The sequence below is a fragment of the Acipenser ruthenus genome, chromosome 1 (assembly GCF_902713425.1).
Source record: "Acipenser ruthenus chromosome 1, fAciRut3.2 maternal haplotype, whole genome shotgun sequence".
Lineage (NCBI taxonomy): Eukaryota > Metazoa > Chordata > Actinopteri > Acipenseriformes > Acipenseridae > Acipenser > Acipenser ruthenus.
In genome coordinates, this window is record NC_081189.1 from 56,131,198 (window position 1) to 56,275,376 (window position 144,179).

Genomic DNA, 144,179 nt, shown 5'->3' on the forward strand with positions numbered 1-144,179 from the left:
TAAGAAAAGAAAATGGGTTTTAAAACCCCTGTTAGTACTTTAATCTTACCTTAAATGTGGTGGTTTCCAATATTCTATCAAATTATTGGTTATGAAAGCACCACACCCAACAGGAAAAGGTGTTTTCCAGGCCTTTGGATTCCTCTGATTTTTTAGACTGCAGCAATATATACTGAGCATTAAAAGAAACTTATCACTTATATTTGAGCATCAAAATAAACTTATCACTTATCTTTTGGATAAAATTCACTAGATGTGATGTGAATGCAGAAGCAGCTATCTTGTTTGTTTATGTCCATGTTATCTCTGTGGTGCCGGGGTCTCTAGTCGTTTTTTCTCTCCGGAAAAAGCCGAGAAAACCATTCAATAGCTGAGTGAGACCGATAGAAGCCGAGAGAAGCCAAAAAAAAAAAGGGGCGGATCTGAGCAATACACATAGCCCCGGCACCACAGAGATAACACGGACATAAACAAACAAGATAGCTGCTTCCGCATCCAGCGCTCAAAGAATATCACAGACATTTGCAGAGCTTTTTTAAGATGTTATAGTAATAAAATAATGACTTGGATCGCATTATTGAGGAGTTTGGTGATAAAACGAGTGATCAGGAGATGAATTATCGGTATGCACGACTATAAAGAGGTATGTAAAAAATACAGTGAACAAGGGGTGGGGCGGGGCTGGAGATGCAGTACTGAGTATCCTGTTGATATGCAGTGCCTTTTAAACATGTTTTACTGTGAAAAAATACTTTTAAACAGCACGTCTAAAATAAACTGTGCACAATATGGCTGGACCCCATCGCAGCTCAGACCTTCTGGGATAACGCCCTGGAAAATTTCTTTGAGGCTGTGGGGGACCCAGGAGGGTGCTTTTCCTGCAGGGAGTACGGGCACTGCAGCACGCGATGCCCCCACGAGGAAGAGGAAGAATCTGAGGGGGAGGAGTGGTGTCGTGTGGCAGGTGAGCTGGGGTCTTGGTGGCCCTTCATTTTCCTATGCTGGGAGGAGGTAGTGGCTGCCCAGGCATGTCAGAGCAAAGCACCCCACAAGCGAGACAGGAGCTACCGCCGTTCAGTTCGAGAGCCAGAGGAGGTGGAACAGAAACAGAAATGGTGGTGCCTAGATTGTGGGGAGGGTGACCACCCAACGCCCCGCTGCCCGTTTCGAGAGTCAGAGGGGGTGGTGCTGTTGCCTGCACATGAGCCAGGAGAGGCGGAACCATTGCCAGCATGTAAGCCAGAAGAGGCTGAGCCATTGCCAGAACGTAAGCCAGAAGAGGTGGAGCCATTGCCAGCACGCAAGCCAGAGGGGGCGGAGCCGTTGCCATCCCAAGAGATAGAGGGGGTGGAAGCGTTGCCAGCCCAAGAGCCAGAGGGGGTGGAGTTGTTGCAAGCCCAGGGACCGTTGCTGGAAGAGAAGGTATGGAAGGAGCTGAAGCCACACCCTCCAGAAATTTTTTTGGGGGAGCAGGGGTGTGATGTTGGGACTCCCCAGCAACCATTGCTGAGGGGGGGGCACGGCAGAGAGAGAAAGTGCTGTCCCAGGAGAAATGGCCAACATCACCAGTGCCGCTGGCTGTGCTCCTTTCTGCTGCTCCACCTGAGGTTGCTGTCCTGTCTGCTGCTCCACCTGAGGTTCCTGTGCTCCTATCTGCTGCTCCATCTGAGGTTCCTGTGCTCCTGTCTGCTGCTCCACCTGAGGTTGCTGTCCTGTCTGCTGCTCCAACTGAGGTTCATGTGCTCCTGTCTGCTGCTCCACCTGAGGTTGCTGTCCTGTCTGCTGCTCCAGCTGAAGTTCCTGTGCTCCTGTCTGCTACTCCACCTGAGGTTGCTGTCCTGTCTGCTGCTCCAACTGAGGTTCCTGTGCTCCTGTCTGCTGCTCCACCTGAGCTTCCTGTGCTCCTGTCTGCTGCTCCACCTGAGGTCCCTGTGCTCCTGTCTGCCGCACCGGAGGGTCCCGTGCCATTGCCTGCTGCGCCGGAGACTCCAGCACCAGTGGTTCCGGAGGCTCCAGCGCCAGAGCCAGTGGTTCCTGTGGCTCCAGCGCCAGAGCCAGTGGTTCTGGAGGGTCCAGCGCCAGAGCCAGTGGTTCCGGAGGGTCCAGCGTCAGTGCCAGTGGTTCCGAAGGCTGCGGAATTGTAAGTGACTGCAGCTGATGCATAGTTCACACACCCTAGTCTCTGTAAGTCGCCTTGGATAAAGGCGTCTGCTAAATAAACAAATAAATAATAATTAAATTCTCTAAACAAATAAATAATAATTAAATTCTCATATCATACATCATCTCATGCATTACTCTTTATGTATTAACTACATGAACAAAAATATACATCCTAATTAATCTTAAGAATCTCAGCAAATAAAGCATATTATTTAATAGATCAGTATGCAGAGTTATATGTAAAAACAAGTTTACCATATCAGGGAAGACATATGGACGTTGACATATGGCTTAGGATAAGGTTTGTTTCCTTGTGGAGTATGAATGATAGGCATGTGACCAAATCCAGTGGGCTTATTGGATAAACAATTGTTTTTATACATGACAAAATGCAATAATGGGTTAAAATATAGCTTTATCATTTCTGCATGACATAATACAATAGAGGGTTAACCTGCTTACACCACCTATTAGTCCAGTTACTTGACACACCTGCATAATGTGATATAAAATTATTTTTATTTTTGTAACCTAGAACTAGTGTGTTTTTTTCAATTGAACCCAGGCACGTGTTGATATTGAGAGAGCAAAAGGTTGTCTTGGGCCTCCACTTTCATTTCTGAGGGTTTGGATTAAACCATATCTTCCAGCATTTAATATTCACAACATTTGAATGAACTGGATGTTTTAAGTCTAGTATTTTACATTTTACAGATAACATTGCTACACATCCTTGCATGTCATCTCCTTGTTATCAGTCCAAAGCATGAAAGAATGCTGGGTTTTGCAACATTTGCTGATATGAAGTTCATTGTTTCATTTAAAACATCCATAAATAACAGCAACAAATAGAAAGGAATGCTAGCTCCAGCTGCTGTGCTTTCACCACTTGGCTCTTTCAGCAGAGCTAGACTGTGGGCCGATTGTCCTAATGAATTGCATTCGATGTATGTTTCACATACCAAGCCTAATGCTGTCACTTCCAAGATACTGAACACATTTCCATATGGCATTCAGGGCAAGCAGGAAATGTAGAGCAGGTTGTCATCACAAGGCTTCACTGGGCTCTACTGTTAACCTTCTTTGAAATGTTGGGTTAATAAACAGGTTATAAGTGGTGTGACACATCCCTTTCCTTCAGCAGCTAGTAGGTTTCTGGATCGAGGTCTTTCCTTTGCATTTAGGCTGTTTTGTCCCTTAGTCCCTTTTCTGCCATATGACAGGAAATGAGTGAGAAACCCATTCCTGCGTCGCTAGTAAAATTGTTTTGCAGGAACAGCTAGTATTTTATTCGAATCTATTATTAACAATGTATAAATATTATTAATACTAATATGCATATAGCCTTTAAGCTGAATATTCCTTAATGGTTGGAAAGTGCAGTTGAATGTGACATTTTAAAGCATTTTTCACATTAAAAAAAACATGTTGCTTGAACTTAATGTTGCTTCCACACAAGGGGAAATGGCTAGAAAATGCCCACTCTACAAATTGAACTTTCAAATTCAAAAGACAGAAGAAGAGGTTCAATTATTTAGAACCTTGGATGGTAGAATAGGTTACATCTGGCTAACTTGTGAGGAATTTTCTGTATTATTATTATTATTATTATTATTTATTTCTTAGCAGACGCCCTTATCCAGGGCGACTTACAATCGTAAGCAAATACATTTCAAGTGTTACAATACAAGTAATACAATAAGAGCAAGAAATACAATAACTTTTGTTCAAGCAAAGTACAAGTGTGACAAACCACAATTCAATAATACAGCAGATAATAGTGATAGTTACATCAGGATATGATTAAATAGTGATAGTTACATCAGGATGTGATTAAATACAAAGTACTACAGGTTAAACACTTGGCAGATTACAGTATTCTGAAGTACAGGATTAAATGCAGTAAAATAGGGGGCAGATAAGAGCAAAATAAAGCACATTTAAATGAAGGGTGATCGTGTCCCAGGATACAAACAGAGGAGTTCTACAGGTGCTGTTTGAAGAGGTGAGTCTTAAGGAGGCGCCGGAATGTGGTCAGGGACTGGGCAGTCCTGACATCTGTAGGAAGGTCATTCCACCACTGCGGAGCAAGGGTGGAGAAGGAGCGGGCTCTGGAGGCAGGGGAGCGTAGCGGAGGTAGAGCTAGTCTTCTAGTGCAGGCGGAGCGGAGAGGTCGAGTGGGGGTGTAGGGAGAGATGAGGGTCTGGAGGTAGCTGGGTGCAGACTGGTCAAGGCATCTGTAGGCTAGTACAAGAGTCTTGAACTGGATGCGAGCGGTGATCGGGAGCCAGTGGAGCAAGCGGAGTAGTGGAGTAGCGTGGGCGAAGCGAGGCAGAGAGAACACCAGGCGGGCAGCAGAGTTCTGGGTGAGCTGGAGCGGACGGGTGGCGGATGCAGGGAGGCCAGCCAGGAGGGAGTTGCAGTAGTCTAGGCGGGAGAGTACCAGGGCCTGGACCAGGAGCTGGGTAGCATAGTTGGTGAGGAAGGGTCGGATTCTTCGGATGCTGCATCTATCTAATATACTTTTCACACCAAAAGATGGATTGTTTGATGCCTAGTACAGGCCTGCCTCTGTTGTGAATGAACCATACTGAAGCTTTATAATTATCAAACAATACAGTGAATACCACATTTTAATGTATTCCAAAATACATATAGGGCCTCATTTACAAAGGGCACTAATTTGAAGATAGCGCGCATGTAAAGTAGTGAGCATAATGTGCGCGATAAATCTAAATTTACTGCCCCATTTACTAACAGAGAACGTATTCATTTATGTGCACAGTATTTAGCTAATTTGCATACCATACCGTGCACACTGCATGTATTGTGAACGTTAATTTAATGTGCACCTAAATTCAGAGAATTACCCGTGACCACCGTGATATCAAAAGCCCCAGGAGTCCTGGCGTAACAGACAGAGGCAATGTAAAGTGAAACTACATTGCTTACCTTTTACTTTTACCATGTATTCCTTGTTTGATGTAAAAAATGCCTTTTTCCTTTCTCTTTTAATGCATATGTTTGTCTTCACATGTGCGGTCCTTGCGGGGAGCCGGTGGTCCATCCTTTTGGGGGGATAGTGAGTCTCACTTCCCCAGCCTTGAGTCAGCCGCAGCTACTCATGCCTTTGTTAAAAAGGGGGGTCCTCGCCACAGCGAGTCAGAGGGGACCACCGGCCACACTGTTCTTTCAAAGCCCATGCGCTATTTCTTGTCTCACCCAGGGACTCTATTGTTTCTCTCTCACTGTACCAGTAGCAGTGGTGGTCTTCTACAATTCTTAAATACTAAAACCAAATATTAACAAAACTCTATCTTTAAGATACCCCTGCGGGCGCACTCCAGTGCCTAGCTTTGGAGGACTTTTAAGGGGGTCCCGGGGGCCCATAGGGCCGACCTCCGCAGTAAGAGGTTCTTGCGGTATAAAGTCTGGGCCCCATCCTTTGCCCTGGCCCGCAGGCCAGTAACAGTTCAAAACAAGCACTCCTGGCCCACAGGCCATCATCACTCCCTCAAGGCTAAGCCTCTAAATACTAACCCACATTCTTCATGCAGCCCTAGTTACCGCCCATGAAATGGGTTTATATTGCCTACATAACAAAGCGCAACCAAAGCTATGCGTTCAGTCAAATGTGTGCATATATTACACTATGTAACACAATTTTTGTTCCTGGGTAGTAAGTGTTATTTCCTAATTGCTTATGCCTCAAAAGTATAGAAAATGGCTATTATTCCCCACAAACTTTGCTTTTGTGACCAGGACAGTGATATTTTGAAATGTACCTATTTCCAATGAGAAAACGGGCAAATTTGTGTCTTTTCGTTCACATAAAGTCAGAAAAAAACAACATATGAATCCAAATAAACATGTATTTATACTAAAGTAATACAAAAATGACTACAAAAGATTTAGAAGTGAGTAGTCTTTTTGGTTGGGGTAGTATGGGTTTCTCTCCTCAGCTCCACCTCTGAAATTGTCATCTGGATCTACAACGTCTTCCTCACTCTCTGACTTGCTGCTCTCTTCTAAAGACGGCTGCTCTCTCTCCGGAGGAGTGGGTACGGGGAGCTCATGGCAGTGTGGCACCGGGGCGAAGGATGAAGGAAGGTCCGGATACGTGATAGCAGGTGCATTCTTGCCAGTCCGACGTTTGGAAGGGTCCACCATGCAGAAGTAGCAGTTGCTTGAGTGGTCAGTGGGTTCCCGCCAAATTCTTGGGATAGCGAACTTCATGGCTCCCTTTTCCCCTCTGTACCATCCTACAAAAATACATTTATTTCACCCATGACTAATGTGTAAGAGATTCTCGTATATGATATATTTTTTCAATAACATTGAAAATTGTAAAACATTTTAAAATTAAAAACTTTTACAATTTTAAAAATTAACAAATTTTATAACATAAAATTCCGAGCAACAATTGTCCATCTTACCTTCCAGAGTTTTGTGCAGTGCTCGCAGGTGAAATGAGGTGCCCAGGGTTTGTCTTGATCCCCGACAGGCATGCCGAAATATGCCTTGTAGGCCTCACACATCTTAGCAGATGCTTCCACGGAGTACTTTTTCGCTCTTGTCTTGATAAATTGGCCGCAGACATAGCAAAATGTGTCTGCCGGATGCTTGCAGCCTCTTGATGCCATCTCAGAAAAATGCAGATATGTATCCACTTAGGCAGCTGGAACTAAACTGAACTGGTGGGCTTAAGGCCCCTGTATTTATACTACTATTTATATTACTAGAAAGTTCTAGAAAGTTCTAGAAGTTACTCCAAGTTTACTCAGCACTGAATCTAACTGGAATGTTCTGGAAAATAGGTAAATTTCAAAATATCACTGTCCTGGTCACAAAAGCAAAGTTTGTGGGGAATAATAGCCATTTTCTATACTTTTGAGGCATAAGCAATTAGGAAATAACACTTACTACCCAGGAACAAAAAAAAAAAAAAATAATTTGTTACACGGTGTTATTATTATTATTTGTTTATTTAGCAGACACCTTTATCCAAGGCTACTTACAGAGACTAGGGTGTGTGAACTATGCATCAGCTCATGAGTCATTTATAAATAAGTCTCACCCGAAAGACGGAGCACAAGGAGGTTAAGTGACTTGCTCAGGGTCACACAATGAGTCAGTGCCTAAGGTGGGATTCGAACTGGGGACCTCTTGGTTATAAGCCCTTTTCTTTAACCACTGGACCACACAGCCTCATACAGTTATATAATGTACATACAAAACTGTACAACTGAAACGATGTAAGTTTATCACATTTACATAAATGGGTTTATATTGCCTACATAACAAAGCGCAACCGAAGCAATGCGTTTATATACAGACATACTATAATCAAAATGACATGAATAAATAAAGATTTGAACAGAATGGGCTTCATTTATAATTGTTTACAAAGTTGCAACAAATCACACAGATACTACACTTTTGAAAATATGTAGTGCACTTACCGCATTGTGTGTCTTTTCTGTCATGCTTCTTAGGCGATCTTTTATCTGTAAGTTAAACTGAACAAATCAAACAAATCGAGTCAGTAATAAAAAGAATCAAACTGCAAATCACTAGTTTTCAGGCCAGAAAAATAGGTTTAAATAGCACGGCTATCAGTGGTTAGAACCTGGTGTCCAAACAAACTAATTATCTCTCACTTTAATGTGCACAATACAATTATCACCCTTTAGTAAATATGGTGTGAATGAAGCTCCTCTCATTATTCAGAGCGGGGTGCCTCATTTAAATACATTATCATGCATTACCATACACATCACATATTCATTCTGATTGCCATAGCATGGCACAATATTTCACGCAATAATGAATACAATTGCAATAGTAAATGTGGAAATCATTAACGTGCACAGTAATTGCAATTATCGTGCATCATAAAGTTTAGCACCATTTCATAAATGAGGGCCATAATGTTCTGAATTGTGCAATTACACAATCACTGCTTTTGCAAGTCTTTCAGTGTTGCAATCAAGTCACAAAAATTGGGACTCGAGTTGAGTCTTTGACATGCCAAGCTCGAGTTGAGTCGAGTCACCTATCTGGCTCAAGTCAATTCGAGTCATAAGAACATAAGAAAGTTTACAAACGAGAGGAGGCCATTCAGCCCATCTTGCTCGTTTGGTTGTTAGTAGCTTATTGATCCCAGAATCTCATCAAGCAGCTTCTTGAATTATCCCAGGGTGTCAGCTTCAACAACATTACTGGGAGTTGGTTCCAGACCCTCACAATTCTCTGTGTAAAAAAGTGCCTACTATTTTCTGTTCCGAATGCCCCTTTATCTAATCTCCATTTGTGACCCCTGGTCCTTGTTTCTTTTTTCAGGTCAAAGAAGTCCCCTGGTTCAACATTGTCTATACCTTTTAGGATTTTGAATGCTTGAATCAGATCACCGCGTAGTCTTCTTTGTTCAAGACTGAATAGATTCAATTATTTTAGCCTGTCTGGGATAATTCTGGTTGCTCTTCTTTGCACTCTTTCTAGAGCAGCAATATCCTTTTTGTAACGAGGTGACCAGAACTGAACATAATATTCTAGGTGAGGTCTTACTAATGCATTGTAAAGTTTTAACATTACTTCCCTTGATTTAAATTCAACACTTCTCACAATATATCCAAGCATCTTGTTGGCCTTTTTTATAGCTTCCCCAGTTTGTCTAGATGAAGACATTTCTGAGTCAACTCCTAGGTCTTTTTTATAGATTCCTTATTCAATTTCAGTATCTCCCATATGATATTTATAATGCACATTTTTATTGCCCGCATGCAATACTTTACACTTTTCTCTATTAAATGTAATTTGCCATGTGTCTGCCCAGTTCTGAATGCTGTCTAGATCAATTTGAATGACCTTTGCTGCTGCAACACTGTTTGCCATTCCTCCTATTTTTGTGTTGTCTGCAAATTTAACACGTTTGCTTACTATACCAGAATCTAAATCATTAATGTAGATTAGGAATAGCAGAGGACCTAATACTGATCCCTGTGGTACACCACTGGTTACCTCACTTCATTTTGAGGTTTCTCCTCTAATCATTACTTTCTGTTTTCTACATGTTAACCACTCCCTAATTCATGTGCATGCATTTCATTGAATCCCTACTGCTTCAGTTTGAAAATTAATCTTTTATGCGGGACCTTGTCAAAAGCTTTCTGGAAATCTAAATAAACCATGTTATATGCTTTGCAATTATCCATTGTCGATGTTGCATTATGAGTCATTAGTTCTGACAGTTTGATTTAATCAGATTAATTGTACAGGAGATTAGAAATCTACAAGTAAAAAGAAAAGAACATTTCAATTAAAAATACAAAATTGAGATGCACAATAATGTGGTCATACTTGCCCCACTGATGTTCAGCATTAAAGGGCCACGGTTTCTGCCTTGTGTTTTGTCTCTCCAATTCAGTGAATTCACGATTCCTTGGCCTATTTATAAGCAGGTTTTGTTATTGACCATACAGAGGCCCTTTTACCTATGCTCAATTGGGCTGGATGTACAGTAATGGATACCACAAAACAAAATAATGCATTTAACCATTTATTTACAATTTTTACTGATGGCAGCCTGAGTGTTTTTCACCTTTTCTCAACAGTGAAACTCCCTGATAGTTTTTTTTTCAGATACCTTATCCATATGAAAGGAAATGTGTGGCATTTAATTTGATATTTGATATAGAGATCTTTCTTCTAAGCTTAAAACATAGTAGCTACAAAGGAAAACAGCCCAAGTAATGCAACTGAAATCAGAGCACATATATGCTACAGTTCAAAATCAATAAACTAAACCTAATTTGCTTAATATTACAGAAAGAAATGTAACTTGAAAGGCTAAGAGTTTAGCATAATAATGCGTGGTATAAAATAACATAATATAAAATATATATAATATATACAATAATAAAATTACCAGTAAGTAATTTTTGTTATTTACATATAAAAAAGGGTTGTTCACTTATGCACTTAAAAAAATTGTGAAAATATTTCACAAAGACCACATTGCACAATAAAATCCCAGTTGTTTGTCAAAATACAATTATCAATGTAGTTAAAATGTGCAAACGTACAGTAATACTAAGCGGTCAATTGTATTTTGAATAACCTAATGTAAAAGACGGGTAGCTGCTGTTTCATAAACACATGCAAAATACCCCAGCAGTGCAAACAAACACTTTTTTTTGCTGGTGTATTAATTGATGTGTTCATCCACTATGACAAAATCCACAGACCACTTCTTAAAAAGTAATTGAAAACAATACAGTTCTGCCCTCAACCTCCTTTCGTCTGGAAATATTGAGTGTGCCCATTCCCAAAATCATGCTGCTGTGGTCTGGTCTGCCCATTTTTAACCAAACTAACTCTAAAATATCTACCCAGGATGCAAATTAATTTAATCAAACACATCTAGAGCTGATTAACTCAATTCGGGAATTATGGAAAACAAAGATAGATGACCGTGTAACAGCTTCATTAATCATCGGTACCGTGTGCTACAGTGCCAGTGGCTGTAGGCTACATGAATGTAAACCAAAAATACAATTATTAAAGCTCCAGAGGGTTGTTTGTGTGTTCATTTCTTGTACAGTGCATTAATATGTAAAATTTCTTGTACAAAACTTTTTTTTCTTTCTTTAAATTTATAAGCTTGTACATGAGATTGTATTTTAAAAACAACTTACAATTTTAGCAAAATATGGCTTTGACAGTTCTTTTTTATTTTCTAAAACAATTTTTTTTTAAACATAGTATAACGTTAGATTAATATACATTAAATCAGACAACAAACACTTTTCTACCGCATATAAGTTTTAAGCTTACGTAAATAAAAACCTATTGACTGACCCACCAAATAAGTAATTTCTTAGTGATACTTGGTGAGAAATAATAAAAAGACCAACAACGATTTCAGTTATTTTAGTTTATTTTCACTTCTGGCAGGATGCAGGCTGCTTATTTCTCTCCCTGTCTACTCCATAGTTCGTATGAACTCAACGAGCGCAGGTACTCCTGATTTACCTTCCATGCTGCTGACGCTCTTCTCTGTCTTTATGTTGTCATGTTCCTGTCACTCATAAAGAGGCAGGGCTTGTACGCATCAGAAGAAGGGCTGATGTTATTGAAAAATTGTGTAATTTATTTTATCATAAAGACTATGACTCGAGTCAAGTGGAGACTTTTGGGCCGGGACTCGAGTCTTTTCTTGTCACCTAAAATTGCGACTCGAGTCATTACAGCTCTGAAGTCTTTCTATTTGTAAGCCATATGCTTATGATTTAACCTTTTGTAACCTATGAAAAACCTGTTGGTTTGAGTAAGGAAAATGTGCTTTTTACAGATGAGCAAAGTTGTTAACACTATGGTGGTACCCGCTTGTGCACTTTTAAAACTAGATAGAAATATGACACAAGGTGAATTGTGGAATCACACATTATTAAAAATCATTAACAATTTAAAACATTGGTCAGTCATCCATTGTGTTTCACAGAATGCATGAACTCCCTTGATTCACCTTAAACGAGAAGCTATAACAGATGTTCTGTCTATATGGCTCTTACTCTTGGCCTGGCGCATGCTACTACCTGAAAGGACTGGAAATGCCCAATTTAAGAAAAATAAACACAACAGAAGTGAACTGACAATCCAGATTAATACATTGAAAAGTAATTTTCTGACAGGACATCTTTTGCTATCTAGATAGTACCTATACATTGGCTTCAGAGTAATTGTTTCCTCAATCTGGGCTCAGTTGACATGAAAAGCAAGAAAATAACAGTAAGACGTACAATTCTAAACTCCACAATTTGAATCTGAGTAAAACGTTATTTAAAACTGTGAACCTGCAACCATCTGTATTTCAGTGGAGTGTGGTAGCCGCAAGGCCACAAAGGCAATATTCCTTATACACATCCTCCATAACTGGCTCCTGATCAGCCCTCAGGGGAGCAATCAACCTATGAGAGTGGACACTGATGGGACCCAAGAGGCAGCAAGACCCCCCACCCCCTCCCTCCCTCCCTCCCTCCCTCCCTCCTCCTCAGTTGAGGAGAACATGTGGGTAGTGGAGGATGTTCATGTTTGATTGGTATTAGCTTGTGAGCTAATACATTTTTCATCTTAGTGAATTAAAGCTTGTGGAGAAAGAGAATGTTTATTTGTGTGTGTGAAAAATGTACCCTTGATTTCATTCATTTTATTTTAATATTGCTCAGCGTTTTATGTGTTGCATTTTTATTTCAGTAGCCACTTGCGTGTTTTCATTAATGATGGTTTGTAACTGATTGCTAATCATTACTGAAATTTACTAAAATGAGTCTGAAATATAATCCCCATTTGTGTCCCCCGACTGTGCGTAAAATTGGAGTTTGGCACCAGTGACATATAAAAATTGTCACTGAGAATTATGAATATTAATAGTCATTTTATGTCTCAATTATTTAAATTGCTAAATAAGTCAAACATGCTTGTGTGACAGAAAGACAATGATTCTTGGTGGTAAATCTCCCTCTTGACCTGTGAGGGTGCCAAGTAATGGGAACAGAGTACCCTGGACTACTTGGCCTGACACTTCGTTCCGATGGTTAAAAGGAAGTCGGTCATTTAGAAAAGGAGCGGAGCTTCAGCACACTAACTCATTGACACGGAAGGGAAATGATGTGGCAGCCGCGGATTGGAGGAGCGGCTGCAGTCATTTACCAAGTGATGGTACAAGTAGGGATCGAAGCAACGTAATTGTTCCTTCGTTTTGGTTAATGGTAGAAGAACCTAGAAGGACCTGTATTGTGACTATACGTATTGTGAGTGTTTGTTTGTTTTTGTCTAATTGTTGGTTGTTGTTATTAAGACAGCTAACACGTTTCGGAGCTGTCGCCAGAGGCCAGCACAAACCTGGAACAGCACTGCACATGTATCACCATAAACTGTATTTGTACCACAATCACTAATTCACGCACTAAACGGACTTGTGTATGTGTTTTGTGTTTAATGTGGGGGTACAATAATGGGACTATTATTTCGGGACCAACCCGGGGATTATAAAGTAATTATAAAATGGGTATTTTAAAAACTCTATCCTGATTGGTCAAAACAGTTCACATGGGGGTGCTGATATTACAGCATATCACCATGGGTCGGCAGTTTTTTTAAAAAACGGGCAAATCACTGGCAGATATCCATATGCCACTAGAATTTAAAAACAAAAACGGCAGACATATTGGAATTTATCACAATAAACATGACCGACGAGATTGTTGTAAATGTTGAAACCGTGTACATGAGATATTGAATGAATCTGAATCGGACACCAATGATTAGTGAAAAACAGCAAAAGTATTCATATAAATTCAAAAATTGCCATTCTGATCGCTCTGTTCCTTCTCCCTGAACTACGGCGTTTCCCTATCCCATTTTGAAAATAAATAGTTTAAAAAATATCTCTTAAACTTTCAGCTTTTCACAAAAGACGTGGGTCCCTCTTAAAAGAGACTTTGGGGTTAAAAGATGTTTTGTTGCCGTTGCTCCTGCTGTCTGTTCTTCAGTCTGCCTGCCTGCTGCCACTGGACCCACCCCCTGCGCAGCTGTGTGATCTGATGCTGAACATTTATAAATTCATCTCGACAATTCCTGCCATACCTTTTAAATGTGTCCAGGTACGATGGTATCATGTCTTCTGCTGTGCCCTGCATTGTTTTAAATTGTTTCTTAACACTGGCCCAGTAGTTTCCACGTTGCCAAGCTGTAAATTGCAAAGTCAGTTTGATAAGTAACCAGGTATTCCATGCAAATAACGTCTTTCTCACCACTGTGAAGCTGTAGCACAAATCTGGTATGGATGCCTCCTCTTACTACTCCAGTTAACAAAGGATGATTAAAAAAAAACAGGTCTTGTGAGGGTCTGTGTGATTTAAAGGCAGACTCATTTGTGCTGTCATAATGAAAATGGACAGTAATATTTTACTTTAAAATGTAATGAATAAACCAAGTATAACGAATCAAAACTCCACTTTCAATGTTAAATTCAACATCTGAAATTATTTTTTAATTAAATGCATTTTTGGTTTTATTTTTTTATGTTTTAAGAGAATATTTTTTCTAAGGTCAGGCAGAGGTGGAAGGATATTTAATAATTATTAGTTTATTTAGCAGATGCCTTTATCCAAGGCGACTTACAAAGACTAGGGTGTGTGAACTATGCATCAGCTGCAGAGTCATTTACAACTACGTCTCACCCGAAAGACGGAGCACAAGGAGGTTAAGTGACTTTGCTCAGGGTCACACAATGAGTCAGTGGCTGAGGTGGGATTTGAACTGGGGTCCTCCTGGTTACAAGCCCTTTTCTTTAACCACTGGACCACACAGCCTCCTTGAAAAAAAAAATGTAAAAACATGTTTTAATTAACAAAAAACTCAATAAAATGACTTTTTTGTTAAAACATGTTTTTACATTTTTTTTTGTAATGTTGGTTGATCCATTTTATAAGCGCAATAAGGCACTTCAGGGTGTGGGATATACTCTAATATATATATCCCACACCCTGTCATGCCTTATTGCTTACGTAAAACACGCCATTGTATTACTTACCAGATTTATTATTTACTGTTTGTACGCTTCGGTGCTCGACGCTTCGGTGCTCGACGCTTCGGTGCTCGACGCTTCGGTGCTCGACGCTCGGTGCTCGACGCACTTTCGGCATTCGTTGAGCCACGCTTGACGGAGATGTCGGGCTTTCATCGCTGCGTGACCTGTCAGGCAAAGCTGCCTGCCAGCGATCCGCACGATGATTGTGTGACGTGTCTGGGGCCAGAGCACGCCGCATCCACGTTGGCGGATAGGGCTTTTTGTCATCTCTGTGCTGGCTTCCAGGCACGCACTCTCCGCCAAAGGGCGAAGAAAGCAGTGGGTGGGCACTCTCCTTCCTCTGGATCGTCCCACACCATTTCTGCCCAGCCGTCGTCTACGGCGACGCCGCCAGGGCGGCTACAGCTCTCCAGGAGCCCGTCCTCCCAGCTAACAGCTGGTCAGAGGTCCCCCACCACACACGCTCGGGAACGCAGCCCCTCCCCTCGTAGGGTACACCCCCGTCGGGAGTCTAGGTCGCACTCCAGATCGCCTCGACAGAGAGGACGCTCTCGCTCCCCTAGCCGGGACAGGCGATACAGAGACAGGTCGGGGGTGGCGAAGCTAACCTCCAAAATGTCTCAGTTTATGGAGGTTATGATGGGGCAGCAGTCCATCCTCATGTCCCTAGCCAATGTGGTGCCCCCAGTCCCAGAACAACCGACTGGGCCCATTGCTAGCCAGCCAGTGGCCCCTCCACAGCCTGCACCGGTCGTCGCCCTTCCAGTGCAACCTCAAAGGGAGTGGGATATCGATGCAGTTTCCAGAGACGCATCTGACATCCTAGAAGGGGAGAGTATAGAGGCTGAGGTAGCCTCCCAGCACTCTGAGCAGGACATCGAGCTCCAGGTGCTGGATACCGATGACCCGACGTGGTCTGTGGCGGAGAGAGCAACCCGCCACTTGGGCATCGAGTGGCCTATGGCGGAACTACCACGGCGATACCAAGCGGCACTCATTAGGGACCTACCCGAGTGCCCTTCTGCGGCCCTCAGAATCGAGTTGGGGACGGTCAGTCAGCTGCTGGTGAAGCTGGCCCAGCTCAACGCGCGGGCTCAGGGCAGGAGCATCGCGTCTCTGGTGGTGGCCAGAAGGCAGCTCTGGCTATCGCAAGCGAGAGTGCAAGAACCTGACAAGGCCCCGTTGCTGGATGCCCCAATTACACCGGGACACACATTTGGTCCGGCGGTGGAGGAGATGCTGCAACGCTCCATCAAGGTGCGGGAGGCGTCGCAGCAAATGGCGAAAATGTGGCTAAATAAGCCGTTCCAGCCGAAACGGCCTCAGGAACATCAATGGCGCAGGACACCGCCATAGCAGCAGGCGCAACCACGGGGTAGTAAAACCTCCCCTTCAGGTCCATCAGCGCGCGGCCAACCCGCGTTTATAAGACCGCAGTGCGGAGGGTGGTGCCCTAGAGGAGGTGGCAGGCCACGCCCTCGTGGTTCTGGCCAGGCCCCTCGCGAACGAGCGCAGCCAAAACAGCCCTGAAAACTTCAGGCAGCTGTTAACCCACCCCTACACTGTCCCACAGCTCCAGTTCTGGCAACAATGCACCAAAGACATCTGGTGCAAAACTATACTCACCGGGTACACCCTTCAGTTCCGGTTAAACCCCCCCCCCCTTCAGGGGAGTGGTGGTAACTGCAGTGAAGGACTCGGTTCAGTCCTCAGCTCTAAATGTGGAAATACAGGCATTGCTCAGGAAGCGTGCCATTCAACTAGTAGACCCTGCTCTGACCGGCCAGGGGTTCTACTCCAAGTACTTCCTAGTGCTAAAAAAGGGCGGCGGGCTCCGCCCTATTTTAGATCTGCGAGTACTGAACAAATACCTACGGGTGTTGTCGTTCAAGATGCTTAAGCACAGGCACATTGTCCAGTCTGTCCGGCAGGGCGACTGGTTTACCACCGTAGACCTCACAGATGCGTACTTTCATGTTCCCATCTGTCCGGGTCACAGGAAGTACCTACGATTCGCATTTCAGAGCAGGGTCTACGAGTTTTGTGTCCTGCCATTCGGCCTGTCTCTAGCTCCTCAAACCTTTTCGAAGTGTATGGATGCCATTTTAGCTCCCTTGCGGGCTCAAGGCGTCCGACTGCTGAACTATCTGGACGACTGGCTCGTCTGCGCGCAGTCAAAGGAGCAGTTGGCACAGCACAGTGATGGTTACAGACCATCTTCAGCGGCTAGGTCTGAAGGTCAATTCAGAAAAGAGCCGCCTCGTGCCGAGTCAACAGACCGAATTCTTGGGTCTGCATCTGGACTCAGTGTCCATGGAAGCGACCCTGTCGACACAAAGAGTTGCCTCGATGGAGCGGTGTCTCTCCCTATTCAGGTTGAGAGAAACAGTCAGCATGGAGCTGTGTCAGCGCATGCTGGGGTTGATGGCTGCCGCCTCGCAAGCCCTTCCCTTGGGCTTATTACACCTCTGCAGGCCTGGTTCAATGCCTTCGCGTTGCATCCGCGGAGAGACAAACACCGCAGGTTGAGGGTATCCCAAACCTGCTGGGAAGTGCTGCGCTGGTGGAAAGTTCCGTCGAACATCCGCCAGGGCGTACGCTTGGGTCCCATCTTCCGAAGGGAGGTTATCACGACCGACGCTTCCAACCAAGGTTGGGGAGCAGTCTGGAACGGCTCAGGGACCCGCGGAGTGTGGTCAGGACCCTGGAGGTCAGCCCACATCAATGCTCTGGAATTCAGGGCGGTGGACCTCGCCCTTCTGCACTTCTTGCCAGTGCTTCTAGGCAAGCACGTGTTAGTGCGGTCAGACAACATCACGGTTGTGGCGTATATCAACCGCCATGGCGGCCTACGGTCCCCTCGCCTTCACCGGATGGTAACACGGATGTTGCACAACCGCGTTTGACCTCTCTGCGTGCGGTTCACCTACCGGGCAGAGTCAATTATGCAGCAGATCTCCTATCCAGAGGAGGTCCTCTTGCGGGAGAATGGCGTCTCCACCCTCAGGTGGTAGAGCGCATTTGGGAATGGTTCGGCATAGTGCAAGTAGATCTCTTCGCTTCGCGAGAGACCACGCACTGCCCCCTATGGTTCTCGGTGAGGAACCTCGACAGCCCCCTAGGAGTCGATGCACTGGCTCACGAATGGCCGCCAGGGCTCCTGTATGCGTTTCCGCAGATTCCGATGCTCCCCTCCTTCTTAGAGAAGGTCAGGGTAGAGCAAGCGACAGTGATCCTGATTGCTCCTCGGTGGCCTCGGAGGATATGGTTCCCGAGCCTGGTGCAGTTGCTGCACGGTCACCCGAGGGAGCTTCCCCTGTGAGCGGACCTATTGTCCCAGGCCCAAGGAGGGCTTTGGCACCTGAACCCCAAGCTCATGCAGCTATGGGCTTAGCCCCTGAACGGGAACGCCTGTCAGCCTTAGGGCTCTCGACGGCGGTGATTTCGACCATTCAGAGTGCTAGAGCGCCCTCTACTAGGTCGCAGTACACGTACAAGTGCCAGTTGTTTCAAGATTGGTGTCTGGCGGAGGGCCATGACCCAATATCCTGCCCTATGGCAGTGATATTACAGTTTATACATAAACTGTTAGATGAAGGGAAATCTCCCTCTACACTTAAAGTGTATTTAGCCGCCATATCGGCTTGCCATGTACGCATTGACGGTTTATCACCAGGTTGCCATTTTCTGGCATCGCAGTTCCTGAAAGGCACAAGACGTTTGCGGCCTCCAAGGAAGACCAATTTACCATCATGGAGCCTTGATGTGGTGTTAGAAGCCCTTACCAAGGCACCGTTCGAGCCTCTCCACAGCGTGGATATGAAGCTTGTGTCTATAAAAACTGCGTTTTTGCTGTCAGTGGTATCAGCCAAACGCGTGAGCGAGTTACATGCACTGTCAGTGCATTCATCATGTACTCGTTTCGCAGGAGACGGTTCTAAGGTCTCCATGCGCCCAAATTCAGCCTTTTTTACCCAAGGTCATATCCCCGTTTCATATGAACCAACCAGTCGAGTTGATGGCGTTCCATCCTCCACCTTTTTCTTCCCCAGAGGAAGAACGGTTACACATGCTCTGCCCCGTGCGGGCATTGAGGTGTTATACTGACCGTACAACGACTGTGAGGCAAACAGAACAATTGTTCATATGCCATGGTTCTAGGACTTTGGGTCAGCCGTTGTCTAAACAACGCCTTTCCCATTGGATAGTGGATGCTATTAAATTATCTTATGAATCTGCAGGCCTTCCGCCACCAGGGCAGTTGAAGGCGCATTCCACTAGGGGTATGGTGATATCCTGGGCCCTCTTTAGAGGGGTGCCGGTGTCTGATATTTGCGCGGCAGCCAGTTGGGCTACACCGCATACTTTCATGAGGTTTTACCGGTTGAACATACTGGATTCCTCTGCTCCACTATTTGGAGCATCTGTGCTACACTCTATGACGCCTCAGGATGCGGGCATATAGAGTGGTTGACAATATGGTGTTCACTATTCCACCTTAGGACAGGTGTCATTGGGAGCACAGACGCTGAGGCGCAGCTCCGCATATGCGTAGATGTATTGCCTACGCAGTTGTGTTATGACGTAAGTCTGTCCTACTGCCGAGAATCCTCCCTCGCAATGGCTTGGGTACACTGTTCCCATACCTTGATGGTTATTTTCGACTTGAAAGGGAACGATAGGTTGCGGATGCAACCCCGGTTCCCTGAAAGAGAAAATAACCATCAAGCCGCGAGGTCGCTCTGGAAGCCTTCACAGCCTGAAGAGCAAAAGAGGAAGAGAGTCTCTGTGCGCTGCGTGTAGTAAGCTCCCAGGGGGGTGGGCTTACGTGGCAGCTCGCGCAGAGGCCTATCGGCAGCTTTGCTATAAAGCTCAGCCAATCGCTACTGCCTGACGGCAATATCCCAAACCTTGATGGTTATTTTCTCTTTCAGGGAACCGGGGTTGCATCCGCAACCTATCGTACTGTACATTGAACATTGTAACCACAATAAGCACTGATAAAATTGTGTCCATAGAGAGGGTCTCCTAATTGTAATGGACTGACAATGGTGAGCTGGTCTTTATATTGAATTTGAGTTTAGGTGAATAAAGATGAGAGTGCAGGAATCAAGATTTACAAAAAAAAAAAAAAAAGGTTTCATCCTCAACTGTGAGGTACACATTATATTGAAGAAACGATGTAGATATTAACATATACAATGTAAAACATCTACATATAAAATTTAACCCACAAGAGATTTTCTGCAAAGAAATGGATGCCAAGTTTTATTTTTTATATAGTATAACATATTTAATTATTTTTACATAAACCTAGCTGACAGATTGACATCTTTGTTATCTAAAGACATGTTTACATAGAAAGTGAAAAATACCGTTAATGTTTACCTTACTGTGAACTAGTACCAGTTAAGATCAAGGCCTGCACACATTAAAGCAAGGGTGCCAGCTATTTCCCCCCAGTCAGTCCAGCCTTACAGTGCTCAGATTTGAATGGGCTCAGAAGTGGATGGTACTTGCTACAGTAGGACAATTATGTAGATTTCTCCCTCAAGAAGAGGCATTCAATATATAAGACACATCTCAAAAGAAAACTAACCCATAAATTCATGGGCAGAAAACTGGGAAATTTAATTGTCCTATGGCATTGTTATAATTCAGTAGGTTTAGAAGAAACCTAATTCCTATTAGTGGTGCCCTAAGGCTTACTTTGATGGGAAAAATGACATAAAATATGATGAGAAAACAGTTTCCTGTTTTATTACGTAACCTAAACAAATATTTGTACAGTCACGGTTTTTCATTTACTTTTTTTTTTGTTTTTTTACATAGAAAAGTTTCCTTTTTTTGTTAAACAACATGACATATAGATTTATATATATTTTTAAACAAAGACAAAACACAAATTACATCTTGTCATCTTCGCTTAATAGAAAAATATATCTTTAGCAGTATTGGCAGTATAGCTAAAAACAAACAAAAACATAATATATACTATTCAGGAAGTATCCATAATAACCATCACAAACATGCTGATGGTGTAGATATAAATGTTTATTACATGATGTGTTCTTATTTACTTGTATTTATTTATTTAATAAGCATAAGAATTCTACATGTAATGCAGGTTAGCTGGTATAAGTTTAAAAGGAAGTTGGAGACCAATTGGCATTAGGCAATAGCAGTGTTGCATATCAGAACTTCAGTAGGCAATTATTTTCTTTGAACACAGCAGTTCTTAAGCCAAGCTGCAGAAGGTAAGGCATTAGGGAGGAAAAGGAGACTTGAAGCTAGCATGTCCTCCAAAGCTTGGCTGAACTTGGTTTTCAGTCATCCTTTTCACGGAATGTCAAAGTATGTGGAGTTTCCCCTTGATAATTGGTGTCTTAGAATTTGTTCAATGTTGATATGCCCTCTCTGTCTGCTTATCTCCCATGGACTGGGCTCTGTTTACACAACAGAGTGATCATTATTCTGCACTCCTGCCAGAATGGAATGGTTGAAAGATGAGGCTGATCGGTCTGAGCCTTCAGCTGTCCCGTTCACCTTCTCCTGGCGTTGGCAGCATAGGATCTGCTTAAAGGTGGCGCTCATCTCCTTGTCCCTATAGGAGTAGATGATGGGGTTCATAGCTGAGTTGAACTCGGCGAGAAGGAGGAAGAACTTCTCATAATCCAGAATGTTGCATTTAGCACAAAACACGTCCAGCAGCAGCAAAACCAAACCAGGGGTCCAACAGACGATAAAGGCGCCTAGATAAACAAAGAAGGAAATTAATTAACACAGTTTTGAGTACTGAAAACATACGTTGAACTAATGGAAGAAAATCTGTTGTTATTGTTTTATCAATAGTCACAATGACGATCAACTCAGAGATGTACATATTTAAGCTTAAGTCTAATTAAGGTATACAATATCATTATTTAAATTCAGGGTGGTTACAAAGTCACTACTACTACTTGGCCCACCAAAAAAACAAAGTGTTTGTCCTAATGAAAACGCTGTTTTCCACATTTTTTAATGGTAGTAATGATGGAACCCTTTTGGGGGAAAAATGGTGTCTATATTAATCTTAAAAGGAGTCTGTTACAAGATTACGATTCTAAAATTGGCAAGTTTAATTCCGCTGGGGCAATGTTTTTTTTTTTTTTCCAGCATTTTAAAACACTCACTATACAAACTTAAAAAAAACTAAAAAACTAAAAAGCATGGGGTCAAATACTGCAGGAGCTCTTTTATTACCTTTTGACTCAAGACAAGAGGCCTGCATTAATCATTTTCAATTTATAATCTCTGGTTATGGAGTACCTTGAGTAAAAATCATCAAAACCCCCTACCCCCTTGCAACTGTGCTGTTTACCAGCACTATTGATATATATCACATTTGGCCTCCCTGCTCATTGTCCAGCCAAAATAGACTTTCTGTATCATAACCTGGAAAGGGTTAGCACCAGCTGGGGTCTGTTTGCATGTGGCGAGGTTCCAATTTACTGCATATAATTGTCTTGGCCACAACCTCGACTTTGTAGTGAGTCAGAGAGTACAAACTCTCTGAAAACGTTATGATTTCCGTTTCTGTGGTTATGAACAACACAGATGTCCTTGAATTTGTGCATTTATCTCATATCTGAGTTATGCGGGTGCTCTCAGGAGTGAGATAAACTCCAGCATTTTGTTACCAACATAGCTATTTGAGTTGTTCTGCAGCCCCTTTAAACACGGTTTCACTTTATGAACATATTTTGTATGTGTTTGGGGTGACTTTCACACTATATGCCTTAAATTAGAGTTGACCTGCAGCGGGTTAAACGTTCAGAAAATACAGTACGAATATGTAGTTCTTTTTTAAAATAAAGTGTCATTTTTTATTGACACATTGCAACACAGTGTAAATTGCAGATTTTAATGTGAAATTAATGATAAAGCTGGTGACTGAACTGTTCCTAGGGATTGTTAGTCATCTGAAACTGGTAAAGCTCCTAGACAATTCTGGGTTCACACTACTGGTTTGGTTATATTTTATCACAACACATACTTCACATAATAATAACTAGGATTGCCTACTTTTTTCCATTATCTGTGTGAAATACTGTTTTATCATTCAAGCTGAGCTTACAGATCACAGAGGTTTCATAAATGATATCCAGTATCTGTTTTTTATGTCAACACCATTTCCCCCTTCGTGCAGAGATGTATCTGTAGTCTGTCTGTGTCTCTCTCTCTCTCTCTCTCTCTCTCTCTCTCTCTCTCTCTCTCTCTCTCTCTCTCTCTCTCTCTCTCTCTCTCTCTCTCTCTCTCTCTCTCCTAAATGCTGTAACTAACTAGTAGCCCCAGCAAAACCCCAAATTCAACCCGTCACAAAAAAATAAAAAAAGCACATGATAGGACAATACCATATTGCCAACAGATGGCCTACAATAAGTTTTGTCTGTAGCCCAACAACATTCTTATAAATTCTGTTTTAATTGACTAACCAGAGAACTAAATGGGCCAATGCCATACCAGGCTGCCCCGGAAAATGAAATTTATAATTAAAGTTCGGGAGGAGGGTCAGACACCAATCTCCGCATCACCAAATTGAATCATTCAATTTACACATTAGCTAATTTAAATTGTTAGCACTATAAATACCCGCTTCACTTATCTCTCAGTTGTGTTTTGATTTCATCGTACATGCACGCATCATGGTCTGCATTCTGGATTATTCCGTTTCGACGTATGATGATCTGTTTGCCGTTTCCCCGGAGCCGAGATCCACGCAACCAGTTCAACCAGCCCTTCCCGGGCCAACTCCACGACAACTTCGGTCGGCGGTATTACCACTTCAAACTTCTCTGCCCAGATGTCTGCTTCTCCTGTCTGCCGTGGCTCCTGCCTGGCCACTCGTTCCTCCGCAACTCCTGACATCAGAGACTGGACGATCTCCCGGCTCCAGCTTTATTTTCGTAGCAACAACATCCCATTCAAATCTACAGCACGCGTATTATAAGCGGACTTGAAACACCTCGCCCGCACCGACTGCATCTCCACGAAGCGCTTCTACTACCGGAAAAATCCGAAAGCAGGACCATCGCACCTGTCAATCAAAGGCTCATTTAGCAGTTCCTGAGCATTATGGCTCCAACTATAACCTTTCAGGTTACCTCCCCTCACTGCAGGCGTCCAGCAGGCCCCTGCAGTGACATCTTTGGCCACTATGGGCGTCCAGCAGGCCCTCGTAGTGATTCCTTCTCTGTGAAATGCTTTTCTTTTTGCTCATCGGCAGTTTTGAGCATTTGTATCTAGAGATTGTTTTGCCAGATTTGTAATAACTTCATTGAAGGAACCTGTGCTATTCCGCCTGTAACTTCCTTCATTTCCGCTCACCGTAACTCCATCACACCCAGCATCAACAGTCCCTCATGAAGATTGCTCCCTGCAATATGCAAATCAACCACACCATATTCTTAATCAAAATTGCTGGGAAAAACGCATGACTGGCTAAAGCCAAAATTTCAAACACATTTAAAATCATGCCCATTGAGCCTGTCCTCAGGGGATTGTATTTTTTATATTTCCACTTTTCTGTCCGGTCTCTCCCCCCCCCCCACTAAACGCAATCTTCTGTCCCTCCTAGGCCATTTTAAAGTACATGCGAGCATGGGAGGATTTGCAAACAAGAGGAGGCCATTCAGCCCATCTTGCTCGTTTGGTTGTTCGTAGCTTATGGATCTCAGAATCTCATCAAGCAGCTTCTTGAAGGATCCCAGGGTGTTTGCTTCAACAACATTACTGGGGAGTTGGTTCCAGACCCTCACAATTCTCTGTTTAAAAAAGTGCCTCCTATTTTCTGTTCTGAATGCCCCTTTGTCTAATTCCCATTTGTGACCCCTGGTCCTGGTTCAAAAAGTCTCCTGGGTTGACTTTGTCAATACCTTTTAGGATTTTGAATGCTTGAATCAGATCACCGCGTAGTCTTTGTTCAAGTCTGAATAGCTTCATTTCTTTTGGCCTGTCTGCATACGACATGCCTTTTAAATCCGGGACAATTCTGGTCGCTGTTCTTTTCACTTTTTCTGAAGCAGCAATATCTTTTTTTTTAATGAAGTGTCCAGAACTGAACACAATATTCTAGGTGAGGTCTTACTAATGCATTGTACATTTTTAACATTACTTCCCTTGATTTTAAATTCAAAACTTTTCACAATATATCCGAGCATCTTGTTGGCCTTTTTACAGCTTCCCCACATTGTCTAGGTGAAGACATATCTGAGTCAACTTAAACTCCTAGGTCTTTTTCAAAGATTCCTTCAATTTCAGTATCTTCCATATGATATTTATAATGCACGTTTTTCTTGCCTGTGTGCAGTACTTTACACTTCTCTATTAAATGTCATTTGCCATGTGCTTGCCCAGTTCTGAATGCTGTCTAGATCATTTTGAATGACCTTCGCTGCTGCAACAGTGTTTGCCACTCCACCTATTTTTGTGTTGTGTGCAAATTTATCAAGTCTGCTTACTATGACATAATCTAAATCATTATGTAGATTAGGAATAGCAGAGGACCTAATACTGATTCCTGTGGTACACCACTGGTTACCTTGCTCCATTTTGATGTCTCCTCTAATCAGTAATTACAGTTGGGAGCGGCTGCTCCCGCGTTCCCCACCCCCCATCACTGCAGGCCCCTGCAGTGACCTCGCTGGCCACTATGGGCGTCCAGCAGGCCCCCATAGTGCTCCCTTCTCTGTCAAATGGTTTTCTACCAGCTGTGAGCTTCAACAGGGCCCCACAGCCCCCTTCTATTCCTTACCTCCGCGGTCTTCCAAATGTAACCTTTTAGGTTACCCTCCCCTCACTGCAGGCATTCAGCAGGCCCCTGCAGTGACCTCCCTGGCCGCCATGGGTGTCCAGCATGACCCCATAGTGGTCTCTTCTCTGTGAGATGCTTTCTTCTTTCAGCTTATCTGCAGTTTATTCAAACACTTTCAAAACCGTTCCCATTTCTTTGAATATCAGTCAGGGCCGCAATACTGCATACTCTGGAGGCCTTCTGTTTTCTACATGTTAACTACTCCCTAATCCACGTGCATGCATTTCATCGAATCCCTACTGCGTTCAATATGAGAAATTAATCTTTTATGTGGGACTTTGTCAAAAGCTTTCTGGAAATTTAAATAAACCATGTCATATGCTTTGCAATTTGTACGCAATGAGGATAAATCCTCGAGGCAGAGCTTTTATCTCCTACCTTCTCTCTATTTGATCCTTTCTGTCGATTCCCTCAATGATGTCATACTCATGGTTTGGTTCCTTTTTTTCGCAAGGAACTCCGCCTGTGGGAGCTCCTACTAAAAGAAAGGAATGGCAGTACTTTCTTTTACGACAACTGTCTCCTGCTGCACAAAGACATTCAGCCGTTCAAAGATGCAGCTCCCTCCTCTTGGCTTTGGAGGATACTACAAGGGAAAATTGGTTTTCTGCTCCATGGCCCAACGAATTCAGCATTATTCCTATAACCGATCACTCCTCGTCATTGCGCAAAATGTGTCCATTTTCTGTAGCCGCACTCCTTTTGGGGGTCTTCCTGGGCTCAAAATCCATTCTTCTCCACTTACATAATTCACCTACAGTCTAAATCTTTAACAAGATCGTTCATTCTCCCACCATATAATGAGAATATTTAGAAGGATTACCTGTTTATCTGTTACTCATCAGTTCATTTTCAGAGCTCAACACATTCTCGGCCACCTGAATATAATCTATTCTCTTTCTTGTTTCCAAACGCAGAGATTCAGAGCATTGACTTCCGAAGATGACCTCCTGCAAACTCAGATGCCTCATTTTTCAGACCTGACATTCACGTGAGCCACCTGCTGCATTCCCTGATTTCTGCAGGCTCAAGAAACAACTCTTCTCAGCATCACCCCCCGCTCACTGCAAATGTACTGGTCATCCTGGAATTGCTTTAAAATTTCACTTTGCATTCAACATTCCTTTCCATCATTCAGTGCCCGTAGCGTCATCCTATTTTCTGTCCCTTAAAACAGAGCTATAAGATTTGAATTTCCGGCATCAAGTTTTTCTACAAACTCAACTCAATTTCAGTGTCCCAGCTCTACACTCTGCAACTCACAAATTTCACTAATCCTGAAAGGGCTTCAACTATCAGAATCTCTTTCTCCTCCTGCTTGCCTACCTATTGCCATCAATGTACTCTCTTCGTGCCTCTCATCTGCTCCAGCTACTCCTGCCTGTTTTAGATAAAACCTTACAGCTCTTTCTCTTAGCCTTCTTGGGTTCCCATAGGTGCTGGGAGTCTACATCGCTCTCAAATTCAACCCCCAGATTCACCCCTTAATCTCTGACCTAGCAATCCCCTCATCTGATACCCTTTCCTTCCTGCTTTAAAAGAAGTAAAACGGACCAGGAAGATTAGAGAAAGCTTTTCAATTTGTTTATAAATTAAACTCCCATGTTAGCCCATATGACCCCTTTCTCTCTTGTCCATCTCCATCTTTCTTAGGGCGCATCACCCTCAGGCCCGCTGTTTATTAACGAAAACTGAACAATCGTCACTCAACAGTTGTTCTTCTTTCACCTTTTCACCTGATTTATTTCCAGGTCCGGATTCGCAGCTGAGCAGTTTTCCGGTCCTTCCTTCAGAATCGTAGCAGCTTTTGTCCACTGAGTTCCAGACTCTCTTATCAAACGGTTAGGTTGTTGATCCTCCAGTGCTTACCAAGTTTATATTATAACAAATATTATGTAGCCTAAAAATGCTTTTACAGAAATGTGCTCTTAAGTGTTAGTAGCCTGCCTGGAGGAAGGGCAATCAAATCATCCATGGATTCCCAGAGGTTTATTTCCCAAAAATGGGTTTTGTTTTCCTCTCCTGCGTGCTGATGATCATTTGTTAAAGGTTGGCTAAACCTTCAAGTGGGCTATATTCAATTCTAATTGTGGCATTGAGACCGGCTTGTTCTTTTTGGGGGTCTCAGCCTCGTCCAGTTGGCCAGGCAGCGAACCCTCAAACCAAGTTAGGTTTGATGCCAAATGAATGTGTATATACAACATACTTTTCTGTTAAATCGCATACTCCGCATTCTCTACAATAAATATTTGTACTAAAACATTTTGTGATTGGTGTTTGTCCCGAACTACTGAAATGAAATTTATAATTAAAGTTCGGGAGGAGGGTCAGACACCAATCTCCGCATCACCAAATTGAATCATTCAATTTACACATTAGCTAATTTAAATTGTTAGCACTATAAATACCCGCTTCACTTATCTCTCAGTTTTGTTTTGATTTCATCGTAACCCACCACCTCCCCATCTCCTCCTTTCTTAACAGTTTTTATGTTTTATCAAATGGGGGTCTCAGCCTCGTCCAGTTGGCCAGGCAGCGAACCCTCAAACCAAGTTAGGTTTGATGCCAAATGAATGTGTATATACAGCATACTTTTCTGTTAAATCGCATACTCCGCATTCTCTACAATAAATATTTGTACTAAAACATTTTGTGATTGGTGTTTGTCCCGAACTACTGAACTCAAAATTAGTGTGTCAGAGGCATAGCCACAAAGTGTGCACTGTAAGCTGAAAGGAAGACAGGCATGAATTAATCGCCACAATGTTCAATGGCTGGACCAAAAATATTTGTTTTGTTTATTACCATATACAGATTAATCCAAATTGGCACAACAGACAGTTTAATAGTAAATGTATTACATTTGCCATTCATAATTTTCTTTGCTATTAAACACAGATCCAATAGGAATGAAACTTGAGTGCTGTTTCCGGATAACTTTTATAGAACATAGATACAAAGGCCGGTCATGAATGCAGAGGTCTGGCTGTTGTTCCGCTTGCTTGAGGGCTAGGGTGGGAGGGGGATTTCAAAAGAAAATAATCTAATAGAATATCCCGTTAATAAATAAATTGAGACATTCTGGGATGGCTTCCAGCAAGTAAAAGATCATTTAATGTATCTATTATCTGGGAGATAACTGTAGTGAACTGCCTATGGTGACGCTGGTGGTTTGGATTGTGCTGCAGCTTTATTATACCTTGGAGACAAAGAAGCACTTTCGAATTTCCTTGCTTAAGATGAACCACATGCATAAACTCCATACATCTGCGTCTCCTAAAAAGTCATGCTTCACCACACATATTGCTCCCTTGGTTTTGAATTTGGATGCTCACTCGCGCTGCACCACTCTCAAAGTTTTGTATATGTACATTAGGCTTTTATCGCTTTAAATAATTATCCCCCCGGGCCCCGCCCTACACAAACGTGGGTAAATATTTCTTATTCGGTATATGCATTGCTGTGTAAGCAGACTCAGTGTGGTTCAGTAGCAGAACTACGTAATTTAGGGGGCTCCCGAGTGGCGCATCCAGTAAAGGTGCTCCGCGTGGAGTGCAGGATGCGCTCTATAGCCTGGACGTCGCCGGTTCAAGTCCAGGCTATTCCACAGCCGACCGTGGACGGGAGCTCCCAGGGGGCGGCGCACAATTGGCCGAGCGTCACCCGGGGAGAGGGAGGGTTAGGTCGGCCAGGGTGTCCTTGGCTCACCGCGCACCAGCGACCCCTGTAGTCTGGCCGGGTGCCTGCGGGCTTGCCTCTAAGCTGCCTGAGAGTTCCGTTGTCCTCCGACGCTGTAGCTCTTGGGTGGCTGCATGGTGAGTCCGCAGTGTGAAAAAAAGCGGTCGGCTGATGGCACACACTGAGACAGTGTGTGTTCGTCTTCGCCCTCCCGATTCAGCACAGGGGCGGTAGTGGTGAGCTGAGCTTAAAAAATAATTGGCCATTCTAAATTGGGAGAAAATAATAATAATAATTGGCAACGACTAAATTTTAAAAAAGAAAAAAAAAAAGAACTACGTAATCTACCTGGAATATGTTATCGAGAGCCTGTTAACAAACTAACCATACTTTACTTTTTGGGAGACTGCAGGTCTGCACCCATTGATTGTATTTCTGAGCATTTTACGGTCTAAAAATAGGTATTTCAAGATAAGATATATTTTTCGTTAAAGACATTTTAAAGAAATCGTGGTCTTCTATGTGGTGTGTTCAGTTGTTTACCAGAGGCAAACTAAACCGGCTGCCAGGTTCCTAAATGCAGTGCAACAGGTAGTGCGTTTTTATTTTAAGTGATAAAAAATATGTAGACACTATTCTTTCAGAAATTGGAATTTTCACGAGGAACTGCATATCACAGGACAATGGGTTGGTTTCACATTATAAAATGGCTTAGATAAATTAAGTGATGTGACTGGCTGAACAAGATCACATGACCGACCGGTAATAATTGTCTTACCGCACGGCTATGACATCATAGACCAACTTACTTACCTGATCTATTAATATTACTACGCCTTAATAGTAACAAATTATCTAAATAGTGTTTCTGTAGGTAAAAATGTAAACATACAACTGAAACAGCATTTAAATCACTCAACAATCTGTTTTTTTCATCTCTGTCACTAAGAATCAGTTCAATCCATTTTTGCTCCTATGATGAGGTTTTAACCAGTCACTGGCCAGAATTTCCAACCACCGATTCATACACACACACACACACACCGTGTTTACTCGAATTTAAGTCACCCCTGAATTTAAGTCGCAGCCCCAAATGTGGACACCAAAAAAAAAAAAAAATCCTGAATGCAAGTCACATTTAACTCAATGAAAAAAACACAATAATTAACGGTTAAATTACTTTTTAATTCCTAGGTGCCGGTAGGGAACACTGTATCACTGTACATTAAAGCATCAGAGTACATCACCTACTATATTACACGAAAGTGCTTAAACTCTTCAAATCTTGTGTTTGGGTTTGTTTTTAAGGGGCTAAGAACCTTAAATTAAGTGAAATCTTTCACTAATAAATATATAAAAAAGAAAAATAGCTCACTAATTTTAAGAGCAAATTAAGATAAATAGGAGAACAGCAGACAAGGACAGAAACCACATAGAAAATAAAAATGAACAGGATATGTGTACAAGATATCAGCAAAAAAATGTCATTTTAATTATTAAAACAAAATCTATAATAATTATACGTTCAGGTAGTGGCAGAGAGAGAGAGAGACAAAAGGGCGTAAATACCTCTCTGGATTTCAAAAGAGAAAAAGGAGAGCAGAAGTTATGAAATGCTCAAAAACCAGGAAAACAATCATTTTGTGATGAGAGTTACTGAATTTATAGTAACATTTTTAGGTGTGACAAAAGCTTCTTTTTTGTATATAGTTTATGCAGTGTCATTTTAGACTGCTTTGCTACTGATTACTAAATCAGAAAAAACTAATAACACTGCAAGACTGTCCAGGCTACCACCCCCATTAAGACTTTGTTTAGCTAGTCATACCATGGTCTGAAAGGGCCGCCCCACCCCCCCACCGGTGACCTGCAGCTTTACTCTGGGTGACACCAGCAGTAACATCACAGAGTGCCATCAACTTGATTTTTCCTGCTCTTAATGATAGCCAGTTTTGCCTGACCTAAGAAAAAGTATTTCAGAAAAAGAAAAACCCAGACCCTTTAGCATATCAGTTAAAATACAAAGCAGAGGCTGTAGACTGGAGTAGAAACAGAAACAATGAAACACAATTTCCCTCTCGCATCTTCACCTGAGTAAGCACTCCATCCCAATTAACTTTAGCTGCTCCTTTCCCATCTAAGAACACTCCCAAATGTTCCTTTCCCACTAATCCTGCTGGTAAATCTGGTGGTCTGATTCCTTCTCACTCCACCAATAAAAAAAAACGTTTTAACTCTGGCAGAAGAAACGTTTTAAAAAGTTGCTGGCAATCAGTCAGTGTCTGAACATCCCGATTATAAGTCACAACTACAGTGATGTCATCTGCATAAGCCACCACTTTAATGGGTTCAATAATTAAATTGGAAATAGACAATCCAGTTAAAAGGGATCCAAGTCTATTATTTGTTATTTATTTCTTAGCCGATGCCCTTATCCAGGGCAACTTACAATTGTTACAAGATATCACATTATTTTTACATACAATTACAATTTTTTAACACATTATTTTTACATACAATTAACCATTTATACAGTTGGGTTTTTACTGGAGCAATCTAGGTAAAGTACCTTGCTCAAGGGTACAGCAGCAGTGTCCCCCATCTGGGATTGAACCCACGACCCTCCGGTCAAGTGTCCAGAGACCTAACCACTACTCCAGAGGCTCGATGGAAAGGGAATATAACATTCCAGACAGGGAGCAGCCCTGCCGGGTTCCTCTTTGCACTGGGAATGGAGAACTCAGCTCACCAATAATTTTTTTAAAAACACTAAAAACATTACTGCAGAGCAGTTGGATTGTTTTCACAAAATTGGAACCAAAACCAAATGCCCTAAAACACAAAATAAATATAGATAGTTAACTCGATCAAAACTTTCTCTTGATCAAGAGAAATTAAACCCGCTTTAAAATCAAGAGAGACAGGAACTGATTAAAAGATCTCAAAAAATGGATCTGTCAGGCACACAGTACGTCAGGCTAAAATGTACAACAGAGTTCATAACTTCCCTCAAATAGGTTGGCCAAAGCCTTACAGAGGATCTCATAGTCCGAACAAACAAGGCTCACAGGGCGCCAGGCCTTAATATCACACAGGTCCCCTTTCTTGCGGATCAGAGTCAACACTGCACGCCGGCAGCTCAGAAGCAGTTCATGTTCCTGAATGCTTTTCCCAAAGACATTGAATATTATTATTATTATTATTATTTATTTCTTAGCAGACGCCCTTATCCAGGGCGACTTACAACTTTAACATTATACAGATATCACATTATTTTACATACAATTACCCATTTATACATTTGGGTTTTTACTGGAGCAATCTAGGTAAAGTACCTTGCTCAAGGGTACAACAGCAGTGTCCCCCACTGGGGATTGAACCCACAACCCTCTGGTCAAGAGTCCAGAACTCTAACCACTACTCCACACTGCTGGACTCTCCCGATCAGTGGCCAGAGAGTCTTATAGAACTCCACAGGTATTCATCCAACTGTGCAGTCCATCCAGAGCCTCAAACAGCTTCTGCAGTGTCAGCTCTCCCTCAAGCTGATTCTTCTGCTCCTTAGAAACCTGAGACAGACCCTCCAGGAACTGCAGGGCTCCTTCAGACTCATCCACAGCCTCCGCCGTGAACAAGTAAGTTGGAGTAGAAGTCTACAACAAACCTCTGGATCTCAGGCTTGTACAGCAGCTTTCCAGTTGCTGTCTGCATAGAGTGCATCACTTAGCTGGGCTGTTTTCTTTTCCAGAGCAAAAAAAATGTAGTTGGTGCATCCATTTGTGACAAATATCTGAACCTTGATCGTACCAGTGCCCCTTGTACTTGTGCATCCAACAGATCACATAATTTCTTTTTTTTTTATTATTTTAAGTCTTGAAACAGCGTATCGCGGTAACCGGCTTCCATAGCTCTGTGGAGCTCAGTAATGTCCTCCTCTAGCTCTCTCATCGCTATGCTATCAATATTACGCTACTTTGCGTAATATTGATAGTGTACTGTTCACAGAACTGCTTAATATGAATCTTAGCCACCCCCACCCCCGTCTCAGAGAAGAGAAATCACCTTGCTGCCTTCTCCCCCTTTACCAAAACAATTTGAAACATTTAAAAAAGTTTAGTATTAAACTGCCAGTAAGAAGTGTAAGTGTATGAGGAAGGGATAATTATGTTTAAATATACCAAACTATGGTCAGAAAAGCCAGATGGAGAAATTACAGGTTTAATGAACAAATTTAAATGATGTTTAAAAACATAAATCCTATCCAATATGGTAAATGAGACATTTCCAGCACAGGCCTTATCTCAGGTGTATTGTCTAGTTGTGGGGTGTACAGTTCTCCACACGTCCGCAAAACCACAAGCTTTTAAAATAGAGACTAGCTCTCTAACTGATTTGGCATTGGGGCTCTAACCTATTCCTGTCTTGTGCATTGTCTATTGTACAATTAAAATCACCACCCAATAAAACTACATCATCAGGCTTGTATTGTGATAAAATTCCATTCAGGGTTTGAAAAAAATTAACTACCATTCCCATTGTCCTCGACAAAAACATTAATAAGAAAGAACATTCTTTTGCCTACATGTGCCTCTACTGTCAGTAAACACCCTTTCACTATTTCACAAACATTAAAAGAATCGGGTTTAAGATCTTAAGAAAAGAAAATCACTGCTCCTGCACTAAAATGAATGCCATGGCTTAGAATAACTTCCCTTTGTCACTCGTTAAACCAGTCTGACCCATTCACTTCGTCAGAGTGTGTTTCCTGGAGGAAGGGTACTTTATTATTCTTCTGCAATAAATAATCAGTCACTCTCCTAACAGCGTCTCTGCCCGTTTATATTCAGGGTGCCTGTGGCAGGGCAGAAACCTTGCTGCTGTAAATAGTGTGTGTGTGGGAATGTAAGGTTGGCAGGTATGGGATTAAATCTATCCCAGTCAGCAATCACAGGTATGGCCATTCCCCAGTTAGGTAATTGGTGCTAATTTGGGAGTGGCCACATGTATAAAAGGATGGTGAAATCCTTTATCAGGTGGAGGATTTTGGGGGTGTTTGTGCTGTGATTTTTTTTATTGTTTTGTAATAGTGTATTGAAGGCTAATGCCCATCCTACAAGTGATTTGTTCTTTTGTTTGAACCTTTTATTTTGGCCCTCGTGGTGTGTTTATTTTGTTCCGTATTTGTGTTTGTTTAATAAATGTGCGCTTTAGTGCTTGAACTACAGCTTCTGTTTTCTCTTTCCTGCCCATAACAGCTTGGGCCTTGACGCTATCTTGTCACAATGCCTAATGTAAAATTAGCCATATGGTGTGGGGAGAAAAAAAGAAGCAGGCAAACAGAAAACTGAAAAAAGACGTATGGAAGATTAATCTCTTTTTTTTAAATTCTTTAGTCAGAGCATTACAACTGTCTTAGAGTAAGTTAAAGGCAGGCGTGGTATCCCTGTAAGTAAGCACTTCTCCCTCTGAGCTGCTGACTATTTAAACTCAAGGAACCCTTTGTCACTACCGCTCTCCCCGCTGCACTCCCCCGGCGTTCTGACTTACAAAGGTGGCGGAGGCTGTGCTTTTAGGAGTTGACCTCTCCCCTCTGTCTGATAAACATTCAGAGACGAGCATGAGCTTCGCTGACCCAGTGTGCTTAACGTTCATATGTCTCTTTCTTTTCAGATATTTAAACTCTGCAATGTCATTGTTTACATTAACATTTTTTACATCCCCTCCCAATTCTCTCTCAGTGCAGTAACACGCTGACAATAACAACTCCCCCCCCACCCCACAGTGGTTCCCTCAGCCCCAGCCGGAGATACAGTCTCTACGACACTTGGCTGAGTCGGATGGACCCTGAAATGCTGTTTTTTTCTGAACCAGCTGCAGAAGTCTGCGCTGTGGGTTCACATTGTCTGCTCACTGAACTGTGAGTCTCCAGATCTCTCACTGACACCCGCCAGTCTCAGTCTCACCATCTAGGAGCACCACCTCTACGACCAGGTGCACCTTAATAAGGAGGGTGTGAAGGCTTTTGCCAAGGCTCTCAAGGATGCCACTCTGGGCCAGCACCCTACCAACCCAACCAAACTCATGAACTGAGGAACAATGGCTACTGCAAGCCAGTTACAAAAAAACTAGACATGAATAAAAAAAAATATATAAAAGTGTATATATAGGTATTCATGTGTGTATGTATGTACATTGTGATTAGAAAGTAAGTTTACCATATGATATGGTGCGTTGATGTGGTAAACTTATTTTCTAATCACTCTGTAAATGTACGTGTGTGTGTGTATGTATGTATATGTCAGGGTTTCCCCTGGGTTCTAGATTTTTGTAGTCACTAGTGACTAATACTTTCTAAAAACATTAGTCACTCCAGATATTCAGTAGTCACTACTGGCGCACAGCTCAAGTCTTCAAGGGTGTTATGAATCCTGTTTTTATTTTATACCTTAAAACACTGTATTGACCAAAACAATTATTTAATTAAACCATTTTAATAATGCTCTACAGTTTAAATAAATTGGTAAGTTACAGCTGTAAAGTTTTAGAACATTAAAACTCAAGAACCAGATTTATTTGCCCTGAAAAGCTACTGTTTATATTAAATTTAAACAACAGGGCTTATTTAAAATGTACATATTTAATATGTAAATTAGTCGTGTGTGCACTGAACACTCTGTAACAGCACATCAGTCTGGTGTTAGCGATTAAACGTTGATTACATGACAAAAGTTTGCAACAGATTGGGAAGTGGTACTAAATAAAATGCGTTGTCTGCCATTTCAGAATTTTTCTCGAGTACCCCCAGGGGTAGGTGTACCCCAGTTTGAAAACTGCTAGAAGAAACCACATTACCAACAGATATAGTTTAATAGTCGTAGTATTTAAATGACATTGTCCTGACTGGTAGATTCTTCCAGCTTCCCCTTTTAGTTTGACAATTTCCATATAAAAAATGGCATTTTTATCTTAGCCACCAAGTAAATATTTTGGACAGTTTTCAAAACAATTGTTGCTTTAGTTTTTACAACACACGTTGGTTTTGTTGATAATATGATAAACGCGTATATCTGCTTCAGGTTAAACGATAGGCCCGTGTTACACAGAACACTACAAATAAAATGTCAAATATACACTATGTATTTTGTTGGTTTTGTGGATTTTCTATGTTTTTAACTTACTTTAATACTTCACATAATTATATAGTTTAGAAAATGCTACTTACCAAAACCATGCTGCACGTGAACTGTATTACATAATAATTTCCTTTATTCCGATTCCAGTGGTGTTTTCTCAATGCAAGATGTATTGTAGGCATATATACAGTGCAGTATAAAACTACATACACTGTATATATATATATATATATATATATATATATATATATATATCTATATATAATCTTATGATGCTCGTTATAAGCCTACTGGCGAAATGGTCAAGAGACAGTTGGTGCTTAACACATACGGAATAATTTTGGCCCTGAATTTTAGCATTTTTGGTCATAGAAAAGACACATTTCACATATTTTATAACGTTACCGTAGGCTACTTTTTTTTTTTTTTTTTTTTTTTTTTTAGTTAATGATGCGTTTTCATTTCACAAATCTTCTGCACACAGTATATTTAAGCACAAATATAATAACCTATATTTCAACAGTCACTGCCGAAGTTTATTACTTATTCTTCCTGAAGTATTGGTCGGGTGTAACAGGGATACGAGGTTATATTTGCGCCGGGCCATGTTGTTAACAAGCCTGATGACGCTGCCGTCCAGGCTTTACTGTGAAACTGACTGTAACCAGGGAGGGGTGTGAGTGCATTCTACTGGACTGGAGAATAATGGCACGGGAGTTTAATTATGAAAACGCAAGTGTAAACAAACAAGTAAAAAAAGATCAGCCTGTCGTCAGACATGTCATGGTAATACAAAATGCATTAATTTACTGCATATTGGTATTGATTGCGTCTGGTCAGGGAAGAGGGACACACGAGCGCGTTAAGAGAATTTCAGCGGGAAACTGGCGCAATGGCGCGGCCTAGCGCGAACACTGCGGATGCAAAGGTTTGAGCAGAACTCTCTGTAGTCGTGAAAGCGCAGCAGCAGAAGCTGTCAGGTTGCAAAAAATAATGTAAGGCTGAAAGCTACAGCAGCACCGAGGACAGCCTCATAAAGCGGTCTGGGTTACCATGGTAACTGACACGCAACATGAAACTGAGGCGCTGAATGGCTGACTGCATTTACATCATCTACCACGGGATGGGAACGTTGCAGAGTCAATGAATCGATGAGGCTGAGGCGCTGATCTGATCAGCAGCAATGACTCTATGGTTTAGAGATCCCTTCTTTTGAAGAACGAGACGTTGTGTGTGACTTTAACAAAAGGGATTTTTTTTATAGTACAAACAGAAACGATCATCACTAGTGACGATTCCACATTTTTTTGTCGTCACTTTCAAAAAACATTCGCAAATTACGAGAGTGACGAGCGACTGCGAAACCCCTGGTATATGTATGCAATAAGGCCTGACAGGCCGTCCGTATACGTCAAATATACAGACACCTCGGGGGGTCCGAGAAGTCAATTTTTTCAACATATACAGATGCCCTGATGGGCCTTATTGCATTTGTAATCCAGGTCAAAAAATGGATTTGAAGGAAAAAAAAGCATAAATAAATTGAGGAGATCTCAATGCCAGGACTGGCAGAGAGATGGACTACCTCAGCACAGAGGGTGGCAGCCACATGACTGGACAGATCCCTTTGTACCACACACATAACACCACACAAGTACAGCTATGACCGTGTAGTGCACGAGCTGGAAACAGGTACTGCATCTCTGTAAAGGTCTGGGTCTGTACATTATTAACAGCAGGATCAGAGGGGATTCTCTGGGCAGACACACATACAGCTCAGCCCTGGGCAAAAGCGTGGTAGACTACGCCATTACAGACATGGACCTAGAGTCTATTAACACTAGAACTGCAGCGGTTATACTCATACCTAGAGCCGCTGCCGGTGGTCATTATGACTGTTACATTTTAAACAACCTCAATATTAAAATGAAAGTCAAACCATTGGACACAACGTTTATTCAAGCACATCATATCAAACATCTGCAAAGCCGAAACACTGTATTTAAATGAGCAATTAAACATAAAAGGGTTTATTTTTTAACAGAGCATAAAATCATGTTATATATCCCACATCACATCTGTATTAACCTGTTGTATTTAACTTATCAAGTACCCAAACAAGTTCAAGAACATATCTTCTTTGCTTTACTGAATATTTCTTTCCAAAACCATACTTAGACAAGAGTTCCGGCTGCATTGGCTTTTACAAATTTGTTGTATTAATTCAAATTTAAAAGAAAATTATTAAACAGTGCTGCTTGCATCAATAAAAAAGCAAAACAAACCAATAAACTAAACCGTGCACCCCCTAGTAACCAGTAAACAAAAATGTTAGTGTTACATACGGTGCAGTACAATTACATTAAATTTCCAGCTGTACAAATACAGTAATCCTTATCCGACTGCGGTGGGACCAGAGTAAGGGCGGATATGTAAAAAGGCGGATGAATGAATCCTGTTTTAAATACCACTATACACAGCTGTAACAACTACTACAGTCACACAATGATTGTTTTGAGATTTAGCTCTTATTACGGAGCTCCCCTAAATCTCTTGTTTAGAAAGATACAGGGTATTAATGCTTGTGACAGAGTAGCCATCGCTGCTGAGTGACAGGCAGGAGATTGAGACTGAGGTTGAAGTTGATATGCCCCATAGGCAAAGGATTTATTTACATATCAACACACTGAACAGCTCACGTGACACCACCAATTTTATTTTTCAGTGTTCCATACATACCTACTAGATGTGCCTTCACAGCTGTGATAAAGAGTTAATGAAGGGTAGCACAAGGCACATGTAAGTAAACTGGGGGAAATAAACAGAAGAAGTAGTCCCACCAAGTCTCCATTGTAAGTAAAAAATAATGTCTGTGGTACAACAGCAGTTGCTGGACAGATAACTCATTAAAAAAAGAATCTAGTGTTTAGAGTTATCACTGCCAGATAATATTTACCTAGAGTAAGTGTTTCAATTGAAAACTGTTTTATTTCTATCTGACACTGTAGCTGCCTGTTTACTGCATATTTGAATAAACAGCCTGAACACGCGAAAGACTACGAGACTTGGATTTTGCATCAATTAAACAGGAAAAATAACTTTCTTTGCCATTTCAAACATTAAATTGTTTACCTTACACCTCATCATTTACACATGGTAAACGACCAAATACAAGGCATTACTTTGTGTTTACCATTTCAGCAGCATTATTAAACAGGCAGCTTCAGCCCACCACAAAAAGGTTGATTGAATTAAATACATTGAATTAAATACATAATCCCAGAAACTGGGATTATTCAATTGATCTAACCAGTAGCAGATGTAAATACTTCCCAGTTGAGATAGCCCAAATAGGGCTCTTAGATGTTTGATATGTATAACCTTGAAACACAAATACTGTATATGAGTCTCTAGTTTGTCTGATTAGACACTCTAGCATCTCAACTGAGCTACAATTAACAGATTATAAAATAACCTCTGTTGTATCCCCAACACTCTCACTGCACAGATATCATCCAAGTTTGTTCTCCATTATCTGTCCACTGTGACACAAGGAACTGAGGAGACCTCATGCTGACAGGCACAGTGCTAGGCGAACATTGGAACTGATAAACACTAAAATATATAATGGCAAGAACTTGGCTGTATTGGCCCATTGTTCATTGTTTTTGAAACAGCGATAATGGAATGTATTGTTTTGTACATATATGGAGGGTGTTCTATTTTCCAGTGGTGTTATATTTCTTATGCAAAGGCACAATTTACCATTAATAACACAACAGTAAACAACGTAGTATCTGTCCAAGTTGTCACTGATAGCAACAATTATAACAGTACTTGTTTAGGATTTGTTACCCATAAACTTACAAAAGGGTAAACAATGTTTAGCTGCATGCAGACTTAGTAAGGGGCCTTTTTAAAACAATTGGCTCCCCTGTATGCAAACATTTATGCACCACTATCTTCAGTTTACTCAACACCTACTCACCACCTTTTTTTATTGACATGTATGTGAAAACTGGCAGTTCTAGGAAATACAGATGAACCTGCTTTGTATCATGATTGATATTAAGAGAGGTTTTCAATTTCTCAAAGAACCTATGGTGCATGGCGAATGGTTTTTGAAAAAACGCGATAATAAGCAGGGTATGATATTAAGCGAGGTTATATAAAACAGGTTCATCTGAGTCAGAGTCAACGTGTCGGCTGGTTAACATATTTTCATATCACTGACCAGCCAAGCTGCTAAGTGTTGATTGCATTTGGAGATAAGAGAGCTTGAAAGTGTGATATAACAAATTGTTCCAAGATATTAAAAAAGCAGAAGATAGGAAATGAAACTACAGACAACGTCTAACCCTTTATCAGTGTTTCATACATTTCTTTTCATGTAAAACTATTGTGTAAAACTACTGAGTAAATGAAGGGTCACTTTAAATCAGACACAGTAACACCTATGTTTACATAACTTCATTTAGTGATTAAACAAACTATTACATAGTTTACCACTACTCATATTTAAGCATTTGAATGCAATGCAAGAAACACAGTTTACAGTATAACTAACACAGCTGGTAATTATACAGTATTGTTCTGATTAGCACTACAGAAAAACAATAACCTTTCATCTGTTAAACTACTGGAAACTTTTTTGCTGAACATCAGATTTGAAATTGACAGACAGGAGGTATGACTGCCATATTTGCCTTGTAATTGAAGTTTTACTGCTAAAAGAGCAGCTGTGAAAACAGGACTAATATTTTCCTATTCTAACAAAGTAAACAGTGTGACGACAATGAAAGACTTACCCAGCACGATCACCACAGTCTTCAAAAGGCTCATCATGGTGTCCCGGTTGCGGCGTGGCCCGGAGCTGTGACGCGACATCCTCATGGTTCTCTGGCGCACGTAGACAAATATGTGGGCATATAAGACCACCATAACCACAAAGGTGACCAGGTTGAAGATGGCCCAGAAGACCAGGTAGGAGTTGCTGTACAGCGGTGCCATGTTGGAGCAGGAAGAGATGCTACAGATGCAGTTCCAGCCCACACTTGGTATGCCACCCATAACGATAGACATGGTCCAGATGACTACAATCACGATTACAACCCGGTGGTTGCTCATGCGGGTATGCAGCTGCATGCGGAAGACTGTGATGTGCCTCTCAATGGCGATGGCCAGCAAGTTTGCAACAGATGCAGTGAGGCTAGTGTCAATGAGACCCTGGCGCAGGAGCCATGTGCTTACAGTCAACCTCCTGGTGTTTGGACCCGTGTTGAACATCAGGTAAAAGTAGGCCAGTCCAGCGAAGAAGTCTGCAGCCGCCAGGTTGGCCATGAGATAATAAATAGGGAAGTGGAAGCGTCGGTTTACATAGATGGCCACCATGACCAGTAAGTTGGCCAGCATGATAAAGATACACACAGTGATGCCCAGTCCCATCACAAGTTTGCTGACTGCATTCCATTCTGTGGCTAGGTATTTCCCACTGCGGTTGTAAAAGAAGGCGATTGTTTCGTTGTAGTAGCACTGTTCTTCCATCACGTCAACCTAGGTTTGGGAAAAAAAGAGACAATGTTATATCTGCTGCACAGGAGTAAATATTTTATAACAAAACCATACTTATGTTTTGTCAAGAAAACTGTTGTAGTTATACAAATGTTTAACGGTATGTCCTCCACTGACAACAGGTCACATCTTACAATGACACAGTTCGACATAATTACAAGACTCTGCTTGGGAGAGCCAGGAAATGCTTATTGATTTTATGTGAATTTTTTATCAACATCTACATGATGCAGGGGTGTGCAATTTTTTTTTTTTTAAAACTTGTTGTCCAAGGGACAAAATGCTAGAAAAATCTACTTGCCCCCTCCCCATTGCACAAAACACACACACAAAAGTAGAATATAACGTGTAGGATTTTGGTTTTATTTAACAGTGAACACAATCGATCTATTAGTGATTAACAGGAGTGGGTCTAGCCTTGTAGCGTGACAGGTTCATAACATTTTTTGGGAGGGCAACATTCTTTCCCAGCACTACTCTCACTGAAAAATAAACACATAAATAAATCAACCCTTTGCGGTCCTAAAAATACGTCAAGCATAGGTCCCTAGTCGTTTTTTCTCTGGAAAAAGCAGAGAAAAGCTTTCAATGTAAAGCAAAAGTCACCGCTTGCAAAACAATACCTAGACTTAATATCGTCTGTTTAACTGTTTACTTACTGCAGTGTACTGAGTTTCTATAATCCTTAAAGATAGCGGCCGAGAATCACGTACGAGAGAATAAAGTCTCACAGCACTTAAAATATCCAGCACTACTTTTACTTATTTATTTATTTCAACCAGAACTACTCAGAACGCAGCACAAAGTGCTTTCGTAACCGACACCCACTTAGAGATTGTTGTAGCGTTTCAGGCATTCTAAATTTGGTGAAAAATACAGTAGCTTGGTGTCTTAAAATATCTCTGCAGGATTTTCCCGCACTGAAAGTTGCAGATATGCGGGAGCAACTTGGAAAATGCATGATTCCCGCAATCCCGTGCTGAAATTCAAGCCCTGTTACTGTGTTGATTTCAAAACAAGAAAAGCTGCCTCATGTTTACAGTTGAAAACCAATCAATGGCAGTGTTTTAAAAGGCGATTGGAAGAATATCATCCGGGGCGCTGACATTTTTACTGCCGTATCAGGAAGTAAACTTACAATGAGTACAAGTAACCTGGTTTCTGCACACCCCTAATACATACTGACCCAGACATGTCAACCCCTATGGGTTCACACCAGTGAGACCCTGTCACAAAGACGGCCAGAGTGGGTGGCGTCAGACCAGAAGCAGGAAATAAACAGACAGAGATGTGTGGTTTGGTGAAGCTGAGCGAATGCTTTCGCTCAGCATTTAATAAACAGAACAGAAAATAAAAGGTTTTAAACACAAAACAGGACACAGCACTTGCGCCAAAATAAATAGACAAACAAAACGAACTAAACAGTGCACAGACAGACGAACACAACACGGTGAGCAGATTTTACTACTACTTCTTATTATTCTTTTTCCTAACATTTACCTCCGCTCCAATCCCGTTCTCCAATCACCGAACACCTAACCCTGAGTGAATGAAATGTGCATCTATATATACTGTTGTGCTGGGATTCAATTACTAATTAATTATTCACTTGAATCCCAGCACATGAATTAATTCTGTGCAACCCCGTGCTCACATATTACATTTAACCAGCACGTGAAGTGATTTGTGCCCTCCTCGTGCCTAAATACAAATCTACCTTTAAATCACACGTGAAACACAGACCCGTTTATATCCCGTGTACCAATCTATACACAAACATTAACACACGAAACATACAACACATAATATGCACACAGGGGCGGGGCACATTGCCACAGACCCCTATTGAAAAAACCTTGGGATTGATGAAAATCCTTAAACCTAGACTTAAGGGCTATGTACACCGAATGGGAACAACGTGAGTGAGCAAATTCGATTAGAATAAAGTATGCACATCGGAAGCGAAGCGAATTACACAAATAAAGTACGAGTACATAAAAAAAAAACACAACTGTAGCTAGTCATGAAAAGAAAAGACTGTCTCCTTTTGCTCCTTTTGTGGAGACTAAATAAAATTGTATGGGTACACTACACTAAAAAAAGGAAATTTAAACAGTGAATGTTTATATGTGATCTGGTTTAACCGTAAGAATCCATTGCACGGATGTGAGAACCCTCAAAATTGTGAAAAACCGTGAGTTTCAAGGGTAAACCTTGAGACTTGACATGTCTGCCTACAGTTTCTGCCACAAAATGTAACAGATATACCATCTTTAAAGCTGCTTACCTCATTCATTGTAAACAAACTAGATATTGTTCTTGTCAGCTCACCCAAGCTCAGGTTTACTTTTTGATTTATCCGGTCACAACCTAACAAACACATTATATTTTACACACCACTTTCTATTCTTTTTTTTCCTCTTACTGCACCACAGTACCCTATCCTGAATTCATTTTGCTTGCTTTGTAATATTTGGCTTCAGAATGTTGCCTTAATCCTACAAGGGGAGCCTACAACTACTGAAAATTGGTATTAGAAATGCAGTGAAGTTTATGATCGGAGTCTCAGACAGCAGTGCCTACAAGGCAGTCACAACCCTAATTGACAGTCTTATTCAGGGACTGATTTCCCTCTTCCCTCGCTCTCAGAAAAAAGAATGATTTCTGATTTCATAGTTGCAAGGAATCATGGGAGTCATAAAATAATGTGACTTACAGTTATTGGTAGAGAGATCTAAAAGAACAGTAATCCCTAAAAATATATATATATTTTTTAAATCACAGGAAGAACTCGGGAAGTATGAAAGAATTTTATGAACACGTATGACCCATCCACAAATCTGTAATTTCTCCACAAAACACACCAAAACAGTACAGAAACATCAAACCAGAAGGTCATGAGTTTTTCCCAGGGACAGAAAATTAAAGAGCCAGTATGTAGTGTTTACTTTGCACAGTAATTCTCTTTCAATGAGGTAAAATCCACAAGAGACACAAATCCTGTGATACACTGTCATTAGCAATCCCACATACTGCTTTAAGAACCAAGGAGGGAGTTAACTGGAGCCACTCCTGATGCATCATCAGGTTTTAGTAAAAATATAATCCTACAACAGCTGGTGCAGAAAAAGGAAATGTTATTTTTTAACAAATAAGCACTTTGAGTAGATGCTTTAGTAACTATTCCTATAGATAAAAAATAATTATACTATATAGACAAGTATGTTAGAAACCTGCAGTTGCTAATTCTAATGCCTGAAAATGATTAACCACTATGTAACTGTACTAGTTTCTAGTCCTAGAGATCATTTTATTTTGTTTCAGAACAGTCTTTCAAAGAAACATCTAAAGTGGTTTTCTGTATGCAACAGGGGTGCAGAGATACTTTGCTTTCAAGCCTTTCACTTCCATTCTGTCCAACAAACTCTGCAGAACAATTCTAGTTCCCCAACAACTTGTTTACCAACCTCTGGAGCTTTGCCCATGATTGAACCAACATACCAAAGAAAAATACGCATAAATACTCAGCTCTCTTGCTAGCCTAACAATCAATAGTACACAGTCCTGGCCAATTTATTCATTTAGAGCAGGAATAGGCCATGTCAGTCCTGAAAAGCTATTCCACTAAAGCTATGTAGGGATAATTAAATGACTAGGTACAAGGGACTTGGTTAGAGGGTTATTAGCTTCACCAATTAAGGATATGGATAGAATAAATAATTGAATTGAGGTTTATCTACAAACTTTGTCCAAATAAGCTTGTTTTTCCAAGCATGTAGATTTGTGTGCGATTTTATAATTAATTGTGAAAGCCAAAGTCTTCACAGCTGTGGACTCAGTTCACGCATTGCAATAGCCCCCGTACGAGAGCAGACACAGCAAATTTAAAAGTCAGTCGTTCGCACTGGAAGTTGGTAAAAAAAAAAAACTTGGTAATAAAAACATTAAAACAGTGCTGTTAAAGCAATTGTGTTTTTGCTAGATGGGTTTCCATTGACGTAAAATGCTGAAAACACAGTTCTTTCTTAAATGAGGTGCTTTAAACTAGTTTTCAAACATATACTGAACAATACACATTTTTATTTCTTAGTTAATCAAAATGATTGACAGGAGACCGAGGCAGAGGTTGCAGTTGACACACCCCGCAGGCTCAGATACACACACTGACTCCCGTAACACTACACGGAGGACATACGACAGTTCATACAAAAGGCGAATTAAAATACTGTACAAAAAATACTACCAGTAATAGGTGCCATGAACACACAAAGCTCTCTGGAAGTCGGGACCCGCGTCCTTTACACACACACAGGGTTTGTTGGGAGTCTCAAGTTTGCAGGTGTCTACGTCCCTGGGTCCCGTGTCTGTCCATTTAATAAAATCATGTAGGTAATACAGAACTGGAAAACATGGACCCAGGTATATCTTGGATCGGAGCGGACTGAAGGACTGAACACTTTACTGAGTTGTGTCCCTTTCACGTGACCTCCTGTAGTTACACTACTGTTAAGTTTAACGGTATACTGGTTGCTGGTTAATTCTTCGCAGAATAAGTGGTAGTTATGAGGTTGTGTACATGTAATTTTGTTTTTCAGATGCCCGTAGCTAGATATATAGAGAAAAAGAAAGAAATGCCGTCATCTAAAATCACCCTACTACTAGCCAATCGTATTAAATATGTTTTAAAAATGAGCTCCACTTGAGTTAAGTTTCAGTCTTTTCATTTTCATTGAAAGTCGGAGACTAGAAATCCCAAGTAGAAGGCAGGGGGGTATGCGGGTTCTCCCCCAGCGTGGGTGGAGGGGGGTATGCGGGTTCTCCCCCAGCGCGGGTGCAGGGGGGTATGCGGGTTCTCCCCCTGCGCGGGTGCAGGGGGGTATGCGGGTTCTCCCCCTGCGCGGGTGCAGGGGGTATGCGGGTTCTCCCCCTGCGCGGGTGCAGGGGGGTATGCGGGTTCTCCCCCTGCGCGGGTGCAGGGGGGTATGCGGGTTCTCCCCCTGCGCGGGTGCAGGGGGGTATGCGGGTTCTCCCCCTGCGCGGGTGCAGGGGGGTATGCGGGTTCTCCCCCTGCGCGGGTGCAGGGGGGTATGCGGGTTCTCCCCCAGCGCGGGTGCAGGGGGGTATGCGGGTTCTCCCCCTGCGCGGGTGCAGGGGGGTATGCGGGTTCTCCCCCTGCGCGGGTGCAGGGGGGTATCTGGGTTCTCCCCCTGCGCGGGTGCAAGGGGGTATGCGGGTTCTCCCCCAGCGCGGGTGCAGGGGGGTATGCGGGTTCTCCCCCAGCACGGGTGCAGGGGGGTATGCGGGTTCTCCCCCTGCGCGGGTGCAGGGGGTATGTTTTAAAGATTTAAAGAGCAAGTAAAAGTTACTTATATGTGTCTATGAAAAGTAATTCCAAATTAATTTATATATTTTAAAACCAGAAACTTGTCACACAGTCATTTTTAAAGTAAGTAAAGTCCACATATTTAAGTTAACTGTTTGGCTTTGCAATAATTTATTACACAGCACAAAGTGGTGAAAGACAGAATCAGACACCAATGAAATAAAGAAATTATATTTCAGGCACAAAAACAAACAGTGACGGTGTTTACATGGACCAGTCATGACAGTTTTCCTCTCATGACAGTTTTCCTTTCAGGAAATGCTTTGCTATGCTGTTCTGATTTAGGAAAAAAAGTCGGCTGTACATTAGGAAAAGAAAGACTCTGAACATCGTGAGGAGAGCTTCATGCGTTGCTGTGAAGATTTAAAAAAATAATTAACATGTCGCGCACATTCTGAATTATCACACATTACTTGTTTGTGTCTCATTACCTTTCCAACACGGACACACACACACACATAAAAGTATATAAAAATAACTTCTACTAAGTACAAGTTTTACTACTTAAAAAATAGACATGCATAACATTTAAAGTTTTATTTACACTACAGTTACACTACAATACAATAAAAAACTGTATGATCCTTTGGCCTATGTGAATATAAGATATATCTGCTGGTCCCTATATCCTGCCTCTGCTCTGAGAAGCCAGTGACTGCTGGTCTGCAGCTGCCGTAGAAGTGCCAGGCACAGAATCTGCTTAACACACACACACATTACAATGAAATGTGGATGTCTTGTAATATTACAAACATTCAAACAAAAGTATTTATTTAAAGCGATACTGTACATTTATGTTGTTTGTTAACTACATCCATTATTTATTGCACAATATACCAATTGATGCAAACAATTCATTCCAGTTCTGTGCGGTGGAAGAAGAGGTGGAGCTCTGTTGTTCCTGGGACATCTTAAATAAAATTATAGAAAGAAAATACTACTACTACGACTAATAATAATAATAATAATAATAATAATAATAATAATAATAATAATATGAGGCTAGTTGTGCTTAACAACATGCATTTACACAAACATTAATACAGGCTATACGAGAGGTTTACATATGCAGCGTCTTGTACGTTCTTTCTTGTCTTTGTGTGTGTGTGTGTGGTTTGTTACGGCTTTGCTTAAGAAAAACGTGAGATTCCACCAGTTAAACAGGATTTGTTTATGACTGTAAGTCACCCTGGATAAGGGCGTCTGCTAAGAAATAAATAATAATAATAATAATCTTGACTGCTGAGAAAGCGATTGACCTTAAAGTCACGCCGACCAGAGGACGTTCTTTTGCTGTTTCAGGATGTATTCACGTGACAACGTCACACAGTCATGACTGTAGAGTTGAGTTTCAAGTGTATGTAAACCCAGCAAATGTCACATTATATAGATACCATAATACCAAGTGAGCCAGAAGAGAACAATGTGAAGCAATTTCTAAATTAAAGACGATAAGAAGCAGTATTAATTGGTAGTAAATTTGAATACAGAAAAGATAAGTGTAACCTGTGTTTTGTTTTCTATCTTTTCAAATATTCCACTTTTTCTTTTGCATTTTATACAAAAAAGACCAATTTTAAGTTTCTAAAAATATTAATGGAACCAATCAGTCATTACATTTATTTGTAGTCTTCCAAGATTTTGAGTATACATACTTTCCCATGTCACCGTTTCTCATTAACTACGGAGTCAAATAAATAAATAAATAAATAAATAAATAAATAAATAATACATTTTAATAAATGCGCTTGCAATTTCCAACACTGTTGATTTTAGTTTTCAGTTTGTTTCTGTTGCATTTTCTGAAAACATAAATGCGATTCCTACAGCAAGTTGTATTATTTTTTCTTTCGTTTTTAATAGTTTTTTCAATTCTGTTAACTGTTGCTTGATTAAAATAAATGCAAATAATAAATAATGTATTGGCATTTACTTGAACAACGTAGCTTGAAAGTAAAAGTCCAGTACATAAATATCATAAATATGAAATGGAAAAACATGGAAACTACTTCAAATGGAAAAGAGTAATGATGAAACGAAAAATCACTTTGGTCTACAAATGACATTTATATACACAAATGTTTTTGGATATTTCTTATTCATTTTATCAATATTAGCACAAACCGACATACCACTTCTTTAGGAGATTAGCATGAGCTACTATAGGAAATCTGGAGCAGCTTCCCTTTTTGGCTGGTGCTTGCAGTCTGATATAAAACACTGCAGTACACAGCTTACTAGAAATCACATTAATGTTTATGTAGTCCCCTGGACAAGGGGAAAAGTTATCAACGTAGATTGTATACACTCTATATAACACTTTAAATGTAATACTGTAGCTCAATTTTGCCAGAACGTGTCCCCACGAGATGATTGATGAGACAACTATACAGCTGGTGAGTGTGTAGGAGTAAAAAGTTTCAAAGTGAAAGCAAACGCAGAGTTAACCCATTAAGGCCTACATCTATGTTTGCACCATGCCTTTTAGCACCCTAAAGGCCTGGACACACCAGCTCTTCCCGTCGCTTTGCTTTTTTTTTTTTGACGTACAGTAGATAGTGGAGACAGGAAGAAGAGATTTGTACTGTACATAAGCTTAAACATAAATTTCCATCTGACTTGAACTTCTTAAAAAGGGAATTTACATAGTCTTCTAAAATAAAGAACCTTTGTCTTTAATCATCTTTAGTACTGTGCCTATAATCACAGTATGTGTTTATGCGTACTTGTTTGTGTGTGGGCGCACTTTTTATCTGTATATGCAATTTGTGATTATGCAGCAAAAGATCTGACCGGTACATCTTATAGCTCATATAGTGATATTTTGCGTTTAATAAAGACTGAATCAGCAAAATAAAATCAACAGTCATATTAATTAATTGTGCAATACGTATATCGTTTCCTGAATGAATTGTATATGCTAGGTTTCAGATCGATCTTAAGTCAATGCATGAGACATTATACAATGCTATAACATATACTCACTGTATTTTGTACACTTCAAGTAAACAAGACAATCTTACATAGAAAATACAGGTTGTTTGTTTAAAATATATATATATATATATATATATATATATATATATATATATATATATATATATATATATATATATATATATATATATATGGTATACAATTTAGAAATAGCAGGCACTTTTTTTACACAGAGAATTGTGGGAGTCTGGAACCAACTCCCCAGTAATGTTGTTGAAGCTGACACCCTGGGATCCTTCTTATGTTCTTATGTTCTAATATATCTGTATTTTGTACACTTTGAGTAAAAAAGACAATCTTACATAGAAAACATAGGTTGTTTGTTTAATTAAATAAATAAATAAATAAATAAATAAATAAATAAATAAATTACAATTTCATAACTCTGCTGTACGGTAACTGACTCAGGTATATGATTGTACAGTTCGGCCTTCATCACCAACATCGCTTGTAAGCTCGAAACTGATTGGTCCATCACGATTCACGGTGTCAATGGAAACAGAAGTCTGGAAATGAAATGCCCTCACAGAAGGAATGTTTCACTCTACTTATATCTGTATACTCGTTCTCCACTCTGAACCCCCTTCCCCTAACAAGGAAAGTTGCAAGCTTTTATATTCTGGCCGAGGGGTTAACTAGCTATTAATGATCTTATTACCCCTCGGCCATAGTCTGCACGAGTTTAATAAGGATGCACGACTGTCAGCTAGTTAAATAATCAGTAGCTGATCAGTCCCGCATCCTTACAAGGTTTTAAAATCAAAAATACAAAACAATAACACATAAAGTCTGCGACTTTACGTCCATTCCGCAAATATAAATAATAATATAAACTGCGCACATATATATATATATATATATATAGGGGCGGGACACTCCGCCACACATCCCTTTCCATGGGACTAATCTGTTTGTTTTTAACTTATTCAAGTTTCACTTTGTGTTACAGATGGAATAGAAACAAAGACACAAGTTTATTTGTTTTAAGTTGCACACTCACATATTGTGTGAAGAAAACTTTTTGTGTGCACATCACCTTGCTTAAAACCACATTGTTGCACAGTTTTCACATTGTTTTCACAGTTTTCTATATTATAGAGTCTAGCTGCTATATTATAGTATAGCAGTTATACTATTAATATGTCACATACATTTTAAAATGTTTGTAATGATACTATTATTTGTTTATTTAGCAGACGCCTTTAACCAAGGCGACTTACAGACTAGGGTGTGTTCTATTATTAAAGTACTATTCATATGGTAACATTTTTAAGTCTTGTTCAACATACAAACATTACATTATATAATTATTATATTGATTAAAAATTTGCGAGTAAAATACTTCTGGCCCACCTACTCCTGACTTTTTTCTAATCTGGCCCCCTTAAAAAACTACAATTGTCCCGCATTATACCGCCTCCCTTTATAACGCCACCCTCGCATGCCGCCAGCTATTCTCTCTGAACAAATGTCACCAATAATAATTTCACCAGTTATATCGCCACCCCGCTGTCCGCCATCCGCCAACTTCCCAAGCCAAGCAAATGTAAATATAAGCATTGTAGTTCCCCTCATTGTAGCGCCAGCAAAATAATCATGGCCAATTAAAACAAGTTATCAAGTCAACCTTTGACTCGCTTTCCTAATTCCTTGTTAACTGAACATTCAGGAAATAAATAATAATAATAATAATAATATCAATGTCATCAACACTCCCGCTCCCAAAGCAAGACAGAAAGTACAAAATGGCGAGTTCACCTTACATTTAACACCAGAGCAAAAGAAAAAAAACCTGCATGTATGCATCTGAAAAATAAGAAAGCAAGACATTGCAAATGTTTTCTCGCCTAAGTGAGGCATACTGTTAATCGAAGGACAATTGGAGACATTGTAATGGATAAAAACAAATGGCTTACTTTGATGGAATGGGTCGATTTGTTTAACCTGAAAAGGGCCTGGCGCAGTCTAAAATAAGTGACTTTTAAAAACCAAGGTTAAAAAAAAAAAAAAAAAATACGGTAAGAGGTTTGTTTGCGTGCAAGATTTGCACAAATAAAGGCTGACTTAAACTAAAGCATCAATTTTGTAAACAGCAGAATAGTTTTTTCTTTTTACTTTTCGTTTAAGAAAAGTGTTTGCCTGTACATATTAAACTTTTTTTTTTTTTAACTGCTTAAAAAAGAATGCTGTTGAGCTTAAATTGCTTTGTGAAATAAATAGTGGCATCGTTCAATGGGGGATAGTATTCAGCAGGCTTAGTCATGCCACAAATGTTCAAATGACCAGTACAGTAAAAAAAAACAAAAAAAACAAAAAAACAATTTCATAAAAAAAAAAAACACGACGATTTGTTTTTATGGAATTGTTGTTTGGGTGATTTGACACCGAGTGCTAAATGAGTAAACAGTTCCTCAAAAGTAACCATGTATGTTTCATACAGATGGGAAAAGATGATAAAACATCACTAGTAGACTTATTGTTGTGTTAAGAACTAGTACTGTAGTTTTAAAAAAAGATTCATGTTTTATTAAAAAAGGCCTGGAGATACTGTAATTTTATAACTAAAAAAATAAAACATTTGAATTTATTGCAAACATAGAAGGTTCTGGGTGTGTGTCTGTTTTTTGTTTTTTTTTTACCCTCACTTTAACGCCACAGTCGCTTATTGCCTGTTTTTGCCCTTGGACCATACCAGGCGGTATAAAGAGGGTTGACTGTAGTTGAAGAGACCTGCCCTACAAGATGGCAGACGATATCAAGGGTGTTTTTTTTTTTAAAGTTGTGTCTAGGTTATGGGCAGGTGATGAGTAAACCTAGACATAAACCTTGAATTGTGAACTCACTGCCTGCTTGTCAAAGGGAACTGTTTCTTGGTTAAAAGTGGCTGTAAAGACTAAAAGCTTCCAGCCACTCAGACTCAAAATTCATTCCACACAGGAAAGAGATACTAGTACTGCCAATTGATGCAAACAATGTAAAATGCAATTGACTCCATACTGCCTTAGGGTAACGGCATAGATAGATTCTATTAAAGCACTCCTTTTTAGAGCTGCTGCACTTTTTTTTTAAGACTAATGTTTTTACTCTCCTTTTAAATCGTAATTGGTACCAGGATTGTTTATATTTAAAAAGTCTTCCATAACTATTAAACACTTAACAGCGCTAAATTTGAAAATAAATAAATAAATATATAAACTTAATTTCAATGACAAACATTTCAACTAGATGTAATTTTCAAAATGTTTTATTAAATGTATTATTCTTTTATAGTGTTTCATACATTTAAAAAGTCAACAATATCCAATAACTTTAACTGAGAGGCTTTCTTCCCCTTCCCCTTACATTTGCCTTGATAGGTTACACCTCTGTCTGTTTACAATAAATCTCTATTCCACTGAGGGGTGTCCTGGAAAACCATGATATCCTACTGCGAAAAACAGTGATATTGTAGCATTTCAACATGTTTTTTATTTTCTTTGATTAATATTATAATTTAAAACTTTTTTTTTTTAACCCAAACCTTGTGTGGGTTACTGTATCAAGTTTTCCCAGAATACTCCATTTTGCAGATGCTCCTTTAATATCTTACCCAGCACTGAAGATGCTGCCGAATGTGGCCTCTCTCAAGAAGAACGTTTTTTTTTTTTTTTGTCATGTAGTGATGTGTTTTTTTTTTTTGTCATGTAAAACATAGTCAGATCAGTGCTTGCTCAATAAGAGTCCAATTATGGCAGAGGGGTCTTGTTGGCTTCAAAGTGAACTCAGCATATGAATGTTTAGCATCATAGGAGGCTTGGGAATAAATGTTTGTTGCCATATACTGCATAAGAAACATCTGTATGGTTGCTAATGACATCATAGCTAAAGCAGTTATATGCTTAACACGAACACACAAGATTCATCTGTTTTTATTAAATGGTAAATGTAATTACGAACACATTCAGAAAACATTGCACTTGCGTTTTGAGAAGTTTCTAACAAGGGCTGCTAACAGTCCTTAGTCTAAGCAGCATCCTGTATTGGTTGATATAAATTCCAAAAGGAGAGGTGTTTTTTTTGTTTGTTTTTTCAGAATTAGTAAAAATGTGAAGATTTTGTTTTAACAACAAAGTAATAAGATGATTTCATTAAAAAATTATGTTCGAATCACTTTCTCAATTTACCACAAAAATCAAACATTATTATTTTATTTTTGTAATGGAATCTTACTTCTATAGAGGTTTGTCTCTATGTTCGGAAAATATACGCTTTCCTTCTAATCAAAAGGAATGTGCAGCGCCTCCACAACCCACCCACACACACACATTGAACCATTGGGCTGGTAGGGTATAGGGCTGTTACTGCGACTCATGTAGGACTGTGGTCTGAACTTATTAAACTGTCAGCTGCTGGAAATTGGAGTCCCTGCTTTTGAGTCTGGGTCAGGCTGGAGTCAAAGTCTCTTGACAATGCTCAGGAATGCCCCGATTCATAAAATTCAAGAGATTTGAAATGAAAGTGATCAAAAGTAAGATATGAGAAGTGCCAGTCTGCCATCGGTTTGCTCTGAATCCCGTACATGTTATACTTTTACATCAGTTTACCTACTGCCTTTGGGCTCCAAAGAACACCAATGGCTTTTTCAATTTTGTATAACTAGCGTAATTGTGGATGTGTTAAAAGATGCTACACATTTTTACTAATTTAGGTGAAGATATAATTATTCATCCATAACTAAAATATTACAATATAGAAACTAAAAGAAAATGTTACTATCACTACATATTGTGACTAGAAGTGTTTCTAAAAAATAACTAGTCATTTGATAAATAAGTGTATTAAAGCGTCGGGTTTCTTGAAGTTCCCCACTTAGCCTAGTTTATAGTGAAAAAACAAGTCTGTGGTTATTGCATGCTGTTTAGAGATCATTTATAAAAATTACAGGCAGAGAAAGGAAAACACATGTAACCTTGCAGTTTGTTTGTTAATTTATAGTATCTATGGAAAGATCTCTGTAGTGAAAAGGATAATTATTTAACCCAGTGGTTTTAAACCTTTTTTTTTTTTTTTAACTGTACCTCTTCTGTCTGGAGGTTTCAGCTCAAGTGAATGGTACCACAATAATTACACATTTCTTTCACCGTTTATTGTATATCTAATTTATGATAAAACTTGTAATAACAAACTGCAAAATATTAAACAGTAGCCTTAATCCTTAAAAAACTTTTAACTACATGTCTGTGGAAGCACAGAAATAAGACAGAATTGGGAGTGTCTTTGGAAACACTCGTATTTGCTTGCTATTTGCAGCATAATTATGTGTGCCATTTAAAATGTTTTAAATGTTTTAAACATCAAAAACATTAACCTTAAAACAATACTATTATAATTAACATTGATCCAAAGGGATTCGGTATAACCTTGTCATTTAGCACTTTCTGTACTCTGTGTTTTCTTCCTTCATTTTTCTTTTGCAAGTAAGAAATGTATCAATTTCAAACTCTGAAAACAAATTAAATCAGATGCTATTGCTGTTACTAAAAATGCAGCCGCGCCCAATAAATAAAACAACAAACTTCAAAGTATTGAGTTTTGTGATTATTATTTATGTTTACCAGAGCATTTATTCTTTTAAAAAAATGCAGAAAGATTGTGCTTCCACGATTAGTATTCAACTATATGACAAGTTGAAAACAGCAAAGTTTGTGAGCAGCACAGAGTGCTCTCCATAGCCAGAATCGACACACGCCTGCTTCACCCACCCTAATCAGTGCTGCCAGATTTCTTTTGTAACGCCCGCCAGATTTTGGAAGAAACCAGCCAAAAAGTAGCAAAATTGTGTGTTGTACAGGATTTTCTTTTTTTTATTGCCCTAATAATTGTACAGGATTTCTATTTTTCCTTCCTGCTGTGTTAAGAAAGCCAGGTTTATAGATCAGAAATAAAAAAAAAAAAAATAACGGATAATACGAAATAACACAAAATTCTTCCCCAAATAAAACAATAAATTATAGTAAAAAAAAAAAAAACAACAAAAAACAGGATCATCTTATCATACAATACTAAAATAAATAAATAAGTAAATAAATCAGGTGATGTGATCATTTTATTTAAAATAGGCATGCAATGGATTTATTACCACATTAACTTTTTTTTTCAAATTTTCTAAATGATGCATGTCATTATTAGTTGAACTGTACCCTAAATATAAAACAAAAACAGTTGTAATAGCAGGAAACAGGTTCTTGTTCCGACTAGGTACCATAAGGAGTATTTGGAAGTGCTTGACACCTTTGATACACTTCAGAACTGCACAATCAAAATGTCCTTCAGTCAAGAGTCTTCCACATAGTCAGACTATAGGCAAGAACTTGGACTGATGGCTTATAAATACGGGTCTACCTAATTGGCTGAAATCAGGAAATTGAGGGGTCACCTCTTTTAGGGGCCAATGCATACCGGACTAGTATGGAGAAACTAGACTTAAATGAACTACTGTACACCGCAAGCGACGTAAACGTATCTTAATTCTGTAGATAGGCTTTTTTTATTATTCTTTCGCCATTCTGTGTGTATTGCACTTTGGCAAAAAAAAAAAAAAGTTCTTACACAATAAAATATAAAAAAAAATACTGTTCACATGACAACGATGTTTTAATCATCGTCTGTACTGACTTTTCTGTGACCTGCACTGTACAGTAGGAGGTTGGACAAGTCAGTGTTGCATTGTTATTTTGATTTAGGTTGCTAAAATCGAGTTGTTTTCAGCATTGGAGGTAAAATACCAAAAATGGATGACAAAGCAAAGTACATTTTGGCTGAGGATTGTGTCAAGAAATTTCCCAAAGAAACTTTACATGCAGATGGAGGTAAATTGTTTTGCACATCTTGTAATGTGACTTTGGAGAAAATACGATCAATCACTATTTAGCTTCAGAATCACACATTAAACGAAAGGCTACTAAACAGAACATAAAACAAATCCAGAAAACAAACTTGAAAATCAGCGCAAACAAAAAGTATTCTTGTTGGTTGTAGCCAAGTTAAATCAGTAATCAGACATTTGCCTATTTGTGTGACCAGAGGTTGCGCTAGCTTTTCTGTTCATGCGCTCCTGAAATGCACATGCCCAAAATTTTGCATCCCAACCATCAAATATACATTTTAACACAAAGGCTAAGAAACTCCAGAGATGTGCATTTTGGTACATTTTTATGAATGTTTAAAATCAATGGCATGTAGTAGTTTCAAAACTATCTGTCTGTGTATAGATATACATATAAACACAGACGCACTTTTTTCTTTGTATACTAACAGTAGACCGTCGCATGACGAGATGGGATTCTAAGCACTGTTTGTTGCCTTCATCTCTGTGTGTTTTAATATTGTTCTGCATTCCAATAACAGCAACAGCATCGCCATGTCTTTTAAGCGAAGATTCTTGAAAAAACTGTACATCCGTGTGTATATGCTGTTTTTTTTTTTTTTTTGCCCAGCAGCTCTTTCACACACAGTACATCTTGCAGTCTCGATAAACAAGCCACGGATAGTTCATCTCCCAATCAAAATTATAAGAACGTATTTTTCATTTGCGTTTTTGTGCATTAGGGCCTACTACTGCTTGCACCTGCTTTGGTCACTGTAGTACCCATAGTCAGAAGTAGATGGCTGAGATGCAGATGAACAAACTCGATCCGGCCATCTTGTAGATGCTACTGTGCCTATAACAATAACGATTATTATTATTATTATTATTATTATTATTATTATTATTATTATTATTATTATTATTTGTTTATTTAGCAGACGCCTTTATCCAAGGCGACTTACAGAGACTAGGGTGTGTGAACTATGCATCAGCTGCAGAGTCACTTACAACTACGTCTCACCCGAAAGACGGAGCACAAGGAGGTTAAGTGACTCGCTCAGGGTCACACAATGAGTCAGGTGACAGCTTCTGCACTTCTATCACATGACTGCTCTGTTACGTCTTGACACAATATTTAACCAATCAGAGAGTTGAAGGGGCGGGTTTTCTGTGTTAAGCATTTCGAGGGGTTAAAACAGTAAAATGACTGCTAAAAAAATAACTGATTATTTTCAAAGCAAAAGTAGTGACAAAGAATGCAGGGTTTTCAAAATAATCCGTCAATCGGCACAATCCACCACCTAAAGCCTAGGACACACATGAGCGGCACGGAAGTGCGTGGTGGGATACTATCATATTAATTTCCAGTGTTCATTGTGCTGCTAGGAACTGTAACCAAACTGTTCTAGCAGTGTGTGTACGCATTATGCCCGACTAAACATGAGCTGAATTAACTAAAACATTTTTTAGTATGGTTCTCGAGATCGGTTATGTAGTGTGGACAGGGCCTAAAAGTAAATATCCTTAATATTGCTGGCAAAGCCAAAAATGAGGCTTATTGCTGCCACCTACAGGACTGGAGTGTACCTTAATCAATGCTGTTACCGGTATATTACAGAACAGTTTTTTTTTAAAACTAGTTTACGGTCATTGCTGCAGTGTAATAGATTACCACAAATATGCATGTCTGCATCCCTTTCCATTCTGTGCTTCCCGTGAACGCAAGACAAAATATTTTTCCGTCCAATGGATTTATTTTGCATCTAGGACGCAAAATTTTGCGTTAACGCGACCTCTGTCTGACCTTCAAATGCATTTAATGCTGGTACTGACTGCTGGAGTACCAACACTAGTCAACAGTTCTAACATGTAGGCCTAGCTAGTAAAACCATTTCAGGCCAAACACAGTTGAACCATTGTATATACTTGTATAGCTATGTTTTTATATTCTAGCACATATTCTGCCACATGCAGCACAGAAAAATAAAATAATGCATGAATAAGTGTAATATCCTTTCAATCCCATATCAATTTCAGCATTTCTGTCTGGCATGGTGTGGCGGCAGACCTTACAACACAATGAAATCATTGTTTAGCCACCATCCTGTCCCAGTACCATGAAACTTGACTTTGTTTTACACTGCCTGTAAATTGCCACTTCACATCAGTGTGAACTCCCATTGGAGTTGTGTGCAAGCCGTCAGTGGGGTTTACTTCAAAAGGGTTCTCACTTCACAATTACCTTTACAAATTCTTGCCAATTACTTTAATGGTATGGACTCTCTAATGTAATCTCAGAGCACAAATAGAATCCTAGTTTGGCCCTTTCCTCATAAAACAAGTGGAAGTACCCAGACCACAGGCCCTCAGGCCACTTCATAAAAGCATACTTTAGGAGTTCATGGGTTGGAAAGACACAAAATAAACTATAACATATTGCAGTTAAATAATATAGAATAAACTCACACCAAAAGTGTGAATGGCTCAAACTGCTATGCTAATTACACCCACAGATATATGTAAAATGTAAGTGTGACATACAAACAGATGGTCAGACAAACAAACAGCCTCTATTTACCCTCATATTCTAATACTACATTCTGATAAATAACTTGTGCCAAAAAACTCTTAAGAAATTTTCATCAAAATTAGATTGATGATTCAATAGATGAATGCACCAACTCTAAAATGCAACATACACACATGCAAATATGTTGTCCTCCACTATATCCCACGGATGGGATATGCATCCCCGGCTTGAGATAATAATACTAGCATATAAGCTGCTCAAAACATAAAATGCTTTATAAGCAGTTTGCCTGTTTTTATTCTGGAGAACATCACGACCACAGAAAGACATGTATAAACATAAGAAATGTTGTGAATTAGCACACTTTGTTTAAAAGCACAAACAGATTTTTTTTGTTTACTTTTTTATATTATTATTACTATTATTATTATTAAATTTGTCATGCAAGTCTTTGCTAACATCTGCCTTTCTTGAGATCTTGGGATCAACCTATTTTGTACGTTTCATATTCTGAACTCTCGTTCAGCAAAATGCTGAAAACTCTTTCCATATGGCTTTCATGACACCTCCCTTGACCTCCCAGTGATTGGAAACAGAAGACAAACTATCTATGATGCCACAAGAGGAAAAAACAACAACCCCCCCTATTGGGTGACCCTGGACCCCCATACTTATAAGCCTCTTGAAAGAAGTTTGACATCTTTTCAGATATCTTTAACACATTGCAGAACACTAGGTCCCATGCTGTCTGCACAGCTGAAAAGCTTGCCTAATATAAACAGGAGACATTTTGAGATTTGCCTTTGTACTGCTTACATTGGAAGCACATGGTATCCAGACATGGTATCTAATTCCGTTCAAGGATTTTTATCCCCTTTCAATCTTTTGATATGGAAATGAGAGAGCAGTAGTTTTAAAACTACCCCCCTTCGAAGGTGGACCCATTTCTTTCAAAAAACATTTTGTAGACTTTCCTTTCAACTCCCTTCCCCCCTAAAAAACATTATTATATCTTCTTGCCAGGAGAGAGAATCAAACAGAATACAGAATATAGTGAACCCTGTTGGCAAGAGAAATAATTATCTGCAAACAAGACAACATATAGTGGTTATACTGAGGATTATAATAACACATGTACTTCTCAAAGCAATTGTTTACACTGCCTAATTTGAGCAACTGTAAAAGTATAAATTAAAGCCATTTCTTCCTAACTTGTTTAGAAATTATGTTGGTTGTAGTTTTACAAAAATTCATAAAAAATAATGAGCAGGACACAACGGTAGTGAAAATAATCCATGCTCGCTATTTTACACCTAAACTCCCTTCCTTAAGATTTTCACAGGGACACATTTTTTCACGCACTGGTTAATAAAAATAAGGACGTTTGTGTTTAATCCATCCTTTCAAGTATCGTAAACCATACAGGTCTGCAGTAACTACTGTAGAAGACTGACACACATGTGGTGTGAATGAGTTACAATGAACAGTCACTTTGTTTATTTTTTTTTACTTTATTTGATATTGCATTCTCAGAGTCTCCTTTAGGTTTCAGGGCAAGTTGCAACAAACATGAAAACTGATCCAAGGTTTAACAGTATGATGAATGAGGACATAGCGGTAAGGCTTATAAACACTTCAGCACGTGATTATGCAGTAACCTTACTCTAAATGACCCAAGCAACAAGATAAAACAAACAAACAAATAAACAAACAAACATTAAGACAAATGTTATATTAAACATAAACAGTGTAGTCAAAATCTTTCAATTAAATCGTCAACTGTCATGGTGCCTCTGCAACACAAAATTTAAACCTAAAAATCTTAAAAAGGATATATATGTGAAATACCTTTTAACTGAAAAGGTTTTGAAATCAAAACTATTTTTTGTTCCAATTGCAAAAGATTTGAATTTATGTATACATTTCATGTTTACATTATATTGAAAGTGCTAGGAACAATAGTAGTAAACATTTTTTTACAGCGCCCCTTTGTGATAAGCTGTTACTGTGGTTTTGCCTCTATAATAATAGTTCTAAAAAGAGTGATTTTCAGTGATGGAAAAAGTTTTGTTTTCTGTGAATTAACCAAATGATGCTGGGCAGAATCTGTTCAAAGCAGCTGAACTCTTTGAACAAACAATGCATGCAAGGAGCTGTAGAGCTACATGTAGGTCCTGAAATTAATTTACTGTCTCTTGAATGTGTTTTATGTTAACCATTTGAGCCAGTGTTGAAAATCAGGTGAGATAAACAAGACTTTGTAGTATTCAACCGTTATTAAGTAGAGAATGGCTATACCACCGACTGCACATAAAACAAAAAACAAACAAACATGTGTTTTGTGTATAAGGATGATTTGAAATTACTAGGGATGGGAATTGTAAACGTTTAAAACGTATAAACTCTAAAAGAAGTGGTTAAACGTTCAATAATATGATAGACGTATAACCGGTCACGTGACAAATTTCAACAAACGCATATTTGTTAATATATTAATTTTAGTAATTTATCATCATATACAGTCAGTCCATCGCGCATCCAACTGATGTGGTGCCACAGTAAGGGCGGATATTATAAAAGGGAAGGGGTTTGGCAATTGCCTCCAAGTAGTTTTTCTAATTGGTGTAATAGAAACATTGACACTGGGGCGGGTTTTATTCTCGGTCGATCTGACGCTTCATTGGTCCACTCTGTGTTCATGCTCTAGTGGGATTGGTATGGTATTCAGTCCACACTGGGTAACAGCGTTTTTCTGACATTTGTTATGAATTTTTAATAAAACTGCATCTCTCAACAAAGGAACGAGGCGAAGCCACGTTTGGAATTATTTTGAGGAAGTTCAATGCTTCATCATTTGAACTGAAAACATTCAGAATTACTGTGGATGGAGTTACTGAATGCAGTAAAAAGCAAACAGCCATAATAAACAGAACGCTGTAGATGGGGACTGTGAATACATATATGTATCTTTTCCAATATTAATACAGAGAACGCATAAAGTGTAAATGAATGCTGTATAGACTTTAATTTACCAGTACATTTATATGCAAATCATTTAAAAAAATAATAATAATTAAAAAAAAAAAAAAAATCCTTGATATCTATGTAATTTGTTAGCTGAAGGGGATATTAAAAAAATTAAATAAATAAATAAATAAATAAATAGATAGATTTGTGGCACCGATCCCTGAACAGTAGAGTTAATATAACAATGCATTGGAATCTGTGCATTTGATAGATTCTGTAACATATATGTAAGCTGTATTTTATTATTATTATTATTATTATTATTATTATTATTATTATTATTATTATTATTATTTCTTCTATTTTTTTAGTATTACATGCAGGTCAGTCGCTATAAGATCGTTACCTTTATTAAAAATGTGCATGGATAAATCTACCGATTTAATCTATCAATTAATCAACTAAAGCCCATAAATTAACTGATCAAAAATTTGAATCGTGTGACAGCCCTAATTTCAATATATACTTTGGTGTGTACATTTTTTTTTTTATATATATATATAGTTAAGTCTTTGCAATGTTAAAACATTATTTGCTTATTTAGGGGTTCTTTGCTTAAAAAGTACTAACCAGGGCTGTCAGTATACATTAGAATGTAATATAAAGAGTGTGTCTGTATGTAGTTCCCTTTCAATTCGAAGATGACCACCAACAAACATTTGTATGGGATATGCCTGTCCATTGGGTAGGTATCGCTGAGCTCTCTGTACCAGAGCTGCCGATAGACCCCTTCCTGGGATGATGCACTCGGTCCCGCTCACCGAGGGATTAAAACTGAGAAAGCCAGTTCTCTTCTTCCTTCTCAAGACAGTACAGTAAGATCTCTGTGTTGAGCTGAGCGTGTTGATAGAAAAGAGCTTCTCGAGTCGAATCGAGTCAATTGTATTTCCCTTGCATTTGTGCTGAAAGCTGGCTTTCACCTTTCTGTCTTTCAGCGGCCTCCTCTCTTGCATGGTAGGCCGCTCTTTGTTATCTGTCTGTCGTGTGTGTGCGACTGCCTGTGCAGTCACCCATGAGTGGTTGTCTATTTCTTTCTTGGGAGTACACAGTTCTTCCACAGGGCTAGGCCTTGCCGCATCCCCGCTGTCGAGCAGACCTTGCCGGCTGCGTAGGCTGCAGTCCCAGCTCCATTGCAGCCCCAATTGCCATACCCCTCCTTCCCCAGGGGAGATCAGGGTGGATGGTATGAGGCGTCCCAGCTTGTGAAAGAGGACACGCTTTCTACAGAGGCCTCTGGGCAGGGGGCCTCCTTCTCCTCTGAAATGCAGGTAGGAGGGGAGCTCGAACCTCCTGCTGAGGAAGAACCTGGCTTCGAGAGCCTCAGAAGCCAGTCCTCCCCCATTGTCTAGCTCAGTTTCGGTACTTATAGGATGCGCTGCAGCCTTCCAGCTGGTCCCAAGGACGCCAGCGGCAGAACCACGCCGGTCCGTTTTCCGGATGCAGGCAATGGCTCCTCGCCCTCAAAAGTTCCCGGCCTTCCCAGACTTCATGGAGGAGGTATGGGCAGTGTGGAGTAGTGGTTAGGGCTCTGGACTCTTGACTGGAGGGTTGTGGGTTCAATCCCCAGTGGGGGACACTGCTGTTGTACCCTTGAGCAAGGTACTTTACCTAGATTGCTCCAGTAAAAACCCAACTGTATAAATGGGTAATTGTATGTAAAAATAATGTGATATCTGTATAATGTGACATCTGTATAATGTGAAATAATGTATAATGTGATATCTTGTAACAATTGTAAGTCGCCCTGGATAAGGGCGTCTGCTAAGAAATAAATAATAATAATAATAAAGGTATGCTCCTCCTGGGGTCGACCTCAGGTCCTAGCATGCTTAAATAGGCCGCACCACTTGCCTCTCTAGAAGGTGAGGAAAAGCTTTGCCTAGCGGGGTAGACTCCACCATCGCGGCCCTGGTTAAGGCCCCGCCGGTGGGTGGGTTGGCTAGAGACCCGGCGTGCCCAAACCCTCAATGCAAGGTGATGGAAACACATCTCAAGTGGGCGTATGCAGGAGAGGCGCAGGCAACCCGCCTGTCAATCACGGCGAGTGTGCTCACAGCCTATATGGACGGTGTACTGTGCAAGGCCCCACTCCAAGCCATTGGCCACAGAGCTACGTCTCCTGTCCAGCACGCTGCTGCAGATCTCCGGTCTCCAAGGGCAAGCTCTTGGCCGGAGCCTGGCTAGCTTGATTGTGGCTCGTAGACAGCTGTGGCTGTCACAAGCCAGAGTTCCTGATGCGGATAAGGCCGCGCTGCTAGATGCGCCTATATCCTCAGGACATACCTTTGGGCCAGCCGTGGAGAAGATCTTACAGAGATCTCACCAGGAACACGAGGCGTCCCAGCAGATGGCCGTGTTGCTCCTTCCCCGCTGGGCATATTGAACCGCTGTCGAGCTCCTCAGACGCCGACTGTCACCATGACAGTTCCAGTCCCGACGGCTCCGCTGGGTGACCTAAGGCATCGCCTACAGGGCACACCAACAGCAAACAAACGGACTGAAGGCTGGCGGCCTCAGACCCCCTTTTCGGCACAACAGCTGCAGCACTGGTGCGCTTGCACCTCGGACACCTGGGTGCTCGCCACCATGCAAAACAGTTACGAGCTTCAGTTCCGCTTGGGACCTCCTCCCTTTCGAGGTATCATGAATACTTTCATGACAGACCCTCTCCAGGCCTCAGAAGGAAGTGGCCTCCTTGCTGTGCAAGTGAGCCATTCGTCTCGTAGACCCCACCTCCCAAGGAGATGGGTACTACTCAAGGTATTTTCTGGTACCCAAAAAAGATGGCGGCTTTCGCCCCATCCTAGACCTGAGGCTCCTCAACGTGTTCTTAAAAGAAAGGGGGTTGCAGATGCTGACTCACCGTCATTCTCCAGTCCATCCGGCCGTTCCCATTTGTCCAGAGCACAAGAAGTATCTCTGCTACTCTTTGCAGGGAAGCATTTACGAGTTTGCTGTGCTGCCATTCGGCCTCTCCCTAGCTCCTTGTACGTTTTCAAAGTGTGTGGACGTTATCCTAGCCCCCCTGCGGCTGTAATCCACCCCCCCTGCGGATCACAGTAATAAACTATCTCGACGACTGGTCAATCTGTTCCCAGTCACGAGAGGGAGCAGTGGCCCACACGGAGGTCATGACAGAGCATCTGGTGAGGCCCAGCCTCACCATCAACGATGCAGAGTCGGCTTACACCGGTGCAGTGCATGACGTACTTGGGGCTCCGGCTGCACTCCGGTACGATGCGCGCATACCTCTCAGACGACAGAGTTGCAGCTATCCAGGGTTGCCTCTCCCTGTTCCAACAGGGATCGGAGGTCACCAGAAACTATTGGGTCTGATGGCCGCAGCCATATTGGCCATTCAGCTGTGTCTGCTTCGCATGCACCCACTACAAGCGTGACTCAATGCATTCCACCTAAACACCAAACACGACAGACACCGTCGGCTGACTGTCTCACACGAGCTCGGCAGCCCTACGCTGGTGGAGGACATCCTCTTGCCTGCGCAAATGGGAGCAGTGTTAAACCGCCAAGTGGTGACGACAGACGCCTCCAACTTGGGTTGGGGGGCGGTCTGGGAATGCAGAGGAGTATGCGGATCCTGGTCGGACCGCTGGACATCCCTGCACATAAACATGCTGGAGTTGCAAGCGGTCTCCGTTGCTCTCCACCACTTTCTCCCAGTGCTGAGCGGTACACATGTGTTGATCCGGACGGACAACACGACAGTGGTGGTGTATGTCAACCACCAGGGTGGCCTACGGTCCCTAGGGTTGCATCGCATGGCCTTCAGGCTATTAACATGGGCTCAGAGGAACTTGCTGTCCCTATGAGTGATGAACTGGGCAGTCTACCGCCTCTCCAGGAAGAGTCTGCATCTGTCAGTGTGGCACCTCCACCCTCAGATAGTGGAACACATTTGGGAACGGTTTGGGAAGGTGCAGGTCGATCTCTTCACCTTGACAGAGACGACGCATTGCCCCCTGTGGTACTCCCTCCACCGTTTGTCGATCCACTCGGCGTAGACACCCTAGCGCACAAATGGCCCAAAGCATTTTTGTATGCTTTCCTGCCTATACCGCTGCTCCCGACATTTCTCGAAAAGGTCCAGTCAGAGGAAGTGTCAGTTCTCCTAGTGGCCCAGGAGAATCTGGTTTTCGACCCTGTGCCAGCTGTTACACGGCCAGCCTTGGGAGATCCCTCTGCACATGGATCTCCTCAGTCAGGCAAGAGGCACTCTTTGGCACCCGGAACCTGGTAGGTTCCGGCTATTGGTCTGGCCCCTGAAAGGGACCGCTGGTTAGCCCTAGGGCTATCAGATGCGGTTGTGGGTACGTTGCAGAGCGCTACGGCAGACTCTACTAGGTCTTTGTACACCTAAGTGGAGGTATTTCTAAGCTTGGTGTCTGGCTGGAAGCCATGACCCAATATCTTTCCCTATGCCAGTTATCTTACAGTTTCTGCAAGAACTGCTTCATGCTGGTAGGTCACCTTCCACTTTGAAGGTGTATTTAGCGGCTATTTCTGCATGCCATGCCCCCGTAGATTCGGTGTCTCCGGGTGCGTATTTCTTGGCTACCAGATTTCTTAAAGGCACAAGGCGATTACGTCCTCCCAGGAGGACTGTTCTCCCCAAATGGAGCCTTAATATTGTACTGGAGGCTCTCACGAAGGCCCCATTTCAGCCCATACACTCCATAGAGTTGAAGTACCTGTCTATGAAGACAGCCTTCCTCGTGGCTATCACCTCCGCTAAGCGAGTCAGTGAGCTGCAAGCGTTGTCTGTGCACTGCTCCTGCATGCGTATTTGGGAGGATGGCAGCAGGCTGTCTCTGCGCACCAACCCTGCTTTCCTCCCCAAGGTGGTCACAGCCTTCCACATTAATCAGTCTGTGGAACTGGAGTCCTTCCATCTACCTTTGTTTGCTTCAACGGAGGATGAGAGATTGAATTTCCTCTGCTCAGTGCAGGCATTGAGATGCTACGTGGATAGGACGAGAGCTTTGCGTCAGTCTGACCGGCTCTTTGTCTGTCACGAGACACGGACCCTAGGACAGCCCCTCTCAAAGCAGTGTCTGTCACATTGGCTTGTGGACAGTCTCAACTGCGTATGATGGCTTGCCCCCACCTGGCAGGGTAGCCGCACACTCCACTAGAGGGTTGGCTACATTTTGGGCCCTCTTCAGAGGGGCCTCTATGGCTGATATTTGTACAGCAGCTAGCTGGGCTACGCCGCATACTTTCTCCAGGTTCTACACCCTTAATGTGGTAGATCCTGCTCTGCCTTCATTAGGCATAAGGGTCCTTGACAGTGTAAGCTCACACCGCTAACCATTGTGCAGTTCTGATGCGTCCCTCATATGCTGCCGTTCCTTCTCCATCGCGACGGCTCTGGTATACATTATCCCATACATAATGGTCGTTGGTGGTCATCTTCGAATTGAAAGGGAACGTTACGTTACTTACCGTAACCCTGATTCCCTGAAAGAGAAGACGGCCACCAACCACGAGGTCACATCAGTCGCCTTCACGGGTTCGATGGAAAAAGAGAAATGGCTTCCTCAGGATGAGTTTTAATCTCTCGGTGGGCGGGACCCAGTGCATCATCCCAGGAAGGGGCCTATCGGCAGCTCTGGTATAGAGAGCTCAGCGATACCTACCCAATGGGCAGGCATATCCCATACATAATGTTCATTGGTGGTCGTCTTCTCTTTCAGGGAACCAGGGTTACATGTCATCAAATTTGATCATATCATACTTTCAGTTCCACAGAGGTATCACACTTTCCCTGCAGCATATCACTGCTATGTACAAATGGCCTGATTTTCAAAACTCGGCAAATGGATTTTGAGTAAATATACTCACTTTAACCCTTTGCGGTCCTATGTCGGACCTAGTCCGACATTGCAATTATTCCTATCCGGTCCAATGTCGGACCCTGTCCGACATCATCAAAAAAACACAAAACGGGTTTCTAGTCGTTTTTTCTCCGGAACAAGCCGAGAAAACCATTCAATGGCCGAGTGGGAGCGACAGGAGCCGAGACAAGTCCAAAAAAAAAAAATTTAAATAAAAAGGGCGTCTCTCATGAATAGTCATACTTGCCCCTGGCATCAGATAGGGGCGGTCATAAGGAAACAAGCTGGCTGTTACTGAATCAGCGCACAGAGAATATCACAGACATTTGCAGAGCTTTTTTGAGATGTTATAGTAATAAAATAATGACTTGGATCGCATTATTGAGTTTGGTGATAAAACGAGTGATCAGGAGATGACTGATCGGTATGTACGACTATTATTATTATTATTATTATTATTTATTTCTTACATAGGTGAAAGCTATAGCGAACAAAAGGGTGGGGCGGGGCTGGAGATGCCTAGTGAGTGCTTTGTTGATATGCAGTGCCTTTTAAACCCGTTTGACTGTGGAAATAAAATACTTTTAAACAGCGCGTCTAAAATTAACTGCGCGTGTGAAAATAAATTGGACCTGACGCGCCTGACACGCACTTAATAAATGGACTGCAAAGGGTTAATACAGTTCCACAATACTTGCATGTCTAAAAAAAATAATGGAGTACCCTTAAACGGGATTAGTTTATATGGATGGGTGGTAAGTGTCAGTTGGCTAGATAAAACATTAGCCCAAGTACCAGAAAACATCTTCAAAGAACTGATAGGTTGTTCATTGCCTAAATGACTTCCTTGGTTTGGTCCACTGACTTGCATCTTAAGTGCAATTCAGATTTAAATGCGTAGTATATTCCTTTATTGTTTGTTTTGTAAAACACCTTTTTATATTTCTGTATAAACAGAGCTTTCAGATATAATTAATAACATATGTACTTATGTTGTTTGTTCTTTTTCTTTTGCATATCTAACATATACAATGTTAATCCTGACTTAATACATCATCAGAACAGGAAAGTATGTATATTACGTTATGCAAAGTTGTACTATCATCATTTTTCATATAATACAGATAAAACATATACTTTAAGTATTACTTGTCATGTTTTTGATTATTCTTTTTTTTAGTTAAGCCATACAGACATGATTAAAAAAAACAGTTGTAGGCAGAAATTGAGAAACCAAAAGAAAGCCAAAACATTGTTCAAGTTGATTATCTGTTATTGCACTTTAGAGGTTTGAATGCACAAAGTCATCTCGTTTTTTTCTTGGTAGTTATCCAATCAGTAACCAGCCTTGCTGCCAAACAGTCTGCATTTTCATATGCAACATAACATTTTTCTCATGAAGAAAAAAAGTTCAAAGCAAACAATTCTGCTACACATAAAATATATGATTTGCTGTGTGACGTGATAAATATGTACGTCACACTGCTGTTTCAAACAGCTGCAACAAGATTTATCCATGCAGAAAAAATAATTGTCTTGGTTCTCTTCTGTCAATAAGTAAGAAGGTAACAGGGCAGGGGCCTAATCTTTAATCTCACTTCCCTCATTAATAAGTACTTAAAATGTCAAGCTGGTCTCTTAATGTCTTTTAACCTACAGGATATTGCTATTGATTTGACCATTAGAATAGGCCCCAGTGGGTATTTTTTTTCTCACCGGGCTCTGTGGTAAGCTTGCTCAAACCATCGACATGCAAGTCTTTTAATTGCCTGATTGAGTCCCACCAAATCCCTGACCCCACTGATAAGATTAGTATGCTTTTGATCTTTTGGACACTACTTTTATATCCACTGTACTTCTAAACAAGAAGTCTGGGAAGTCAGCTCTCTGATCTCTTTCATAGTTTTCACACATTAAAACATTTTTAAAGACCCTGTTGGATGAAGATAAATGCAGTAGTTTTTCAGTATGTATGTTTTAAATGTGCACATTTGGCTGATTGTTTAAATTTCAGAATTCCCTGTATAGAATAAAGCGTGCTAGGCTTGGTGGATCAAACTGTCTGCTGTCTTGGAGAGTTTAGGCAGGGGAAGAGTTGAATTCAGCAATGAGTGTAATGTTTTACTAAACAAGGAGACAGCATACTGTTAATATATGTGGAATGTATTACATCAACAGTGAAACAGTGTGTGTGTGTGTGTGTGTGTGTGTGTGTGTGTGTGTGTGTGTGTGTGTGTAAATATATACACTGTTACATGCAGCAGTCTATTTGTTTCCTACCCATAAAAATCCAAAACCCTAAAAAATACTGTCCTAAATTCACAAACAGTGTGTTTTATAGTTTAAAATTAGTTTACACCTTCAATCTTCTATTTAACTGAGTGACAGCAAATTGAAGCCATCAGGATATTTTTACTAATGTTATGTGAAAGTATAAATCCCCATTATAACACCATCAAATACAAATGAAAAGGGAAACATTTTGAATTACGGTGCCTGAAAACCTTTTACGGAAATAAGTGTGTATGTGAGGCATAATGATTTAATTGTGAACTTTGACAAGGCAAGATGAGGAAAGTCAGACTGCAAAATTTTACTCCCCAGTTACAGAAATCAGTAGGCGATAGCTCCACATGGAAGTCAGGAATTTGTGTATGAAGTTCAGCACTAACAGTGTTAAGCAAAATTTGAACAGCAATAGGAATTTTGCAGAATCATAACATTACACAAGTAATTACAAGATTAATGGCTACTTGATTTTAAATGTCTTACAAGACACAGACAAAGAACTTCCAACATTAGATTTATGTTTACATTTTGTTATTGAATACTAGAGCACTACTACATTTTAAATTGGTAACAAGATTCAGCTATTTTTAAATATAGTTATAACAAATAGGAAAACATGTCAGGCTGGAGAGTTGGCGTCAACATTCATGTCTTCATTCAGTATAAACATCTTACAACTGCATGTCCCTATATTTTAGTATTTAGTAGCTATGTTGGGCTGAATTAATACACTATGAACACTACAGTAGGTTGCACTGCAAAATGCAGTGGGTTTAATCTAATGGCTAATAATCCATTTCAACCATGCACTTATATCACTGAATTGCTTGAGAGACTTTGGGTTCCAAAACTCCATACCAAACATGACTAAAGGTGCTAAACAAGGAAAATGTTTGTCCCATTAGAAGAAGCGGGATTGACAATGCATCACTATTTACAAGTTCCATTTCAGCTAGCATATCCTGCTAGTATATTTACAGGATAACCCAAAACGAAGGTTCTATCGGCCAGTTTATTTTGAATTTGCCACACTAACCACACTTCCTTTCTCATAGGATACAAGCAATAGATTGCACATTTGATAACCCTGATTCCTCACACATAAGGCTATGATTTTGTCACAGAGGTCACGGAAATTGTGAAGATCGTGAATTTGAATAAAGTTTGAGAAATTTTGGAATTGAGGTAAAAACACAATTTGATTATGCGCTCCTTTATTTTCTTTAAAAATGCAGTATGTCACGCACTGAAAATACAAATCTGCGATTATCTGTAAATTGTTTAGTTGTGTATGCATACAGCATTTACGTGTAGCCATGTAGGTCAGCGAATGAGATAGCTGAGCAAGCAAGCATGTAAATAGGTGACAGCTAAAACACACAAAAAAAATGTGAGTGAGCTGTTTCTGTAGTTTGAGTTTGTACCTCTTATACAAGGTTTTAAAAAAAAGTCAAAAGCAACATCGTTGTTACATCCGTCTTCTCGAACAACAGAGAACCCTAAAGAGAGCATTTCAAACATTAATTAGAGACGGTGAGATATATTTTAGAATGACAGGTGAAAGGTCTGACGAATTGTTAAGGCTGTACGCCTTTCCAAAAAAGACGCACGCCTCAAGATTGTAGATTACGTCATTACGACTTGTCCCACAGGGTCGGAGACCCTCGACTCCGACCAGAAATTATGTCGGTCTGAAGTATGTACTGTAAATTGTGTACTCTAAAGTAACATTTAAAAATATCAGCAGTCAAAAGCAATAGTCTTTATATTTTGGTTTTAGTGTACAATTTGTATGTTGATGTAGTTAAAATTACATTATTTGGTGACCTTTCTGCAAATTCTTGTTTTTTTTAACACTTCGCCTGTGAAATGTACAAAAAATTACTGCACCAAAATCGTAGCCTTACTCATGCAGTATACCAACCCAAATAGTTCCTTTAAAAAACAATCACAACATGTTTCTTGTAGGAATTACAGGAACATTCCTCTGTGGCTTACATAGTGCAGTAGGTCTACCTTAGTTCCACTTAAGTAACCCCTAAAGGGCGAAAAACCATAGTAATGTGGAAGTGGTGTACAAGGTGTCATCAAATGCCAAAACTAACATTGTCAACACATTGAACTTCCCACAGACATTTACAAATCAATTCTACCACCATCACCAAGTTAATCACAATAAAAGATGAATTACAGCAGCACCACATAGGGTAAATGATACTCTTATTACATGTAAAAGGTTGCTTGCTTCTTTTCAAAACTGAGATTGAAGGGGTAATATGATAAATGAATCATACAGTAATGACATCAACTTGTTTTTACATCAAATAGAGTGTACCTAAGAAAGCTGTTTTTACTGAAGACTGAAAATATGTAGAAACACTGACTAAAAGACATGTGGCATGTGCCTTTTATTAATTTGTTTAGTCTCTTTGTTTTTTTAATTATTATTATTCAGATGTAAACATCAAGTTTGTATCTTCAGACAGAGACCAGTCATGTAAGCTAAAGATGTACCACCAGAGATCCACTGTTATGAGTAGAACCAAATTACAACAGTTAGCATGGTAAAGATTACAATTAAAGCTGGTTCCTTTCTTGGAACTACATTTAAACCACACATACCTCTTATCATAACTATTATACACAACGGGGCCTATTTTAATCCAAACAGTGGTGGTATTCACATCTGATGTGGTTTAGATCAATTGAATAAACCACATATTACCCTCCACAACCCACAAAAGTAGCTGTGGTAGTTTTGGAGATAACCTTATTTCTGAGATGAGACCAATGGGTGATAATCAAGGAGGGCTTTTGACAGTGAGGACACCTGTCACAGTAGCTTTTCCAAGAACAACATACATGGAATATATGTGTTAGGCATAAAAATGGGTTTATAGCATTTTAAGGCTTTGTTTTTTAAAATTCAGTCCAATCTTATTTTCTTTTAATATTCCCCTATATTCGGTGATCACTTAAATGCCTTATCAACACACATAAAGATACAGACTAACTCTTCATAGCCAGTGCTGCATTTATGTAACTAGGCTCTCAGGTACGCGGGTACCCGTGCCCTTTACGCACACAGGGTTTGTTGGGATTCTCAGGTTTGCAGTTGTCTATGTCCCCAAAACTCGCGTCTGTTCGTATGACACGGGCAGCCCCATCGCAGATTATTACACCATTATTGTTTTTAATCTCGCAGGTAATACAGCTTTAGAATGTTGACAGCCTCATACTCTGCGTTTTAGTTCCCACTGTGGAGAACTGGAAAAACATGGACCAGGGAACGTCTTGGATCGGAGCGGACTGAACATTACACTGAGTTAAGCCCCTTTGACGTGATCTCCTGTGTACAGTTGTGTGTTTTGCTGAAATCCATTTCAGGATTTATTTCTAACTGCTTCACACAAGCATAAGCAACTGCAATCTATTACTGTGCATTTTTAATCTTTGTTCTTTTAGACAGAACAAAAAAGTTCAGTTTGTGGCTTTCAGTGTTGGTTTCTGTAAAAACTTAATAAATGAAAGAAAAAAAAGCTGTGTACAATAACACTGGGATCCCCAACCATTACCATTTACTTCCCATCTCAGCATAATTTTAAAGAACTACTGCTCTATGCAGTGTGTTCAATCATTTACCAGGCAGAAACTGGCTGCCAGGTTCCTAATGCAGTGTAGTAAAACAAGTTCAGTCAGACGCTATTGCTGTTACTAAAATGCAGCCATGCCTAATAAATAAACACAAACTGTCAAAGTACGAGTACTGTGATTATTATTTATGTTTAACGGAGCATTTATACTTTAAAAAAAATGCAGAAATACTGTGCTTCACTGAGTAGCATTCAATTATAGGACAAGTTGAAAACAGCAAAGTTCATGAGCAGTACAGAACCCTCTCAGCAGAGCTCTCCATTGGCATAATTGACGCTTGCTTGAAAATGTAGGTAACAATAGTCTCATAGGTCTCTATTTAAAAAATATATGAATAAATCATGTATCTGATTATGTCTGGTGCTCCATTTGTGAATGTATCATTTCGTTACACTTAGCTGTTTTTGCACTACATTTTAAAACTGCTTAGAATTTTTTAAAACTTGTTATTAATGTTCTAAAATGTCACTTATATTATTCTAGATTGCACCCATCAATGTACTTCCATCCATCTGAAACCACAGGATTCACAATAACATGACATGCTATCTGTTGACAACCAGAGTTCAATTGTCACTTTTCTATTCAACTAGCTGACAAGTCATTGCTACCCCTAATGGATACTATACAAATAATACTGTACTCACTGTAAAAAGTTACATTTCATAACAAATGACAAATGTACTACAGGATTCAAATGTGCAACTGGTCCTTTCGCAATTGGATTGTCATTCACATCTTGTGGACTGGGATTGGATCTGGCTCAAATGACAAGTGAAAGGAGTTGGCAGTCAATGTATCCCACAGTGGACAGTAATTCACAAAACTCTGAGACCCTGGCGCTGAACAGACAAGGATTGGATTAGCATGGAAAATAAGATTTGATTGAGCATGCTACATGGTCCCTCTAGAACTGACTTTATTAGCATGATGACCAAGCAACACTGACACCTCAAACTTCCCATATGCCAAAGCAAAAAATTTAGACAGACAAATACTCTGGCCTGATCAGCATATGCACCATAAAACTGCATACAAATGGAAATGGAGAGGTGCGTCTCTGCGTCTATAACAGCACAATAGCGCCGTTATAGGTAAGAGCGGCTGGCCGAGCCTTGTTCAAACTCGATTTAGAGGGGTATGTTTTCTCGGTCGTTTCAAAATGGATCGGGACAGCATTTCATGTGCTCCGTGTCCTTGTGACAGATCATTTTTTTTGTCCAAGTTTCGTGAAAATCCATGCAGTAATTTTTAAGTTACAGAATCTCCAAAAAATTGTTTTGTCAAATGAGTTTGTTTTTCTCTATAATAACTCGAAAACGGCTGCGTGTTTAAACACCATGCGCAATTTATTTTTGCTGACTGATAAGTTACGCATGCGCAGTCGGGCTCCACCACCACAGGTAAATTACTGGGTATTCATCAGTTTAATAATTCTCTGTGGGTAATTTAATTTGAATTCCTTCGGTCACTTATGTTTTGTGGTTCCTGACTTAATCCATTTTATTTTTTACATTTTTTTTTTTAAATGCTTCCAACCTTAACTCAGTCTGTGAAGCTAAACCCCAGGTGCAGTACCATGATTGACAGCACTGTCTCCAATGGGGGCTCCAGAAGTTGTAGCAACGGATGAAATTGTAACTCTTAAATATTTACAGCCAAGATATTAATCAGTATATATTTAGTTTATATGCATTATATACACTTTAAAACATACACATAAGATCTATATTCATAATACTAATATATTGTGTATGATAACTTATTACAAACAATATAACATGCATGTTAATTAATATTACCAAATGTTTGAAGGTTGGTTTCCAAACACAACAATCACGTAATAAATTGCTCACAAACAATTATGGATTTGCAGCATTTGACTGATATGTTCAGAACCCTCCTTCCATGTGAACTGTGACACACAATACATGCTATAGAGGCTGCTGAACAGAACGTAAAATAAACAGCTTTCAGAAACCAAACTGGAAAGTCAGCCCAGACAAGAAGCATTCCTGTCTGCAAGTTCTCAGTACTAAAACGATCCAGCACAGCCACCTCGCTTCAACCTGCTGACTTACAGTTGGAATTTTAGACCCGAATAGCCACGTCTTCTTTGTTTTGACTCGGTACTAATAAAATAAATTATTGGATGGGACAAATAACATGACAACGAACGTGCTGCATACATTGACTTTATTAAAGTATGCCAGATGCCCGCCCTTGTGTAACCGAGTTTTTGGGCTGTTTCTAATCGATTTCCACATCTGTATAACTTGGCAAAGCTTTGCCTTAACTTCCAACCAATTCAGTGGATGCAGACGTGCAGTCTCAGTGTATGGGCAAGTCAACTGCAGGGGGATGCTGCATACTCGCCTTTAACAAATGACAGCACTCTGTTTTAGTAAGGAAGCAAGTACCACTATTTTTAGGCTTTATTGTGTTCTAAAATACTGTCTACTTAGGTTTATTTAATGTTTAAACATATCCGCGAAATCCTAATTTTATTCCGCAACATACCCGTGAAAAATATGTAAATTTACCACGATTTAAGTAGACCCCTATGTATAAGGTATCTAAAATGTGGTACTTGGGAATGTTTGTTATAATAGTGGATCATTTTTCTTATACAAAAACTAAGCGTTGCACCACAAATAAAAAAATAAAATAGCAAACCAAAAACATTCTTTAATATATACAGAGAGGACTACAATCTAAACGGAGGGATCTACTTTCCATTGCATATAAATACCATGTTTTAAAACCAGCCTTCCAGTGAAAAAACAATGGATATTAAACACAAAAAACTACATTTTACTTGATGGTAAGAGCTGACAATTCCGAAAAAGTCATCATGTGTAGTCACCAGTGGGTTGCTGAGGATTCAAAAGTTCTCTGAAACAACCTAATAGATACCATTTAGAAGTTTAGAAGAGTCACTGACATAAATGGATAAGAAAGATCTATAAAGTTCATGGATTGGTTGGTTGGAAAATGCTTGTGTAACCCCTAAAGGGCAATGGTGTAAATTCAAAAGGGAGGCTGCTATCTCGTTCACACGACTTACTATCTCGTCAGCACAAGATATTATAGTAAGTCATGCGCATGAGATAGTAACTTGTGCGCACCAGATAGTCGCCTCCCATTTTAATTTTTACACCATGTACCTTTAGGGGTTCTGTACATTACTATGCCACACATACATGTAGGAGGCTGTGTGGTCCAGTGGTTAAAGAAAATGGCTTGTAACCAGAAGGTCCCCGGTTCAAATCCCACCTCAGCCACTGACTCATTGTGTGACCCTGAGCAAGTCACGTAACCTCCTTGTGCTCCGTCTTTCGGGTGAGACGTAGTTGTAAGTGACTCTGCAGCTGATGCATAGTTCACACACCCTAGTCTCTGTAAGTCACCTTGGATAAAGACGTCTGCTAAATAAACAAATAATAATAATAATAATACATCACATTTCTTTTCCAGCACATCAAGCACATGTTTTTGTGTCCTTCATAAACAAAACCAAAATAAAAAAAGAAAGAAAAAAGCTGAAATAGTTATGACATTTGTAAATATTTGTATACTTGTAAAAGTACACAATGAATAACTCCAGATGTGTTAATATTCCAACTATTCTAATAAGCTTTAATTGTATGTTGTCATAATTGTATGACAACATGAAAACAACCATGGTTGTTCTGGTTTTAGACCTGACCTAACCTGCCCAGTGGTGACTACACATGTTGTCTGAAGTGAACCCACCTACTGTAGCAATTAAGCAGTGTGTGCTGGAAAGCCTTGTCAGAACATGGGTCAGGTAAGGGCGCAGTGGAGGCCTTACCTGACAATTTCCCTTCTTTTTCAGAATTATCAGCTCCTACCGTGAAGTAAAATGTTTAATAAACTTTAAATAAACTTCAGGTTTATTATTTACTTTTCTGTAATGGCCCTCAGCTGGATAACCCTGCATTCAGAAATGTCAGACAATTTATAAGCAAGAAATCCAAACCACAAACCAAAATCAATGCATAACACTTCAAATGTACACACTGGCTGAAATATGGACCATCCACAGGCTTTGATTAAAAAACATAATAATAAATTAACATGGGCTGCACGGTTTAAACATTGGCTAAAACATTTAAATAAACCAAAATGAACGTTACCATTTGGGCACACAATCGATAAAGAATGAATATATGTGTATTCTGTAGTGAGATAATTTGCACTTGGGGGAAAATACTATATATTTTAATTAGGTGGTGGCTTAACTCCCAAAATATTCATTAAAAGAAAAGCAACCTCAATTTGTTTGGTGCACAAATTCTCCCACGCAATTGTCCTAAATAAAAATACCAAGAAGGGTTTCAAGCTTGCTAGCATCTGCCAGTTTTGCTTTAACACCTTTTACTGGGATTACTCTATAGGCCGTCAGCATCCGGGGACTAAAGTCTACCTTAACACTACCTTAAAACATTTGTCCAGGTGTCAGCGTATATTCTGTCCAGTTGTTCCAAACTGCAATAAAGTAACAGTGCATGTCTACTTTTTAAATCTCTCATCTTATCTATAGCCCTTGCCATTCGTCGGGCGCGCTGTATCGAGCCTAAAAATGTCAACCTAAACTCTTCTAACCTGAATGACTGTAATTAATTGCGAATTATATAAATTCCATATTTCAGTTAATCAGATAAAAATATTTTAGCGCTTTATGTACATTGCTGTGTTGCCACACGCAACCTTTTTTCAATGTTAATGGGCACAGCGTCAACATGCTGTTTTTTTTTTACAACATAATGAGCAATAGAGAAGGATACAAATGTATTATTTAAATACAAAAGCATAATTCAACGTTGATGCTACAGCAACAATAAATAGTGAGACAAATGCACACAATGAGGGTTACATAATATTCTAAAAAAAAAAAATGTAATTCTAAATCAAAAAGCCTATTGCGAAATAGACCCTAGCATCTGTTTCGTGTTATACTGTGATAGCTATAATTTAGGTGAAGTCAGCGCCAAATTTCCTTTCCTTTCTCAACACCTCACTCCACCCAACCAAAAGCGATTATACGTGCTAAAATACTGTACACTAAGCATATCCATAATAAAAAGGAATCGCGATGCTTGCAGGTGTCATATTTACAGCAACTCAGCAACAATCCGAGTATACTAAACCGTTTACCTTTGTGTTAAAAGTCTGCGTATGCTCAAGTTGTGCGACATTTTGCTTTAACAAAATAAAAAAAATAATAATAATTTTTAAAATCGTTGCAAGGAAGCACTAAGCTTTGAACTTACGGTTCTAGCTAATTCGTTTCCACTATCACGGTTTTCAGTGGGACATAAATTCAGTTCCAAAATTAAATGTTAATGCAAGGTTATGGATTTTACCCGTGGATTTCATTATTGGTTCAAAATGCAGTAGAATTCACACCGATCATTTTCCAAGTAGTACACACACTTCATGGATATGACCAACACTACAGACTACAAGTAAGACGATCTGGTGGCACGTCTTTTCTATGGTTACTCCTACAAAAACCAAAATACTGACGCGTTGAATCTCTTTGCCTTTGTAACCTTGTAGTGCTTACCTGTTGAGACAGTCAGTATGCCACAATTCTCACTTGAACAGTACTCCCAGAACTAAAAAAAAAAAAAAAATACACTTTTTGTGTTGTCTTTTTTTCTTAAAACTTTCCCAAACTGTCACCTGCTGGCTTCTTCAAGTGTACACACACGAGACGTGATTGGATCATCTTATTTCCAAAGAAACAATATGTTGATTAGGACTGTAGCGCATAGACCAGTGTTGCTTGTGTGGTTTCATCAGCGGAGCCTTTCCCTCTCCTAGACCAACGCTTTTCGGTTCTGAAGTTTTGAAGCTTGTGCCACTGGCCTGCGACTCTGGGAGGGCTGCTGTCTGCCAGTGACGTCACCTCCTTCAGTCAAATCAACCGCCAACTCGCACTCTCTCCCAGTCCCTCGAGTCTCTTAATTGCAAACACATTGCCAGTTTCAAATATGTTCTTTTTTTTAGACAGAGAAAAGCAAAATAATATAAGCCCAGTGTATTCAGTGCACATTTGCTTATACTGTGTATATATATATATATATATATATATATATATATATATATATATATATATATATATATATATATATATATATACTAAAGCCTTAAACAAAACAAACAATCTAAGCGTTTTCGTTGTTGAGCCAGTATAAGAGCAAAAACATGAGGTTGCCAGGAAAAAAAAAAGTTCCACATGTGCAAACATTTTTACTAGTAGTTTGAAGGAATCATAAAAACTAAATTGGACTGTAGTTTTAGGCAGAACTAGTTGGATGGGTGGTGCAATGGGTGCAACTGCACCAGGGCCCAGCCTTTTGGGGGCCCAGCTCCGAGTCAATTTTTTTTTTTTTTTTTCTGAGCCCACTTTAATGACTAGACGTAGAAAAAATATAGAGGTGCCGTCTAATCTCCTGCGATTAGAAAAATAAACCGTAATAAGGTAGTATTGGTGGACTGTCAATCAAAACTCATATTTATCACAGTTGTTTATCTGTATGCGTAACAATAGGTCAGTGTTACTTAAAGTCATGTGAATGCTCTGTTGGGAGATAAAATCCTAAAGGCGTAATTTCGTGAGACCGAACAGAACTGAACAACCTTATGTTTATGTGGTGAATGCGTTCATCCCTCCCTTGCTGTGGAACATGTTGCAGCTGTCTGCACACGGTGAAGCCCAGCAGATGCAGGTATGGCCAAAAGTTTTGAATCACATACATTTTCTTTTCGTTGGATTGAGACAATTAAAACAAAAATAGATTAACATGTTTTATTTAACATGTAAGCAAATAAACTACAGAACGATATCACAAAAGTATACTTGAAGGCAGCATAATATATAGTATTTCATGCTGGATTTCGAAATGTCACATTTTTTTTTAATTGTCCGTTTTTCGTTAAATATGGAAAACTACAATACGGTATGTTTGTAATTCAATATGTTAACGTAACGTTAACGTAACGTGTTTAATAATGGGAGATATAAAACTGTTTGCCATGGCTGTACAGCTAATTCACTGTATTGTACAGGTAAATTACACACCAGTCCATGCAATACTGGCAAAATACAATAAACGTATTACATATAATTACATATGATATAACTACTGCTTGGAACTTTCTGTATGAAAAACACCATCACAGTGCACAAACAGCATTCTCAAATCGCTGTCAACTCAAACAGATACGGAAGATGATTTAGCGAAAAGGCTAACACCTGTTCCTGCTCCACATCGAACAAGCTGAACGTGATGTCTGCCTCACGAAATACCGCCTTAACTAACTGATGGTAAAAATGCAGTTTAAACAAAAAATGACGTGCTTTTGGGATATTAATTTGTTATGTGTTCATAGAATGATGTTTTCACTTATGAGTTGTAACGAATACATATGTACTGTGGGCTAAGTTTTGCGATGCAGACGTTTTTTTTTTTTTTTTTATAGAAACGTTTTCATGGTCAAAATCCTTTTCAGGGAGTCACCTGGAGTATTTGTGTCAAATCACCAGAGACAGCTGGGTGTGCACCACTGTACAGACCGGCTATTCTCTGCAATTCAAACACTGCCTCTCCCTGTTTCTAAAAAGAGGAGGAGAAAAGGTCACAGGTCTCCAGTGGACTCTGAAAAGCTGGACAAGCTCTGGGAAGCTGTTTCCCAGCAAGGCAGTACTGGCTGAGCTGTCGCGTGAAGGCACTGCTTCACCAGCCCCCGCTGTTCACTTGGAGCAACAAGAGGCACCAAGTACTTGATAACATTAATTTAAAAATACAATTGATGCCTTTGATAAATGTGTTTTGTGACAAATTTGAATCTATTAATATGTTTCAATATTAACTAAATCGAGTAATTAATCAAATTGATTAATCTTGTTACATAATTGATTTATTAAAATGTTTGGATATACTGTTACTTGATTGATTACTGTCTTGTTCACAGTCATCTTAAAATAACATTAGAATGTGTTTTTTTGGAAAATAAAAAAATAATACGTTTTTGACCGATTCAGATTTTGCTGCCTATGTATTTATTTTCAAAAGGTTGTCTTTGGTTGTGCTGTGATTTTGTTTTTTTATTTTTTGGGGGGGGGGGGGTCGGGGGGGGTCCACTTCACAGTCTTGCACAGGGCCCAGTAAATCCTAGTGCCAGCACTGCCTTACTGCATATGAATTAACATGGTGATTTCACAATAGTTTCACTACAGATCTGAAGGGATAACTACCCATCTGTAAAGTTCTGAACTGAAGAACAAAATGTTAAAGATGTGAGCACAGACCAGTTTTTATCTCTGACGATAATATTTTCTTTAAGCGGTATCCATCAACAAATCAAGCCATGTTAGGTTATTTATTTACTGAGTATCTAACAGGGCATTCCAGACCACTTCAGGTAACGTCTGTTCTTGGGCAAGTCTGTGTTTCATTAGTTTCGTAATCATGTAAACAGAGTCGAGTTTTAATGCCTATAAACCACAAAAACATCTCTTCATTCTTAAAATTTCTTGAGCAGGGTTCAGTGGAGAAGGAACAAAATAAAATACTTTTTAGTTATAAAAATAACCGCTTTCAAAAACAAACAATGACAAGACTTTTTAAGTTCAACAACTGGAAAAGCGTCTTAAAAAAAACTGGTGCCTGCTTTCTAATACTAAGAACTGTTGGCAAACAAAATATTACTTTTAGTTTTAATAAGTAAAGGTGTCTTTCGCAGTGTATTTTTTCCTTTTTGGCTTTCACTTGTCTCTTCAGTTTTTAGTATATGTTTCTTTTTTAAATGTAATTGTCAGGGGGCTCCTGAGTGGTGCAGCTGGTAAAAGCGCTCTGCGTGGAGTGCAGGATGCACCCTATAGGCTGGACGACGCCGGTTCGAGTCCAGGCTATTCCACTGCCGACAGTGGACGAGAGCTCCCAAGAGGCGGCACACAACTGGCCGAGCGTCACCCGGGTGGGGAGGGCTTAGATCAGCCTGGGTGTCCTCGGCTCACTGGTTACCAGCAACCCCTGTAAACTGTCCAGGCGCCTGCAGACTTGCCTGTGAGCTGCCCACAGCTGCGTTGTCCTCCAACAGTGTAGCTCTGAGGTGGCTGCATGATGGGCCTGCAGAGTGAAAAAAAGGGGTCGGCTAACGGCACACGTTTCAGAGGACAGTCTCAGAGAAATGTGTTCGTCTTCACCGCACCCGAGTCAGCGCAGGGGTGGTAGTGGTGAGCTGGGCCTAAAAATAATACAATTGGGAGAAAAATGGGGTAATAATTAATTGGCGACTACTAAATAAAAAAAATAAAAAAATGTAATTGTCTTCAGAATTTGTGAATTTAGTGCTCATGAAAGGTGAGGAACAATGGGACTGGCTGGGGTTGGATACGGTTCCAGCAGGCGCCACGGGAGCTTCCCTTCAAAGCTCAAAGAGCGCACTTTAAACCTGACCAAACACCCCACTCAGTATGGGGGCCTCTGAAGCAGAGTCCTCCAGTTCTGCAGAAAGTTATCGTATTGTGGTTTGTGGTGTGGATAATCAACTGGGGGATGGTTAAAATCACCAAACTCATGTCACTCAACCCCAGGCATCTGAAAAAAGTGAGTAAAAGTGAGAAGCTTGTGCCATGCTGAACCTGTAAGCAAAGGAATATTTGAAAACTATGAATATGATTTGCTAAGACTTTTTGAAAAGTAACTCAAAATTTGACCAACGTGCTGCTTGGTCAGGGAAACCACAGTGGAGGGTGAGAGAGGTTTGATATGATAATGTAATGTATACTTATCGTTACAACATTATTTTTCCCATGTTTAGAAGTAATTTCTTATTCATTACAAGCCATTCTAATTGTTCGGAGGGAGGGGGGGGCAGGTATTTGTGTTGCTAAATTGATAACAGATATGTTGCATATCTATTTTTCAGGATGACAAAAAATGTACTTGGGCAACCAGACCAATTGTAATAATTGTAAATAGATGCCAACAAGCACTTATAGCAGGAGTCAACCACTTATTTTTACTCTCTCGGAGTAGACTAGAGGTCAAACTGCAGGATGCAAATCCATAGCAATAAAGTAATGTGGTGCTTTTGTGAAGTAAATTAATACAGACGATGGACATTTCTTTGAATGCTGTGCTTTGATTGGCCGAGCAATTGTAGCAGGGGTGCTCAAAGTGATTGAACAAAACTATAACCCCTGTATATGATGGAAGCCATGCCTTCATTTACTATTATATTAAAACCTGTTAATAAAACGAAGCCAGCATCAACAGCTGTTTATCTATTTAAGTAAAACATGCTTTAACCACAGTCCTTGCCACAATGTTTACAACATGCTTACCATAAAATGTTTACAGCAAACAAATACAAAAGTAGCAGTTTTTTTAGCATATCAGTTTTTTTCCTGCTGCTTTTAAAGCGCACGATCACTTTCCTTAACATCGTGCAGCCAGGTCCATTTTTCAAACCAACATGATTGGGTAAATTATTCTGTCCCAAAGCACCTTGCAGGAAAATTGTAGTCCAGCTTCGGTTGAAATGGCTGATCCAGTGACTCCTATATGGCTGTGATCACTGTTGACTGAGGTGGACCCCTGACTGGAGTTTCCTTTATAGCAGTGGTTCCCAACCTGTGGTCCAACTCCCAAAATATGGTTACATTGACGTGTCATTCTGGGCCCATGATCGAAACCGTAGCAAGGTAGTATTGGTGGACTGTCAATAAAAACTCAAATTCGCAAATCGCAGCTGACAAGATTGTTTATCTGGAGGCGGGACGCAGCAATCGCTCTGGCAATACGTCATGTGATTGCTCTGTTGGGAAATGTGATCCTAAAGGCGTAATTTCGTGAGACCGAACAGAACTGAACAAACTGATTTGGCGAAACTTTTCCACCTTCCTGCCGTGGAACATGCTGTTCGGTCGAAAAGCCCGGTCTGCACACGGTGAAACATGCTGAAGCCCCGCAGGTACAGCTATGGCCAAAAGTTTTGCATGACCTACATTTTTTTTTTGTTGGATTGAGACAATTACAAAAAAATAAAATAAATAAATTAACATCATTTAGATGTTTTATTTTACATCATGTAATCAAAGAAACTACAGAACGATATCACAAAAGTATACCGGGTATAATAGTAGTACAGTATTTCATGTTGGATTTCGAAATGTCACATTTTTTAATCGTTGTCTGTTTTTCGTTAAGTATGGAAAACTGCAAAGCTGTATGATTGTAATTCAATATGTTACCATTATTCAGCAGGCTTCATTCAACTATGAAGCAAAATTGTTTATTTATATAGGGAGATGCAAAACTTTTTTGCAATAGCTGTACTGCTAATTCACTGTATTCTATAGGTAAATTAAACAACTGTACATGCAATACTGGTAAAATACAATAAACGTAGGTTCGATTTATGATGTTCTGTACTGTCTGTATAGCGAGATGTTTTATATATTTGACCATGATATTAATGTTACAGTTTATTACATATGATATAACTACTGCTTGGAACTTTCTCTGAAAAAAAAACAAAAAAACATCACAATGCACAAAAAGTGTGCCCAAGTTGCTAAATTAACTAAATGAAGCAAAAAGGCTAAAACCTGTTCCATTTCCACATTGAAAAAGCTGAATGTGTTTGAGTCTGTCCGCTTCACGAAATATCGCCTTAACTCACGGATGGTAAAAATTCAGTTTAAAAAAAAAAAAAAAAAAAAATAAAAGACATGCTTTTGGGATATTAGTTTGTTAAGTGTGTTCATAGACTGTAAACTTGGTTGCTTTTCTGGAAGGAGAATCCGCCCCCAACCAACACGTCATCAGCAAGCACATAAAGGCTGTGTGTTATTCTCCCATGTTGCTTCTTTTGTTTTGGCCTCCTCCTTCTCAGCCACCACCTTGTACTTGATATGATTAAGACTTCTGATTTTCGGTTTTAATTAATAAAACCTGATAAAACACCCCCTGATACAAAAAAATGATACAAAAAAAATGAAATCGGTATTTTCTAACCATTAAAAAATAAAATCTACGGGGCTCCCGAGTGGCGCATCAAGTAAAAGCACTCGCTAGAGTGCAGGATGCGCTCTATAGCCTGGACGTCGCCGGTTCAAGTCCAGGCTATTCCACAGTCGACCATGGATGGGAGCTCCCAGGGGGTGGCGCTCAATTGGCCGAGCGTCGTCCAGGGGGAGGGAGGGAGGGTTAGGTCGGCCAGGGTGTCCTCAGCTCACCGCGCACCAGCGACCCCTGTAGTCTGGCCGGGCGCCTGCGGGCTTGCCTGTAATCTGCCCTGACCTGAGTTGTCCTCCGACGCTGTAGCTCTGAGGCGGCTGCACGGTGAGTCTGCAGAGTGTAAAGAAGCGGGCGGCTGACGGCACACACTTCGGAGGACAGCGTGTGTTCATCTTCGCCCCTCCCGGGTCAGCGCAGGGGTGGTTGCGGTGAGCTAAGCCTAAAAATAATTGGGCATTTCAAATTGGGGAGAAAATAATAAAAACTAATTGGCAACGACTAAATTAAAAAAAAAAAAAAAAGTAAATTAAAAAAATAAATAAACAAAAATAAAATAAAATAAAATCTACAAATATAATAATAAATAGATTTCCCAGTGCTGCTGGGCAATGTCCCGCCTTCCTGACTTGCATCTATCATTGATTCGTTCTCAATACTTTAAACCCGCCCGAACTACTGAAGGACAGCACATTCCTACATTTCTATTGGAGACTCCACTTGCGAGATTTAAAATGAGATTACAATCAGGATGGAGGCTTGTTAGCAGGATTTCAAACTGTATTACAGTTAAGATTTAAAATAGAATTGTGGCGAAATGTACAAAAATGCCTACACAGAAAAACCCCAGAAGAATGTGCCCGTGACCATAGAGATTTAATTGTGGAAGACAGCAAAGGAAAGAAGGTACAACTTAAATGTGCAAGTACTGTCGAGTTACTATACATATTTTTACAGAAAATTTTGAAAAGTAACCAAAAACACTAATTTCATACAGTGTATCAAAAACGAAACCCTTGAAAAAAAAATGATTTACATAAAACTCGAAAATAGCTCAAAATAAGCACCGAAAAATACAATTAATAAAACCTGAAAAACAGAAGCCCTACCTATGATTAATGCATTTTGTGACTAATTTGAAGATATTAATATGTTTCAGTATTAACTAAATCAAGTTATTAATAAAATTGATTCATCTTGTTACACAATTGATTTATTAAAATGTTTGGATATACTGTTACTTGATTGATTACTGTCTTGTTCACAGTCAAAAATAACATTAGAATATGTTTCGTTGGAAAATATACAATATACATACATTATATAATGATGTACCTGTCTCTCCTACATATTTTATTTTATTACATTTTATGCAAAATATACCTTATACAAGGTTGCTATCCTTGCATGACGGATCTTTTAAGACTATTTCTTTTCTTTATTTGTGATTTCACTTTTACCTTTTCAAATATATCTGCTCACTGCACATGTTTTTTTTACAGGTTTCAATGTCCTTTAATGTATCTATGATCCCTTTATGTTTACTGTGGACTAAAATGGCAGCCAAATTTGCATCCCTTCTAAAAGCTACGGTGCTTTCAGAAATATATAATATGTATAATACGTATATACGTAAATGCTTCCAAACTATTTTTTGAAATGTTGGGTAATAATTTAGAATATGTTATTATTAATGGCACTTTCTTAACCCTCTCTATCTTTTTCTTATAATCAAGTAGTTCATTCCTATTGAGTTTGTCAACTTTTCTCAGTTCTGTCTCAATAATTAGTTCTTAAGATTTATTTTTAATTCCTTTCAGTTTTTTGTAGTCATTTTCATCAGAACAGATTATTTTTATCCTTATACCCAGTCCTTTAGGAATTGCTCTTTTAGTATAGATAGGATGTGCAGGTAACATATGTAGGTACTGATATCAGTAGGTTTCAAGTAAAGATCTGTTTTAATAGAGATTAATAATATTAATCAAGATTAATAGGTGTCTAAGAATTCAATTTAAAATGTTGTCCACCTTAAATCTATGGAAATGTTAGGGTGGATATCATTTGCTAATTTATGAAACTACAAGAAATTCTTCTCCATGTGTCCATATTCCAAATATGTCTTCCACATATCTTATGTATTCTGATGGTTTCTTGTCTAGTTTACTCAATAACATTTCCTCCCATTTGCCCATATACGTGCTTGCAAAATGCATACCTAAGTTTGAGCCTATTGCTGTGCCATCATTCTGTTTGTAACTTCTATTTCCAAATGTAAAATAACTATTTTCCAAAACTATCTTGATCATATTTAATATTTCTTCTATAGGTATCATGTTCTTATCTACTTATATTTTCCAGTGCCTCTTTACATGCCTCTAAAGTTTCATGCCTGGGAACACTAGGGTACAGGGATTTTACACCCATGCAAAATAAAATGGTATTCTCTGGAAGTTTAATTTCATTTTCTGAACATGTTACACTTGTTATAGCAGCATATAAATATATTCTGATGAACCAGTGATAGAGTGATATACAGAAAAGTTGCATTGTTTTGAGGGCCCAATGCTTGGGCACTATAACATACAGCCTCCATACAGGGTAATCTGAGGTTTCTCATCCTCTTGTTCTGTTTCCTTCATACCAGAGCACGTCTCTCTCAAGTGTTTCATACAGAGCTTCCTCCTATTGAATAGCAGTTGAGGATGGAAGCATGTAGCAGTCCTGTCAGTATATGGCTGTTATTTTCTTCCAAGAGTAGTCTGTATCCATCTGATAAGCTACCACTAACAGCTTTTTTCCCCCACTTCCCTGCAAAAAAGCAATGTTGCTAATAATGGGTGTCTGGCAATTTGCTCTCCTATAGTAAGTATTCACATCCCTTGGACGTTTTCACAATTTGTTGTGTTACAACCTGAAAATTGTGATGCATTTAATTGGGATTTTTATTCCTTTGATTTACACAACCTACTCAATACTTTGAAGAGGCAGGAGAATTTTTTTATTGTGAAACAACAGTTAATGAAAAATTAAAAAACCTTAAATGTCTTGGTTAGATAAGTATTCACCCCCCTGAGTCAATACTTGGTAGAACCACCTTTGACAGCAATTACAGCTGTGAGTCTTTTTTGGTAAGTCTCTACCAGGTTTGCACATCTGGATCGTGCAATATTCGCCCATTCTTCTTGGCAAAATTGTTCAAGCTCTGTCAGGTTGTATGGGGATCGTTGGTGGACAGCAATCTTCAAGTCTTGCCACAGATTCTCAATCAGATTCAAGTCTGGGCTTTGACTGGGCCACTCTAGGACATTCACTTTCTTGTTTTTAAGCCACTCCATTGTCGCTTTGGCTGTGTGCTTGGGGTTATTGTCCTGCTGAAAGGTGAATCTCCGTCCCAGTCTTAGGTCTTTTGCAGACTGAAGCAGGTTTTCCTGAAGGATTTGCCTATATTTAGCTCCATCCATTTTGCCCTCTACCCTGACAAGCTTCCCAGTCCCTGCCGATGAAAAGAATCCTCATAGCATGATGCTGCCACCACCATGCTTCACAGTAGGGATGGTGTTACCTGGGTGATGTGCTGTGTTGGGTTTGCACCAGACATAACGCTTTGCATTTAGGCCAAATAGTTCAATTTTTGTTTAATCGGACAACAGAATCTTTTGCCACATCTTTTCAGAGTCTCCCACATGCCTTTTTGCAAATTCCAAGCCAGATTTTACATGGGCTTTTTTTTCAGAAATGGCTTCCTTCTTGCCAGTCTTCCATACAGGCCAGATTTGTGGAGTACCTGAGCTATTGTTGACACATGGACAGTTTCTCCCATCTCAGCCATGTAATGCTGTAGGTCTTTCAGAGTTGTCATTGGCCTCTTACTGGCTTCTCTGACCAATGCCCTTCTTACCCGGCTGCTCAGTTTGGGAGGACGGCCTGCTCTAAGCAGATTCTGGGTGGTGCCGTATACCTTCCACTTCTTAATGATCGACCTGACTGTGCTCCAAGGGATATTCAATGCCTTTTGAAATCTTTATAGAATCTTTAATTCTTTATACCCCTCCCCTGATCTGTGCCTTTCCACAGCTTTATCCCAGAGTTGTTTTGAAAGCTCCTTGGTCTTCATGGTAGTATCTTTGCTTTGAATGCACTACCCAACTGTGGGACCTTACAGAGACAGGTGTATTTAATCTGAAATCATGTGAACCACTTTTATTGCACACAGATGGACTCCTTTTAACTTATCGTGTGAATTCTGAAGGGAATTGGTTGTACCTGAGCTTATTCAGGAGTGTCATAGCAAAGGGGTGAATACTTATCTAATGAAGACTTTTTAGGTTTTTATTTTTAATTGATTTGTTTTTTTATTTCTACCATATTCACTATGGTATCATGGCACTAAAAGTATTCATACAGTTTAATTATCCAAATCTTTAAATATGATTAGTTTATTTAGGTGTACCTTGGTCAAAATCTAGCAATGTGTAGTATTAGTATACTTGAGTATGGTCAGACTCAGTTATATAATTATAAAACTATGGATATTGAAACATTAGACAGCTATGTGAAAACAAATAGGTCCTGCTTAATATATAGAAATTATTTTATGATGTATGTTTTAATCCACAGAGCTTCATTGCTTTTCTCTCCAGTTCAGGGGTGTTTATGCGGTATACAGATTTTCTTGCAGAAATGGTGGGTTAATATGACAGTTGGATTTGATTTTGTGTAAGTACAGTATGTTTTTAATAGCAAACAGTTAAAATACTATAAGTGTAACAGTCTGTCTAATGATGAGGCCAAGTGGCAACACCCTCTGTTAGAAAACTATTTAAAGCATGCCAGCGCTGTCAGATATAGCAAGGCTGTACTGTGTTTGGAGATTTGGCTTAGCGTTTTTTATTTTGCTCTTTTATTTTATTTAGCATGAAGCTCATTATTGAAGCCCTGCCTACCTATAATGCCAACATGCTATACGCATGAAGTGTCCTATTTGTGCCGACTACAGGGGTTTGAATTATGTGTTTCAGATTATGCTTACTTACAATTTCTGGGTAATTTGATTGAAATAAAGTTTTATATTTAACTTTCCACAAATATTTTTTGAAGGTTAAATTGAAGGTACCAACCAAATGTATGTTTCCGTGTTTGTTTGATTCAAAGTTAGATTATGTGAGTTTTGCAAGCAGTTGTTTAAGAATGATCTCTGTTTTTACTGGTCAAGTTACATTTCCAAGTTTGTTTGTCCTCCATGATTTCTTTACAGCAGGATGCAACAGTGTGAGATGTTGTTGCAAGTGTGGACATTCTAACTAATACATTGAAGTACCCTTATAAAGTTAACCACAGTATACCATGATAAAAGCATAGCAAGGTGCAGTAAAGCAAGGCAAAAGTTAGGCATGGTAAAGCACATGCAAGAATGGTTATTTACAATAATAAAAAATAAAAAAACATTATTACTAATGGAAAAACACAGTTTATTCCTATATAAGCATAAGAAAAGCATGGTAAACTTACCGTGCAAATATATTATGGTAATCTTTTATCAGGTAAGATTAACCTGATTTCCATTTTCTGTTTACTGAATAGTGTTGAGTTGACAATGCTATAGTGCACTGGCAGTAAAAACAATGTTTAGTATGTATACTTACAAAGAGATTTTGATCCTTAGGGTGTTAACTTCAACACAATTCATTCAATGTCGGTGCTTAATTGCTATTTGAGTGAAGTCCATACCACCAACGGTATTACGGAACCCAGCAATTCAATGAGAATCCCTTTTTATTTCAATCTACTGTCCATCAGTACAAGGAAACTGAATGTACTGAGGCAATGATGGAGTCCAAAACCACTGGCATCAGTGCACTAAAAGAGACTTGTGAAATGCCACGTATGTCTCCGATCTGTCTTTCAAAGGTACCAGTGGCCAAAATGCCAAGAGTAGACAGGACTTGTATATGTGCAGGAATAGGATGAGTGCGCTTGGTTGGTCTGTGTAGCCTAGGTCCCAACATTCACATTCCAATAGGACTTCCTTGGTGTCTTGCAAAAAGTGTTTCTGTGCTTTGTGTAAAGAAGTCATAACGATCTCTCTCGACAAAAAGCAGCATTAGCAGGGTCTTCCAAAAGGGCGAGATCAGCCATTTTCAAGTGGTTTACAATTATTCTGTGAATTTATAGTGAAAATGTTTACATGTTAATAAGCTGCATGCCTATTTCTACTTATTATATTATTTTGCAATACTCAATGCATGACAGAAATGACTTAAAACAACAACATTGTTTTCTATTTAGTTTGTAATACTCATGGTGGCGATAATCAATATTGATACCACTGCGTGGATAATAATTATAATATTCGGCTGATTATATATACAAGTCATATTTCAGCTATACACACAATTGTTTTTCATTATGCAGTGATGTTGACTTTATCCTGAATAATAGTGGTTAGATTTTTTTGCAGTACCATCATTCTAACACAAGGAAACGATTGTACGCATGGTCCAGAGCATGCGTGAGTCTACAAACATTTCCACGCAAAGCTGTATGTTGATAAATCTCATACTAAGATTGTGCGTACGCACAGTGCAGAATGAAATTTGTGCGTACGCACGATTGATAAATATTGCCCCAGGAATCCTTCAAGGTGTGTACCAGTGGAGGCTTCTTAGACCTCGACACCTTCACTTAATTCGACAGACAGTCTTGGTCCCAAATGTTCTCCTTATAAAATATATGCATCCTGCCATTATAATTTTTAATTTAGACACCACTATTTACAGTGCCTTGCATAAGTATTCACCCCCCTTGGACTTTTCCACATTTTGTAGTGTTACAACCTGGAATTAAAATGGATTTAATTAGGATTTTTTGTCACAGATCTACACAAAATAGTCCAGAATGTCGAAGTGGGGAAAAAAATCTACTTATTTTTCAAAATTATTTACAAGTAAAAAACTGAAAAGTCTTGATTGCATAAGTATTCACCCCCTTTGCTGTGACACCCCTAAATAAGCTCTGGTGGAACCAGTTGCCTTCAGAAGTCACATAATTAGTTGAATGGAGTCCACCTGTGTGCAATTAAAGTGTCACATGATCTCAGATTAAATACACCTGTTTCTGGAAGGCCCCAGAGTTTGTTAGAGAGCATATCTAAACAAACAGCATCATGAAGACCAAGGAGCTATCAAAACAAGTCCGGGATAAAGTTCTGGAGAAGCACCAATCAGGGTTGGGTTATAAAAAAATATCCCAAACTTTGAACATCCCCCGGAGCACCGTTAAATCCATTATTAAAAAATGGAAAGAATATGGCACAACCGCGACTCTGCCTAGAGAAGGCCGTCCACCAAAACTCAGTGACCAGGTAAGGAGGGCATTAGTCAGAGAAGCAACCAAGAGGCCAATGGTAACTCTGAAAGCTGAGATGGGAGAAACCGTCCATGGGACAACTATAACCCGGACGCTCCACAAAGCGGGGCTTTATGGAAGAGTGGCGAGAAGAAAGCCATTGCTGAAAAAAAAAACCATATCAAATCCCGTTTGGATTTTGCCAAAAGGCATGTGGGAGACTGTGGCGGATTGTCCCGCCCCTATTTATTATTATTTGTATTTTCGTTTGCGGCGCGGATGAAAGCGCCGCGTCTTTTATTATATTTAAAAACCCCGTGAGGATGCATGGCTGATCAGCTACTGATTATTTAACTAGCTGACAGTCATGCATCCTTACCAAACGCGTGCAGACTCTGGCCGAGGGATAATAAGATAATTAACAACTAGTTAATCCCTCGGCCAGAGTATATAAACCTGCAGCTCTCTGCACTCGTGGTTGAGTGTAGAGAGGAGAGTACGGGGAGCGGAGAGAAAGAACAACATTTAAAAACAATTGCTAAAACGTGCTGGATTATCCAGCACGACACTTACTTATTTGTTTGTTTATTCGTTTGGCCCTCGTGCCCTTTTGTTTTGTGTTTTGTTAAAATCATTTGTTTGTTTATTAAATACGCTGAATGCAATTGCATAACCTGAATGTCTTAGAATGGCCCGGTCAAAGCATAGACCTCAATCTGACTGAGAATCTGTGGCAAGACTTGAAAATTGCTGTTCACCAACGGTCCCCATCCAACTTGACAGAGCTTGAGCAATTTTGCCAAGAAGAATGGGCAAAAATTGCAGGATCCAGATGTGCAAACCTGGTAGAGACTTACCCAAAAAGACTCACAGCTGTAATTGCTGCCAAAGATGCTTCTACCAAGTATTGACTCAGGAGGGTGAATACTTATGCAACCAACACATGTCTTTTTTTTGTTTAATTAACTTTTCACCTTTGCACCTTCAAAGTGTTAAGTATGTTGTGTAAATCAAATGGTAAAAATCCCAATTAAATCCATTTTAATTCCAGGTTGTAAAATGTGGAAAAGTCCAAGGGGGGTGAATACTTATGCAAGGCACTGTACTCATAACTCGACACTTATTACTGGTACCACAGGGATAAAAACTATTAAAAAGACTAGTGGATAACTTGACACTGTTGTTTCACGTGACGACCTCACAACTACCAAGTGTAGCTGGTTACAGTGTCAGTTCATAATGAGTGAGAAGCAAAAAATGTGTTCCCGTTCAACTGGCTTTAAAGCTCAGGTTTTTCTGGATAACAAGCTTGTCAGCAAAACTTTCAAAGCGCGTGTTTTTGCATGTTTGATTTCTGTGTGAAACTAAGTTAATTCTGAGTTAATTCTGTATAATGTACATTTGTTAACTTTTGCTATTTAAGCCGTCAAATTAGACAGTACAAGCCAATACCTAAAAGTATAGTTAACAGTTTGTAGTTGGATTGTTTTCGTAAAAATAACGCTGTAGTTATTACATTAATTCTTATTTAAATCGAACTATATGAGTTGTACAAAGTTTATACAGTACTGCATACTGTAATTGATTAATTCACTGCAGTTCTTTCAACCTTTTTCATAAGGACATTTACCTAAAAATAAACTTGTAAATACTGTAATACTGTAAACTTATGAGTTCTGTTACTTATATTTCCCAGGCCAAGCAGGGAGAATGGATGAGATGGGAGAGTGTGGAACAACGCAAGAATGGCTGGCAAGACCTATGGTCAATGGAACACAGCAGGATCAGTTTCCTCATCAGGTCAACATATGATGGTCTCCCATCACCACAGAACCTAAACCTCTGGGTAGGAGAGGATCCCTCATGTCCTTTGTGTTCATCACCTGCAACATTAAGCCACATTTTGACAGGATAAGGTGGCTCTTAGCCAAGGACGGTTTACTTGGTGCCATGACCAGGTGCTGCGATGTTTGGCCTTAGCATTGGAAGACCAGCGTAACATGACCAATAAGTTGCCACCTGTTCCATCAAAACATTACACACAAAAAACAACATTCCTCCATCCAGGAGAGCAACCACCAAGAAAAGGTGTTAAAACCAATCCTCGCCCAGGACAACTGGAAGCTGCTAGAGACTGGAAAATGCTGGCAGATGTTGGTCAATGGCTTATTTTTCCACCTGAGATTGCCACCACTAACCTTCGACCAGATATTGTCTTGTGGTCTGGATCAGCACGCCTTGTTCACCTGGTAGAGTTAACAGTGCCATGGGAGGATGCTGTAGATGAGGCGTATGAGAGGAAGAAACTGCGGTATGCTCAGCTAGCCACTGAAGCGGAACAGCGAGGATGGAGAGTCCGGGTTTACCCAGTGGAGGTGGGTTGTCAAGGATTTGTGGCACACTCTACAACCCAGTTTCTCAGAGACGTCGGATTCAGTGGCCAAGAGTTGCATCGCATAGTGAAGAACTTATCTGAAGCAGCAGAGAGGAGCAGCAACTGGCTGTGGTTGAGACGGAAAGATTCTGGCTGGGGATCTCAAGTACAATAGAAAGAAAGAAACTCTGATGTACAGGTAAGTAAGCTGGGCTGAGTTGAGTGGGGGACGGAGGTGGGTGATTCTGGGACGCCAGAATCACCGTCAAGCCCTCTTGAGGTGTCGTGGGCTAGTCGACGAAACACTGAGAATGGAAGGTGCCCACTTGAAGACCCCAGAGATGTACCCTACTTAGCTCAATCCAGACGGTTGTCATGCTGATGCGCTGGGGAGACCACACTGTGGTTGATCCCTGGAGCCAGCATCGCAGCCGTTGTGTGTGCTGATGCACTAGGGAGGCAAAATAAGCTGATCCCTGGAGCCAACATTACACTTCAGCCATCAACACCTGACAGAAGGATATCTACATCATCATATGGAAGGAAGCGCAAATGGATGGAGACACCTATAGTTTACTGTAAAGCTACGTCTTAGTTGGTGGCGAGAGCCGAGTTCAAATCAGCATGAAGTTTTAACATCTACTCGTGTTATAGAAATCACATGGCACTAAGAAGCTGGAAGGTATGTTGTCTGTCTAAGAATTTACATACGTTATAAATGAATGAAGAGTTGTATGATTTTTTGGACATTTTAAGAGACATTATTCATATTGCAGCAGTGTGGAGTAGTGGTTAGGGTTCTGGACTCTTGACCGGAGGGTTGTGGGTTCAATCCCAGATGAGGGACACTGCTGCTGTACCCTTGAGCAAGGTACTTTACCTAGATTGCTCCAGTAAAAAAAACTGTATAAATGGGTAATTGTATGTAAAAATAATGTGTAAAAAAATAATGTAATTGTATTTAAAAAATAATGTGATATCTTGTAACAATTGTAAGTCACCCTGGATAAGGGCGTCTGCTAAGAAATAAATAAATAATAATAATTTTTAGACTAATAATTCCTATCCTTGAGCTGTCATTGCTTCACTGATGACTTTGACAGATTTGTTTAAGTCACGTATGTAACAAAGACAGACACCATATCTCTGTCCAAAGTTATGAACGTAGTTTATTTATTTTACAATATAAAACTCTGAATAAATGCAGTATATATTATAAATATTATGCTCAGTTATACATATCTTGGTTTATGTTACTTCATAAAGGGGTTTATTTGTAACTGGGACAAACTTCTTAATTGTTTTTCACAGGGTACACATGGGATCATGGGCATGTGAATAGAATTTTTTTTGAGGTTCACTTAAAAAAATGAGTAGATGGACAATCAAGTTAAGAGGAGACACAAGAAACAATAATGTGTCTCCATCTTCTTCTGAGAGTGGGTCATCAAATGCAAAAGCTCAAGGCAGCTGCAATGAGTAGATATAGAAGTAAGATGGAAACAAGACCCAGAAAAATGGATAGAGTACAAAATGAATGAAGCTCAAAGGTTACGTGAATATAGGCTTCTATTGTCAGAAGAGAAAGTGCAGGAAAATAGGGAGAAATCACGAGAGCGTATGAAGCAATACAGAGCAAGGAAAAAAGAAAAACAGTAGACAAGGCAGACGAACCAGCAAAAAATGGCCTAATACAAGAGCGACTGAAGAGAAACAGACAAAACAAAGAGAATACTGGAAGCTGAAGAAGCGTGAACAACGGGCTAACATGTAATCTCAGAAAAAAGGCGTGTGAGAGAGAATGATGCAGCTCCAAAAATGCAAAAAATAAAAGCCAAGAAATGTACTGCAGTACCTGACAATATTTGTCCAACACCATCCTCTACGCCTGTCTCTCCAAGCTTTGCCAACTCTATTGCACAAAGGAAAGCAGTGTATAGGGTAAGCATTCATCTAAAATATGCTGATATTGTATCAGCACTGATTTTGAAGGCTAGTCCCAGGAAGAAAGCTGTTCTTAAAGGAAAAGGAATTGAAATTCAACATCCTCAAAGGATTGCATACAGAAGACACTGTGTAAGCTAGATAGGAAGAGTAAACAAATATTTACCATCAAGATTGCATATAATCTGAAGAACAAATATGGGCTAAAGTGCCGTGCAAGTACAGACCTTGGAATTAAATGGAAGTATTTCATGAAATGTGTTAGATTAGCAGAAGTTTACAGATAAATCTTATCACAAAAGGGCTGATTCTGTGAAGGCAGACATAGTGGAAGCAGTGCACGAGTTCCTGGAACATCCCAATGTTTCTACAGAACTTCCTTATAAAGGGTGTTAAACATCTCCACCAGAAAACACTGAAGATGATTTTCAGTGACTGGAAAAAAACTAAATCCAGATAAAAAAATTGGGATTTTAAAAATGTACAACTATGCATCCAAAACACATTCTCGTATAGAAACAGTCTCCTCTAAATTCGTGCCTCTGTGAATTCTGTGCTAATGCTGAATTGAAACTTAAAGCATTAAACAAAATGTACAACCAACTGAAGGTAACAGAGGCCAAAATAAGGCCCCATTATCAAGTATGTGATCTCACACTGTGAAAAATTGGGAGCTCCCGTCCACGGTCGGCTGTGGAATAGCCTGGACTCGAACCGGTGACGTACAGGCTATAGAGTGCATCGTGCACTCCACGCAGAGCGCCTTTACCAGATGCGCCACTCAGAGATGGGCATATATTCCACATGGTGACAGAAAGAAAAAAGGCCTTATCACCAAGACAGGAAGCATACAGAACCTAGCAGAAGAATTGAAAATGGAACTACATACATTGACATCTCATATGTTCGAAGCAAAATGGCAGCAGAATATGTTCTGGAGCTTAACAAAGAAACCACCTGAAAATGCAGTTATGATGGTTATGGATTTTACACAAGATTATGCATGCTTTTCCCCAAAATGAATTGTTTACTGGGTAAAAATGCAGGTAACTATCCAACCTATTGTAACTTATTACAAGTGTACAGGTCCTGACTGTACAACAAAAGGACCTTTTTGAGAAACAGTTGATTTCATCAGTGATGACCTGGAGCATGACAGCCATGCAGTAGCACAATTTGTGAGGATGGTCACTAATCACTTGAAAGTGGTCCAGGGTGTGGAGTTTGACAGAGAGATCCAATGGAGCGATGGTTGCAGTGGACAGTACAAATCCAAGATCCCATTTACAAATGTGTCACATAGTTGTGATGCCCATCAGATTCAAGCAGAACGACAGTGAAGGTGGTGTCATTAAGTCTCTAGTTATTCGTTCAGTACAGGCTAAAGATGATCTTTTGGTCACCAATGCTTTACAGTTCTACAATTTTTGCAATGATTATCTGACAAGGGGCATTACAGAGACTTTTATTTTGTTCCAAAATAAAATATTCTTCGAGATAGACCAGAACGTACTGAGCTCACCACTCTGGTAGGAACCACAGCACTACATGCAGTTGTTTCTGTGAAGCCATATGAAATACTGCTTTCCAGTTTTTACAGAGGATGTGAAGAACACAGTCCATTTAAAAAATGCACTGAAATCTCAGTGTATTACCATTTGGAAACAGCAGTTTCTGAAAAAGAAAGGAGGCCAGAAAAATTAATTCCACATCCAAAGACTAAAGGGAGTATCTTCAAAAGACAACAAAATGGACAAACCAGACATCACAAGCAAACCAACTGGCGGTGAAAATGTAATTACTACAGAACAAGTAATGTTAGCAGTAGGAAACACCCCAATTGGTATGCTTCAAGGGGAATTCTCAACATTTAATGAGCAACTAGTCACTACCATGTGTAGTTTGTTGCACTCTCCTGAAACCAGTGAATGCTATTTTCTGGAATCTGCAATTGAAAATGAAGCTACAAATCCTCACATTGGGTACTTTGATGCTTTACAGCAAAGACTTCTTAAGTGCAGGAACTTTGAAGAATTACAATCCATTTGCTTAGAAGCAAGTTTGGAAGAAGATTTCAATGAAATACCATTTTGTTGTCTGGGTTACAACATTCTTGAATCTGGATATTTAGTGGAAAAATGGCTCTAACTCTTCTTCCATGTGATGAAGGCTTTGGAAGTCCATACCTCCCTGTTGTTGTGTGAGGTGATGGCAACTGCCTTTCATGCACAAGTGCAAGTGTGCTGACATATAGCAAAGAACATCATCATGATGAAATGAGGATGAAAATAGCTGTAGAATTGGCAACCCACAAATAATTATATTTACTATAGTTACTTTTTGGATATAGGTCATAATGACATTAAATCAACAACACCATCAGATATATGCATCATTTTCTGACAAATGGAACATGGACGTACTCACTAGTAAGACCATAGAGAGCATTTTTGAAGTTGAAGTTTTAGAAATGATCTTTCCAAACACCTTCATGGGCATATGGCAGGTATATGCTTTACCAAGTATTCTGCATCATCTAATCAAATCAGTATATCCAAAATATGGAGGTACCACAGTGAGAAGAGACCTGCACAGAATGTTTCTACCTCGACACATTGCTACAAAGCCCAAAGCTGACGTCGACTATGTGATGTGGTCACACCTAAAGGGCAAACACATGCCTGAAAAAAATTGGAGACCAAATCACTTTGTCCCATGTCTATTCCACAAATAGAGATGACTTAATTTATGTGAGATGATCGAGACAAATTAAACTAAACAGAAGGAATGCTGAACTTGAAATCATTACAAATTTGATGGAATCATTTTTTACTTATTCGACCATTTAAGTGCATTGGAAATAATTGTAAAATCAGTAAACATTTGTTTGTACTAGTTTTACAAGTTAACTTTTGTTAAGGGTTTGTAGTTATGGAAGCATTATATTTTTCCTTTTGTTTAGGTGGTGGTGTAAATATCGAAAGAAAATGTCACAGTAATAATATCAATAATAATATAAAGGTTTGATTCATGCAGAAGTCATCCAAGTTACCAAGCAGACGGATTTGGCCTAAGGAAAGCTGTTTGACAGACTACATAATCGCTGAAGAGCAGATTGTAAAAAAAATCTTGTTGAACACACCAAGTGTGTTCAACAAAACACACCAAAAAAAACTTGTTGAACACACTTGTTGAACAGTGTGATATCTATACAAGTTATTGTATACATATTTTACGTTATAAGTGCTATTAGTTTAATAGAAAACAAACAACACATTGATAAAACCATATGTTTTTGAAAACAACATTTCATTCGATCAGAAAAGGAATACGATGTAATCTTATTACACCTTGATCCATGTCTCAGCCTACACTGTTGACTCAAAAAAATAGCCAAGATCAGCAAAGAAATAAGCCTTCGTAAAATGCGTAGTTTATTTAGATTGTCAGAAGACGCTTTCTGATGATCATTGATTGATGCCTGAAAAGTGGAATAGGCAGGAAATTTCATCATGCAATTAACACGTTTTTAACAGGTTTCTTTCTGTTTTAAGTGATGCCCGTCAGCTTACAACATGTTAAAGGGGGGATTTGGAAATACAACTATTTAGAGAAACTTAAAAGGTTTGCTTATGTGGATTACTATTTAACAAACTTAATAACTACTTCAGGAAATTCCTGTTTCTGCAATCAGGGCAGCTTCTAAACAAAACACAGAAAAGCTGATTAGTGGGCTTAATTTATTGCACACAGTCAAAAGATAGGATATTTAACACATTTCATCACCTTAAATAGTAATAATGTAATAGTAGAAAGTGGCTGAAAAAAAATCCTAGTGGGCAGCAGTGTAGAGTAGTGGTTAAGGCTCTGGACTCTTGACCGGAGGGTTGTGGGTTCAATCTCAGGTGGGGGACACTGCTGCTGTATCCTTGAGCAAGGTACTTTACCTAGATTGCTCCAGTAAAAACCCAACTGTATAAATGGGTAATTGTATGTAAAAAATAATGTGAGATCTTGTAACAATTGTAGTCACCCTGGATAAGGGCGTCTGCTAATAAATAAACAATAATAAATATTAATCATGGCACACTAATGATCCAAGCAGAAACTGCAATAGAAAAAAATATACAGAACAAACACCATGGCATATTAAATGGTAAGAAATGTAATATTTTGAAAAGTAACCATTTAATAAATAGAAATATGGAGATTTGTAATGTTTTCAATAGAGATAGAGAAAGAGATGGAAAGTGGAAATCAAAGAGAGAAGATGCAGTTTCTTAGGCAGAAAAGGGACTAGATTTGCAGCAGTAATCCGCCATAAAATAGAATCTCAGAATTGTATATTATTGAATGCTACTGTGTAATGTAATAACTATATTTGTTGTGTAGAAATTAAATCACAAAGACAATAAGATCATTTACTCAAAAAAAGTTTTTGAAAGTAAAAGATTCCACGTTGAATATCACCATGAGTCTGCATTCACTTTCAATATGATATTAGATCAAACATTGCCAAAGTAAAAATAAAAGAGCTAGAGCTTCCTCGTAATTTGATTGGCTAAATATGTAAGTGTAATAATTAGAATTACAACACATACTAAATTCAAATTAATAGTTGTACCAAATATTTGAAACATATACTAAAAAACGTGTTTTTGACCTGTATGGCCTTCCATACTGGCCTGCTTGTCAGCGTAAGTTGTTGTGAGGTTGTGGGTGCATCACAAACAGGGAGGAGCGGGGTTTTAACCTTACGTATGTTAACATTCTTTTTGGATAGAGTCCTAACTGAATGTTAAATAAAGCATATTTAAATTACTGATTGATGTCATCTGTTCTAAAACCACTGCTTACTGATGAAACACTGCACACAGACACTTGAGCACTTCTGTTTCATTTGAACTACAGTGATTATTACAAATAAATAACTTTACAAAGCTGTAATATAATACTGATAATGGCATTGCTGTGTCATTTTGTTCAAATATATACTGTATTTGGAATATAACATATTGTACAAATATATGTATGTATATATATAGAGAGAGAGAGAGAGCCTTTTTTGATTATTAGGATCCTTTATTAAATCATTGCAATTAAAATACATTCAATAACAATAATAAGGTAAAACACAACACAATTAAAATACTTGCTGGCTCAGGGGATCAACTGAAACCTCCCCAGCGCATCAGCACAAAATCCTAAAAAAACATCATGTTCTCATTTAAAAACTGATTTTAACCAAATAAATGGATCATAAAATGTAAATAAAACACAAAAAGCCTATATTAAAAAAATCTACAGTGTTTTACCTGTAAAAACAGATAAATACCAAAGTAATAAAAACACTGTAAAACAATAAAACCAAATATAAATTAAAACTAGAAGTTAAACAGCAGCTCTCCCTCCTCAATCAATGAGTACAAGGCGTCACCACACACCACCTCTTGGCATGATGAATTTTACTCTGATGGTAAGGGCCAAAGTTAGTCAGATTTATATTGGGCAGGGCTGGCCCAAATCAGGCCTGGTTGTTAACCAAAGTACTCAAACAGCTGACCCTAATTATCCCTTTAATTGGGTTGAGTTAACTGGGGGGGGGGTGGGGCAACAACTTTTTCACACCTGAAGATTGCATGTTTGATTACCTTGAACACCCAACAAATGAAAGAAGCACCAAACTTTGGTGTCTTTTTTTCTCTCAGACTTCCTCTATATACTACTACAACCTACAAAAAAATCTGACCAAATACAATGTTAAAAATGTGCAAAAATGCAGAAAATCAGACAGGGGGCAAATACTTTTTCACGGCACTGTAGCTGCTTGTAGAACTGCACAGCCGCCTCACTGATCTACTGTTGTGCTGTGTAGTTCTCTGCCGCAGGGCGTCCGCACACACCTCACCTCCACGAAGCGAGAATGCACCAACGCCCCCTTCACCTTCACCTCCAGCAAGCTGCCTAGCACAATTCTTTTTTCTTTTATTTTTTGGAAAGTTTGTTCATTAGAGTAATCTTCGTTATTTTCTAAATTTAAAATGTCTCTCTCTAACTCCCTGACTGCTTTGTCCAGCGACCTGGTTGCCTGCAGGGTGTACTGCGGACCAAAAATTTGAATTTGTTTTTTCCCAATGTCCCACCACTGCCTTAAATCTTGATAATTGTTCCTTTGTTTTTGCCAGACTTTCTAAAACTCTTTAAAAATATTTCCAAATTTGCAGTCTTTTAATAATTGAATTTTAAAATGCCAATAAGAAGATTTTTGCCCTTCAGTTGGAATAACTACATTTCCTTTGATGTATCACCTCATAGTATCAGAACTGGCAAAAACAACGCAATTCGTCCCCTCAACATTAAAATTCCAAGCTAGCTTGTTTTCTAAAAGACAAAACATGTTTTACATCCTAGAGGGATCGTCTTAATGGGATACATTCATTTTCCATATCTTGATAACGCTCTTTCCAGTAACTCATTTTTTAAAAAGGGAGAGACATTAGACAGTATTACATTGGTTACGGGTGTCACTAAAGTTGAAACTTCAATAAAAGACCCCTGCACACTAAACCTCCTCCACTAGCTTGTTTACCAAATCCATATGAGTTAAATAAAATGACTAGAGCTTTACTCATCCTGGAAGCTCACAACCTCTCCTATCGACACCCCAATATCAGGCATACAGCGGCAGCTGTGCCGGCAAGTCAGTACCCCCACTCCTCCCGAACTACACACCATATTGGCGCTTTTTGCTGATCTACAATCAGCTGAACAAACAACAATGACTCACAAATATACTAACACTATTACTATAAACCAACAAACAAATTTTACATAAAACACTATATATATATATATATATATATATATATATATATATATATATATATATATACTATAATTGCAAAAGCTTAGACTCTCCCGAATCGCAACTCCTGCGCTCCACACACCACCTGGCTCCTCCCACAATCCCACAATCCGAGAGAGAGAGAGAGAGAGAGAGAGAGAGAGAGAAGCTCCTAAACAAATTACAGATTTTTCACATAAAATGTCATAAAATGTGATTTACAATTTAATATAAAACTGTGTGAACACACAGAGAAGAGGCACAGACTTTCCGATGTTAAGATCATTAAATTAAAAAGAAATGAGAGAGTAAGGAAAGGAAGGCAGGGCAAAGGAAAACAGTGAAGCCCAGAAGGAGAGAGAGACAGAGCAGTACAGAGACAGTGAAGGTAAGCCTGATTATCTACACACTAGGCAAGACGGCAAAGAAAATAGAATAATTAAAAAATTTAAAGTAAAGCTTTTCCACTAGCAGATTTACTGCACTAGAGTAAAACTAATTCAGAAATTTAAAAAATGCAGAGTGACTGCATCAGTTGGCAGCTGAATAGGGCCTCCCAACTGACACTGAAAATGATACAAATGTTGCTACAATGAGCAGCAGCCCCAGAGCCAGGCAGAGCATTGAAATACAATACCCTGAAGAACTGTGCACTGCTCAGGTAAACAAACAGTATGAAAACCAAGTCCTGAGGGAGTCCCCGGAGATCCTTATCGCAGATTATACGTACTGGGGGACAGCAGGACCAAGAGCAACCATCCTACTGAATCGTGTTAAAAGCACAGTAGGACTGTCTGGCCTTGTCCTATCCTAGTTCAAATCTTTCTGATAGGTTTCAGTTCGTCTCTATTGGGGAGGTAAAATCTGTATTATCTGAAGTTGTCTGTGGTGTTCCACAGGGCTCCTTTCTAGGTCCCTTGTTGTTTTCTATATATATACTACCGCTATGTGACATTATCCCCAGACACGGTGAACCTCCATTGCTATGTTGATGATACCCAGCTATATTTGTCCCAAAGCCAGGAATTTCTTCTGCCTGGGTGTTATTAGCTACTTGCCTTACAGACATCGAGCACTGCATGTCACATAATTTTCTAATGTTGAATTCAGATAAAACAGAGGTTATGCTAGTGGGATCACAGAACCAACTGAAAGGAAATGTGGGATTACATGAGCTCGACCCTTGCAGTCTCTCATCAAAACTTAAACTAAAAATTAAAAGTTTTGATCCTGATCATTTGAGACTCATTATTTAGTTCTTAGCTGACGCCCTTATCTAGGGCGACTTACAATTGTTACAAGATATCACATTATTTTTATATACAATTACCCATTCAAACAGTTGGTTTTTACTGGAGCAATCTAGGTAAAGTACCTTGCTCAAGGGTACAACAGCAGTGTCCCCACCGGGGATTGAACCCACGACCCGCCGGTCAAGAGTCCAGAGCCCTAACCACTATTCCACACGTTATCTTTTTACCATTTTAGAAATATAGCCAAAATTAGACCAATTATTTCCGTATCTGATGCCGAGAGACTAATGCATGCCTTTGTTTCATCTAGAATTGATTATTTAAATGCATTTTTTTTGGTGTCCCAAAATGTGTGGTATCCTGCTTGCAGCTTGTTCTGAATACCGCCACTAGAATTCTGACTAAAACCAGGAAAAGTGAACATATTACCCCTATTTTGGCCTCTTTACATTGGCTCCCTGTGCAGTATAGAATTGATTTTAAGATTTTGCTGTTAACCTACGAGGCCCTGAATGGATTAGCAAATAGTTATTTACAGGCGTTACTGACCCTGTATCTTCCAAACCGCACTCTTTTGAGATCACAGGATGCGGGGCTACTGGTTATTCCTAGGGTCAACAAAAGCAATACAGGAGGTAGGGCTTTTTTCTTTAGAGCTCCGAAATTATGGAACGCTCTGCCTTCATTTGTCAGGGAAGCTGGGACCATTACAGTAGAGTTCTGCGCAGGTCCAATTTTTTCGACCCGCTTCCGACCCGGACCCGCAACACGCTGCAGCACCGTCTTCTTACCCACAACCCGACCCGACCCGCTTTAATAAGATCTGCAACCCGACCCGAACCCGCAAGTTTTTGTGGCTGTCGTTCACAGGCAGATGACTGTGTACGAAGACAGTGACACAGCCAGCGCCATGCTCACAGTAAACGTGTAGCACAATGGCATAGTTACGGTCCAGGGCAGTGACAGCAGCCCTGACTTGTTTGAACTCAGTTTCCAGGCACTGAAAGAGCGGGCGAAGAGAAAGAAGCCAGAGATCAAAACCCTGCAGTCTGTCCCCATCAGAACAGCCCCACCACAGCACTGCCCTGCAAACTGCCTCCAGCAGCACAGCCCCCACCAGCACAGTGCAGTGTAGCCTGTCAATGATTGGTCCCCAATGTCCTCCAAACTCAGTAGCAACTTGAAAACACGGAAGGAGTGCCTGTTAGTGCTGGAGCTGAAGTTCACTGAGTTCAGGGAGCACACCCTAGCCTGACTGAGACCAGCGTGTCACATCAGCTCAGGCACGAGGTGCACAGGCTGAAGACAGGGCAGAGATGAAGGAGCTTTTTATTGCACGCAGGCAATAAAAATGTGCATTATAAATATCTTATGGGAGATACTGAAATTGAAGAAGGAATCTATGAAAAAGACCTAGGAGTTTATGTTGACTCAGAAATGTCTTCATCTAGACAATGTGGGGAAGCTATAAAAAAGGCCAACAAGGTGCTCGGATATATTGTGAAAAGTGTTGAATTTAAATAAAGGGAAGTAATGTTAAAACTTTACAATGCATTAGTAAGACCTCATCTAGAATATTGTGTTCAGTTCTGGTCACCTTGTTACAAAAAGGATATTGCTGCTCTATAAAGAGTGCAAAGAAGAGCGACCAGAATTATCCCGGGTTTAAAAGGCATGTCGTATGCAGACAGGCTGGAAGAATTGATTCTATTCAGTCTTGAACAAAGAAGACTATGCGGTGATCTGATTCAAACATTCAAAATTCTAATTCAGAACAGAAAATAGGAGGCACTTTTTTACACAGAGAACTGTGAGGGTCTGGAACCAACTCCCCATTAATGTTGTTGAAGCTGACACCCTGCGATCCTTCAAGAAGCTGCTTGATGAGATTCTGGGATCAATAAGCTACTAACAACCAAATGAGCAAGATGGGCCAAATTGCCTCCTCTTGTTTGTAAACTTTCTTATGTTCTTATGTTCTTAAGGGGATGTGCAGGAGCTGGAACAGGAAAACCAGGCTCTAAGAAGCGAGCTGAAGAGAGTGAAGGAGAAGATAACCAGCAAAACCCAGCAGAGCGAACTGAGAAGCATGCAGTGAGAGCTGGAGGGACTGTGACACAAACTACAGAGCAGAGCAGCCCAGGGACAGTACAGCACTCACACACACACACTGACACCCCGAGCACTGACACACACACACACATACACACACAATGACACACAGACACACTCACACACACACACACTGACACCCCGAGCACTGACACACACACACTGACACCCCTAGCAATGACACACACACACACACACTGACACCCCTAGCAATGACACACACACACACACACTGACACCCCTAGCAATGACACACAGCACACACACACACACACACACTGACACCCCTAGCAATGACACACAGCACTCACACTGACACCCTTAGCAATGACACACAGACACACTCACACACACACACTGACATCCCTAGCAACGATACACAGCACTCACACACTTACAGACACTGACACCCCTAGCAACGATACAAAGCACTCACACACACACAGACACCCCTAGCAATGACACACACACACACACTGACACTCATTCACACACTGACACCTCTAGCACTGATAGACACACACACACACTGACACCCCAAGCACTGACACACACACACACACACACACACACACACACACACACACTCTGACACTTACACACCTTTCCTCATCACTGACATACAGACAGCTCCAGACACACAGGCTGTGAAGCAAGCCAGTGTGGAGGTGGTCATCCTGACCGACTCCCAACAAGAAATTCCTGGACGGGAGGCGTCTTTTCCCTGGCAAAAGTGTAATAAACATGTGGTGCCCAACAACACAGAGCGCCCTGCACCTCCTGTCAGTGCAAAAACCGAGCAGCCCCAAATACATTGTGATCCACACAGGAACAAATAACCTGAGCTCCCACAGAAGGGACATCACCAAATCCCTGAAGGAGGTGGCAGTTAAAGCTACAGAGGAATTCCCTGCCTCAAAAATTGTCCACCCTGCTGCCCAGAGCTGACATGCCCGCTGTCCAACATGCACCTGGAATACCACCACACTATCCAGCAGCACCACCTGTACGACCAGGTGCACTTCAACAAGTAGGGCGTCAGGATCTTAGCCAAGGTCCTCAAAGACACTGCCCTGGGCTGAGATCCAGCCAGACCACGCCCTGAGGACAGGAGTACCCCCAACCACCCGCGAGTATGCAGGAATATCCAGCTACTGAGACCACAAAGAGCCACAGCCTAGCGAGCCCCAGCCCCAAAGCCCAAACCCAGCGCAGCAAGGTCATAGTGGGCAACCAGCAGGACTGGTACCAGCGACCTGCACAGCCAGACAGCTACGCTGCAGCAGCCTCCAGAGCAAGAAACCCAACCGCCTCGGAACTGAACGAGATAATAAATCTCCTTAATCTTATCTGCACAAAAATAATGAGGTCATCTGTCTCTACATTAAATTAAAAAAAATGTAATTTTAAAAATATGTAAACCACAAATTCATCTCATTTTAATGTGAGCTGGAAGCTTTAATCAGTTATACATCAGGAAATGGTTGGGAGTTCCACACTGCCCCAGCAGAGTGGGACTTTATGGTAAAGGAATACTGCAGCTACCAGTCTCCGCTCTAACCGAGGAGTTTAAGTGCGCCAAGGTCAGACTGGAAATGACATTAGTAGAGTCAATGCGACAAATGCGTAAGGGAGGCAGCACCTGTGTTGAAAACTGGAAGAAAGTGGACGGCAAAGAAAGCTGTGGAGAATGCAAAGGCTGCCCTTTGAATTGGTGATATCATGGGCAAGTTCAGCATGGAAGAGGGGATCTTGGTCTCAGTTCAGCTCCTCATACATGGCACAAGGCAGCCCCAGCTCAACAGAGGAAGCTGGTAGTCAACGAAGTGCAAAAGCAGGAGGAGAGGATGAGGTGTGTAAAGGCCATTTCCCAGGGAGAATGGATGAGATGGGAGAGTGTGGAACAACGCAAGATTGGCTGGCAAGACCTATGGTCAATGGAACACAGCAGGATCAGTTTCCTCATCAGGTCAACATATGATGTTCTCCCATCACCACAGAACCTAAACCTCTGGGTAGGAGAGGATCCCTCATGTCCTTTGTGTTCATCACCTGCAACATTAAGGCACATTTTGACAGGATGTAAGGTGGCTCTTAATCAAGGACGGTTTACTTGGCGCCATGACCAGGTGCTGCAATGTTTGGCTTTAGCATTGGAAGACAAGCGAAACATGACCAATAAGTTGCCATCTGTTCCATCAAAACATTACACACAAAAGACAACATTCCTCCGCCCAGGAGAGCAACCACCAAGAAAAGGTGTTAAAACCAATCCTCGCCCAGGATAACTGGAGGCTGCTAGAGACTGGAAAATGCTGGCAAATGTTGGTCAAGGGCTTATTTTTCCACCGGAGATTGCCACCACTAACCTTCGACCAGATATTGTCTTGTGGTCTGGATCAGCACGCCTTGTTCACATGGTAGAGTTAACAGTGCCATGGGAGGATGCTGTAGATGAGGCGTATGAGAGGAAGAAACTGCAGTATGCTCAACTAGCCACTGAAGCGGAACAGTGAGGATGGAGAGTCCAGGTTTACCCAGTGGAGGTGGGTTGTCGAGGATTTGTGGCACACTCTACAACCCGGTTTCTCAGAGACATCGGATTCAGTTGGTGCTTATCTTGGTGAGAGCCGAGTTCAAATCAGCATGAAGTTTTAACATCTACTCTCGTGTAATGGAAATCATAACATAGGATCCTTCAAAATAAGTAGCTGGAATATTCAGGGTCTGTACGCCTCAACCTTTGGAATTAAAAGCACAGTCCCAAGTTTTTAAATAATGTAAATAATATAGACTCATTCTCCATGAAACATGGAGTCGAGCAGATGTGTCCACACACTGTCTCGGAGGCTAGCAGGGAGCTGATAGTGCCTTCCCTGAAAAACCCTCAGATCAAGTGTGGCAGAGACTCAGGGGGCATCATTGTATGGTACAAAGGAGAACTCACAAACTCTGTCTCCCCATTAAAGAGAGGTGAGACATACCTATGGCGCAAACTTAAAGGAGAAATTCTATCAAGTAATCCAGATACATATCTTTCCACCCTCAAATTCCCCTTACCACAGGAAGGAGGGTTTTTGCTGCTGTGTGGAGATCTCTATGCCAGGACAAGCAAAGAGATGGACTACATCAGCACAGAGGGAAACAGCCCTTTATACCATACACACTTCACCACACTGAGGAATAGCCATGACAGTGGTGGATAAGTTTATTTATTTTATTTATTTATTTCTTAGCAGACGCCCTTATCCAGGGCGACTTACAATTGTTACAAGATATCTCATTATACATTATTTCACATTATACAGATACCATTTATACAGTTGGGTTTTTACTGGAGCAATCTAGGTAAAGTACCTTGCTCAAGGGTACAACAGCAGTGTCCCCCACTGGGGATTGAACCCACAACCCTCCAGTCAAGAGTCCAGAGCCCTAACCACTACTCCACACTGCCTCTCTAAAGGCCTGGGTCTGTACATTGTCAATGGTAGGACCAGGGGGGATTCGTTTCTGGGTAGTAGTGTGGTAGACTCTGCCACAACAGACATGGACCCAGAATCTATTAATGCATTTTATTATTATTATTATTATTATTTATTTCTTAGCAGACGCGACTATCCCTTATCCAGGGCGACTTACAATTTTTACAAGATATCACATTATTTTTACATACAATTACATATTTTTTTACACATTATTCTTACATACAATTACCCATTTATACAGTTGGGTTTTTACTGGAGCAATCCAGGTAAAGTACCTTGCTCAAGGGTACAGCAGCAGCGTCCCCCACCTGGGATTGAACCCAGTCCAGAGCCCTAACCACTACTCCACACTGCTGCATTTATAGCCAGGGAACAAATGCCCCTGTCAGACCATAGCCCTCAAATATGTAAGCCCTCCCACCAAACTGGTCAACCTCCAATCTACTCACAAATGGACAGACAAGCACCGAAAACTATAAGAAAACTCTCATGTGCTGAGATTGAAACAGCTTTCAAGCAACACAATATCAAAACAACAATAAAGGACTACATTTGGCTATCAAAAATTGTAATAATATATTTGAATCATTAGTAATAAAATCAAATCTCTGAAAAATAACACAAAAAGAAACCTAGAGAGAAATGTGTCCAAAAAATTCACCCAAATTTAAGAATCAATTGATCAAAACTCTTTTTGAGAATTATTATAAAATCTAAACACCCCAAAAAATAACAAAGAATTGGCGAACCAAAAACGGCATGTGACGGGGTACCCCCTGCCCCTGGGTGTATTTGGTTTATTTTGTATAGTGTGCATTATGTAGCATGGGTGAGTTAAAGTGTGTATTGGTATGTGGGCCATGGGGATGTCACAATTAGTTCACGTACAGACTGTGCCATAGCCAGACTGAATGATTAGCAATTAACTCCCGGCACAGCAGTATTTAAGGAACACAAATTTCTCACTCGGTGTTGGGTGTTCAGTGTGGAGAGAACAGAAATAATAAGAATATGTTTTGTTTTGTTTGTCTGTTTATTTTGGCCATCATGCCATTTATTTTGGTTTCTCAGTGTTTTGTACAATCTGTTTGTTTATTATTAAATCTGCGTACCAGCGCTTCACTTAACAATCTGTGTCCATTCTCCTTCCTGGTCTGACATCACCACAAGCCAAACCAATAAATTAAGCATTTGATTTCATTTGGCATGAAGAACTATTCTTTAAACTTCTGTAGGGGTTAAAGTATATGATATAATAAAGTCAATGTATTCAGAAAATAAGTGTTGTGTGAAAATTGGTAACAAAAGAACAGAATTCTTCATACAGGTTTGTGGAGTGAGACAGGGATGCAGTCTGAGCCCAACACTGTTCAACATCTACATCAATGAGTTGGTTTCAGTGCTGGAACAGTCTGCAGTCCCTGGTCTCACTCTGCACGACAGAAACAGGTCCTGGTCCTGCTGTCACCAAGAGAGCAGGGTCTTCAGCAGAGCCTGTCCCTGCTAGAGCAGTACTGTCAGAACTGGGCACTGGCAGTAAACCTGGACAAGACCAGAGTTATGGTCTTCCAGAAAAAAGCCAGATCTCAGGGAAACAGGTACTGCTTCACTCTGGGCAACACCACACTGGAGCACAGCACCAGCTACAGTATACGTACCTGGGTCTGTCTATCAGTGCATCAGGGAGCTCTAACTAACAAGCATGCAGGACTGTCTCTACAAAATCGAATCACCAATAAAAATCTGCCTAAATTTTTTTAATAGCATAATCCAGGCCATCCTTCTTTATGGAAGCAAAGTATGGAGCCCACTCACTAACTATAATAAAAAAAATTGGAACAAAAGCCCAACTGAAACTTTCCATTTGGAATTTTGTAAAAGCATACTACAGGTTCACAGGAACACCCCAAATAACACGTGCAGGGCCCAACTGGGTCTCCACCTAATGATCCCCATACAAAAAAGAGCAGCCAAATTCTGGGTCCATCTGAACCAGGCAGACCCAAGCTCCCACCAGAAAGCACTACAGAGCAACCAACTCTCCCCAGAGAAGGACCCCCTGGGCCAACTGGTACTGAGGCTCACAGACCTAAGCCAATCCCAAACCAATGAGCCTCAGAACAATGCCAACGACAAACTCCCAGCAACAACAATCAGAAAATTTGACTAAATATTTTAAAACTTACATTAAAAACTGGAAAAATGAAACAAAATTACAAAACAAACTTGAATGTTATCAGGCCCTAAACAGAAACTTTACCCTTGCAGAATACATTGTCAGGATAAAAGACTCAAAACAAAGACAAACTAACCAAGTACAGACTCAGTGACCATAGCCTGGCCATTGAAACAAGCAGACATCCAAAATCCTGGAGTGCCAGAGAAAACCGGCTGTGTTGTCAGTGTGAGGTGGGAGAGGTCGAGACAGAGATGCACTTTCTGTTATCTTGCTCCAAATATATTGAAATATATTCATACACTTGTCTGACTCTAAGAAGCTACCAATCCTGCTAGCAGAGCAGGGGCAGTCAACAGAATTAGCTGCCCAATACGTGTCTGAAGACAGCGACTGGTGTTACTGTTGGGAGTTCTATATGTATGTATGTATGTATATATGTATGTATGTATGCATGTATGTATGTATGTATGTGTATGTGCAAGCTAAGCGTAACTTGCTGCTTATATGAACCTGTTACACGTTTTTTTCATCTATTTTATATGTAAATAGTTTAAAAGTTCTTAGTTGTGCATATAGTTAATTTTTTTCTCATTCTTAATAAAAAATATTAGGTTTGCACCAACTCCTTTTGTCCTTGCTTGCTTCCCTGCGTAACATCACATGCCGCTGGCTGCGACTTGCACAGTCCAGTATATTTAGTGAATTCACCAATTTTTACTTGGACGCAAATTTTGGCCAGGATTTAAACAATTAGATTCTTAAAAAAACGTTTTTTTTTTCAAAAACAAATACTTTGCAGGCTTGCTTTGATCTATTTTTCCACAGGCTAGATACACCATGTATTAAAGTTATATCAAAATAATAACACTGTATGTATTGCCATTTTAGCTTAGTTACTTGGAAGCTAAATTTATTATTTCTAGTTTTATCTTCAGAACTGGAAATAAGCAGTTTTCATTTTCCCACTAATTTAAATTTCTAGAAAGAGTTCTGTTTGGTATTATCCTAATTTCTTCATAGGATATTCATTTTCTGCAAACCCTAGGGCTTCACCCCCTGAACTTCTTCATGTGGTTTATTTTCTGTTATGTATAAATATGCCTGTTCACTCTGTGTGAACTGGTAACTCCAATATGTTTAGACTAGTCATTTTCCATCTGGCTTAAAATAAAGAAGTGTAGGGAGTTATTTTTGTATGTGTATTTCAATTGTCCTATATAAGAAATTTAATGTTTTTAGCTTTGCTGACTAATACTAAACATTTTCTGTCATGGTACTTAAATATATTAATCTAGTAAGGGTACTGTTTTTAAGAGCTTGGCAATGTATAGTTGTGTACACTTTTGTGGAATAAATTAAAATGGAAGTCTTCATACTCCTGTACTAATCATAGAATTCAAACCACTTGTTCCTTTTGCAGGGTGGAAAAATCTATTTTCACTGCTGTTTATAGCTAGGTTCCAGATGTTATAAACATATGTCTTCTTTAGATTTCTTTAGCTCTCATGTGACTGGTACAAAGTGATTCTAAGTGAATACTCAATTGCTTGAGAGGTGCTGGTTATTCTCTACTGGGAACCTTTAAGATGGTCATTCTAGTAAAGCAGGTTATGATAATCTTATAATTCTTCTATAGTACAAGTGCCTAGTTCATTCATTGGTTAATCTACAAACCTATTACTGGCAAGTTCCCATTATCCTATAGGTATATAAACCTATTTTGCAAACTCAGTCTTGCCGTGCTTTCAAATTACCGCCTCCTCCCCAACCACCACCACCTCACTCCCAGCCTCGTCTGGAGGGGGAGGGGGAGTATACAATGCTCCTCTGCCTAATATTTTTGTTCATCGGGATGAAGACATCGCATAGATTTATTATTTTATTGTTTGCTTTTTAGCAGACGGCACCAGGATGCTCCGAAGGATGAGGCTGTGCTCCAACTATTTTTACTCTACTTTATTTATCTTCACCCATTGTTGGGTCAATGTTTTTTGATACATATAAAACTTTGTATTCTAATAAAGGTGGTTATTTATTGCTAGATTGTCCTGACTGAAAGGAGATATAATAGCAAAATATATGTTTATAAATATAAAGGCTACACCATTAATGTTCCTAGAGTACTGTAGTTATTTCACAAATGAGGATAGCCGAATAACCCACAAGCCCACTTGGGATTTGAATGAAAGCAAGATAGATTTCAAAATGAGATCCAACAAAATAAATATACACTCAGGACCACCAAATATACTAAAAAGTTATTTGATGCTAGATCTCCCAAGGCTTGTTGTATAAAATTTAACTTTAAATACACCCAGTTAACTTCAGAAGGTGAAAGTGAAAAGTACAAACCCTATTTATTTGCATTAACAAGGAATTAATATTTGCTATTGGTGTGCTTATAAATAATGAAATAACAAAATAACTACAATGATAAAACAGATGCTGTTAATTGGAAACCTCATATGCATCAGTTATACAGTAACTTGTGAAAATATATTTAATAAATAAAGAGAATACACATTCAGCTAAGCACACAGAATAGTCTTTTGTTACATGTATATTTTTTATGTTGTAATAGAGGGCCCTATTCATAAATCTTTAACTCAACTTTTAAAAACTTTTAATGACACAAGTTAAGGCTTCAGGAATATGGCCTATAGTTTGTTGTACATACCTAATTCTCAACATGCTTGACGACTGGTCATTGTGTTCATTTGTATGTGACCACTGCAGTTAAAAATAACCTACAGTATGTGTTTCCCTTCATTTTATGTTATTCTTTGTGTAAAAAATCCATGTGTGTGTTTCTTGACTTTCTGTTTTCTCATTGAGAGTTCAGTCTGGGTTTATTTCCTGCACCTTCATGGCAACCTTTTCCCAACAGTGGAAACATTGTTCAGGAAGAAACTGTGGGATTGACTCCACAATGTGGATTTGAAGTTTTTTTGAGCAGCCTTGACTAAGGCAAAATAAATCCCATCCAAATGCTTGGGGCCCCTTCAACACACTTTTTTCATAATATCTCAAAGGAGTTCAGGGTAAGTTCCACTATACCTGGTTATAATGGGGGGGGGGGGGGGGGGGGGGGGGGGAGAATCATCTGTTTCCTTTGGAGTCGGAACAGGATCCGGCACCTCTCAGATTTTACTTTTTTCGTTCTGGCACCTAATTTGCCTGGATCCGTTACCTCTCACAACATGATTTATTATTTTTTCCACTGTTTGCACTGTAAACATTCTAATAAAAGCGATCAGAGTTAAAGTTGCCTCTGCCTCCTCGTTATTTCTCCCGCCCCCCAGAAAAACCATCATGTAAAAGCGCATCCTATCCTGCCACACCGATTCCAGACCTGCTCTCTTATTTGTACATAGAGGTTATGGGGCGGGCCAGCAAGGTAAGTAACTGATCTTGAAACAGTGGTGGTCAGCTAGTGAGAGGTCCCTACGTAATCACGTCACATAGCCTGTAGCCTAGGCTAGTTGTCGCTACTGAATTTGAAACGTGTCGTGAGAAAAAAAAAGCCAAATCAAAAATGAGGGGCAAACTGCTCCTGATGGCGATGCCTTAGCTAGCAGCGCAGACAGCGCTGCTAATCCTGCCAGTTCAGCATCACCACCGCAACGTCCTCCACTAGCTAGTAGGCCTACTAGTGAGTCAGACTCGGCAGGAGAGGGGGACGGGGTCGGGAAGGACAGAGCATCCACCGACGAAGTGCCTGGAGCAAGTTCAGTTTGTATGGAGGCTCAGTTCAAGAAAAAGCAAACGTATAACCTCTGGCTTGTCATGCAAAATTCAATGCTGGGCTGTACAACATGCAAAAAGGTAGGGAGCTTGGGTCTGGAAAAGACTGGAGGGATGAAACTAGCAAAAGAGTGGGTGGAATGTACAGTAACGTCCTCTGCCTCTGACGTAAAAAAAACAACAAAGAGCCCTCAGAAAAAAGGTTTTTGAACATGCCCGAACCAAGGCCCATTTAGCAGCAGCAAGCATTGTAGCCAAGGCTAAAGATGACACCTTAACACAGGTTATAGTTACATTGTCTGGCTACATTGTGTTTGTCACTTTTCTTCTCATGCGTTCTGGTACCTCAGAGCCTCACTATGTGTTCCGGGACCTCCCGATTTACAAATTAAGCACTGGTTTAAACTATGTAGCTCCTTAAAGTAAATATTGAAATGTCCAACACAATTTACCTTTCTGTTGTTATAATCATAAGAGTAACACATAATCCAAATAATAAGGGTACTTGTGGCTATAAACCTTTTTCCATAAAATTTGAAAGATTATACTGTAGATATATTATTATCCATGCAATAAAAGTCAGAAAAAAACATTTTAATTGGATAGCAAAGGTTGTATAGTTACACCTGATTTTTCCAGAAATGTTATGCGATGTTGAATATTGTGATTTGTAACTTAATATAATGATGTGTCTTTGTATATTGTTTAATTAATTGCTCAATGACTGGGTTAATAGATATCTATTATATATACTCTAAAGCTGTTCTCCAATTAGCGATTGTATAGTTACATCTGATGAAGACATGCTGTGTGTTGAAACGCATTATGCTTTACCAACCTGGAAGGCAGGTTTAAGTGATATCTGCCTGGAAGGCAGGTTTAACCGTTACAAGCCTGGAAGGCAGGTTTAAGCGTTATCTGCCTGGAAGGCAGGTTTAAATGTTATCAGCCTGGAAGGCAGGCTTAATTTAAGGTTATCTGCCTGACAGGCAGGTCTATAATGGGAACAGTTGCTTGTCAGGCAGGTTTACAAAGGGCACAGGTGCCTGCCAGGCTGGTTTATAATATTGGGCACATGTCTCTCTTAACTACAGTATTACTAAAGTATGCAACAAAGTACTGACTGTAATAAAAGCTTTTCTATTGAAATGCATTATAAAATAATACCTTGGAGTTTTTGCTAAACTGTAGTATTGTATTGGTGTTGTGTTTGTTGGCCAGATGTCTTTGTGACTGATCAAAATAATTAGCAGTACTACTGTCATAATTTCATACTGTTTATTTTTTTTCTCAGAGAAATGCCTCAGCGAAAACACAAGCATACTGGTAAGTATGAATTATTGTTTTTGAATATTTAAGTTTGATCAAATTACTGAATAGTTTATTTAAAGCAAGTAGTGCTATTTACAAGTAAGATCTTGTATTTTTTCCTTCAGTGAAAAATGTTGCTGAAAAAGCTACATCAGCAACCCTTGATGGCTCATGTAGTGCACCAGCATCTTTAGCTACACCGGCATGCCCTCCTCCCTCAAGCACAGTGCCTGTGATGCCCAATGACCTGGATACGTTTGCTGAAGTTGAGAGCCTTCTCCCACTTTCATTTAGTAAGAAAAAGAAAAGGTAATAAAAAATAAACAGGAATTTAAAAAAAAAAGTATTCTCAAGTTCATTCCAAAGGCTTAATGCAGTAAATTCGGAATTAAATATATACCTTTTATGGTTTAATTAAATTTCAAGTTGTGTACCACTGATTGTGTAATGTTGGTCATATTTTGTATTTTATTGTTCTTCTACCTTTCCCCCCCAAAGATACAAAGTCACAGCAGAAGAGAACAGGAGAAGGATAGGGCCACCATATCTCAGGATAGTTAAAAATAAAAAGGGCGAGCTAAAGAGAAAGATTGAGCAGACAGTCTGCGTTATTCCTGGCCCAACAACGAGTGTAACGCCTCAGTGTTTGCTGACAGAGGTAAATTAGTAATGTCCACTGCAATGTCATCATACTACAACATTGATATGTTTTTATCAATCAGTACTATAAAATATGGTATACTATACAGACCACTGTATTCAACAGCATCAGACAACCTTATCTCAAAATGATATGGGTAGCCTTGTTTTAAGTCTGTCTATCTATCTATATAATGATTTGTTTCCATTCAAAGTAATTTAATGTTTTGGTTACATGCTACACCTGCATTTAAAACTGTAAAGAAACATACTTAAAGTCCTGCAGTCTTCCAATTACAATGTCTTTGCTGGCGATTGAGCCCTCCAAAACTGGGATTTTTTTTCAAAAGGGATCATCTGCAATCCCCACACACAAATCACAGGCTTCTTCTGAACACACAAAAAAGTGTTACTAGATTTGTAACAATCAATTTTTAATTTACACCAAGAATGCCATTACATTTTTCTATAATCTCAATGGATTTCTTTCATGATAAATAATGCATAATATTACATGTGAATTTAGCTAAGGCCTAAATGCAAGACAACTTAGAATTTGTAACACAAATCTCTATAAAACAACTACAGTATCATAAGGAGTGTATACAACATGAATATGAAATAGAAAATTACACAAAGCCTCTCAGTAAACTTAAAATCGGAGCAAAACATTTCCCATATACAAATCAACCAAGGTAACAAGAGGGATCAGCCAGGGAAAGACATGATTGCAGTCAGAGGTGCCAAGTTGGTTAAAAAAAGTGTGGAGTATCAAGTCAACAGAAAACTCAGTTAAACTACTGTCTATATTTTACCTCTAGCATATATTTACCTGAAGCATATATAGCACTGTTTTTTTTAATCCCGAAAATATGATTGCAGCTGCCTGCAATGTTATTTGATAGTGTATTTTGTTTTTTAAAACTGTAAATCCACAAATTAAAGCAACTAGATACACTTTTGAAGTAAGTTTCTTACACATTTACCCAGGATGTTATTTTTACCATAATTAGTGACGTTTAAAGCTTAGGAAAACTGGTTACATGCCCAAGGACTGAATCGGGTGCACCAGCAGTGATTTTTTGATGCTGGGACGCCAGAATCACCGTCGAGCCCTCTTGAGGTGTCGTGGGCTAGTCGACGAAACACTGAGGATGGAAGGTGCCCACTTGAAAACCCCAGAGATGTACCCTACTTAGCTCAATCCAGACGGTTGTCATGCTGATGCGCTGGGGAGGCCGCACTTTGGTTGATCCCCGGAGCCAGCATCGCAGCCGTTGTGTGTGCTGATGCGCCAGGGAGGCAAAATAAGCTGATCCCTGGAGCCAGCATTACACTTCAGCCATTAACACCAGACAGAAGGATATCTACATCATCATATGGAAGGAAACGTAAATGGATGGAGACACATATGGATCACATTAGTTTACTGTAAAGCTACGTCTTAGTTGGTGCTTATCTTGGCGAGAGCCGAGTTCAAATCAGCATGAAGTTTTAACATCTACTCTTGTGTAATGGAAATCATGAAGATCTGGATACGTCCAGTGACTGCTGTGAATAGTGCAGCTGGCAACAAGGGAAAGACCTTGTGACAGCCTGGAGAGACAGCTGACAGGAGGAAAGAGACCCCATTGGGGCTGGTAAGGGTTAGCTACCCTTGTCGGCAGTATCCAGCTCTGTGTTTACAGGATGCTGGAGACACCCGCCCAAGGCTTCTAAGAAATTAAAGAGAAAAATACCCCTAGAGTCTGCGAGAGCGGGGGCGGAAGATGACTCAACGTTGGACAACACGGTTAACGACTTAGGAACGGAAACGGATATGAGTATGGAGAGTACTTCACAAAAGACTAGTTCAAGATCTGCAGTTAACAAAGACATGGAACTCCAGGTTTGTGTCTGCGGCTGGAGCAAGGCGACAACGGTCAGGGGTTTGAAGATTCATCAAGGGAGAATGAAATGCTTGAGGGAGAAGGGACAAGGGCCTCGCATTGATCAGTACTTCTTACGAAGTCAGTCAAGTCAGTCGAATGAAATCCAGCGACAGGAAGCAAACCACAGTTCGCAGGATATCAGCACCCCTGTCATAGATGTGAGGAGGACTTGCATGGACACAGTTAGTGATGAACCTAATGATCCTTGTGAACCCGGTCAGTCAAACCAGCATAAGAGAGAAAAGAATCTCAACGGGCACAAGCCTGGAGTTAAATGGCCAAGAGCTTGTGAGAAAACTGCATGGGACACAGTAAACACAGATCTCTGCGTTGCATTGGAAAGATTAAGTGGAACAGTTGAAAAGAAGCTGGATAAATTTGGGGACATCATCTACGCATATGGAAGTGAGAGGTTTGGAGTTGAAAAAAGGAAGGAAAAAGTACAAACTATTCCTGGAAAGTCTAGACGGCAGCAGGAGATTGAACGCTTAGTTAGAGAAAGGAGACAGCTGAGGAACCAATGGAGAAGAGCAGAACAAAGTCAGAAGGAGGGACTCAATCTCTTACAAAAGGTCATAAAAGATAAGCTTGCAACATTGCGCAGAGCTGAGCGCCTACGGAAACGCTACAAAAAGAAGGAGCGTGCGAGAGCTAACTTTTATAAAGACCCATTCAAATTTGTAAAGAAGTTATTCACCAGTGAGAAGAATGGCACACTAAAAGCATCTAAGGTTGAGCTGGAGAGATATTTGGAGGAAACACATACAGATTCAAAAAGGCAGGAGCCTATGTCAATTCCGTCAGACATCCCACCTATCAATCCACCAGAATACCAAATGGAGGACTGTGCACCTAAGTGGAAAGAAATAGAGCAAGCTGTGAAAAAAGCAAGGGCTTCATCATCTCCAGGGCCTAATGGAGTTCCGTACAGAGTGTACAAGAGTGCTTCAGGAGTTCTACGAATTCTGTGGAAATTGATGAAAGTGGCATGGGAAAAACAGGTTGTACCAAGAGCATGGCGCCGAGCAGGTGGAGTCTTTATACCTAAAGAAAAAGATTCTACAAGCATCAGTCAGTTTCGTCCCATTTCCCTATTAAACGTAGAAGACAAGATTTTCTTCAGCATTATTGCTCAGAGATTGTCAGCTTACCTATTAAAGAACTGCTTCATTGACACTTCAGTACAAAAAGCGGGCATTCCAGGTTTCCCAGGTTGCTTAGAACACATCAATGTGATCTGGCAACAAATTCAATCAGCTAAAAAGGAGAGGAAGGAGCTCCATGTGACATTCCTGGATTTGGCTAATGCATATGGTTCAGTGCCACATGAACTACTTTGGGCAGCATTTGATTTTTTCAGTGTACCGATGACAATAACAAATTTAGTGAAAGCCTATTTTGGAGATTTGCAATTCAGTTTTTCAACTTCAGAATTCAGCACTACATGGCAATGCCTAGAGGTTGGAATAATGGCAGGATGCACCATTTCTCCACTGGCTTTTACCATGGCAATGGAAGTAATCATTAGGGCATCAAAATGGGTAGTAGGAGGAGAGCGCTTGGCTTCTGGAATGCGATTACCACCAATTCGAGCATATATGGATGACATGACAACCATGACTACAACAGTAGCCTGCACTAATCGATTATTGGGCAAATTAACCAATAACATTGAATGGGCACGAATGCAATTCAATCCCACTAAATCAAGGAGCATCTCTATAATTAAAGGCAAAGTAGTAGATAAAAAATTCTTCATTAATGGTGAGGCAATACCAACAGTGTCTGAGAAGCCAGTGAAGAGTCTTGGGAGATGGTACGACGGGGATCTAAAGGACACAGTTCGTGTGGGAGAAGTTAGACAACAAGCAGTGGAAGGGTTGAAGAGCATAGACAGCTGCGCTCTACCAGGTAAACTAAAACTCTGGTGCTTTCAGTTTGGTCTACTGCCGAGGTTGCTGTGGCCACTCACTGTGTACGAGGTTTCTTTGACAACAGTAGAGAAGCTGGAAGCTTTAATCAGTTCATACATCAGGAAATGGTTGGGAGTTCCACGCTGCCTCAGCAGAGTGGGACTTTATGGTAAAGGAATACTGCAGCTACCAGTCTCTGCTCTAACCGAGGAGTTTAAGTGCGCCAAGGTCAGACTGGAAATGACATTAGTAGAGTCACACGATAAATGCGTAAGGGAGGCAGCACCTGTGTTGAAAACTGGAAGAAAGTGGGTGGCAAAGAAAGCTGTGGAAGATGCAAAGGCTGCCCTTCGAATTGGTGATATCATGGGGCAAGTTCAGCATGGAAGAGGGGGTCTTGGTTTCAGTTCAACTCCTCCTACATGGCACAAGGCGGCCCCAGCTCAAAGGAGGAAGCTGGTAGTCAACGAGGTGCAAAAGCAGGAGGAGAGGATGAGGTGTATAAAGGCCATTTCCCAGGCCAAACAGTGAGAATGGATGAGATGGGAGAGTGTGGAACAACGCAAGATTGGCTGGCAAGACCTATGGTCAATGGAACAGAGCAGGATCAGTTTCCTCATCAGGTCAACATATGATGTTCTCCCATCACCACAGAACCTAAACCTCTGGGTAGGAGAGGATCCCTCATGTCCTTTGTGTTCATCACCTGCAACATTAAGGCACATTTTGACAGGATGTAAGGTGGCTCTTAGCCAAGGACGGTTTACTTGGCGCCATGACCAGGTGCTGCGATGTTTGGCCTTAGCATTGGAAGACAAGCGTAACATGACCAATAAGTTGCCACCTGTTCCATCAAAACATTACACACAAAAGACAACATTCCTCCGCCCAGGAGAGCAACCACCAAGAAAAGGTGTTAAAACCAATCCTCGCCCAGGACAACTGGAAGCTGCTAGAGACTGGAATATGCTGGCAGATGTTGGTCAACGGCTTATTTTTCCACCTGAGATTGCCACCACTAACCTTCGACCAGATATTGTCTTGTGGTCTGGATCAGCACGCCTTGTTCACCTGGTAGAGTTAACAGTGCCATGGGAGGATGCTGTAGATGAGGCATATGAGAGGAAGAAACTGCGGTATGCTCAACTAGCCACTGAAGCGGAACAGCGAGGATGGATAGTTCGGGTTTACCCAGTGGAAGTGGGTTGTCGAGGATTTGTGGCACACTCTACAACCCGGTTTCTCAGAGACGTCGGATTCAGTGGCCAAGAGTTGCGTCGCACAGTGAAGAACTTATCTGAAGCAGCAGAGAGGAGCAGCAACTGGCTGTGGTTGAGACGGAAAGATTCTGGCTGGGGATAGGTAAGTAAGCTGGGCTGAGTTGAGTGGGGGACGGAGGGGGGTGATGCTGGGACGCCAGAATCACCGTCGAGCCCTCTTGAGGTGTCGTGGGCTAGTCGAACGAAACACTGAGGATGGAAGGTGCCCACTTGAAAACCCCAGAGATGTACCCTACTTAGCTCAATCCAGACGGTTGTCATGCTGATGCGCCGGGGAGGCCGCACTTTGGTTGATCCCCGGAGCCAGCATCGCAGCCGTTGTGTGTGCTGATGCGCCAGGGAGGCAAAATTAGCTGATCCCTGGAGCCAGCATTACACTTCAGCCATTAACACCAGACAGAAGGATATCTACATCATCATATGGAAGGAAACGTAAATGGATGGAGACACATATGGATCACATTAGTTTACTGTAAAGCTACGTCTTAGTTGGTGCTTATCTTGGCGAGAGCCGAGTTCAAATCAGCATGAAGTTTTAACATCTACTCTCGTGTAATGGAAATCAAAATGTATTTGCTCGCAATTGTATTTTAAATCAGCAGAATGCATTTGAATGCAATGGTGTTTTAATGGAACAACATGATTTCTGGAAATAAATGCTGACACTTGGCAGGCCAAACAACAGCTGTAGCTATAAAGTGGAAAGATTAGCTCATTATTTGTGTTGGTTGATTTAGATTTCCCATACTTCAAGGTGCTCTTTGCATAAGCAAATAGTATGAACCACTTAAACCCTCCTATCATTTATTTAAGATTCTTAAAAAATATTTTTTCATTACAAGGAAAACCTCAGGACTACAATGGTGCACATTCAGGTTCTTAATGTCTATACCTCTATTGTTGAACAATGTGTATCTGCACAGGTATAAAAACCTGCAGAATAATTATTTCTTACATGACATAAAAATAAACAAATTTAAAATTATATATTGTATTTTACATCATTCATAAACATCACTTAAAATAACTTAATATTTCTGAAGTGTAGTTTATTTATTTTTTGTAACTTCAATCCATTGTGAAGAATTCTTACAAATTACAACAAGAAATAATAAAATGTTGACTGGGTTAGTTACCACTTCAACTACAGTTAATTTAGTGAGCTTAGTTACTTGAAGAAGCAAAATACACCATAAAAATAACAATATTTACAGACACACCTGTATTAAGAGACCATTCAAGGGACAGTCTAATAGTGGCCTCTTAACACAGGTGGTCTCTTAAAACAGGGACCCATACATTTTCTATTTGTCTCTAATATGCCTTCCTGTAATTCCGTATGTATGTTTAAAATACACTGTAGAATACACTCAAAGATGGCATATGAACAAAAGGAAGTACATTAATTTAGGAAAATTACATTAATTTAGACACTTCTCTGGCACTTCAGTAACTTTAATTCTCTCATCCTTTGTTTTAACAGAATGTTTATTGATTACAGATAAAAGCCACCTAACATGGTTGCTTAATACAGGTTTGAGTCCACTGCTGGGGAAGAGAATTGGGGTCTCTGGTCATGTTAGACAGGTAGTCTCTTAATCCAGGTAAATAAAAGCACAGATATCATTGGGAGGAATTAAAAGTGGTCACATGACGGTATTTAGCTATTTAGTTTTGTGTAACAAAATATCAATTATAGCTCCTGAATTTTTTTTTTATCTTTCACTTATTCTCAACTTTTTTAAAAAAACAAATTTCATGGATTGTGCTCTTGATTTTGTTTTGCACATATATCTTCTATTAGAAACTGAGGTAAACCTGCAGACTTAGAATCAATAATTTTATTAGGTCTTTTAGAATATTTAGCATACAAATGATCCAGATTTTTGATCTCTTTTTCACGATTCGAGCGGTACCTGTGCAATGGATACATTTTTCTTTTTGTCTGGTTTGAAACAAAACAAGAAAATACCATTCTGTTTGCTTTTTTTTTTTACAGCACAGTGCAATTCCATTGTGACTTTAAAATTAGGACTGTTTGACCAGGCATTTAAGTCTGCTATCATCTGAGATGTGGACAGTTGGTTGCCTCTTGTTGTCTCTGGCACAGGATCTGAAGACTGAACCTCGATAATTGGAGTTTCAAGCCTTTCGCTTTGAGTGTCATGTATGAATTGCTGAAGTAGTAAACATACACATGTTTCACCAAAACTATTTGTCCTACAGCTGCACTGACCACTGCAAACAATGCTGAGTTGACCATCATCACAATGCACAACCAGATAGTCACATTGTTCTGTATAACTTTTGTTTTCAATAATTAACTGACTTTGTTTTTTACGGCTATCTAACACATCAACACCTAACTTTGCACCAACGCTCTTGGCAAATGCAATGTGTTTACAAATCCTAAAACATATTGCTTAAAGCATCAACACTCAAGCAAAACAGATAAGGCTGACATGAGGTATGGTAGAAGATTGAACCAGGACAGGTGAGATGCTCGATTGAATGTTGGTGTTGATTGTTCACGTTTGGAATGTGAGGGTGTTTATTGAGTAATTCAATCACGTCACTGGTATATAGGGGAGAAAGGGGCACTGTTAGTGGAGCGAGTGGAGAGTGAGAGTAGTGTTGAGTTTTGTTTCATTGTTTTGTGTTGAAAATAAAAAGCATTTAAAAACTTATCATTTCGCCCCCGGGTCTGTCACAAGGTGATACAGAATGATTCTCAATTAAGTAATGTTTATTTTAAATAAATTAGAGGCCTGGGATAATTAAATTAAAACACCTGTTTACATATATATATATATATATATATATATATATATATATATATATATATATATATATATATATATATATATATACACACCTTTCTGATAAATTATTTGTCTAACTATTTCCGTGATACATCTGCTGACCAAATTGTGAACACATATTTGCAATAGGAAGCCAATTTTCCTTCAGGTAGTTCTGCCATGTGTGTCCCTTGTCACATCACAGATGCTTAAGCACATTTTCTGCTTCTGTGGAAAACGCTTTCTGCTGAATAAGACATTTCACATCTTGACATCAAAGTAATACTTCAACACTGTACTCGTACAAGCTGAAAATGAAGCTGTGAAAATGATTTAGGGTTAAAGGGTTCTGAATAGCAAAATAAAGATCACTCTGAGGTTTAGATAGATTTATCACATAGGGAATGGGTGGTGAGGACTATTTTGCTTAGTCTTTGTGCTGCCATACTGTAATTGCACATTATATATGGTTATGTATACACACACACACAAACACCATTATCAGTCCTTTATTCAATTCCTTTCCTCAAGGGCCAAAGTGTTTCTGTTTTTTTTGCCTAATTATTTTATTATCAGGTACTGCATCTTGAAAAAAAGAGCATAATTTAAATTATCAAATGAAAAATACCCCTAAAAAATGTATCTTAAAACCTTCAATATTTTAAAATAGACAAATAATTAGATCAATCAAGCAATTAACACCAGGAGTGAAAACCAGAAACACTTTGGCCCTCGAGGACTGGGATTGAATACCTCTACCCTATATGAATGTTGTGGTTGCCAGTTTAATATTTTTTTTACATTTTGTTAAAATATAAGAAATGCAATCCACCAACTTACACATATAAATCTTAAAATACTGCAGCTTACAAAAAAAACACACGCAGTTCTAAAATAACATACTTACTGTAGTATATTGCTTCAACTTAATCATGGACCTAATGACTTCATTCCTCTCTAAAACATTCAAGTTCCCTCCATCCTTCCGGACCAACCATCTATGGACAGCCTATAAAATAAGTGTCTCAGTAAATGTATGTCCTCATCTCTCCCTGGGTTAATATTACAGGTAAAAGTCACTAATAGGAATAAAACCTTATGAATACCTGCAATACATGAAACCAACAGAGTAGGATGACAGCATTTGGGAAAAAAATCTCCCACAGCATTAATTTCCTTCATGTCCTTGTCTATCATTATACATCTGTAAGAGAATTAGTTCAAATTAGTAATATTAGTATTCCCCCGATTTTGTAAGGAAACAACCATTGGCCTAGACCAAATAAAAACTTTTGCAAATTACAAACCCAGTGTTAATGATGGGTTCCCTCTGGGGTAGAAGGAATGACCAGTACCAGGTTTGTAATTTGCGATTAGCGGGTGGGTCAAAGTTTTGATTTGGGCCAGGCCTTAGTGCTGAAAGGCATTGAATAAGTGAAAGATGAAACATAAAACTGAGTCACTGAGTACAGTTCACCCCCTAATCTCTTGGATAAAAGCACCTGATAAATGACTAATTAAAAACAAATTACCTTGGTGTGAACTCATTTAGAGCATCGTTCACCTTCTGAAGACACAATCCAAGATTCTGTTTCATTCCTAACAATCAGGGCATACAATGCAAATGAAGATGCAGTCACGCCTTTATATGTAGCATTAAAAAAAAAAAATGTCTTTCCCATGTTTCTGTAGCTGTTGAAGCTGCCACTTCGTGGATAGGATGATCATGAGTGGTTGTGAAACACTGCGAGCTAAAGGCTTATAGAATAACACATGGTCTTTAAGATCTGTTTTGTGAAGTTTACACTAGACGAATCATCATTATCCAGGTATAGTCTAGCGAGATACTGCTCTTTAATCACTTTCACATCATGGGGTGTGACAAAATATCTACGGTCACACAAATTGTCAAAACCTTGCTGTTTTGCCCACTCTGCTGCCCTAAAAGCTATATCTTGGGCCAAATATGTTTCAATTAACCTGAGAATTTCAGGATGTACTTTGTTGACTTTTTGCTGACAAGGGTCTTTAAGATCATGCCCATTATGAATGGGCTGAATACAAGCAATACATCCTTTGAAAGCAGAAATTAAAACTAACAGATGCCCTACAACCGTTGGCTCTTGTTTTCTAGGGAATTCCAAGTGATTTTCCTTTTGGTTTATTTGCTCTTTCACATCTATAATATACTGAGTTTTGAGCTTGACGTCTTGCTGTAAAGAATCCATCTCCATTACAACTAAGTTCTTCCAAGACTTTATGGATGAAATCTTCTTCAGATTTGTTTTTAAGCAGGTTCACTCTTCAGATGATGTTTGGATCCACCTCTCTCTTTGAGAATCTTCAATGGATTTAATCCAATATTGGTCCATCTGTATAAAATACAATTTGATGTTATTTGTTTTGTTTTGGTACAAAATTAATGATATTAAGAAGGTACAGCAGATACACACAAAACTGTACCCGCCTTTCAGGCCGATACCACTTAAACCTGCCTTCCAGGCAGATAATACATAAACCTACACATAAGCAACAGCGAATTTACACTACAAGGCAAATTAACTTTTTTCCTGTATTTTTGTTCTAAACTAAATGCATTGCAACGATAGTGCACCATTAAATATAGGATACTCGTATATAAATATGCACCTGCTATATGTTCTTAAAAGGCGTATATAAAAACACCTTTCTTAGAAATGCAAGCTTACCGTTTATAATTTGCAACTATCCATGCGCTCTTCCATCAAGGCAAGTGCAGAATAACAGTCTGGCGGGCTTCTTTCAAACTCAGGCAAGCAGAAAGGAAGGGAAAGGTGGGCTTTAGAGGAAGAAGGCGGCGAGCTTTGAATTGTGACATCATTAAAAGTTGTGCTCTTTTGTTGTTATCTGTCTGTGATTTTAAAAGATTAAAAAAATAAAAAAAAACACGTGGATGCCACACTAGACACTGACCAGGGCAGTGGAATTCTTACAGGTATAGTGTTTTGTTGCCACTATTATGTATCTGTCGCCTACTAGACCTGTCTAAGCAGTGCCCAGATATAAACACAGTGTTAAAGCGCGTAATTTGCCTTTCCCATTTCCACTAGGGTTGGTAATTATTCATAATTATTTTGTATATATTGTTGTAACAGGGCGAGGTGCCCTGTACATTATTTTGTTTATTTATTTTTAGATCGGGGTTTCCCCCTCCGCCCCTGTGCAGATTGTTTTGTTTGTTTATTTTTATGTCGGCGAAGCGCCATATGTTTTGTTATTGTTTTGGTTAAATGACGGCGTAGCCGATTGTTTTGTTTAGTGTGGATGGGTAGCCCCATCCACAATCCAACTAATAAACCCGTGCAGATTGTGGTCATGATATAAAAAGCCTGCAGCTCTCGGCACTCAGGGTGGATGTTTGGAGCGAGAGGAGAGAACGAGAGGAGAGAAACAAAACGAAACTTAAAAAGAAAACGTAAAGAAAGATTCCAGGAACAGTGACAGCAACTGCCCAGCCTGACCTGGGATCGTATTATTTATTTTGTGTCAGAGATTTGTTTTTGTTTACCATTTTATTTTGCTCGGTGAGCACAGTGTTTTGTGTTTTTAATATTTTATTTATTTTTGTTTGTTAATAAAAACGGCGGCGCAAGCCTTTTTGAACTACAGTACTTCCCCGGTATCAGTTTTATTTTCCCTTCCTGCTTCTGCCTGACGTCACCACTCGTCATTCCTGTCACAATTGTATATATGTGTTTGTTTGGCATTTTTATTGCCTGTAATTTTATATCCTTTTATATTTTGTTTAATTTTCTGTAAGTTGTTTTGGATAAAAGCATCTGCTAAATAATAATAATAATACGAAGAAGAAGAAGAAGAAGAAGAAGAAGAATCTCAAGAGATCTAACCCATGAGACCAAATACCCAAATTTTTGTGCAAATCCATTGAACGAAGTTATTGAAGTATAAAAATTGTTTTTAACATTAAATTTCCTACTCAACCCTATATCATTTTTTTTTAAAACATACGACATTAGATCCTTTTCTATAATATCAGTCACTTTTTTAAGTTAACAGTTTTACAAAAAAAATACTTCTACCTGTAGTTTCATTGCAAGAGTGGGTTTGCAATATTCAAAGCATTATTTGGACCAGCACTGTTTATCAAAAGTATAGCACCAACATAATTTAAAATACATAAAAAAAGAAAAACATTTCAATTAGCATTAAGTCTACAATTTTCAAGTCTTGAGATCAGTTTCAAAATGATGACACATGCTGTAAGATGGGGCTGATTGTCAGGGTTGTAAACACAATCTCCGAAAGTAGCTATGATCCTCAGTACTGATATACCTCCCAGATCAGAGATTATCTGGCAAAGCTAAGAAAGAGTGCCCTATGGGCCAAAGAAAAACAGACTGGCTCTTCATCCTGCCTATATTATGTGTTTTTGTCTTTAATTCAGTTCAAGAACCTGGATATTTTTCATTTGTATTGCACTTGAACACTTTCAACACTGCAGACCTGTATACATGTCTAGAAAAAAAAACTCCACTCTGAATTGCAACCTACTGTACATTAGTTGCATAGGGAAAAAAACTTAAAAACAGCATACCAGTAAAGTAGTCAAACATTATTTATGCTCAATTTTTCAGTATAAGATGCCAAAAAAATCTTCAAATCTTCATTGAAGTGTGTGTGTATTAACAGTTTTAAATGATTTAATTTCCTTTGGAGTTTATTCTTTTTTTAAAACATAAACACAAGTAATGACCATGGTCTCCTCCTTCTGTTCCAGGCACAGGCATTGTATTGTATTGCAAATTAATTAGTTTGGTTATCATAAAAAATAAGGAGGAAGTGACCAGTAATCAAAACTGATGTTGAACCACTATGTACAAACTGTCCAATTAAATAGACCCACGTTTCAACTAAATCTGTCGACGGCACCACTTGAGTTAAAATTTGAAAGATTTAGTCTTGGGCGGGTCATTAAATCTATCCTGTGAGGCAAAAGTTGGCCATCAATTCCTTTAGTCCATCATGCTCTCTATTAATATGTTGTTGATATAATCTAAGCCAACACAGCTGGACCTTCTGAGCTGTTCAGCTCAGAATGACATAAACCAACGTTTACCATAGATTAAGTTCCAAATAATTAGTAAGAGGGAGGGAGGCATGGTACCACTCCCTCACTGTGATGCAACACATGGCTTGTTATGATGCATAAATATAGAAAATGCATAGACTACCAGTTTTTCGAAGAAGCTGATTTTGCATGAAGACAGTGGGGATTATTATCGAAGTGTTTGACTCCTACCATTAGCACCATGAACACTAGAGCCAGTCAGTCATGATTGTATTTATTCCATATTACAGTTAGTCTAAATCAGTGTGTAAAACCCCTTTAATTACATTTCCAGTTTACACCTGTTTACCCCAATCAAATCCAAATAAATAATTTCCCAGACCTGGACCCAAACACTTACCATACTAAATTAATTGTGTTATTAAAGAGGGGGTGCCTGAACACTCTGAATTCGTTTAACCAATGCTGTCATGCGCAATGGGCTGTTGGACTGTGGGATAAACTGCAAAGTGGATGACATAATTCACGGAGGCTTGAGAAATCACTTGACACTTGTCTACTGTACATACTACTCAAGCTGATACTTGTCTCTCTTCCCAGGAGCTAAGGCTGAGGTTTTCCTTGAATGAAAATATAAATTTACAAAATCGGATTACCATGCAAGTTTCCACCTACAGGCAGTGTGTGATAGCGATCTAAAATGTACTAACATATTCACAGGCAATGTGGGTTCAGTTCATGATTCACAGGGGTGTACAGGAATAGAGACTTAAAGAAATATTTTGACACCAACCCTCTCCCCATAGAGTTTCACCTCTTGATGCTGATATCATAATACCATACAAAAATAATGAGCACCTCTCTGAAACGCAGAAGAAATTGAACACAGCACACAGTTCAACACGAGTACATATAGAGACTTCTGAAGTGCAAATGGAGGAGACTGCGCCATCTAGATATGACACTTTTACACAAAGTACCATCAGTAATAGCCAGTACCTGCATATTGCATAATGTAATCCTTGTCAATTAATCCCTAAATGATGAGGAGGATCAACATGTAATTAACAGCACGAATTACCACAGCTCTTTCCGGAAAAGTTTTTTTTTTTCTTTTAAATTATTATTATTACCGCAGTAACAACAATGGGGTGTCTGAGCAACAATACTTGAAACGAATGCAATCATACAGTGAGCAGGCCCTCTACAGAAATTGCAATAAACAGATTCACACACACACCAACTTAAAGTAACGAATGTACAAATAATGCTTACTTGGACTATTCAATACTGAACATAAAAAGCAGACGCCCTTGTAAACAAGGCGGCCCTACGAAGGGGTTTCCAAACACCAGAAGCAGCAAGACATTTTTAAATTATTATTATGCTTTGCTTTACTATAATTTGATTTATGATTTCTCATAGATTTTTTTTATTTAAGCGATAGTGCCCGTCGATGATAGCTCTACCGTGTGATAATTGACCGCGACGGGAGTCAAGGTCAACTATCACACGGTAGAGCTATCATCGAGAGGGCACTATCTCTATTAGAAAATTATTTTACCATTGTTTTCTTTAAAAAAAAAAAAAAAAAACACGTTAAAACCTAAATTTATCTTGAACTTGTACTGATTCGTCGGGTACCTTTCTGCTGAGTAAAGACGTTCCAAGAAAATAGTCCTGAACATTTTTTTTTAAATTTCACTGGGCGTGAGCTGGGGTGAAGGATAAGGCAGAAGAAGCAGCAAGGAGCAGTTAGTAGGACAGAATGTGGTCACTGACTGAGGGCAACGATGCCGACACATCCCAGGGGCAGAGGACCCAGCAACCGAAGCGGGGTAGAAAAGATGGTCGCTGACTGAGGGCGACGATGCCGACACATCCCAGGGGCAGAGGACCCAGCAACCGAAATGGGATAGAAAAGATGGTCGCTGACTGAGGGCGCCGATGCCGACACATCTCAGGGGCGAAGGACCCAGCAACCGAAAAGACATATGAAGGTTATGACTCGGAAAGCCGCCCCTCGAGAGGAGATAAGAGAGGTGCCCAGCATCTGAGGCTTTTGTAAGGGGCACTCGTAAAACCCCTGATTGGCCGAGACGTCACGTTGCCTGGGACCTGAAAAATAAGGACAAAGCATTGAGGTTAGTATAGGACTCAGCACGAGTGACCACGTCCTGAAAGAGAGGCAGAATAGAACAGAGCCTCGAGTAAAGTAAGATCAGCGCAGGAGCTGCGACAGGACAGAGTTTGGCCGGGGGTCCGCTCTGACTCACATGGTGAGAACCCCCCTGAAGGTAAGGGAGGCGGATGCCTAGCCCTGAGGTCGGGGAAGTGAGACTCACTTGCCCCCCAAAAGGATGGACCCCCGGCACCTCACGAAAACTCCCACACCGTGCGACAAACAAGAGACAGTACATGCCTACGCATAACATAAACAAAAGACCAGAAGGACAAACAGAGGGATATTAGTAATTTGTTAGTAGGATGTGACTATGTGTATACCTGCCGCTCAGTGGAGAGGAAAAAACCCCTTGAGGCCGATTAGGGGAAAACCTCTGGTGGCCCCGGCAGAAAGGAAACCCCCACTCCAGGCATACTAGCAATTTTTAAAAATGGGCAGCAACTATATGAAAGGAGAATGAATGAATGAATAAATGAAAGAATCCACTGCAGAAGAGGGCCAGCTCCCCACATTCATGATCTGGCTGTGATTGATGTTGGCCCTTGCAGCAGAGGGGGCTGTGCTTACAGAATTATTTGGGGGGGGGGGGAGGCATGCTCTGGAGGCAAAGTAGGTTGAGATCCAGTGACGAGTGAAAGCCATGATCTGGGCACAGAAGGCTGAAAACACTGACCAAGCTGTAGAATATGAAGCTCTCGAAGAAGGGCGAGGGCTGCAGACATGAAATGCGGAGCAGATTGAAGGAGGTTACTGAGAGTAGGATTCAGTCAAATAGCAGCTGATGAAGCTGGGGAGTCTGGAGGGGGGGGGGGGGGGCAGCAGATGGAACTGGATACCGAAAGTAGAGGCCGAAGGGGAGCTGGAACTGAGGGTTGAGGTAGCGGCTGGAACTGAACGAACATGTGTAAATCGACTGGTGGGGAAGCTCAGCACCCTTTGTGCTCCATTTTCTGGAAACAAGGGAAGAGAGGAGATGTCGACCATCCTATGTGTTAGTTAATACGGGATCGATCAGCGGTCTGCTACTATCCTGTCCGCTTGAAATGGAAAAGGTGAACTCACATTCAGAGATTGGGTTTCACAACTCCAGTCATTCTACTAGTAGTGGAACTCCTTAACTCATAATCAAGACAGATTTCCAGTCTCATACCACGTCTCTCACCATGCATTAATGCTGTAATATTTGAGAGGATGTGAGGACATCTGAATAGATTGCTGAGAAGGTCAAGCACCTCGTATTTTGATTAGATGGGGATTAGCGTTAGCCTTGATTGTGGAATGCTGCCGTGATCTGCATATTGGAGGAAAGCAGGAGTGGTGGAAGCTCTGGAGAAGTGCAGTTACAGATTTAAACTGTAAACTAAAGCAACTTTGCATGCTATTATAGTGAGTAGATCTAAAGATGGAGCAGAGATCTGCTGCAGTGAGGAGCAATTAACAGTAGAGGACGGGATCTGCTGAACGGTGCAGAGATCTGAAGAAGTAACGATGAAGCGCTGTCAATAATGAGCAGTGGTCTGCTGTAGAGAGAGAGAGAGAGAGAGAGAGAGAGAGATAGAGATCTGCTGAAGCAGTGATCTGTTATTGTGAATGGTGAACTGCCATCAGTAGAGTGTGGTGGTCTGCTGCAGAGCACAGAGATCTGCTGAAGCAGTGATCTGTAATAATGAACGGTGGACTGCCATCGATAGTGTGGTGGTCTGCTGTAGAGCGCAGAGATCTGCTGAATGCGGTGGATATTGGTCTTTGAGTGAAAGGGATTTAGATGAAGCCAGAGATGAAGAATGCATAGAGCTGAGGCCGCTGTAGAACCTGAGAGGATGAAGAATGCATTGCTCGGAGGCTATTGCAAAATTTATTGATTTGGTCGGGAGCAATCTGAGTGTATTGTCTAATCGCAGGGTAGGAGGACACTTGACTGAAATGATGATAGTCGTAGGACATGGTTTCCGTTTCTGACTGGCAGCTCACGTTGCTGAAATGGTAACTTGAAGGTTGAATAAAGTGCCTTGGTGAAATTTGTCGGTTTGAAGGAGAGGAGCCAGATGAGGAAGCACGAATCCGGGAACAGGAAGAGGTCGCTGGGATGGAAGCCTGGTGCAGGGAAGCTGGAAGTTAATGTGACAGTAGATTCGGAGCATCTCAGAAAGCCGACAAGTGCATGGCTTCATGACCCTGTCCTCAAAGAGGCGGGGAGGGCAGGTAGAGTTGAAATTGAAGAATGTCAGTTGATATAGATAGACAAAGGATGAGGCAGGAGGGGAACTCCCGAGAATCCATTACAGTGATAACTGCGAGAATAGATAGAAAAGCTGTAGTGTCCGAGCTTCGCAGCGATACCAAACTCGATTAATATATAGAGAGAGAACTTGTGGTATTATACTGCCATCCAGAGGTTATGATTGGAATTAAACCATTGACTTGAGTGAAGCAGGGTAGAATCTATGAAGTTATTACGATTAAAATCCTTGTCTATGTAGAACAACATTTGCTTATTCCCTTAGATTTAAATAATAAATGTTCTAGAGATGTTAGGACAGTTAGTCATGTATATAAATAAGTAAACGCAGTACTTAGAGGTCATGATTCGGTGGGTTGAATTCGTCTCCACCAGTTGTGAAAGCGCAGCAACAGGAAGCCGGAAGACAGCAGTACTGAGGCACAGAGCACGCAGAGCCTGATGAAGCTGCCTGGTCACCATGACAACTTACCACTACCCGCAGTCACTCAATGACGGCGTTACTGTGGTAACCGTGGTCTGTAAGGCGCCGGTGGATAAGTTGCAGTGCAGTACTATCGTTGGAGCATGTTGTGACCAGTCAAACCACGAGCCGACACTGGTTAAAATGGGCAGGATACGTCTTTTAAAAGGTTGAACGTAGCTAATGGAGGTCCAGGGCAGGCTCTTCCGATGGAACGGTAACTGTGCTGGCTCTGTGGGAGCAGGGGAGGGGCGTCTGATTGCAGGCAAGGAGTAAAGAGAGATTCCGCAGCCAAAGCTTAATGGTGGATTTAATAGAGCTAAAGTAAGGCAATCTCTGACAACGGGAATGTCGATGTCTTGTCGAAGGAGCTTGAAAGTTTAGCAGAGGACCAGTCTTTCTGATAAAGTTGCAGACAGGTTGAGTAATGAAGCTGCGCTTGAACGGCGCTGTTGCTGGATGGAACAGGAAAGACAAACGTTGGAGCTCTTGAAGCCGAAAAGAGAAGCTGACTGAAAAGAAGGATCACCTGAGCAGGTAGGAAAATGATTGATAATATATCTTGGCAGCGCTGTGCAGAGAAATGACCTGCAGAGCGAGGCAACGAAGTTTAGATATTTAGCAGTGGAGCACAAAACGACGGTGTCTGAGCGTTTGCTACAAAAACGAAACACTAGACAGAAAAGGTGCAGGTGATCAGGTCTTAAATAGTAAATAGATGCTAATTGACAGGAGATTAGAAAATTAAAAGATTAGAGGCCCCCAGCTCCACGCCCCCTGAACCACGCAAGCTAACATAAAAAGCAAGGATGACATACATATAAGAGAAAAAATTATGCATTTTTAATTAGTAAATTGATTTACATGTTTTATTAACTTGTTAGGGTTCATAGGTTAAACCCCTATTTATAATCTAGGCATTACATAAGGAATGAACGGAGCAATTACTGGACAGTCTGTGTACAATGGAGTCTGAACTACCAATACAATCTCTCATTAAATGCCACTCTAAAATGCCTCCTAACTCTCCATATTTCTACCTTCAGCCAAAACCTCTCTCTCCTGAATCTACATATGAATGGAGCAATATTACGGAACTGTCCGTGTCTCGATTTGCTGCTGTTGAAAGATGCTGTGTCTGTGCTCCAGTCGAGCTGACAGTCTGTGACTGGCTCTCGGCAGTTGCAGGTACAGGATTGGTTGCTTTCGTCGATGTAAAGTATTGATTGGCTGGTTTTGGTGGATATATTAAAATTAATTTGGACCAATTGTGTCTTTGTTTAGTATTTACTGTCCAATAGTGAACTAAGCTTTAAAATACAGCAAGTCAAAAAGAAAAAGCCAGCTCTTGTGTGGATTGATTTTAAATGTGATTCACAGTTGGTGCTGAACTGGAAGCCGACGTTACTAAATCAATTTAGAATCTGAAACTGAAGGGGGGGGGGGGGGGGGGCACTGGACCTAAACTGGACGGGCCAGACCCCCTAAGGCCAGCCCATAACGCCGGGCCTGAATCTTGGCTAAAGTTGGTGTGAATTGCCATAACAATTCATTTTTTTCTTTTTGAATCTTTATTGTCTCTTTTTGCGACGCAATTATTGCATCTAATTTCTCAGATGATTTAGCTGATACAGTTTCTGCTATTTGCTCAGCAAAATTGTAAATGCTGTGATCTCTAGATCTTTTCTGACTCCTTGGGGTGTTATTTGTAGAGGTAGATGGAACAGGAGTGGGCACTCATGGTGTGTTGGTTTGTAATTGGACAACATGGTTGGGGAATGGAGTTGTTGGAGACAGAGTTGATGAATACATTGATGACACCACACTGACTGGCTTCACAGCAGGATCACCAGCATAAATGTCATCTAGTCTAATGTAGTATTCCCATTTGCGGTATCCCTGCCCTGTCCTTTCATTGCCATCTCTGATGGTTTTGTATTTGAAAGCAGAAAATTCTGATATTTCTGTTGTGTATTTCAAGTTAATAAAAAAAAACCACTTTGCATACAAAATGTAGTGCTCCGCTATTTGCAACATGATGTAATTAACATGCCTGCCATGTGACACAGTCGTTGTTGTTAAGGATTTTTGCCACCATCTCCAATGCTTCTTTGTGTTTAATAAGAAGCATGACAGCTGCATGAGGCCATTTAAATTCACTTGGAACATAAGCAAATGTATATATATATATATATATATATATATATATATATATATATATATATATTTGATCTGTCTGCCGCCTGTTAATGTATCTGTCTGTCTACCCCTCTCTCTAAGATATACACCTAAGAGCTTGTAGAATTTCTGCATACAATTTATAACATAAATACAGATGTGTAATTGAGTTTAGTAAAGAGCCTGCCTCTTTTGGTTGTTGTGCAGTGCTCTGATTCTGGATCTTCAAACAGAGCCTGCTGACTTCTAAAACCACCTTGCTCAGAGCCAGAGGTGTTAAGTCTCTCTCTTCAAGGACACCCTTGACAAATTCTTCTGTGAACTGTCCAACTACATATACAAAAACATGCTTAATACATTACAATACATTTATTATTACTAAATAATCAAATTTAGTTTACATGTGAATGATGATTTATATGTCATTGTTAAGTTTTAAACAGCTAAGCACAGGATTTTAAAGAAAGTAGGGATAACCTAACAACATTCGGTTGAGACTAAATTTACAAGTTTTGTACCATGGCAGTAGACTGTATTATTATTATTATTATTATTATTATTATTATTATTATTATTATTATTATTATTACTACTATTCAGCCAGTACTGTAAGGTAAGCTGGAGCCTAGACTGCGGTTTTAATTTACAACATTGTATTAATTAAAAAAAGGCTAAAAGATAATATAAACACACACTGTTAAAATCCCGGTCTGTACGCATGTGATGCCCCCTCCTCAGTGAAGTAAACTCTTTTGTCTAATAAAAAGTGAGTGCTGTGTAACTGCCTCTGAAACGAACATCATTTTATGTTGCAACAAAGCTGGAAACTATACAGTAACACATATCTCGGTCATGAACATAGGTTGTCAAAAAGCATATTTAGCTAAAGAAGATAAATTAGATAATTCCCACATTGACTATTTAACCTGTAAGTTTGACCTGAAACACATCCTAAAATCCAAAAGCAAAACGGCCGGATTAGCTATTTTAAAACAAATTCATATTTTTTTTATTTTTCTTGCTAAGTAAACAGACCCTTATCATCATCATCAGCAGCATAATAATAATAATAATAATAATAATAATAATAAATGCATACATACATATATCAATTGTATCGAAAAATACCAACATTTTATAAATAAGTCACATTATAATATTAAACATACCTGAAGTAACTCTTTTGGCTTCGTTTTTTGTCATATAAATTAACAAAACTTGTCCATCCCTCAGAGTCAAATAAATGTTCTCCCAGCCTGTCGCCATTTTTGTTTTACGCAAACTACCTCTTCGGAGTGTTCGCCTCAGTTAGCAAACATTTGAGGCGAACAGACGCCAACAGAAAAATTTAAAACTGTTGGGAAATGTTTGCGAACGTTCCCCTAGTTGAACTCACCTCAGCACTCACCCATCACCAAAGAAACAAATAACTCAAGCAGTTTGAATCTGATTAAGCAAAGGATCTGAGGTTGCATGATGGGAAAATGTGTAGGAGCAATCATATATAAACTGACACTATTTGGTTCCAATTCATTCCTTGTTTACACTTCTTACTGATTAGCCCTGACAAGGAATGCCAAATTATTCATTGACTCTGGCACTAGCTTATCTAAGTGTCTCATTTCTGCTAATGCTGTTAGCAGATTGAAACAGACATTTGGATAAAATAAATGGAACCAAATGAACATGTTATCTTGATTGTTGGAATGGCCTGCATTACCACAGTAAATAATAATAAAACTGCATTTTTAAACATATCAGTTACATATCACTGATGGACCATAAAGTCAAAATGTGAAAGTTTAAGCTTAAATGTAAAAATGTACAGGTCAATGAACGTGCAGTGTATGTGCCCTGCTGTCCCCATAACTGGTGTCTTGCATTGGAACATGCAGCAGAATCGTCCATAAAAGCAAAGAATTTCTTTGGGGTACTGCGGCGTCTTTAAAGGATCTTTTCAGGGTCCACTAGAGGTTGGGATATCCTTGTTAAGCACCTGAAACGCTACACACTGAAGTCTCTTTCCGAGACCCGCTGAAGTGTTCGTGCTGAAGCCGGGAAGGCAGTCTTTGAACAACTGCCAGAATTGTTAAATGCTTTGCTTAAAGTATCAGAAAGTGGCAACATTGACAGCGAAACCCTGTCTGAGATCACAGGCCTTGTGAAACAATTGGAAATGTTTTCCTTTATTGTAGGTCTGGTTGTGCGGAATGAAGTACTTAGCACCACTAATCGTGTGACAGTGATTTTACAGTCCCCCAATTTAAATCTAACAAATGCAAAAGATGTGGTGTCGGCAATCAAGAAGCAATTGTCAGATTATCTAAAAAAATGGCTTCAACACAATATTGGAGGAAGCAAAGGAACCAAAAACTGAACATTGATCTGACTTTTTCAGAAAAACACACAAGACGTTGAAAGTGCCTACCAGGAGCGCTTTCTGAGGATGAACCCTTAAGTGGTCAGGAAAAATTTGAAGTCAGTTTTTTTAATTGCCTGTTAGATAAGATCCTGATGGAAATTGAGGAATGCTTTGATTTTTTGCACGAATTTGAATTGCTTTTTGGTTCCACATAAAAGCATCTAGAAGTGACGAAAAGCTCAAACAAGCAAACGATGAGCTGGCCCGATTTCTTGGGGACATAGATGGTCCAGACAAGGCCAGAGAAATAGCCTTACTTGCTCGTCTCTTACCTGATGATGTGAACTCTCCGTTTCAAGTGCTGCAATACCTGGTACAGAAAGACTTGAGCATAGCATTCCCCAACACCCAAATTGGACTGCAAGTATGGCTTACAATTCCAATTACAATTGCAAGCGCTGAACAATCCTTCAGTAAACTGTCTTTGATAAAGAATTACCTGCGTTCAACAATGTCGCAGAAGAGACTGTCTGCATTGGCTGTGCTTTCAATTGAAAACAGAATCACAAGACAAGTGAACTTTTCCAATGTAATCGAAAAATTTGCTGCAGCCCAAGTTTGCCGTGTACAACACCTTCAAACAGTAAGACATACATTTTATTATTTGACATTATTAACAAACAATGTTTAGTTATTGTTGCTTTGTTTTATGAATTTCAATTCATAATTTGGACATATAAATTTCTTTATAGAGTAGTACAATGTTGTTTTAACACATGATTTATATTCATTTGATCCTCACGGGTGTAATTATTGTTATTTCATGGTTATTTAAATTAACCTTAAAATTGTAGGAACAAATAATTTAAATATATTTATTTTAGGTTTAATGTTTTGTTTTTTTTTTTGGTGGGGGAGGGGGCGGTCTACTTCACACTCTTGCACTGGGGCCCAGTAAATTCTAGCACCGGCCCTGTATACCTAAATGTTTATTATTAAACAAATGTGAGTTTAACTTATTAATAACTACACACGTTTCGATATGAAAGCTGAACATTAATATCAGCTTTAATGAAAAAAAATATTGTAACCAGGTTTATGTGACTTTGAAATGCCATTATTCAATATATTTACTACTGCTATATCTGTTCAAAAATAAAAGGTATAGGTGGGGATAGGTGGCCCCACAGCAACATAAACCTGCTAACTTCTTATTTAATTTCTAACATTCTCTCTTACCTTTTTTCTTTTAATAATGGTCTGATACTCTCTTTCTTGATATATTTTTGGGAGTAATAAAAAAATATGTGCCTATGGTTAAATGGGCAGCAGTGTGGAGTAGTGGTTAGGGCTCTGGACTCTTGACCGGAGGGTTGTGGGTTCAATCCCCGGTAGGGGACACTGCTACTGTACCCTTGAGCAAGGTACTTTACCTAGATTGATCCAGTAAAAACCCAATTGTATAAATGGGTAACTGTATGTAAAAATAATGTGATATCTTGTAACAATTGAAAGTCGCCCTGGATAAGGGCGTCTGCTAAGAAATTAATAATAATAAGTATTAATATTTCATTGAGTCGTCTCTCCTAACCGCCTGCCAAGTTTACATTCACTTAACAAAGTTTTTTGTTAGCTAACATTAGCCACGGTGCAGACCTTGGGTCATAAGCATAACCTGTTTTTGGACATAACTAAAGTATTCATGTTTTACAAGCTTTCACATACATCAGTCAACAATGCCCAGTGAATCTCGGGCAATGGTGTTACTGCCAACAAGCAGTAACAACTACCGTCAAGCATTGTTTATAGCGGTGCAGTGTGGGATTTATAAGGGAAAGCTACAATAAATGTCAAACGATTTATTCACAAAACTGGGTGATTTTAGCAAAGCAACACT

General features: G+C 39.9%; 1 protein-coding gene across 1 annotated transcript; it reads right to left on the reverse strand.

Moving 5' to 3' along the window:
* Positions 1 to 20,490: 20,490 nt before the first annotated feature.
* LOC117420893 (lysophosphatidic acid receptor 1-A-like) lies at positions 20,491 to 80,460 on the reverse strand. Its single transcript, XM_034034630.3, has 3 exons — positions 80,165 to 80,460; positions 41,227 to 41,971; positions 20,491 to 21,507 (listed from the first exon to the last, which is right to left on the reverse strand). Exons 2-3 carry the CDS (start codon positions 41,960 to 41,962, stop codon positions 21,206 to 21,208), a joined length of 1,038 nt encoding a protein of 345 aa, XP_033890521.1. The 5' UTR covers positions 41,963 to 41,971; positions 80,165 to 80,460; the 3' UTR covers positions 20,491 to 21,205.
* Positions 80,461 to 144,179: the final 63,719 nt, after the last annotated feature.

Coding starts and splice junctions, on each gene's coding strand:
- LOC117420893 (XM_034034630.3), bottom strand. CDS start 41,962: ATGGAAGAACAGTGCTACTACAACGAAACAATCGCCTTCTTTTACAAC. Junction 21,508..41,226: donor GACTGTGGTGATCGTGCTGG/GTAAGTCTTTCA, acceptor TTGTTTATCTAG/GCGCCTTTATCGTCTGTTGG.